Genomic DNA, 144179 nt, shown 5'->3' on the forward strand with positions numbered 1-144179 from the left:
TTCCTTCAGTTCTCAAGAAAGTGAGTTCCACAGTTTAGCAATCTTCACTATCAAACTTCTACCTCCCCAAGAGGCTTGTTTAAACCTGGGAACGGCCATGAATTTAGCCTACGAAGATCGAAGAGTCCTTGAAGGAATATACCAGACAATCTTGTGTCTCAGTAACTCTGGAACAGAATCATGAATCACTTTGAAGGCCACACAGAGAGCCTTAAGTTCTTTCTGCTTCTTCAACTGCAGCCAATGAAGCTTAACTAGAGCCCGAGATGCAGATTTAAACTTGGGAATCGTCAGTAACAGGCGAGCTGAAGCATTCTGCAATATGTGTAGTTTGCGAATTACTATGTTGTGCATTCAAGAAAAGAGCTTTGCAATAGTTCAGTCTGGATATGGCCAGGGCAATAACCACATGTTTTTGAAGATCCCCGAGATTTTTCTGATAATCCTCTAGGTGAAAAATACAGCAGAAATCAAGGCATTAACCTGGTCTCCAAAAGTCAGCTTGCCATCAAAAATTATGCTTGAATTCCTGACTCAAAGAAGAGTCCTGCTGCACCTCACAGGGCAGCTGAAACATGTCTGAGACAGAATCGCCCATGGCTACAAATTTCTCCCTCTCAGACAAGAAGGATTTTGAGAGGGTGGTACCTCTGATACTCAGGCTGAAGAGATGGTCATTAAGAATCTCATAATTGACCGTATCAAAGCCCGCGGACAGATCCAACAGGATCAAGGCGGCTTTTTCTCCCTTATCCAAAATGGCCCTTAGTTCTTCTGAGGCCATGACTAACACCGATTCATTGCTATGACCGCCTCTAAAACCAAATTGTGCGGAGTCTAGGAGATTATTTGTATCTATAAAAAATGTTAATTCAAGGTTGATTGTCTTCCCCACAGTTTTTGCTGCAATGGGCAGACAAGAAATAGGTCTTTAGCTTCTAGGGTCTTGTGAATTAAGGCTGGGTTTCTTTAAAAGCGGGAGAATGGAACCTTTTTTTCCACCCTAAAGGAAACTACCCAGTATTGATTTTTTTTGTATATTTCTTTATTGCTGTTTTGGTTTACATACATATACAGAGTAATAATACAAAGGTCATAGAATGTAGACAACATAACATTGCAAGTGACATGGAGTACAGCCTGCATCACGATGGATGCTGAACATGAGTCCAAGGCCACTATTACGAAGTGGCGAATTGTGTACCTCGGGAAAGAAAGATCTTGACTCAGCAAGATAATACCAGGATCTGCCAATTAAAGAAATTGCATTACAATAGTAATATCATCAAATAACATTGCAACTTTGCAGAACAAACAAACATCTGTCTGGATCGAGCAGTTGGGAGAATGTTCCTTATTACTGACAAGGTCTGGAGTGGAAAGAAGGGGGGAGGGGAGAGGGCAAGGACATACATCTTTAATGCGCCCCAAAAAGAGAGGGAAAGGAAGAATGAAAGGAAGGGAAGTGCATGGCCCGTGCGTCAAGAAGGTGTGTGTTTTCAGGGTAGGACAGCGCCCTTGGTTTTGGCACCGTGATCAGTGGCTCAGACCTATGCTGAATGTCAATTGGGCGCCCCCTGGTAGCACCCACCGCTATTGTCCATCTATCTCAGGGGAGGTTACCTTCTAAGATACAGGTTGTATGTATCCGTCCCAGGCCGTGATGGAAGTAGCAGCCCCTTGCAATCTACAGCATCGAATCAACGCCTCAGACTCGGCCACTGCCCACTCATGGGTCGATCTAAGCCAAATAATTACTGTAGGGGGCGTGGGGCCTTACACTGCATCGCGACAAGGCGCTTCTATAATACAGTTGCTAGGTCTGCGAATTTCAGATAGTGCTTATTATGTGTGGTGCGCGACACAATACCCAGCAAGCAAACCAGCAGACTTGGGGGGATCTGGACCTCCACAATATCCGATATCAGTTCCATTACTAGGTCCCATGTGCGCCGCAGTGGAGGACACTCCCAGACCACGTGGATGAATAATGCCCCATTTAAGTTACACCTAGGATATTTGGGTTGTATCACAGAGAACATCCTTCTGAGATGATGTGGGGTGAGATAAGTCTGGTGCACATAATTAAATTGTGTGTATTTTAGATGTGCATTGCGGGAGATTCGTTGAACTTGCTCAAGAGCCATGCTCCATTGCCAGGATGTGAGTGTCACGGACAGGGAGTCTTCCCAGCGCTCCCTACTCTGAGATGGGGGGCCCGCTGCCCCTTCACAGTGCTGTGTATAAAGTTGAAATTGCCTTATGGCCCATATCATGGGTTAGTATGGTTTGGAGTCCCAGGTGTATTGGTGGTTCCGCCAGACCCTGAGGCCAGATGCTTGTGATTCCTGCGATGAGCGCCGAGTAAAAATGGCCAGCTCCTATGTCATACTGAGCACATATGTCGGGAAAAGAGAGCAGAGCACCCTCCTGATACAATGCACCCAATTGGGACAGTCCAGCGTCCTGCCATGGCATCAAGTCATATATTTGTAGGAGCTTGTGTAGGGCTGGTAGGCTCCATAACGGAATCTGGGGTGCATAGGAGTGTAGGACTCGTTTGGTGTGCATGCAGCATTTCCAAGTTTGTTTGGCAACCTGCAAGAGTATACTCCCACCTCCCTTGGTTTATCCGGGGAAAAATGCCATCTCAGAAGGTCTTTCACCAAACTACCCTCCTCTGGCACCCCCCCGTCAGCCACTTCATTGGCCATTGGAGTTGCGCTGCTGCAAAGTACAGTTCAAGATCCGGGCCCCCTGGGCCCACTCCAACCTAGTGTACTAAAGAATCAATAAAGACGCCCTTTTCCTTGCCTGACCCTATAGAAGAACGAGTTACTTACCTTCGGTAACGACTTTTCTGGTGGATACATTAGCTACCTGTGGATTCCTCACCTAATGAATACTCCCATGGCGCCAGCATTCGACGGAAATCTTCTTCCTAGTATCTGCACGTCGACGAGGACGTCACTCTAGCCCATGCGACGCCTTCTGACGTCATACAGGCAATAAGAGGTCCTCGATGACGTGCCGACGTCAGTACCAACATTTTTTACGTGCATGAGAACCACCACCCAATGCAATGAAAGAGCAAGGTAACATCCCATAACCTTGTAAAATACACAATATTGCAACGAATAGCTGTAAATTTAATATAACGAACAAATATATGCAAATCATGTATGTACACAAAGATATATACATATATATATATATACAGATAAATATACACAAGTATCCATATATACAACATCTATTGCAACCTTGAAGACCAAGAGGAGCGCACTCAAGGATTACTTGGTAAGACCAGAAAGGCAACGGGGAGGCGGGTGGGACTGTGAGGAATCCACAGGTAGCTAATGTATCCACCAGAAAAGTCGTTACCGAAGGTAAGTAACTCGTTCTTCTGATGGATACAACTACCTGTGGATTCCTCACCTAATGAATAGAGTCCCAAAGCAGTACCACGCCCGGTGGCGGGTGCCTAAATGGTCAAACCAAGAAATCCTGCAGCACTGACCGTGCAAAATGGCCGTCCCTTCTGACCTCAGAGTCCAAACAGTAATGTTTCGCAAAAGTGTGAAGGGACGACCAAGTTGCGGCCTTGCAGATGTCAACCACAGGAACACCTCTGGCCAAGGCCGAAGTGGCCGACTTAGCTCTGGTGGAATGAGCTCTAATGCCCTCAGGAGGGTCCTTCTTTGCCAAAGAGTAACAGATTTTAATGCAAAGAACCACCCACCTGGAGAGTGTTCTCTTGTGGACTGCCTTTCCTCTCCTCTTGCCCACGTACCCGATGAACAGCTGATCCTCCAGCCTGAAATCCTTTGTTCTATCAATAAAGAAGCTCAACGCCCTCTTTGGGTCCAGACGGTGCAGTCTTTCTTCCTCTTTAGAAGGATGAGGCGGAGGATAGAACGTGGACAAAGTAATTGTCTGAGCCAAATGGAAGGGTGAAACAACCTTCAGGAGGAAAGCAGCCTTGGTCCTCAACACCACCTTATCCCCATAAAAAGTTGTATAAGGGGGCTTTACCGATAAGGCCTGCAACTCACTCACTCTCCTTGCAGATGTTATAGCTACCAGGAAAACTGTTTTTATAACCAAATACCTTAAGGGGCAAGAATGCATAGGCTCAAAAGGGGACCCCATAAGGAAAGTGAGGACCAAGGGCAAATCCCATTGCGGCATAACGAATGGTTTTGGAGGATATTTATTTAGAAGACCTTTCAAGAATCTGATAACAATAGGGGATTTAAATAACGATGGTTGGTCTGGAAGACAAATGAAGGCTGACAAGGCCGACAAATAACTCTTAATGGTAGCCACTGCACAACCTTTCTGCGCTAGAGACAGAGCAAAAGACAAAACGTCCGATAGATGAGCATGTAAGGGATCAATCTGCCTCTCTCCACACCACGCAACAAATTTAGACCACCTATTAGCGTAGATAGATTTAGTGGAGTGTCGCCTGGCCGCTAATATAACATCCACTACATCAGGCGGGAGAGAGAAGGAACTCAGGTTGCCCCGTTCAATCTCCAGGCATGTAGGTGCAGACTCTGGAGGTTGGGGTGTAAAACCTGCCCCTGCGACTGCGAGAGGAGGTCTGCCCTGAAAGGGAGACGGAGCGGAGGGCACATTGAGAGTTGGAGAAGGTCGGAGTACCACACCCTCCTTGGCCAATCCGGAGCTATTAAGATGACTAGCGCCCGGTCTTGGCGAATCTTCCTCAATACTCGAGGAATCAAGGGTATGGGAGGAAACGCGTAAAGCAACTGGTCGCACCAGGTTATTTGAAACGCGTCCCCCAATGCTCCCTGCATCGGATACTGGAGGCTGCAGAATAACGGACAATGCGCGTTCTCCAGAGTGGCAAACAGATCTACCCGAGGAAACCCCCACCTTTGGAAGATCAAACGGGCTTGATCTGGATGGAGACGCCACTCGTGGTCTGCCGAGAATTGGCGACTGAGACCGTCCGCACGTACATTCAAGACCCCGGCCAGATGATTTGCTACCAAGCAAATCTGATGGTCCTTTGCCCAGGACCATAGTCGAAGAGCTTCTCTGCAGAGAAGGTACGACCCTACTCCTCCCTGTTTGTTTATGTACCACATCGTGGTAGTATTGTCCGTCAGGACCTGTACCGACTGACCACGAAGGGAAGGGAGGAAGGCCTTGAGAGCCAGACGTACAGCCCGTAACTCCAACAGATTGATATGAAACATCTGCTCCTCTGGAGACCAAAGTCCTTTGATCTCCAGATCCCCCAGGTGAGCTCCCCACCCTAGAGTGGAAGCATCCGTTATGACCGTGGCCACTGGTGGCGACTGCACGAACGGCTTTCCTTGTGAAAGATTGTTGCTCGCAATCCACCACTTCAAGTCCACAGCAGCATCTCTGGAGATCTTGACAGCACCTTCTAGATCTCCTTTGTGTTGAGACCACTGCCTTCGGAGGCACCACTGAAGAGCCCTCGTGTGCCAGCGAGCATGCGTGACCAACAGAATGCAGGAGGCAAACAGACCGAGCAGACGAAGGACCTTGAGGACTGGAACTACCGCTCCATTTCGAAACATTGGAACCAATTCCTGAATATCTTGAATCCGCTGAGGCAGAGGAAAGGCTCGACTCAATGTTGTATCCAGTACTGCCCCTATGAACAGGAGGCGCTGAGAGGGCTCCAGGTGAGATTTGGGCTCGTTCACCAAAAAACCCAGGTCGAACAACAACTGAGTCGTTGACTGCAGATGATGCGACACAAGCTCCGGCGACTTGGCTTTGATCAACCAGTCGTCCAAGTAAGGGAATACTGCTATCCCCTTCCTTCTGAGCTCTGCCGCAACCACCGACATCACCTTCGTGAAGACTTGAGGTGCTGAAGTAAGACCAAACGGAAGGACCGCAAACTGATAGTGCTGCGATCCCACCATAAACCGGAGATACTTCCTGTGTGACTTGAGTATCGGGATATGAAAGTAAGCATCCTGCAAGTCGACAGACACCATCCAATCTTCCTTGTTCAACGCCAAAAGCACCTGAGCTAGGGTCAGCATCTTGAACTTTTCCTGTTTGAGGAACCAATTCAAGATCCTCAGGTCCAGGATTGGTCTCAACCGACCATCCTTCTTGGGAATCAGGAAATACCTTGAGTAACAACCTCGGCCCCTTTCCTGCTCTGGGACCAACTCTACTGCGCCCTTTGAAAGGAGGACTTGTACCTCCTGTTCTAGCAACAGGAGGTGTTCTTCTGAACAATAAGATGGGCGGGGCGGGATAAGGGGCGGGAACTCACGAAAAGGAAGGGTGTAGCCTTTTCCCACAATACTGAGAACCCAAGTGTCCGTTGTAATAGTCTTCCACTTGTGGAGAAAATGCTGTAATCTTCCCCCTACAGGAGAGGAGTGAGTGGGAAATGGTGGAAGCCTAAGGCTGCTTTCCCTGCTGCACCCCTCCAGAGGACGAGGAAGAGGCAGAGTGCTGCTGAGAGGCTCCTCTGGTGCGGGCCCTCCCTCTCCCTCTGAAAGATCTATAGGGATGGGAAGAGGCAGGTTGCTGGAATCTCCCCCGAAAGGAAGAGGAGGAAGAGCCACGCCCAAATCCCCGAAACCTCCTGAAAATCCTGGAAGAGGCAGAGGAAGAAGGAGCTTGGAGTCCTAGCGATTTGGCTGTGGCCCTGCTCTCCTTAAAACGTTCCAAGGCCGAATCTGCCTTGGCGCCAAACAGCTTGTCCCCATCAAAAGGGAGATCCAATAGGGTTGACTGCACATCTGCAGAAAACCCCAAATTACGGAGCCAGGCCTGTCTCCTTGCCACCACAGTCGTGCCCATTGCTCTGGCCACCGAGTCGGTCGTGTCCAGCCCAGACTGAATAATCTGGGTTGCGGCAGCCTGGGCATCTAAAACAACATCCAAAAGACCCTGGGGAAGCTCCGTAAATGATGAGGAAATGTCATCCATAAGAGCATGAATATATCTCCCCAGGATACAAGTTGCGTTGGTGGCCTTCAACGCCAGACTGCAGGACGAAAAGATTTTCTTGGACTGCGCATCCAGTTTCTTCGAGTCCCTGTCCCCAGGCACCGTCGGGAAAGAACCAGGCGCTGATTTGGATGAACAGGAGGCCTGCACCACCAAGCTCTCCGGTGTAGGGTGCCTAGAAAGAAAGCCAGGGTCAGTTGGTGCAGCTCAATACCTCCTGGCTACGGCTCTATGAACCGCTGGGGAAGATACTGGTCTCTTCCACACCTCTAGCACCGGATCCAGCAAAGCGTCATTAAACGGCAATAGAGGCTCTGCCGCAGCTGAGGCCGGATGAAGCACCTCTGTCAGAAGGTTCTGTTTTGTCTCTGCCACCGGCAAAGGCAGGTCCAGAAAACTAGCTGCCTTCCGTACCACTGCGTGAAAGGAAGCAGCCTCCTCCGTGTATTCCCCTGGAGACGAAAGATCCCACTCAGGGGAAGTGTCCAGCCCACTGGCTGTATCTAGACCATGCAGTCCATCACCCAAGTCCTCTAGTTCTCCTTCTTCCAGGACTCGTTGGTACTCCTGCTCCTCTAATAAACGGAGAGCACGTCTCCTCGAATGAAGCCTCTGCTCGATACGCGGAGTCGACAATGCCTCCGCCGAAGCAGAAGATCGGCGCCGATCTTCAGAAGCCACTGATGCCGCGTCCGGCGCCACAGGTAGCTTCGGCGCCGATGAAAGAGCACTCGGAGCGGATGGACCCACCGGAGTCACAGGACGAAATCCCGACGGAATGGAAATCTCCGGGACCAATTGCGACATTATTACTGCAGCGAAGGACTACGCAGCAAAAAATACACTGTAACCACGAAAGTAACAGTTGCTCCCTCGAAGATAACCGTTTCGAATGCACGGAAAAAAGGGAACTGACGTCGGCACGTCGTCGAGGACCTCTTATTGCCTGTATGACGTCAGACGGCGTCGCGTGGGCTAGAGTGACGTCCTCGTCGACGTGCAGAGACTAGGAAGAAGATTTCCGTCGAATGCTGGCGCCATGGGAGTATTCATTAGGTGAGGAATCCACAGGTAGTTGTATCCATCAGAAGGGTTGACATTAAGCCACGTAAGGCAGCAAAAATGGATGTCGGCGGGAGCACCTGTATGGTTGCGAAGAAATACAATAATCTTGGGAGAACCAACATCGTCAATCAACGCCCTCCCCATGGGTGACAGCAGCAAACGCGCCCAAAATTGCAGGGATCGGCATATAGATGCCAACGCTTTCCCGTGGTTACCATCTAGAATATCCTTGGCCGTGTGATTTACATTCACCCCTAGATGTCAGTAGGTGTTGAAGGCCCATGGTAGGCGGTCAACCACCAGTAAGTGGCACTAGGCTTGCTCAACCCTCTGCAGCAGGAAAATGCAGGACTTGCCCCAATTAATTTTGAGGCCTGTTAAATCGCCAAAGTGCACAAGTATATAACATAGGTATGCTAATGTCGAGGCATGGTCTCGTATATAAATAAGAACATCATCGGCATATAAGGAGACGATATGCCAAGGAGTTCCCTCCCGGACTCTCCAGTCTGGCCATTTCTTGCATAGTATGGCAGTGAGAAGCTCCATGGCTAAGGTAAACAGCACTGGTGACAAAGAACAACCCTGCTGAGTGCCTTGTCCTATAATAAAGGAGCATGATATAAATTGTCCTGTCCAAACCGAGCCTTGGGATTAGTGTACAACAGTTTAACTCATCGCAGGAAGTTGGGGCCCATGTCAAAAGCTTGTGGCACTTGAAGCAGGTAGCTCCAATTAATCATATCAAATGCCTTTTCAAAATCTAAGGACACCGCAACTGGGACATCAGATTCCACTTCTAAGGCATCAACTATATGGCACAGGTGTCTGATGTTGAGATGTGTGGCTCTACCCGGTATGAAGCCGTTCTCGTCCGAATTAATTAAGGCTCTCAGCAGGGGGAGTAGCCTATTAGCAAGGACTTTACTCAATATTTTATAATCTATTTTTAACATGGAGAGTGGCCTGTAAGAACTCACCTCCATGCTTGGTTTAGGTAATACAATAATTAGAGTTTCTCTGAGGGAGCTGAGGAGAGCGCCGCGCTAATGTGCCTCCCCATAAACTTCTAAGTGGCAAGGGCGTCGCTATATGTTGTGTAAAATTCAACTGGGAAGCCATCAGTGCCCAATGTCTTACCTCATGTTGTTCCGTTTCCCATATTTTCACCGAAATAAGTAGTTATCTGTGTGGCTATTGTGCTGAGAAACACAGTATAATGCAAGGCCTCAGTATGCAAGCGCCAGGAAGGAATAACTGGTCTCAACCCTCCCCACTGAAAGGTGACCTTAAGCAGGTTATGATCTGAAAGAGTTCTGAACAAGTATTCAGATGTATGTATCAATGGCCAGCCCTACGAATTACAGAAAGGGAAATCTAAGCGTGTGTGGACCTGGGGCCCCTTGTGCATAGTAGGAGTATCCACGCTCCCCCAGGTGACCCATCCGCCAGACATCATGGAGGTCCATAGCCCTAGACCACTGTCTAAAGTCTTTTGTGGTGTGAATGCCCGCTGTACCTGACAGGGGTGGAAATGATCTCTCCCAGTCCATATCCTGTATACAATTAAAATCCCCTCCCCAAATCCCTGGTGCTTGTGGCATTAAGAGTGTGGTAGGTGTTAGAGAGTCCAGGAAAGTAGCTTGCACAGTGTTTGGTGTATATACATATATTAAGTAAAATGGGCGTCCATCTATGTTACCTTCAGTCGCCAAATAGCGGCCCTCAGCATCAACCAAAACTTTTTCCTTCACAAAAGGAGCAACCCAGATAAGGACCCCTCGTGCATAAGTATCCTCTGCCATATACTTGCCCACCCCATCTCCTGCTCACTTTAACTAGTTCACTCTTAGTGAGGTGAGTTTTCTGAAAACAGGCCATATGTATGTGTCGTCGTCGCCTGAGGTGTGCGTAAATCCTAAACCTTCTAGCTGGCATAGCCATGCCCCTAACATTCCATTTAAGCACATTACAGTAGCCATAAGTAATAGGTAAATGTGTCCATAGCCAGGCGGTCCCTGACCCCACATGTATCATACCTTCCCCCCAACCTCCGCCGTCACCATCAAGATCTCCAGAAAGCGTGAAACAAACCAAAAACCAAAAAAGTGAAGAACTTCCATTCCCCAGGCCCGAGTGTGGAACAACCCCATGCTACCCTTTAACAAACTAGGTTTCAAGTGCACGGCAGATACTTACATTCCAATCATGCCCGTACATGAAATTTCAACAAGGGGAGGCGTGTCCAATTAAGAGTGTCTTGTGGGTGCAGTGTGAGCACTTTCAGGTAAGGTACTTCCTTGGCACCTGTTTAAGTGCTGACAAAAAGAGTATTGTCCTTATAGATCATCTGCAGAGCGGGGCGTGACCCGTGGCCTCAGGTGGGAAAGTACAGTGGAAGGGGATGAACCACTGGCGTCCGAGCCAGAATCCAGTGTCTGCTCGGTGTGTGTACCAAAGAGTAGGGATTGGCAGTGCAACGTGATGTTTCCTTGACTGCTTGCGCTCCTTCCATTTGATCCTTACTTGGCTTTGACCTGAGTGTTTTCTTTTTCTGAGTCCGACTCATAGGTGTAAGCCAGCGCATGTTCTCCGTGGTCTCTCCCGGTGGTCCTGTAGATTCTTAGTGTGTAACCATGTCCAGATGTCTTCTGGAGAGTGAAAAATGTGGTTCTGATCTCCATCAGTCATGTAGAGCTTTGCTGGGAACAGCAGGGCATATTTCAAATTTACTTCACGTAGCTGCGACTTGACATTGGTGTAGGAGCTTCGTTAACATTGCACTGTCATGGTAAAATCCGGATAGGCGGTGATAATGCTGTCTTCATGTTCCGGAACCTCTGCAATGGCAGGTCTCGGTCCCATTAGTTAAGCAGCCGGGCTATTAACAGTCGTGGTGGGGCACCAGGCAGCGGGGACCGCCCCGGTATACGGTGTGCCGGTTCAATGGAGAAGAACTTCGGGATCTTGCCCTCCAACACTGTGTCAGTGAGCCAACTCTCTAGGAATAATTCTGCACTGGTACCTTCCACGCGTTCTGTTAAGCCATGGAATGGGCTATTATTTTGGCGAGAGCGTACTTCCACATTCTCTGCTCTACACTGAAGCGTAGCCACCTCAGCCTCCACTCGCTTCAGCTGATTCTGCATTTCCTGGACCAACAGGCCCACAGCATCAAGGATGGACTCCGTGTCGCCAACCCAATGGGCTAGTTTATGATGGTCTGCTTATAGCAGTTTGACCACCAATTAAATTGTATCAATCCGGGTTTCCAAGGAGGACTTCATGTCCGATATGGCCTGCAATACCTTTGAAAATTGCATGGAATGTGTTGACAGTGTGGCTTCAAGCTGTTGCATGCTGTCTGAACCTTTGTATGGGAGATTGGAGGGAGTTCGTGTCTCAGATGCCCCATCAGCAGTGTCTTGATGGACCTGGTCTTTCCCATCATGTTTAACAGCGTTCTGGTGGCAGGAGAAATAGTAGGGTATGTAGCCCATCAGTTATCCCCTCTGGGGGGGTGGAGAAGAGAGGGGGAAAGAGGTGCTGCAAGACCCCAAGTCTTTAAAGGCCGGCAGCAAGGTCGGCTCCAACGTGGGCAGAGAGGTTCTCCGATACACCCTTAGGGCAGCCACCCAGGTCTTCACTGAGTCTCTTTTGCCCCCATCAGAAGACCTCCAGCGGCTCCGGCCTCCCTGTCACTGACGCACCGCTGCCCACCTCCATCAGTGCTTGCGCGAGCGCAACAAGTAAGTGTGTCTCCAGGCTCCCGGGGGGAGGGAGGGACTGTCAGCTGCCGCCACTGGCGCCCCAACACTGCATCGTCCCCCTTGTCGTAGGCCTCGCACGGCTGCCACCCACAGTCAGGCCGCTGTCTTCTCAGGCCTGCACTAGGGCTACAGGTAGATGGGCCCTGGGATGGTCATCGGTGGTTGCTGTAAGAGCCTAGATGGCCCGCAGTTTCCCCCTCCTCAGGCCTCACACTGCCGCAGCTGACCTTCAAGCCCAGCCGTGCCACGCGTCCGCATCGCACCCTGCAGTCGCTCTCGTCTGCCCGGGTCCAGACATACACAGCCTGCCAGTGGTAGGGGATCACTATTGGCCCTCGCAGAGGCCCCACCACAGCACTGGCTCCCCCGTCAGCCTCGGTTCCCCCTGCGTCGAACTGGGCCTGCGTGACTGCAGCAGGTAGATGTGTCCCCCGGAATCAGGTGCCGTTGATGGGTGCCGCTGGGGCCCAGTTAACTCTGTGCCATGTCTGGCCCTTACTAGTTATAAAAGTACTTGTACCCACAAAGTATCTTAATGTCAAAGATGACTGCTCTATTGTCTGACCAAGGTAGTTGCAGTGAGGCAGTAAACTGTAGCTAAGGATTATCTGAAAAAAATACCATATAGCGTATGGCCAACCATATGTGAGGGTGTATTCACCTGCTGGAGAAGACCTGAACTGGTCATTGTATCCACTAGGAGTTCTGTGTCTTTATCAGTAGTATTTTCTAGATAAAAATTAAGATCTCATAAAACTGTGAAATTGGAGGAGATTGGGCTTATCGCGAGCAGTGGGCTAAAGGCCTGTAAAGAAGAGAACCTCGGGCTCCTTGGAAAAGTAATTAATCATCAGGCTCACACCAGACATCACCTGTCTGTACAGACGGATGGCCTTTCCTTCTCTGAGCTGTTCTTAGCATGAGTTGGTTTGAAGTATTACACCCCTGTGCCCTCTGAGCCATTAGTGTAAGCCATACTCCCACAACATGCTTCCTGACAACCTCCTCATGTAAGATACATACAGTTGATCCAAAATGGAATAATTCCCTTTAACAGCCAAAGACTCCACCCTCACCATGCTACACATACATAATGCAGACATAAAAGTGACATTCATGTCCCACATGGATGGAACGTAGCAAAGCACCTGGTTGCGGATAGTTTTAAAAACACAAGGCCAGAAGCAACTCTCCCTGTGCAGGCAACAAGTAACAAGCATTTGGTCTAGCATTTGCTTGAGTCAAAGCTACTGGAGTTGTAAATGCATATCTGAACTTTTCTTGCCACATAAATTGGTCAACCCAGCCGCACAATTTGCTCCTCTTTGCCACATAATTCCAGTGGCACTGCATATAACTAAAGCACTTCTATTTACCTTCTTCCTCTATCTGCAGCAAAAAATGAAAATGTTGCCATTATTTATTATATTTTTATATTATTATTTTGGGGTCCCCCTCAACCTAGTTTAGGGACCCAGAGATGACATAGACAGAAAGAGCATGTCGTGCAGTGAGTTTTTGTAAAAGGAATGCCCCACAGAGCATTATGGGGCACGTTTCAGAGTACAGCAAATATTGTAGTATCTTGACTGTAACACTCAGAACAGCCCCTAGCAGACACCATAATATAAATAGCATTTGTAAGAAACATGGACATGTAACCAAATAGTCAGCCGTAGAAAGCATAACGACATGAAAACAGAATGGCAGAAAGTAATGCACTGTAACAATATATGTAGCTCCTAGAGGGCGTAGTGCCTTACAAATCTTCAGGACTAGTAGTTCTAATGCAATACTATTACAAACAAGGCCCTTAAAACACAAACTCGCTACTACAAAAGTTCCAGCTATGAGAAACCTTAGAAAGACATTGAATGGTGGGAGAGGTTACTATTTTGGGGTCCCCCAACCTAGTGTGGGGACCCAGTGTTGGTCTAGACAAAAGGAGCATGTTATGCTGAATGGTTTGGTGGCAGTCCTATTGTCGTAGGACCACCACAGGCTAAGTTATGGCCAAAAATGTTTTTTAAAAGAAATGCTCTGCAAAGCATTATGGGACGAGTTTCCCGAGTGCAGTGAATATTGTTGTATCAGCTCTCCCACTTTGCCAGGAGAGCCCATTTCAGGATTTCTGCGTTTTTTTCTGTTTTAAATGATCCAATTTGTATATTTTTTAACCAGTAAACTTATACGTAACTGGTACTCATGTAAAGTGCTCCTCAGATAGAGGTTGCGCTATATGAAACTTCACATCCTCATGTAAAGCGTTCCTCCAATCGAGTTTGCGCTTTATGAACCTTTGTTTTAAAAAAAAAAAAATAGTCTTTGTGCGCAGACACCACATAGAAACAGTGGCATACCCAAAACAAGGAATAGAAAGAAACAACAAACGGCCACACAGCACGGAGCAAGGAGGAAAAAGAAAAAAATAGTGCGCCACACTAAGGTATATGGCTGTTCGTAAAATAATCCATGTAATAGGGTCAGTGTCCAAGGTGGTAACGAAGCAGCCTTAAGGCGAGACAATGGTAAAGCACTGAACTACGAAATCAAGATCATTTTGAAAGGCAGGGGAAGGAGCAAATGAAAGTGATGGGCGTGACATTGGCGTGGTGCAATCCCACAGATATAGATTACAACATGTCGAGAGACAGCGCTTGCGCACTGCCTAGGCTCGACCTAAAAACTGAACAAAACAGTAGCAACCTGTCAATGTTTATTTGTATCTTTTTGATAGGGAAGAAGAACATAGTGAATATTGCTACAAGCACTACATGCAGAAAGCACAAATGAGTGAAGTGTTTGACTCCCTCACAAACCACCCAGGCAGCATGTAAAAGCTTCAGAGTAGCCGAGTTACAAATGTGTTCATTTTTTGAACCTCAAATTCACAATTGGGACACTATTTGTGGTGCCCATGTTCTGTCCCAGTCCAAGCCTGGCTGTGAGAGCAGACATATTTCCATGCCATCCCATCGTTTGGACTTCATGCACCGTAGGCTTCTTCTCTCAGATCCCATCTAGTCCTGCTAATTTGCCATAACTGGTCTCCGGGCGACACCCACCCTCTAGTTCTCCACCACACATTGAAGACATGATATTCCTGCTCTTCATTTAGAGAAAAGCAGTTCAGCAGAGAACTCGGTGAACTATTAAACAAGATCTTTCCAAGAACATTACACTTTTCTACCCAGAACAGACAGACTAATAAGCACCCTATTCTGTGTAAATATTATACACAAACTTACCAACAGGAACATTACATGACCGACTAGTCGCGCAGCTGCCATTAAGACAACCTTCAGAGTGGTTAGATGTGCTCACACAGGAGAACAAAATGAACAGATGCATTCACATCAAATTTGTGGCATTTTACATTTTGAATACTTGGAGCCAGTGGGCACCTTACTTGGAACAGACTGGTGAAAAACTGCAGATTACCAATAATGGATGAGGCACCAAGAGCTACAACTGGGGTTTGTCAGTTCACAACTCTTGTCCCTCAGCAGCTCTGACAAGAAGAAAAAAAAAAGAAAAAAAAGATTCCAGTGTTGATTCTATTGACAGTTACCAAGGGACTTGGCACACCCACACCAGACTAAGTAGACAAGTAACACAAAGCAGGAGAAAAATCAGCTAGGGGTGGGGCAAACAAACTAGGAAAGGTTGAATGGGAAATGAAGGCTAGAAAAACACAGTGAAAAAAGAAGCGAGCCGAATTAAAAGATGGACGCTGATAGAAAGGAATCATGTGAGGAAAGCTAAGAAGTAAGGAGAAACAGGAAAGGGCATGCAGATGTATTAAATAAAATAAGAAAAGTTGGCCAGAGCAGTGAAAAAGAAGACTGACAGCCTTTGAAAGAAAATAATTAAAGCAGCATACTATTGAGTAGCAGAAGGCGGGCAAGGCATAGAAGGCAAATAAGTATTGGAACAGACAACAGGTCTCACCTAAGCAAGAGCTATTGCCTTTGCAAATGTGTTTTAGACATGTTGTACACCAGTGTGGCTGCTATTCGTCATGGCTGAAGGTCAGTGGAGTGGCATAGAGTGGAATAGGGTGTTGTGGAGTAGTGTGGAGTGTGCATGTTGTGGCACTGCCTTTACAGAAAACACATTTCCATTGAAACAACCATTACATTTAAATGCAAATTTTTACTGATAAAACTATAAATGATTACTATGGAAATGGCATCACCCACTGTACTGATTTGTTTTGATCTTATTAAAATATTTGCTTCCAGAGCTTCAGAATTCTATACTGAAATATTTGCACAGTTCCTTTACAGACATTTAAATGTTGTTGTGAGCTACGAAAAAAGCCTTCCCTCCCACTCCCCAGATTGTCAAATAAAGCCTCTCACTTTGAAGTCAGAGAAAAAAAGTAAACACCAAGCTCCCTCGGATGGCAGAGCCTGAAGTCTTAACTCTGTCTTTGAATGTGAAGCAAAGGTGACTAGATAATAACTAAATTTTAAGGTCTATTTACAGAAAGTGAGCACTTGTGGAAGAATACAGTAAACAGATTCTGCTCTACGGGAGAAACAAAGATGTGGTGGACATCCTAAAACAAATAAAGACAGCACATAGAAAGCAAGCAAATGTAAGTTACAAAGTCAATTGGCAGAATGGATTCTCAGCTTTCAGAATATCCCCAAGAAGTCTTAAGCAAGCCAGACAGCTGTGCTGTCTGGTAGGCTTTAAACTAAAAAGGAATATCTACAATGGCAAATGATCTAGGGAAAATGAAAAATAGGAAAACTGAGTAAAGGGTGAGGCAATAAACAATATACTACATCGAGGGGAAGTAAATGCAAAAGAGAAAGTAAGGAGTGGGAGGCTAAATAGAACAACAGAATTAAGGCAATGGAAGGCAGTGAAATGGGCCACAGTGAGCCGAAATGTAGGTGTGAAATTAATGGGGTGGGTGGGGGAGCCATGAAAGGGGAGCAAAGAAAGCAACAATAATTAAAGAAAGCTGGATGGCACGAGATGTGAAAACGGTGGTACAGAAAAGAATTTAGGAAAGGGCGGTATTGAGGTAAGAAGATGAAATAAAGCTTTGAAAGAGCTAATGCTGGCAGGAAGTATTGAAAAGAAAAGGAGGACCAAGTAAGAAACTTGTAAAGTTACTAGTACACGAGCACCATCTCTGCCACATCCTGTGCTGCTATCACCTGTTGTAAAATGGTATTCCACAAAGGCAGCAAATAGAGGCGGGCTGCCTAGAGGAGACAGGTAATACCTTTAGAGAGCAGCAACTGACCATGGGCCAGATGTAGCATTTTCCGAATTTGCGATTCGGAAATTGCGAGGCGGTGCGACTTGCAATTTCAGAATCGCAAATTCGGATGCAGAACGGTGTCTCAGACACCGTCTGCGATTCGCTATGGGGTCGCAAAGACCCACCTCATTAATATTAATGAGGTGGGTCGCATTTTGCGACCCCATAGCGAGTCCCTGCACTCACAGGGATGGTGGCCTGCTAAAGACAGCAGACCTTCATGTCTGTGACTGCTTTTTAAATAAAGCAGTATTTTTTTTCATTTTGCAGCCCGTTTTCCTTAAAGGAAAACGAGTTGCAAAATAAAAAAAATACCGAAACCACTCTGAAAAAACATTCTGGGCAACATTCACAAAGGGGAAGGGGTCCGATGGGGACCCCCTCCCTTTTGCGAATGGGTTACCACCAGTGTGACACTGGTGGTAACTAGAAATTGCTTTGCGACCGCATTCGCGGTCACAATGCAATTTAGCATAGCGATGCGAGTTGCAAATAGGAAGGGGACACCCCTTCCTGTTTGCGAGTCACATTCACAATTTGCGAGTCGGTACCGACTCGCAAACTGTGAATGTGCATCGCGATGGGCATTTTGCATGGCGCAAACTGCACTTTTCGCAGTTTGCACCATGCAAAATGCTTGCTACATCTGGCCCCATATTCCCTGAAGGGAGCAAGCAAGCAACACCTAGCTCAACAATGAAAGAGATCGCAGTGTATAGAGCCAGCAGTACTTGAGTGGCACAGTCAACTTTAAAAAAAATGATTAATACCTGGCCATAGCCACAGAACCAGTAAACCTTGATAGAAACCGCAAAACCTGGAGACAGTAGACCATAGAGCCGGCACACCTTTGTGAGCGAAAGCCAGTGACAAACGAAGCAATACCAAGGGAAATAACAGGATGCAGAGCTAGAAGCATCTAAAGAAGGAGCTACAGAGCAAGTGGAGCATCTTCAGTGAGATGGACACAAAAAGTGGAGAGCGCCAGGAGATAGAAGAACGAGTCGAAAAGATCTGCGGAGACAGCTGCACAGTTGGAGCTTTTGAGTACCTGGTGCAAGAGCTGAATAGCAAGGCCATGGTATTTGTGTGCCGTGGAGACTACTATTATTATTTTCTCATATTACCACTAGATGGTTCTTCACCGTCTCTCCTTACCCCTGCCGGTGCTAGTATCTAGGTTTTAGATACCTGCGTGTTCTCTTCACTTCTTTTCCCTCCCTTAATCTCTTAATGAGAGATGAGGAGTGGAGGAATAGTGGCGCAAACTGCGCCTTCCCTTGGGGGCTTTCAGGTCACTAGTCCTGGATCAACACCTGCTGCTAAAGATCAACAGCTCAGGCGAGAAATGCTAACAAGGACCCGGAGCTGGTAAACGGAGGCTTGGAATGCAAGTACATTTTGGTCTAAATGTGTGTCGGGAACTGGGTAAGCAGATGGAGAGAGACAGGAGACAGTGAGGAACGAGATGTGAGAGGGAGAGCTACAGAGGAGAGGAAGCGAATGTAGACTACAAGCATTTGCAATGCAACAGGTCTTGCATTTGCAACAGTTAGAGCTATTGGGGTTGTAAATGCATAACTGGGCTTTTCTTGCCACATAAATTGGTCAACCCTGCCACAAAATTTCGTCCTCTCTGCCACGTAATTCCAGTGGCCCTGCATATAACTAAAGCACTTCCATTTGTCTCCTTCCTCTATCTGCAACAGAAATGCAAATATTGCCATTTAGCATCCTAATTTAAATCTGAAATGCTAATTAGAATAGAATACCATTTTCACCCCCCCAAAATGTAAAAAACACAACAGAAAAAACACCATTATATTTTAGGCCTTGAAATTTCAGAATTTATTAAACACTTGTTTATTGATATGGCCACAGTAGTGTGGAATGCTCAGCTAGTGTCTCCGAGATCGGAATTTTCTTTAACGATTGTTCAAAAAAGTTGAAAGCACAGCATTTACTGGTTTCCTATGATGATTTTTCTGGGCGATTTGTTTTTTTAATTTTGTATTGTGTTGTTTTTATGTGTTAATAGTACTTACCAATAGGTTTTTGTTCCTTTCTGTTGTGCTTTACGGTACAGGGCTCCGTGCCTTTGAGCCCATTGACACTAATAAAAGTATTTATATAAAAAAAAAACACATGCGCCGGCACTGCGGCAGGACTTGTACAGCAATCTAAACTTAAAGTGTTTTTTTCAGGGACATTCTAATTTAATTCATACAGTTGATGCTGCTAAGACTTTGTTGTATTCAATTTAGAAGCAGTCGGGGCAGAGAGAGGGGGTAGGGGAAGGGGGGGTGAAATATGATTAGGAGAGGGGGAAGGGGGATAGACTTTGCACTGGGAGGGGAAATGCTGCTTCAAAAAGATGGACTTCATAGAGTGTAAATCAAATGCATCTTTATGGTACTTATTTTCCAGTTCTTTTCGAGTCTTACGTGTAGGGCACCATGCCAAGGCACCTGAATAAAGAAGGATGGGATTCGGGGGTAGGGGGTGGCCTCGGATTGCTCAGACGGTATGGCCCCAGGCTTCGGCCACCAAAAGGTTGGGGTGCGGGTTGAGGGTGGGTGTTGGAAGGGTTGGTAAGGGGTGCAGAATCCTGGTTTTCCACACTAAATAGTAGCTATGCGTATCTCAGAATGGTTAAGGTTATAGAGGGGGTGATGTTAATTAGACTAGGCCAAGGCTCAAATTCCCTGGTGGGTTTAGATCATTTATTCCCTCGGCGATCTTCTATGAGAACTCAATGGCAAGGTTGAATTTTTCATTAAGAATAGTTTCGTGGAATGTCAACGGGTTAAATAATTGGAGGAAAAGGTCTGTAATTGAAGAAAGGGTAGCTGCCCTAAATAACTCTGTTATTCTTTTGCAGGAAACTCATATCCCAGTTTAAAAAGTTGCGGGCTTCCACATGTTTAAAAAGATGGCCAATCTCAAGGTGGTTGCTGCAGCCCCAGCAGCCCATAGAGGCGTTGCGGTATTTCTAGCTAGAGGCCTCAATGCCCGGCCACTTGACTTTCTTTGCAACCCAGAAGGACGATGGTGCTGGGTGCACTGTTTAATTGCCAAAGAAAGATTTGTCTTTGTTAGCTTTTATGCACCCTTGCTAGATGATCCAGCTCCTTATGTAGGAGTTCCAGTCCCTTTTGCAATTATCAGGTAAAATTATTATTGGAGGGGATTTTAACTTTCTTCAGGATCCAATTTTGGATACCACTGTTAGGGGCAAGAAACAACATAAGCCTAGAGTTGCCAAAATCTTTAAAGACTATGTCAAAGTGTTGATGCTTTGTGATCCTTGGAGAATGAATGCCCCCAACGAGAGAGAGTATACATGCATCTCAACCTGGTTCAAAAGCGCCTCTTGTATTGATTTTTTCCTGATATCTAAAACATTGCACTTCAAGACTCAGTCGGTGTGGCACTCTGGCTTATCTGACCATGCCTCCCTAGTGCTAGAAGTGTCTATTTATTCGGAAGGCCCCAAGTTTCAGACTAGAAGGTGGGTCTTTAACCAGCAACTTCTTCAAGATGAGGGATGGGTACAGATTTCTAATGATGAAATAAGTGAATTTTTCAAACGCAATCAGGGATCTTCAACTCCGGCTATAATCTGGGATTCGTTTAAGGCCTTTTTCAGGGGCTTGGTAATCGCCAAGGAGGCAGCAGACAAATCTTCTCAGAGACAACAAACCAGGGCTCTGGAAGAGGCAGTGCAAAGGTGTTTAACTGCTTACCTACATGCCCCTTCGGAAAACAATAGACAGTCTTTTGAATTAGCTAAAAAGGCACTGGCCAACAATTTTCTCAAGAAGGATGATATAGGTTTTCAGACTTATAAACAAAAGGTATATGAAGAGAGTAATTTCACAGACAAATTTTTAGCATGGCAGGCTCAGGATAGAATTGCTGGTAATATTATACATGCCCTAAGATGCCCTATCACTGGGGTTAGACATACTGGCCCCAGAGTTGTGGATGAGGTTATGCTAGAGCATTATAGGCAAATTAACAGCCATGCTCTGGATATTGACCCTAGGTCTATTAAGGAATACTTGGGGAAACTGGATATTCCTAGTCTTGCAGAAGAAGACAGCAATGCTCTAATACAGCCATTTACGAAGTTAGAACTCCTTGAGGTTGTCAAGAACCTCCCTACGGGGAAGGTTTGTGGACCTGATGGCTTTCCAGCTGGATTTTAGAAAGCTTTCATTAAAGCATTCATTGACGATTTTTTGTCTTTAATTAATGGCCTACTTAGGGACGAACAGATTCCCAATTCTTGGCACTCAGGGAATGTGGTTAGTTTTCCCAAAAAGAATAAGGACAGGGAAGATCCTAATGCATATCGCCCAATCTCTTTGCTAAATACAGATTATAAAATTATTACAAAACTTTTGGCTAATAGGGTCGTCAATAAACTGGTGCATTCTGATCAAAATGGGTTCATAGCTGGTCAGCAACTTGCAACTAATATGCAGTTTTTGGCTGAGGCTCTTGACTATTTCGCCTCTAATAAAATTTCTGCCATCGTTCTTTTATTAGATGCGGAAAAAGCATTTGATTTGGTTGTATGGGATACACTCTTTGCAGTATTGTCAAGCTATAAGGTGCCTTCTCGGGTCTCTGCCCTTATTCTGTTGTCCCATAGCTGCGAATTTTTTGCATTTCCAAAATTGCGATTTCTGAACCAGAAATTGCAATTTTGGAAATGCAAATCCCAAGGGTGCTCTGCTGCTCCCCAAAAATGTTTTGGGGGACATGTAAAGTACACACATTCCATAAGGGCATGTGTGCTTTACATGTTCAATTTAAAAATGCATTTTAAATGCATTTTTAAATTTTGCACCAGGTTACCACCTGGTTGCAGTCCATGGTATTTTGCATGTGCAAAATGCCATTCTGCGAAAAATCGCAATTTGCGATTTTTTGCAGCATTGCCTTGTGACCTGGAATTTGCGAATCGCAAATTGCGACTCGCAAATTCCAGGTCGCAACGCAAGAAATCGCAATTTTAGCGATTTCTTATTTGTGGTCTGCGAATGCCTTTCATGCATTGCAGACCACTGTTTTGCACTCGCAAACGGACAAATTTACCGATTCGCACCGTTTGCGAGTGCAAAACTTTTTCATACATCTGGCCCGTAGTGTTGTAAATGACCCTTTGTTAAACTGTAGGCACAGGGTTATTACAATTTTTTATCAAAGCCAATAGATAGGAATGATTTCTTCTGGAGAGCCTGTTTTTCCTTGTTTTTGGTTCCTCTGTACTCGTTTATATTCGCATGTTCGACGTAGATGCTGACGAAACACAGAAACACTGAGAGGATGCTGAGAGGAGGAGCCACGAATGCTCCGAGCGCCGCACAGAGCACCGCTGAGCCACAATATCTAACCGTTTGAAGACTACCAATAGCGCAGCTACAACTGCCCAGCTGACCCGTTGGGTACTTCAGCCAGCTGATCCTGTAGCCGGTAGATCCGCCGACCAATCCACTTCCCCCCCCAACCAAGAAGCAAGCAGTAACTTGTGGACCATCTCAAGGGGGCAGCATTTCACCGCATAAACCACAGAGAGCAGGTCAGCAGTCTCCAGGACGGCGTGACACAGGACCATTACGATCATAGGATCTAAGCATTTGATGCCAGAGATCCACTGGATCCCAGGGCTACAGGCTGTCCCACAAGGTCTCTAGGCTGCTCCAGCCTACCGGCTCTACAGCACCACAGGCTCCACAGAAACAGGTACAGCTACAGTCGCAGGTACCAGCACGGCAAGCATGATTGCCGCCACGAAGCCTAGGGAAGCGTGGCAGCCGTAGGCGGCTGCTGCCGAGTGTGCGCCCTGGAACCCTGCAGAAGCAGCTTACGAGGCAATCAGTGAGATACGCTCGCCAATGGCCTCTATCTTCCTTGTATTCCTGTAGCCCGGGGACAACAGCACCCGGGCTCCCTCAACTCGGGGGAACTCTAGCTTTCTGTCACATTCTCATACTCATTCCATGGAGCAGCCACAGGCATGGTTACCCACAGGAGGAGACCGAAGAAGAGTGTGGGGAGAGTGTGAGGACCCACAGCTCCCTCCGCTTAATGGCACATGACAGGGTACAAAATTTAATAAGGAGAAAGAAGGCGGCCCCAATAAACGGGGGGAGCATGCCAAAGGGGGGAAAATGAAGCAAGCTACAAGGCCCCAACCCATGACACAGGTGACACCAAAAGGAGCAACGGCCTCAAAGGAGTGTTCCCCAGGAAGCCAGGAGTAGTCACAAGAGAGAACCCAGAAGGTGAAGGAAGGATCTAGAGGTATCCCTGAGTACTTTACGCCACTGGGGAAAATAACCAGTTACATGACACTCTCTGGAGAAGCAGTCCCGAGATCATACCCTGGCTGGAAATCTTTCAGCGACAGTGCAATCACTTTGGGCAACTACTGGGCAGAGTTCTCTCCAAGCAATGCAGCACAAGTCAATGCCGGATCTTTCAGTACCAAGCACCCTTCCTCGCTTGGAAATCCTACACAACAAACCGAGCATGCTTTCCAGCCACAAAAGCAGGCAATCCTGCTATCCCCCACTATAGTGGTAAAGGTCAGAAGCATAGTCCCTGATGGCTTCCCAACCAAAGGGCATTGCACAGAAGAAAACCAAAAAGGTAGCTGGGAAAATGTGGCTTTAAAATTATCAACCCCAAGGAAGAACCAGCCCAACCACCCCTGGGAAGCCTCTCTTTCACAGGAGGATTTAGAGGAGGTCTTCAACAAAGATGAAGAGCTGTGCTCAGGGGAAAGGGGTGACCAACATACACCCATAAAAAGGAATGTTAACCAGCCCACCATAAACATGCTATAAGCATCCAAAACATTGCAAACTCATGGGCATATGGACTTGGACGCCCTTCTCCTGACAGGATGGGACACTTTAAACAAATCTCTCACAGCCCTAACAAACGCTACTATTTTCATTACAGATAAACTGTGCATTCAAATACAAATCTTGCAAAGCTTGGCAACCACTACTATGGCTATTGACAATAAGTTGGACAGAAATAAATTTGCTAATTAAAAAAGCCCAAGCACATGTGGAGGCCGACAAGGAGTCTACTACCCAAGCCCATCATTTTCACTACAGCCCAATCTTAGACAAACTACAAGAATTGCCATCAATCATGTCGACAATAGTAGTAAACTTAAAACAGGAAGCCGAACAGTGGAGAAATGGCAGGCTACGGCCACAGGGATAACAAACCCTGGCAACAAAAAACAGCCCCCAAAAGGGAGTGCTAGAAGTTGCAACACAGGCAGAAGTAAGCCTAGAACAGATGTTAGAAGTAATAGCGGAAAGCCCCAGAAATGTGCACAACCTAGAAGAAGGTCCTTCTCTTCCAGTCCACTCCAGGAAAAACTAGAAACATCTAAGGAAAATGCACAACAAATCATTTACAGGTCAGGAAAACAAAGCCCATCCTTTACACAGAAACTGGAGCGATAACCCATTCAGAGGGAATTCGAAAAAAGAGTCAAGTAGCAAGGGGAATTCACATAATGCTCACCTCCCGCTCAATTGACAGACACAAAAGTTCAGGTCACTGAGTGGTAACAATCCTCAAGGGGAGCAGAAAGAGGAAGGAACTGTCTCAGCAGGAAGTATGAACCAGGGGGTCCTTGGTAATATAGCGGCAACTGACAGGCCCAAAGACCTACAACCAAACTGCCCCAGGTCAAGCGCCCACCCGCAGTTGGCACCTCCTGGTACAATCATACAGATCTCAAGTTCAGGATCCGGGAATGATCCAGGGGGGAAGCCAGGATTCACCACCTCTCACAGGGCACAACCCATATTAAACAGTGTGACGGAGCCTGACAAGAACCGTTTCTAACTCGATACAGACGCGACCTCCACCCAGGCCACCCGTCTTGGGATCACCCTTGAGGAAACAAGGAAACATTCGAATCATCACTCCGCAATTGGATTGTCATGCTGGGTGCCAAGACCACAGAGTCCATCACAAAGACCGCTGCTCGCCTGATTAGTACAAATCCCACATATCAAGCACCCACTGTGGTAGAGCCAAGGAAAAGTATAGATGCCGAAATCACATCAGCTCTGCACTTCACAAAGGGACACACTACAGCACTCTATCATCTGGCGCATTCAAAGGATAGGGACACTCATTCCCTAATTTTTCATTCAACATATAAATCTCAGGGTCCCTGGGACATCCTAAACAGAGGCAACATCATGAGAATCTGCAACGCGATCCCAGGGCTGGAACAATTAAACAGTAAATATCTCAAGTAGATTTTCTGGCACTAAGTAAGGGCAACTCAAACGAGTGCACGGAAGTCTGTTTTAGCAGCATGGAAAAATTGCAGCTGCTATTATTAAAGTCCGATGTATTCGAACTCTGGGGTATTTAGCTTAAAGAAGTGAACAAAGCAAAGTATCCGACATTCCTCATCCATCAAGGAGCCATGGGAAAATGCAACGGAACACAGACAGCAAACCCCTGGGCTGTCAATCAGGGATCAATCTTACAGCACGCCAAAAGGGGGCATCCTCCACCTTCATCACTGGGCCAAGAGAATTCATAATCTCCATCGCACAGGAACATCCAGTGACAAGACCTGGCCAAGCAGTGGACCTGCAAAAAGAGGAAACCAGTTGGACCAAAGTCTCCCATGGATCCTGATGCACCACTGCACCCCAAGGTGGAAGAGGGATCCCAGCAATACCAAAAAATCTCAAACTCTATAACACTGCCCACTGTGCACTGGGCAATACAAAAGAAATATCTTGGAGCATGGGAGGGGGGCTACCAAAATCGCTCATGACTCAAACATGGAATCCTTTTTGAGAAATGTTGATATCATCTGTCTACAAGAAACTTGGCGAGTGGCTGAAAATCGGTTAGCAGGGTTCCAAGAATTCTTTAGCCCAGCTACTAAACCAAAGGGCACCCCCCGGGAGGTCTTTCCACCTACATAACCACAAGTAAATATTTAAAGGCGCATTGACCAGCTTCCAGCCCAAATGTTAGGCGTCATAATTGAAAACTGGCCATTGGAACGGGCATCAACATCAGTCATAATATTAAACATTTATATCAACAACAATGCGACTCACAAGCAGCACCTATTAGACATCATGGAAAATGAATTCCTATCTCTAAAAGCCTCATACAGGAACGCCCCCTGGCTCATCACAGGCGACTTCAACCTAAACATGGCCAACCATGGAAAAAGAAGCACCAGAGAAGGAGCCTTGGATCAGTGCCTGGGCGTTCCGCACCAAGTATCATGTTCCAGGGAAATTAACAAATGCGATCACCCTCTGGTGAGAGCCTTAGAGGCATTTGGACTGAGGGCCTTGAACGGTTGATTCCCCACAGACTGCTCAATTAACCCAACGCACAAATCAAAGAAATCGGCAAGCACCCTAGATTACCCATTCGTGTTTATAGCATTCTTCAAGTTCATTCATGTCTTTAGCATAGAAGTTAGATGCAAAAGTGATCTTTATCCGCAAGTTATGGAAATCACAAACAACAACCATTATATGGCACAGGTGCAGAATGTAGGGTCAAAGGATCCTTAAAGCCATCTACACCGCATAAGATGAGGCATGGAAAACAAGCTCATTGCCCAATTTAGGGGCCCAGCTGGACACAATCATCAAATTGGGAGCAACTTTAACATCACTAATAAACCAGCTATCTCCCATACAACGGCACAGTGTTGGTCCTCCACGGAACGAAAATCATTGGTTCACAAATCCCTAAAGCAACAAAGGAAACAGCTCAACAAAGCAGCAACAGCTCTAAAGAAACAACACATGGACACCAGCCAACTTGGGGCCTTCCATGAACTAAGAAAGAAAGACAAGAAGGCAGTCTGGGAAGCACAGCAGGCACACTGTGATCAGGAATGGATCAAAGTTTTTGAGGCGTGCAAACAAAAGAAGAGCCATCCCCTGAAGTCCATTGTCAATCAACTGGAGTGTGGGGCTGCAGGGACCCTAAGCAACACCATGCCAAATGTAAAGTGGATCGAGTATATCTCCAAACTATACAGCTGTCAGGAAGCGGCAGAACGCAACTCTATCTCAAATTATGAGTCAAATCCCCTATCCTTTGAATTACAAAAGAACGAAGGACACCTTAGACACTGCAGAAGTAATGGATCCCCCCGCCCAAACGGTCTCCCTATGGGGGTCTTAAAACACTATCCAGAATTTGGTCTAACCAATTTAGCAACATGTTCACCACCTGTGTCACAGAAAACAAAATCCCTGATTGCTGGAAAGAGGTCATTCATTCTCCATACAATCTACAAGAAAGGTCCCTATGGGAACCCAGACAGCTATCTTTTGATCGTTCTGCGTACTAGCCCTGATGTTATTCAATTTATATCTGGCAGATCTGTGTGCACATTTGAACTCCTCCAGTTCCCATCCCTCCAAATTGGACCACCAACTCCTAACAGCACTATTATATACAGACAACATCGTCCTGCTGAATCTTTCAGGCACAGGGCTTCAAAAACTGCTAAATACCCTAGATCAGTACTGCAAGTCCAAAATGCTGCTGTTAAACCTGGAGAAAACCAAGGTAGTTTTCTTCAGCAAGCGTGTAATTAAGAAAAAGCAGTGGCTCTGTGGAAACCAGCCAGTGAACAGAAGAGGTAGCTACAAATATCTTGGGGTCTGGTTGCAGGAGCTGTGGTCTCACCGCTTGCATCTAAACACCTTGAAGGCCAGATTGGCATTGCAACATGCAGCTCTTCAAAATCTATCTATGAATCTCCAAAGTCCACCCTGGAGCACAATCCTCACAGTGATCAAGGAAAAGTTCCTGCCCTCCCTGGTATATGGTCTGGAAATTTACCCTGGCAAGTTTAATGATTTCTTGAATATGGCCCAGAGTAAAGTTTTCCGCTTTCTCTTCCACTCGAGCTACAAGACCAAGCCTTGGTACAGAACGGAGCTATCCTCAAATATGCCTCTCTACTAAGACAAGTGCCCCCAAACACACTAAAAGCACTGCTCTGGGGGGAAACAGGTCTGAACACTCCAGATGGCTCAAATTCATGGTCTGACAAAATCATCTTGGTAATCAAGCAACTGTAGGCAGAAGAGCTGAGCCTAAAGACCTTACCGCATAAATCATTTAAGCAACTAATAAACAAGCAAATCAAGCAGCTATCATGGAGTTCGGAAAAAGGTGAGCTCAGATTACGATCTCACTCATGGATGACAATCAATACGAACAATGCACCAACAGCACAGCCATACCTGGGAGAAATACTAAAGAAATCTCTAAAAACAAAGGTGCTGCATGCCAGGTTTGTTCTACTCCGTTCACTGAATACGGTTCCAAAATGGCTTAAACCCTCACACAATGGGAAATGCAGGCTATGTGCATACCATCAGGAAGACTTCTTACACCTTCTATGCACTGTTATCCTGGCAGAAACTGTACCTCAAAAACATGTTTATCTCCAATGGCATTAAATCGTGCCATAAGCTATCCTATTTTCTCTTAAAGGGCTGATACCACAGCACACGGCATGCGTGGCAAAATTCATATTAAAAGTTGAACATCTTTTAAAGCATGCGCTAATTACTGTGGAAGCTAATGGAGCTCATCAGCTCATGACTAAGAAACTTTGTTAAGGCTACTTTCATGCTTAGCCTAGATGCAGAACTTTAAGGACAGCATGGAGTTTAAGGGGACAGTTCATGTTATTACCCCCATGATGAACCACACAACCTTATTTGAGCGGGTCTCCAATAACTTATCTTGGAATCAGTGTTTTAACAATATGTGAGTTAGAAACCCAGAAGGTCGTTTCTGGCTTTCTATTTTAACTTGGTAATGCATTTATGTACACTGCTGACTGCAATGATTTTTATTAATTATGCAATAAAGATATATTATTATTATTATTCACATTTGTAGTATTTAGCTGGGAGTAAAATAAAGCTTTTGTGTGATGTTATTGTCTCTGGTGAGCTCTGAGTCTGCAGCCCACACAACATCCCTGAGTAAGCAGTTAAGGGGAGCTCTTGGTGCTCGGTTTGGGTTCAATACAAAGGTTGCCCTTGGACACCAGATGTAAAATGTTTCATTTGACTAGGGTTCAGGATGTCCCTAACTGTCCTGAGACCTCGAGAATTCTAAATATATCTCCTGTCCTTTCTCGTTTTTCCATCGTTACTCTCGACCATATCGCTGAATGTATGTACATGCGTGATCATTCATTTTCTAGGTTTTGCAAACCTTACTGATTCTGAGAAATAGTTATTCGTTCTACTGTGATGCATTTTGGCAGCCATTTTGTTGAGACATATTGTTCTATACAAAAATCAAATTAAATAAATAAAACTGGATCCACCAATGCTACTGTACTCGGCAATGACACGATTGACCCGCTAACAACTGACCCTATTCAGCGCAACGCTCTGTTTGCATCTTACTAAATTGGGGGGAACAATACGGCAAGTCACCCCAGTGAGATTCTGGCGCAACTTGACTCCAGTTGGCACTTGCTGCACGTTTGTTTTTATGTAACTAGCCCATCCCCGTGTGAACAGCCAGTCGTCTTCCTTTTACTGGAAGTAGAGGGAACGTGTGACACCGATCGGTGTCAAAGTGCACAGCGATGGCCCGAGAAGGCACACCTCCAACAAGGAAAGTAGCTCATTACAATTTGCACCTCTTTTTTTTAACAAGGTCCATTTACAAACCGTCCCTGGCTCGGGCCCTAGCGACTTTAGAAGGGAAAACAGCAGCTTTTTCAGACACGAGCTCAACAACAGAAAAGCGCAGAAAATATTGACCAATAATCGCACCATTGCTGTCTTTACAATGTAGGTCTATAATTATTTTGTCCGCTGGTTTTTATTAGGCGCGCATTACGAATTCAATGCTGACTTTGTACAGTTAGAAAAATACCAATTTATGCTATGTTTTTATGCAAAAGCATTTTTCATTATTTTTTATGTACGAAGTACGAGCGCTCAAATATTCCGGGGATTATTTAGATACGCATAATTTAAAAAAGATGTTTAATTATAAAATATGCGTAACGGAAAAATAAGATCTGATCTTAACATTTCTGAACCAAAACAACGAATTTAATACCAAACACTAAACATTTAGATTGTTAATACTAACGGACTTTTCGTTATTTTTACGAAATGCTGACGTTTAAAATGTTTCAAAGAGATCATTTAAAAAAAATAGTTTTTCGAGAGTAGATCATAGACGTTCTGGATCGTTCCTATTCACAATTCAGGCAAGGTTGAAGGAAAATTAGTTTATTTTGTTTAAAGACGCCAACAATTAGAAATGTCGTCCGAAAATAATAACTACATCACTTAGCGCAGGTATGGGTCCTTGTTCGAAGCCGGCGAGGTGGGTTGGCCAAGGAATAGTCACTTCTTTTGAATGCAAATGTCTCTGGGGCAGGCAAAGGCCTGACGTCAGACGGTGCCTGGGTGAACCATTAGCACCCGCAGCAGCGCTTGCTAAGACTCCCAGAGGATACTGCAAGGTCCAGGCAGCCCAGGAAGGACACATTGTTTTTCTCTGCAACAGGCGGAAGCTGCGGATAAAGTGACCAGAGGGCACCGGCCATCACCCAGGATGTCCTAGGAGCAGCAGGACCTCCGAGGAAGTCCATAACACATACACCATGTACGTGAGCTACTTTGGGGACAAAGAGAGCGACATGTACCCAGGCTCTGTCAACTCCATCAACAACAGTCTGCCCACCCAGAACTTTGCGCCCACCCAAGCCTACCCCGACTATGGGGGATACCACCACCCTGTGCCGCACATGGAGGAGCACAGCCACTCTTCGGGGGGTTGGGGCCCAAACTACGGACCACCAAGAGAGGACTGGAGCTCCTACGGGCCAGGAATGCCTAGCCTGGTGTCTGCTCCGATGCCCGGGCACATTCCCCACGGCTCGCACGAGTACAGCCCTATGTACTCCGCGAGCACCGACCTCCTGCCCTTGGTGGACACGGGGAATACGCTGCCCATCTCATCCAGCACCCCCCGGCCGCACCCCTTCGTGTGGATGAGAAAAGCTACGCAGGCCGCTGCATCAGGTGAGCCGGGCCGCTTTTACCGCGGAGCTCTGAAGGCGCGGGTGAACCCTGGGCACTTCCCGGGGGGTGGGGGCTTAAGGTGGATCTTATCTGTCTTGCATTGGCCACATCAGATCAAAGATGCCTTGCATGGGGTCCTTATAGGACGACTAAACCAATGCAAGCTGAAAAATATTAATATGTATTCTAAAAGGAGAAGACAGATTCCATATTATCCTGCTACATAACTGAATCAGGTTATAATCAAAGCAGGGGTTTGACATGCAACTTGAAATTATGGTGTTCTAAATGCAACTTGAGTTTCAACAAAGTGCGAAATAAACATTGTTTCCCTTAAAAAGGAACATTATGTCATTTAGTTAACGGGTGAATGTGAGAAGCTTATGCTGGTTTTGGTAAATTGCATTAATATTTTAAAACAGGGCTACTGGCTTTCTCAGGGGCTTCTGGACAGATGTTTGTAAACCATCACACCAGAAGGGGAAGTTGTTTTTTTAATCAGTTGTGTGTGTGTGTCTGGGTGTGTGCGCATTTAGTAGACTTACTCCACTATTAGTTTCATTTTCATTATATCATTGCTGACGAGTCACAAAGCAATTTCAAATCTAGTAATTAAATGGACGGATTTAAGTTTACGCCAGACTTCACGAACTTGCGCGGGACTGGGCAAATCACTTTACCTCCTGCCCCCAAATGTCTTGTCTGCCAATAGTGGAGTGCTTAGCATCAGCACTAAACAACGACATAAAATGTCTGTACACATTTAAAACCGGTGGTATTCCCAGTTTTTTGTATTTATCTGAGCGACACATTTAAGGCAGCAATTTCCACGATGCAAACGTACTACTTCTCATCCCTTTAAAAAAATTGAAAACATGTTAAATTCCCACAGAATCTTTCTGGGGCAGTTATAATAGTAAATAAGCTTTATGGTCTATGTTGGTGAAAGTTGCACTTTCCCCAAATGTTGTAGAAGTGCAGTTCGAATAGTATTTTGCGCCCGAGAGCGCACTCCTGCAGTTCTGTGTGGTTAGGACTGGAACACATCTCCTGAACAGAGAGTGCCTTGAGTCGTTAATGCTGGCCATTGAGATGTGCAGTGAGCTTTCAGGTGTGACCTGGAGACTGTCGCTCGGATTGCAATACCAAAGCCTATAGGATACAGCTTGAGCGAGGCCGCGCTGGTAGGAAGAGTTTATAGGAGCCCTTAGGCCTACAGACGGATTTCATTTGGCCAACATGTGATGCAACTAGGCACAACAAAGCCCTGTATAAATATGGTCAATAAGAAGGAGTTAGGTACAATCTACTAAATCAGGAATACAATAATTTGATTTTTGTGTGGTGTAAACTGCCATGGTGTGGTTGCTTTGCAGTAAGTCGTGCTTAGTACCCACCCCAGCAGCACGAGTTCTAACAGAACAGAAGCTACGTCGAAATAGAGGCTTTCACAGCAAATGCAGTGCGTGTGCAGTCTTCTTAGATGCTGGGTCGTGTGCAGTGCTTTTGGGCACTCTTACTGCATTTCCGATTAAATCCGCAGGCCCCTCAATATAATGGGAAGATTCAACAAACGTCGCGCATTTGTGAACTATAACTTCAAAGTTACTGAAACAACAATAGCGAACTAAGCAGACTCTATGTATGAACAAGCATATATGACGTCACAAGTTTAATGGTCCTTGAAACGAGAGAGACATCGGAGCGCCTATTAACGTGGTGTATTTCTGGACTGAACCAAACACACACTCCCTTCTGTTAAAACGCGCCTGCAACACAATTTAAAAGAGAAGAGATAACTTGTAGATAGAGGCACGTTTACGCACAGTCCTTACAGGAGGAAAACGCGTGCCTCTCCTAGTCACCAAAAGCTCTGTTGGTAACGGCACTTGTTTTTACAAATGTACCAGTCCGTGACTTAACTTTAAATCATCGGCAGGTGAAGTAAAGTACAATTAGTTTGGGTTCTAAGTATTTGATATCAGTGACTAAAGTAAATGTGGTCCAAAAGTACGTGCAATTAAAGTTTTCACTTTAAGAACGAATACTCCGTACACCATAAACAATGGTGAAAAACTGCCTGACACTAATCGGAGTTGAGCCCGTGGTGGCAAACATAAGGACACACAATGCCAGTGGCCCACCACACTGCACCGGGCACACATTATACATAGCAAGCTACAAACCATGGCCATTAGCCCACTATACCTGCACTGTGCTCTATAAGAATGAACCCACAATAAAAGTGGGCACCCCTGGCAAGCCTCAGGAGCCGACTGGCACTAGGTTTCCCTGTTAAGCTGAAGGAGTAAAAGCCCAATGGAAGGATGTGTAGTGCAGATGTACATTCACTCTAGGTCTCTGGTGCCGAAGTAACTCCAAAACGCTTGTTACGGTTAAATCTACCATTATTTAACTCGTGGACACTTTCGAAAGGCTCAACCAGCTGTTGCATGACATGCTCACAATTCTGTGCTAGTTTAACGTCTTCCTCACAGATACAACATACCAGTAGAGGTAATATGGTTTCATAACATTTCTATCCCCCCATCTATCCATGCAGGTGTTTGTATACACGTGTTTGGTTAGTGGAGATTGTTTTTTTCTATGTTCTGCGTAATATACTTAATTGGTTGTGAACAACAAACTGTGTCCGATGCCGTCAGGAGCCTTTATTTTATGGGAATGTAAGTAGCAGAGACATTGAGTACCTCAAATCTTAAAACCAAAATACAAGGATTGAACTTTTTTCATTGTATTCACTATTGCTAGGCTTACAACGGAAAGAGCCGTGCTGTTTAAAGAACTACGGGCCAGATGTATCAAGGCTTTTTGCATTCGCAACCGGAGCGAATGCCCGTTTGCGAATGCAAAAATGCCTTTCAGTATTTGTGAAAGGCATTCGCAACGCAAATTTAAGGAATCACTAAAATAGTGATTTCTTAAATTTGCGAGCCTGTTTAGAGAATCGCAAATTGCTATTCTCTAAATAAGAAATCGCAAATAAGGAATCCTTATTTGCGATTTCTAAACCACATGTAACAAGCAATTCCTTAATGCGAATTGGGCATTTAGGAATCGCAATTACCACCAAGTAAAACCTGGTGGTAACCATGTGCAAATTTTAAAAAGGCATTAAAATAAATTTTTAAAATTGTCATGTAACGCATACATGCCCCTTTGGCATGTGTGCGCCTTACATGTCCCCAAAAACGTTTTGGGGTGCAGCAGAGGGGGCCTTAGGCCCCCAGCACACTGGGGCTTTGCATTTCCAAAATTGCAAATTCTAGTTAGCAATTCGCTATTTGGGAAATGCAAAAAAATCGCAAATATGGGCCTACAGGCCCATAGGTGCGAATGGGGGCTGTATCGCTATTTGCGATTCGGTAATAGCATTTGTGATTTTTAAGAAATCGCTATTACCGAATCGCAAATATGATACATAGCATTTTGCGAATCAGAAATAGCGATTTCTTAAAATTCGCTATTACCGATTCGCAAAAGGCCTTTTTGATACATCTGGCCCAAAATCAGCAATGGTTCTTTTTGGAGTTCACTTTCACAGCGTGGCACCCACACCTGAGAATGACTTTCCTTCCAGGGTCACTCTTTTAACTCTTGATAATACCTTCCTTCTAGGATCACTCTTTTAACTCTTCATAGGGACTTTGGGCCAGATGTAGCAAGGCTTTTGTGCCTTGCAAACAACGAAAATCGCTGTTTGTGAGGCACAAAGCCGGAATTTCCTACATCTGTCCCTTTCCTTCTTAGGTCACTTTTAAACTCTTGATACATTTAATAGGTTTGCATTTTCTGATTGAAGCTTTGTTGTTGGTCTGTAAATGAGAATTTATCAGTAAGGGGACTGTCACAAGAATAAACTAGTGCGTTTTAAACTTAATTCTCTGATATTGTGCACGCTAGTGTGCTTTTGCCAGGCCTGCCAAGACCGATTTCATTTTTTTGATGCCGTCAATCTAATTGCCACATTTTGTACTACCCGCAATCTCTTTATAGATTTAACTGGTAGAAGTGCATTGCAAAGGTCGAACTTAGCTCAAACGAGGGTATTCACAGTTACAATTATTTGCTCGTTCAAAAAGATTGAAATAATAATCCTTGTCAGCAATCTTAACTGGAAGGGACAAGTGGCGTTTACCTGTTTAATTTGATCCTAAATGGTTACTCGACTGTCTATCTTAACACTTAATTGCTTTACAGTACGAAATGGGGTAGGTCACTGCCCTAGCGATATTGGCCAAAAGGGCAGTCCCTTATGGTTGTTTGACCTTATGTTAACAGAATTTCCGTTTTTTTTTATATTTCTCCTTCAGGTAGTTTTGAGACATCCATGTCTGGACCACAGACGTGTAATCATGGAAGTCAGCTGCACTTCCGCCCAGAATGGCATCTACTGTGACCAATATTTGTATGTCCTCAGGCTACATAAGCATTCTCAGTCCTAACAACTGGATTAAAACCCTAATGGTACCATGTAAAAGTTAGGTAACAAAGGAGACAGCACTGACCTCTGAGGGACACCACAAGTCAGAGGCTTCGCTTTGCCTCTGAGGGACACCACAAGTCAGGGGCTTCGGCTTTGACCACAGTGGCCCAAGAACGGCCAGTAGAGATCTCTCAGACACAAAACACTTTAACTATTCCAGAGCAATGTCTTTAATATCAAAAACATGCAGTCTTTATAATAAGTTGGGATGCTCAATGGTATCAAAGGCTGCCAAAAATCCCAACAGTATGAGTGTGGCAGATTTATCACAAACTGCAAGACGCTGGAGATAGTCAGGCACTGCTATAACTCAGTACTACATCCAGCTCTAAAACCAGCCCGCAGGGGATGAAGCAAATCTTTCAAATCCACAACTACGGAGAGGTGGATGAACGGTGGACATTCTGTCAGTTTTGCTACATATGGGAGCTGGGACGGATCCTGAGTGGCATTATTTTTTAAAATTATATCTGGGCTCCCTTTAGTTCAGTTGGGCCAGATCTCGTTCGAAGTGAATTAATTACAGTCTTCACTGTTGGGTGAGAATTTAATACAAGTTCCTTAAGAATCTGAGCTGGAAGCATGCCTACTTTTAATCGTGAGGGGCTAACGTTTTTACCAGTGTTCTACGTGCTTCATTTGCCCGTGGTTCAAACTGGCTAAGATTATAGGTGCTGTCAAAGTGATCCATATAATTAACTGCCGAAGATAAAGTGCCAGTTGACTTTAACGGAGAGTAAGTTTTGCTCAAAGAAATCTGTGACTGCATTACATCCTGACTCAGAAATTTCTCCTGTCAAGGTACTTGATGTTTCTTTTAATTCCTGAAATAATCTTTTACCCAATCTGGCAGATTTCAGAATGAAGCCCATATGACAAGCAGTATTCACCTTTAAAAAAAACTTTATATACATTATTTTATGCTGTTAAATTAGCTTTATCTTTTTCTGAGTAATTCTGGTGCCCTAATTCTGGGTGTTCTAATTCATTCATTTACTTCCCATCAAATTTAACTCTTTTATGAGGCATTTATTATATTTATTTTTGTCATGGGGGAGGAGAATGAACTTCGAAGGCACAAATTCGTTGATTTCATCACTCAGAATTACATTACATTGATTGCCGAACACCTAGCACCAGGAACAAGTTCACCACATGCATGACTGGATCAAATCCAATTGCCTCAAGTTGAACTAGGACAAGTCCAAAGTGGTGGTCTTCGAGGAAAGACGCCTCACTGTGGGACTCAATCTGGTGGCCCCCAGAGCTTGGACCTCCTTCCACGTCTTGATAGCAAGTGATAATCCTCGGTATCATCATAGACAACAAATTGAACATGACAGTTCAAGTCAATGCAGTGGCCTCATCCTGCTTCAGCACCATAAGGATGCAGAAGAAAATCCTCACATGTTGTGAAAAGGGGCCTCTTTTGACATTGTTAGCCCCTACTTTTTGCCTGGTATTTGAAGTGATTTAAAAGTTGTCAGTGCCCAGGGCCCCTGCTAACCAGGTTCCCTGTGCCAAATCTCTTTCCCAAAAATGTTGTCTTGCACTGGCACAACTGGAAACGCCTTTAAGTGGCACTATAAGTTCCTAGTAAATGGTGCTAAGGTACCCAAGACATGAGTTACTAAGGGTAGGTCCCTGAGGGCAGCAGCACAGATTGTGCCACCCTGAGGCACCATGCACCCAAGTGCACCCAGCACTGCCATTGCAGGCTGAGTATCCTTGTTCAATCCTAAAATGCAAAACTGATGTGACACAAAGCCTGTGTGCCCTGTCCACTACACATGGCATGCAATATAGGAAAGTCAGCCCTCTGGCAGGCCTTCCAGCTCTAAGGTAGGGTGCACTATCAGGGGTGTGGAATTTATTAAAATATCCACTTGTCCAGGGGACAGGTTGCTTCTCAAATCTACTTGTCCTGTAAAAAGATCTACTTGTCCCTTTGGTGCCATGTAGTGTGGCGCCAAATTATGGCAGCAATCTCATTATGTAAGAGCTCTGATAATAGCCCCTCTGATTATGCCAGGGCTACTACCATAGTAGGGCTTGAATACTTGCAGTTTCAATCCCTACTGTAGCAATTTCCTTATTTTGCCACCTTTCTGCAGATCTGCATACTGGGGCTGGAGGAAGCAGTAAGCAATAGGTCCAGGGCTGGAATGCATTTGAGTCTGCAAACCTACTAACCTGCATGTTTTAAGGATTTTCACCAGCTTCTCTCTAATATTTTCCCATAATAAGAAAGGTTGGACATTTACTCCTGACAATGGCAGAATTAGAACTTCTTCCAGGGTTGGGAAGAAAGTGGCTGGAGGGAAAATGAACTTGCAAATGCTCAATAGATTTTCACATGAGCAAATCTACACATGCGTATTTACCCATGCTAAAATACAGTTCACAAATATTTTATAGGGGTACGACATATACCATGGGTGCACTTTTGCGACTTTCTTTAAGAATTTGGGGCCACATGTAGGTAGGTTCAGATTTGCGACCCGCAAATTGCAAGTCAGAGTGACTTGCAATTTGCGAGTCGCAAATCCGAATGTAGGATGGTGTCCCTGACACCATCTGTGATTCGCAAGGGCTTAGCAAATGCCCACCTCATGAATAATCATGAGGTGGGTCGCAATTTGCGACCCCCTTGCGAATGGCGGCCCTCACAGAGATGGTGGCCTGCTGGAGACAGCAGAACACCATGTCTGTGACTGCTTTTCAATAAAGCAGTTATTTTTTATTTTTTTCGTAATGCAGCCCGTTTTCCTTAAAGGAAAATGAGATGCATTACAAAAACGAAAAATGAAACGTTTTCGTTTAATTTTTTCAGAGCAGGCAGTGGTCCGCAGGATCACTGCCTGCTCTGAAAAAATGTTTACAGTGACATTCACAATGGGGAAGGGGTCCCATGGGGACCCCTTCCCTTTTGCGAAAGTGTTAGCACCCATTTGAAATGGGTGCAAACTGCGATTGGTTTGCGTTCGCAAAGCAATCCTACATTGCACTGCGAGTCGCAATTAGGAAGGGAACACCCCTTCCTAATTGCGAGTCGCAAACCTGTTTTGCGATTCGGTAACCAGGTTACCGAATCGCAAAACTGGGTTTGTGCATCGCAATGTGCTTTTTGCACGTCGCAAACAGCGACATGCAAAAAGCTACCTACATGTGGGTCTTGGTCCCTAATTAGGTCTGGTGTTAACAAACAGACATTTTGTTTTTATTAAACTTCTATTTCTCTCTCTTTCGGCTGGCTTTACTGTGAGTGATCGCATTCTGCTCTTCCACAAGGAGCATATTGGCACACAAAGTAGTTTTGTTCAGTGTCAGGAACTACAGTGGCAATCAGTGACGTAACGAAACTGGAGGGTGCCCCTTTGCAAAGAACATGGAGGATCCCCCTCTCCAGACGCACTCAGGGCAGGTGCTGTGCTGAAGGGGCCCCCTGGAGGGCGGCTGCAGGGCCTTTGTTATGCCACTGGTGGCAACGTGTGCTTTTAGAGTTCAAAAACATTTTGGTTTTTTTTTGCCAGTGTTTGTTACAATGTTGAGGGCCTGGTAGCTCCCACAGCAATAAAGTGTTACAAAAGCCATGTCAAAACAAGACACGCATTGATAAAACTAAAAGACTTATAAAATTATGACAGATCAGTTGGCTTTGTCAGTGTTTGTTTATTTTCATGCTTCCCATAATCGTGTTGAAAATGGTTACACTGATTTTCCATTAGAAATATTTTTGGGAAATACTAGCATGCATCAAAACATTTTACTATATGACACTTCATTTGCATCTAATCAGAGAGCATTCTGGGAGCATTATACTTAGCCTCATAGGCTAAACTTTTCAAACATGTGTATACACATTTTATATTTTTTGTACTGGAACCAACGTCAGTAGTGAAGTGTGACCTTAAAACATTTATTTACAGCACTCACCCTAATAATGAAGGCTTTCAAATAATGAACCATAAATACAACTTCCAACAGCATTATCTTTTGGAAACACATTACCTCAACTGCAGAGAGTTCCACTCTCTGTAAACAAGCAGCCAAAGGGTTTGTGCTGCAGAGGGTTGGGCCTACTTGTCCCAAGGACAAAGTAAACATAAAAACTTGTTGCCCTTGACCCCAAACAAGATGTCCTGGGTGTTGTCAACATAAATGCATGGACAATATGCCCCTAGTGTGTCCCTGTCAAACCAGGGGCATAGTAAGAACAGAGCAGCCAATTAACATGCATGTGCTGGACACTGGTCAGTACGAGTTTCACAGCTACATGATGGCCACTCTGCAGCCTGGGTTTTTTGGTATCAAACAACTCTGATTGATAAATCCAAACTGGTACTAGTATTGTATTTATTGCAAAATGTACAGTGCCCCCTGCAACTACTAACTACCCTGGTATGGTTGCTGGTCAGTAACAACCTGCCTACCACCACCAGACAAGATTCTGGAACCCTGGGGTGAGAGCCTTCTGCTGAGGGTTTGCACGGCCATCGGACAGACTCAATCAAACCCCAGAGGACCTCCACCCTTCTAAAAATCACCCATAATCTCCCTTCAGAGTGAAGGCATCACTCCCTGCAACAAAGAAGCAAAAGATCAGTGAAGCCCAGTTCACTGACTGGCCGCTGACCAAGGAACCAGACACAGTAGCCAGACCAAATTCCACCCGACGAACCCAGAAGACAAATCCTGCAAGTGTGCCAAGTTTGGTAGCACTACGACCTCCAGTGGCTGAACCCTGCAATAGCCTGTGGTACTGGTCACCCAACTTCGGACACCCAAAAGAAAAGTCCACTCTGGACTCCAAAAGGACCAGGAGCATGCCCCAGTCCAGAACCACCCACAGAGTGGCCCTGCTGACCTGCAATCCACCCTCAAAGTGACCTGCCTCCTCCTTCCAAGGGCACTTTGCGCACAGCTCCTGGCTCACCTATCTGCTCTGCACCCGGCCTCCCGGGGCCCTGCACCGGAGAACCAGCTGTGCTCTGAGGGTCCTCCATCCCTTGCAACTTCTACACTCCAAGAGAACCCACTGGACTCACCTAGAAGTCCCCTTGTGCATTGCTTTTCTAAGTGCTCCCCCGCAGTGGTCCTGCACCAGCTCCAAGGACTTCTCTGCAGCTCTTCCCGACAAAACCTGGAACCGCCCGAACTCCTCCAGCTGGCCCACAGGATTTCTTGATGACCTCGACCTAAAAGCAAAAGGAGACATTGGTGAACACATTGGCTGATTTTATATGTATTTTTAAAGTTTTCCTCCATTGATTCTTATGGTGCGTAATTAGGCACGGAAACAAGACATTTTCTAAACTTTGAAAAATCATAACTTAAAAACTACTTACCAGATTGTGATGATCTTGGTCTTAAAACACTTATAAAAGTCTGAAGTATTTTTGTAAACTGGTCTTGAGTTATTCTTTAGAGTATTTCCATATTTATTGATATTGTGAGTACAACAAATGCTTTGCATTTCTCCAAGATTGACCTAACTGCTCAACCAAGCTACCAAATAAATTAGAGCATTAGGTGGTCTAGTTTTTACCTCTGTAAACTAATGTGTGGTTGCCCGTACTCTGTGCACAGTGTGCCTGGTTTTGCACACTACATAGAGTGCCAGCCTCCTACACATGGATACCAGTCAACGCCAGAAAGAGGATCATCCAAGACTTCATCATCAGCAGACTGGACTATGGGGGCACCCTCTACGCAGAGATAACCAACCAGCTCTCAAGAAGACTGAAGACCATCCAAAATGAAGTAGCCAGACTAGTCCTCTGCCTCCCACACCAAGCCTACAACACTTCAAGGAACTCCACTGGTTCCTGATACACAAGCACACACACTTCTTCAAACTGTTCACCCACACCTACAAAGTACTCCAGAAAACAGGTCCAGTCTACCTTAACAGCCACATTCACTTCCACCAACCTTCCAGACACCTCTGCTCTGCACGTCTCTCAATACACATACCTGGCTTTTAAAGCCTAGAATGACCTCCCACAACACATCAGAGCAGCTGCCTCTCTTTTTGACTTTTGCAAGAAGCTGAAGTCCTGGCTTTTTGAGTAAGCCATCCAGGGTTGGCCTCACACACCTGCTACAGAGATCTGAGATAACATCATGTGTAATTAGCACACCATAAAAACACTGATAACATATAACAATGCAGGTTGGACTTTGCCCCTGCTGCTGTCACAGCAAACCATCTCCAATGTATGACCTGAATTGTAAGATGGGTGGATATCTTCTATGAATAAATAAATAAAGCTAAGGTTTCCCTAAATTGACATTGGGTTGGATTTTAAATTTCATCACATGGATAATAAAATCTCCTAAAACTATAGTACGAGTATTTGATGTTGTAATCTCTGTTAAATAGCCAGGTAGGTGATCCAAAGCAATTGAATGATTACATTTTGATAGTCTTAAGCCCAGTGACGAACTTCATGTTTTGGTATAATCTGTTCGTCTAATTTGCAGACATTCCAGGCTCTTATGGGATACCAGCTGATACTTTTCACACTTTATCTTTCTGTCATGATACGCCCGCCCTCACTGCATTTATCCTATATGAAAGTCATAAACATCTTATAGTCAGGTGGTACTATTTCTTGAATGATTGGAACTCAAGTATCTTTGAGCCAGGTTTCAGTAATACATACAATCTGGCTCAACAATCAGACCTTAATAGTTGAATAATTACTAACTGCAAAGCTCCTTTAAATAAATGTACTTCGACATATTTTATAGACCGAATAAAAAAGGCGACGCCTCTATCTCTTACCAAAATTCTATGCTTTATCACGTGGGACGTCACGTTGTATGATTTCATAGGATGTCATTCTTGCATAAAATTTCGCAAAAAGAAGTCTCTAGGGTTAGGCAGAATGTACACGTTTACAAAGTTCCTCTGTCATATGCTCCTCACTGGTTTGTCTATGTGCGCTAGGGCATATTAACTGGCTGCTGGACTCATGGTCCGAATGCAATGGTCTTGTTTCCTCCGCTCTACTGGCTCTTAAACTGCGCGATTGTACACTCGGCCGCCTCAAGTCCCAACTATTATCTGTATAAGAGTAGACCGCCAATCATGGTCTCCTGCCTCAAGCTGACAGTGATACAGCAGTACAAGCAGGAGTTTTACTCCCACCTGCCTCACTAGAACTGCTGGATTGCACTTTCTGCGCAGGAGAGTTTAGCCACCAACAAAGTTAAAATAAAATAATAACATCTCCAAATGGCTATTAAAACCTTATTTTACACTGAGACATGCGTGGGTGCCTGTTCCACTGCCCAGGAGGAGCAGACTCTTCTCTATTGTGCCGTAACTCGCTTCTATCCCGTGGTGTGCGCATGTGCTCGAAAGCTAACTTGTTCTCATTGGTTCGGATTGTGCACACTTGCTGGTACTTCCTTTCATCACAAAATGAACTGTGAAAGAGGAGGATATTCTGCCTTCTAGAGTGTGGGATTTGGAACCGACATTGGAATGCTTATAAACTGCCCAAGTGCTGGATACAATTATAATGTTAAATTGAGGGTAAAAGCAAGTACTGATCAGCAGCTGAGGGACTGCATAACATGTTAACATTCGAAATTGCACATACATCAGATCATTACAAATAGTTCGTCTGTTATCATAAGCAAACGCATCTCACGTTATAATAAGTGAACATCCAATTGACTCTTGTTACCCTCCGCCTGTGACATGCGTGTATATTGCAGTAGAAGGTCTACATCTTCATTCAATGATGCATTTCGAGTATATTTACTGACATACACCTGCACTGCAAGTTATTCCATGGGCCGCATTAACGCCGAATCACTAATTCATCATATACAGTCCAGGTGGCGTCTAAAACTGTCAAACGAAATAGACCACCAATAACTAGTCAAATAAAACATCAATAAATAGCAACACACGTGGAATAATAACATCCGTGCTCATCTTTATCTTGCTCAGGGATGTACAAACTCCCATATTCGGGTCATGTAGTTGATAGTTCTTTCTCAGTTTCCTTTACAGTCCCTCTCAGTCCCGTATGGGTTTTCTAGAGGGGTGCCCTAGCTCTCTATGACTACGGGATCTGCTTTACACTGCTTATATATTCTATCGCCACTGGTTTCCTTACTGAAACACTTCCTCCAAAAACCAGTCAGATTACCTCCGGTGCATTATTAGATCAACTTAATGCAATTTAGAATTTGTCTTTGAGTTCTAGTGTTGTCCCCTCCCAGTGGAAGAAAGCTTCGGTTTTACTGCTCTCTTTTTCTGGTGAAAATCTTGCAAAACACGTGAACTCAATCTTCTCTTTTCGTCTTGACAGTAACAGTTTGCCGGACTCGGATCAGTCAGGTTTTCAACATTTTCGTGGAACTGAAATGGCTCGTTTCTACTCTAGATGACTTTATAATGGCAACCGACAAGGGAAAACTCTACTGTCCTGGTATCATTAGCTCTATCCCCCGCATTTGACACTGTGTCTCACAAGCTCTTTGATTTCCAGACTAAGGCCGAAATAGGCACAGCCTTAAAATTGTGCAACCGAGCCCAAGCAAGGAGTGCTTCATTTGTAAAGAAAACCGTGCCGCTGCCCAAAGCTCTCATTTGAAACACTGGGCTGCTGCAATTAAACGTGCGAGAGCGAAATATTGAGGCGTCGTAATCCTGAAGCCATCTCGGGCCTCTTTAATCCATTTAGAGCCACTCCCTTCAGCTCACTCGTGCAGGTTTCTCTCTCTGTGACTCTTTCGTTTTTCTCTTCCTCCGTCTTACTCATATGTGTCTGTTGCTCGCTTTAAATGCTTATGGCAGAAAAATAAATGCCGGCCTTCACAAATAAGTGCTGGTGCCCCGCACCGGAAACCACCTGCTCAAATTAAGCACTGCAGGCATGTCATATTCCTCCTTTTCACTTGGAGCTCTGGACCATCAAACAGACCCCCACGGCTCATTACTGAGCCCCACACTTTCTAATATTTATCTCAGGCCATTAAGTTAGCTGATCCATGATTAAGGTGTAGTCTTCATGAATTCTGCAGAGGACACCCAGCTGATTATCACGTTGGATCAATTTGCGCCTGCTCCATGAGATTTTCCATCTTCGCGTGTGCAAATTCACTGATTTACCCCAAATGCCCTAAAGTTGAATGGAGGTGAGAGGGTGGTCCTTTGATGTTGAAGGAACAAGATACCTCTTTCTCTTCCGTGATGATTTCTGGACTTCACTGACAGAATACCCTTGTACTACATCGTGTGTCACCTGGAACTTAGGGCTACAATTTAATAGCGAGCTCTCCTTGTCAGCTCAAGTTAACAGGCTGGCGCTCACCTGTTTTTCTCTACTGAAAAGTTTGTTGAAGATCTTCTCTTCACCATCATCCTCTGGTGGTCCAGACTACAGTTCTAAGTCAGTCGGTAAATTTCGTATTTTTCGGGACTGCCTCCTGGTTATGTAATAGCCTGCCTCTTTCTCTTTGCGCGGCCTATGACCTTAGTCATTTTAGGAAGATACTGGCTGTACACCCTTGAGTAATGCAATTTAACTTTGTGAGTAGACTGGTTTTACAGCTCCAGGATACATTTCAAGATAATCGCTGCGCTCTACTAATGGTAAAAGAAATAAATACGATTCCTCATACAAAGTATTCAGGCAGACATGCGTCGCTGTCGCGGTATGTCCAACAAACCTTCTCATCTGTTTGATTATTCATGAAGGACAGCAAAAGGCAGAAAACTTTTTTTCACATCTATTCATATGTTTAACAACCTCAGTTTACTGACATTAAAATACTCCAGGTATGTGCTATTTCAGAAGCCTTGGGACTCTCCTACTGTACAGCTCAGTGTCCTCGACCTAACAATGAAGGTAAATGAAATTATTATTGGACATTATTAGATTGTAGGGGTGACGGTTGTGTGTGTGTGTGTGTGAGAGTGATTTGGGCATGTGTCGTGTGCTGATAGTGGAGTGACTATGAAGTACTAAACAGAATACACCCCGGAAATGGCAGGGTTAAAAACGTAAATTTTATATCATATGAATGTGGTTAGTAACATGCCCACTTTCTTCCAATTTCCGGTAGAAGGGTAATTAGCTAGTGAATAAGCCATTAAAAGAACAATGACAACATTGATTGCTGCCTCAAATAGGATCGGTAATCAAAACCAGGGGCAGCCCAGTAACCACCTGAGCATATAGATCATGGGTACTCGCAAACATTTCCCCCGGTGCCATAAAACACTGTCTGTGGCATGCCCTGTGGCATACCCGAGGGCACAGTAGGCCGAGAGTGGGGGGTGATGGAAGGTGGGCCCAAAGAGGGCGCAAAGTAAGGTAAAACGCTCATGCATTTAAACACTTTTTTGAAGTGTGTTGACAGTTTATCATGTTCTTACATGTCTAGTGAAAGATATCTTTAAAACTAAATGTGTTCCTAAAGATAAGTTGTCTAGGCCACTTAGTTAATGTGTAAATAAAGTATGCCCATTTCACAGCTTTCTGCATTTTTCTGCTTTGTCACGTAAACAGCAGCCCAGTGCTGCTGTTCAGGAGGGGGCCGCAATTAAAGGTCAGGAGGGCCACATGTGGCCCCCAGGCCATAGACAGTAACAACAAAAAGAAGCTTCCAGGTTGACTTTAGGATTGAGGATAAACAGCGAAGGTTGCCTAATATCAAGAATAACATCAGTAACACAAAGAAAACACTTATAACAAAACCTGTACTGAATTCATACAATATCACAGTTTTTCGTAAATACGGTCTCTGCGCTCAAGTGAGCACATTGTGAAGGGCCTTAAGTCCGTGTGCGATATGTATAATACAAGGCAACAATGGAAACATATATAAGAAACTGAGTAAATACATTTGCATAAAAATGGGTCTTCAACAGTCATATACACCTTCATCTCATAAGTATTGTTCTCATAGACTAAAGTTCAGGGGTCCACTAACGGCAAGAGCTGCAGTGAAAGGTCCAAAGGACCGCTTATGATTTCTGCAATACACTCCTCTGAGTAAGTAGGAGCCTCCCTATCACTCATAGCCTGTGCAGAGTGACAGGGTACAAAAGACAGGCCCTCGCAGTCCAAGTACTGCATTAATCCACGGTAATCACAATCAGGGGCGAGCCAGTAACCATCTGGAACCAGTGGCGCATAAGCAATAACAAAAACAAAGGTTTCAAATTGACCTTCACCAGTTATGTTCAATCTCAAAATTATGCTCAATCCCAAAGTCAATTTGGAAACTTTGAATCCAGACATTTTAGGCTGTGAAAACAATACTTATGAGTTGTAGTGGTGTCTGACTGTTATTGAATGACTTATCTTTTATCCACATAGAATCAGAGCAAAATTATTACCTCCAAAAACTGTGTCTTTCAAGGAATTAATTCAATCCAATCAGGGAACCTCCCATTTCTGCCTTTGTGGTTATCACATCAAAGACTGCTCTCATGTTCGGGAAAAAGGCAGAGGTAAGGGTACTCGAAGGAGGGCAAACGTGAAGCGTAGAGGTCCACAATTCCTTATCCATAGAAGCACAGCCTCCATCTTAGATGTGCTTAGGCACTGGCAATTGGCTTCACCCAGCAGTGGGTGCAGAAAAGGCATTTCCCAAACACCGCCACGTTGTCTTGCTGCTGGGAATGAAGCTGAGCGTACAAAGGTATCCAATAACTGTATGTTTTGAGGATCTCAGAAGGGGCCAGGTATACACAAAAGAGAGCTGGCAATAAACCCAAATAATTGGGCACTCGAAATGCAGCAGACTAGAAGAAATATGGCTCAACATATTAATTTTCTCCACTGCCCGACTGTAATTTCATAAAAAGTGATGGCGTTGCCCCTTTGAGTATCCTAATGTAATAGACGCAGTTGACCGAGCAGACTGTGCTCCCTAACTCGAAACTGAGCTGTGGACTATACCCTCGTCCTCTATGGCATATCTTTAGCACATCCTTACCCTTGCTCTGTTAGATTGTTTATAATGGCGAGGAGCTGTGTCTGTGCAGCAAGACCTGTCTCTACAACTTTAACGTTCCGGAGGCTGTGCATCCTCTGCTGTTTGGCGTTCTCACACATGGGGCAACTATTAAGCGTTGCACCATACACAGGTGTAAGAATAAAATGCTTCCTGAATTAGCAGAAATTGGGCATCCTCTGCAAGACTCTGAGATTCATCAAGAAGACATAGGCCCTCATTACAACCCTGGCGGTCGGTGATAAAGCAGCTGTAATTCCGCCAAAAGGCCGTCAGTAAAAAAAAATGGAATCACGACCATGGCGGAAACCGCCAACACAGACAGCCACTTTAACACTGTGCCCGCCATGGCGGTAGCAACAGCACCGCGGCAGTCACCGCCAACAGACAGGTGGAAGACAATGTACCACCCACACTATTACAAGGCACCAATCTGCCATCTTTTCCGGGGCGGTACCAATGCCATCAAAAGCATGGCAGAAACAGTCTGTGGAATGGAAATCACTCTCCTCTCAACACTCAACAAGGAACCAGGACGCCATGGAGCCTGAGTTACAGGTGTTACCAATGTTGGTTTACCTCCTCTTCTACTAGGAACATCAAAGACAGCGGCGACGACCACAGTGAGTACTGTACCTAGCACACAAAAAGGAAAAAAAGAGTGACACACACAAGAAACACGCAACACCCCCACCCCTCACCCACAACAACAGACACAGAAACACATCCAAATACATCACAGATACACCCCGTCACCCCCTGGAAGAACGCAAGGACCAAATGAAATGATTGTAACAAGTGTAATCATCGAAAATCCAGATAGGCCAACATAACTTTAAAAGATCAGTATATACAAATATTTACAGCAAATACACAAGTCCGTTTACTGTTCCATTACATGTCCATGGACCAGTGGTCCCAAAAAGCATGGGTGAAGTCAACACATGACACCTGCCTCAAAACGGGGAGAACACTGCAGGGGCATCAGGTCGAAAAAAAAACAGGCACCTCATGGGGATGGGGAGGGGTGCACCTCAGTCGGATGACGGGACAATGCCACTTCTCCACGAGGGGGCTCCATGCCCACTGCCTGCTCCTGGGGAGTGCAAAGCCACAGTCTCTCAAGTGGGTGCATTGCCCACTGCTTGGTCCTGGGGAGTACAAAGCCACAGTCTCTCAAGTGGGTGGTTTGCCCACTGCTTGGTCCTGGGGAGTACAAAGCCACAGTCTCTCATGTGAGTGGTTTGCCCACTGCCTGGTCCTGGGGAGTACAAAGCCACAGTCTCACAAGTGGGTGGGTTGCCCACTGCTTGGTCCTGGGGAGTACAAAGCCACAGTCTCTCAAGTGGGTGGGTTGCCTACTGGTTCTGGAGGGGGCTTTGTGCCCAGAGTGCTTCATCCTGCCAAGGATAGGGTGAGTGGATGCTGTTCTCCACTGGTTTTGGAGGGGGCTTTGTGCCCAGAGTGCTTCATCCTGCCAAGGACTGGGGTAGTGGATGCATATCTCCACTGGTTCTGGAGGGGGCTCCATGCCCAGAGTGCTTCATCCTGCCAAGGATAGGGTGAGTGGATACTGTACTCCACTGGTTCTGGAGGGGGCTTTGTGCCCAGAGTACTTCATCCTGCCAAGGACTGGGGTAGTGGATGCAAATCTCCACTGGTTCTGGAGGGGGCTTTGTGCCCAGAGTGCTTCATCCTGCCGAGGATAGGGTGGACGGATGCTGTTCTCCACTGGTTCTGGAGGGGGCATGGTGCCCAGAGTGCTGCGCCTGGGGTGTGGCAGTTCCCATTCCCTCACCTGGGTGTCTAAGCCACGAGATTCTCAGGGAACAGGTAGCATGATACTCCATGGAGGCAGAGAGACACTCTACCCTGCGGCGACTTAGCCTGACAACTGCTGGTACTGCCAGTGCTGGTTGTGGTGCCTCATGTAGTGTGTGCAGCGTCCAGGACGTCTCCTGCAGCTTCGGACGGCTGCCCACTGGGGATGCTGCTGATGTCTGTTGTGGTGGCACTGGCTGGGCACGTCGCGGGGCAGGAGCGGTGGCTGCGGCGGTGTCTGCGGCAGAGATGCTGCTGGTGGTGCAGGTGTCAGCACCTGTGGAGGGAGACATCAAGACGTCTCCTGCAGCCTCAGACGGCTGTCCACTGGTGATGCTTCTGATGTCCGCTGTGGTGGCACTGGCTGGGCATGTCGCGGGGCAGGTGGCGGTAGCTGCGGCGGTGTCTGCGGCGGAGGGGGTGCAGGTGTCAGCACCTGTGGAGGGAGACACCAGGATGTCTCCTGCAGTCTCGGACGGCTGCCCACAGGGGATGATGCTGGGAACTGTAGCAGAGGCAGCAGACATGCAGGTGGCAGTGTACGTGGCGGTGGTTGCGGCGGTGGCCACCGCCGTACAGGTTGTGGTTCTGTCTTGCAGAAGGGGTGACACCAGTCCCTCACCCGGAGGCTCCGTGCCCTGAGCTGACTTCCCTTTGGCCTTGTGTTCCTTCCCCACCTTGGAAGTCGCTGCTGGGACCATGGCACTGTCCACTTTGGTTCTGGAAGAGGCCTTGCTGGGTGGTTGGTGCAGCTTTTCCCTTCGGCATGTTGGCCCCTTCTTCACCTTGGCAGGTGGCGGAATAGGGTGATCCTTGGGCTCACTAGGTGGCACACTGGCAGCCCTGATAGGTGCCGCCTTCAATGTTCCCGGACTTTCAGGGACCACAGTGCTCGAGGATTTTGTGGCTCAGGTGCTGTGCTGGGATCTGGAAATCCTGGCCCTAGGAGAAGGACGGGGGGAGGAGGTGTAGGGAAGAGGTCAATGTTAGCTAGGAAAAGTTTTTTTAGACACACTGGGACAGAAAGATGGAGGGTGTTTGGGAGTGGCAGAAGAGGTAGTGGTTGTAGGAGGTGTACGCCTGCTGAGTTTGGGTGAAGGTGCATAGGCTGGAGGCTGTTGTGAGGTTGATGGCTGTTGAGTGGGTGTGTGCCTGCGTTTGTGTACTTTGGGAGGAGGGCTCACAGACACACTGGGAGAGGACACAAGGGATGTGTGCATGGTAGTTCAGGTGGTGATTGCACGTGAGCGGTGTGTGGTGATGGGCGTGCTGGTGGTGTAGGTAGTGGCTGAGGATGTAGTGCATGCAGGTGCGAGTGGAGACGAGACTGGGAGGGAGGTGGAGGACGTGGAGGAGGGGGCACAGTGGGGGCAATGGATGTTGGTGTGTCTGCATGGGTATGGTGCTTGTGTGAGTGCCTGTGGGATGTGTGGTGCTTATGTTTGCCTGAGCCACTTTTGTGTTTTGATCAGTGTGCATGCTGGTCTGATGGTGTGCTTGGGATAGGCTGAGGTAGAGGGGATTGGGTCTGGGTAGTGGAAGTTGTAGGGGGGAGGCTGGACACAGGGACATTGGCTGCCATCAGTGCTGAGGCCAGAGCCTGAAATGCTCTCTGTTGGGCCGCCACACCAGAATGAATGCCCTCCCGGTATGCATTTGTTTGTTGCAAATGCCTCTCGACACCCTGGATGGCATTCAGAATGGTTGACTTACCCAACAGTGAGGGATCTCAGGAGGTCAATAGCCTCCTCACTGAGGGCAGCAGGGCTGACTGGGCTAGGGTCTGGGGCGAAGGAGATGCCCACCCTCCTGGGTGAGCTGGCACGGGAAACATGCTCAGGGGCTGCTGGGAGGGCGGTGCTGGTAGGGGCGGTGGTGGCTGTACCTGTTGTCGCGGTGGGTACAGAGGTGCCCGCCACTGCAAGGGAGCTCCCATCAGAGGAGGAGTCGCTGGTGTCTCCTCCTGTCCCCGGCGTGGAGCTCCCCTCGCACTCCGTCCCACTGGGCCCTCCAGACTCTGTACATCACCCTCCTGGGCCTTGTGGGTTGCAGCTCCCTCCTACTCCGGTGCCAATGTTCCTCCGCCAGATGATGCTAATGCACACAAGGACAGGGTGACAAAACAAAAAGGGGGGGAAAGACAGAGGAGACACATGGTCAATGTCAGCAACAACACCACCGTTGGCGGACACAACACACAGGGAGCAGCCCTATGCACTAGGCCATGCACTAACAGTTCTTAGGAAAATCACCGGTCCATGAGGGACTGTGACTAAGCCCATTTGCTGCACACCTGGAACCCACAGGACTCTGACTAGGTGTAGATGGCCACTACCACTTTTGGGGTTGGAGAGCCACAGAGCCTGCCTAGCAAGGGACCTACCCTAGCAAGTTCGTCCTGGCCTAGGGCAACCCACAGCCCACATCCCCCACCCAGACACCTCATAAAGCGCGCAGAGTCAGCTGACTGACACTATACTCACCCCCTTGAGGCTGCTGTGATGCCCTCGAGCGCCCATCCAACTCCAGATATGCCACCGCCAAGATCCGGTACATCAGGGGGGTCACGGTGCGACAGGCACCCCTTCCACGTTGGGAGGCCATCCCCAGCTGGGCCTCCGCTGTCTTCTTGTTCCAGCGGCGCAGGTCCTCCCATCTTTTGCGGCAGTGGGTGCTCCGTCTATGGTAGACCCCCAAGGTCCACACTTCCTTGGCGATGGCACGCCAAATACCCTTCTTCTGGTGGGCGCTGACCTAGAGGAAAAGTAAAGTAAGAATGGATTTTACTCCCCCGTCCGGTTATTCTTACTCATTGGCCATAACTTCACAACCATGCCCTGGAACACATACTATGACCATCCTCACATGCTGGCCACAGCCCCCCCCCCCACATGTATCTTCTATCCACGCCGCTCCATACATTCATGTCCCATCCATCATGCTCACAGTGTACTCACCTGTTTGTTGGAGGACCGTAGAGTAGCGTGTACTGGGGGAGGGCCCCAGCCACCAGGTTGTCCAACTCCTCCGCGATGAAGGCAGGGGCCCTTTCCCCAGACACTGTAGCCATTGTCACTTCCAGACTCAAGACACAGCAGCACTTGCAGTGTAGGTCCTCTCCTGTTGAAGGTCAGGTATCAAGTGAGTGAACAGATAGAAAATGTCGGTTACATCCGCAGCGGTGCGTGCCGTCACCAGCAGCGTATATCGTCATTGGTTCCTGGAAACCATAGGGCCCAATGATAACCAATGCTGAATTGCGCCGCGGTCTTTGTCCGCCTACCACGACGCTGCACAACGCCAGCACAGTTACCTCATTTCCCCTTGTCCCTCCTTATAGGTCAGGCAGCCACCATTTCAGTGGGCCCCATGGCAGGACAACTAACTGCGTCACAGCACTTTTGGGCAGGAATACGGACAGACAGCGCCACACACCGATTACATCACAATAGTGCAAAACACCCCTGTGCAAGCTATGTGGTGTATGACTCTCTGCCCACCCTTCTCCTCCATAGGGCATATCCGCTGGGGCAGATGATGAGATGGCCTCATCCTCCGGTATACAGACCCCTGGTGGACCTGTCGACAATGGAAGACAGATAGATCATTATCACCTACAGACTTGATCGTGCCACAATCCATGAACTGTGTGCCCAGTTGGAGCCAGACCTGATGTCAGCTATTCGCCATCCCACGGGAATCCCCCCTCTAGTGCAGGTCCTGTCAGTTCTCCATTTCCTGGCCAGTGGTTCCTTTCAAACAACAGTGGCCATGGCATCAGGGATGTCACAGCCAATGTTCTCTAACGTGTTGTCCAGAGTGTTATCTGCCCTTCTGAAACACATGAGCAGCGACATCATTTTCCCCCAGGTGGAGGGTTTGCCCACAGTGAAAGGTGACTTCTATGCCCTGGGACATATCCCCAACATCATTGGTGCCAAAGATGGTACACCTGTGGCATTTGTCCCACCCCGCAGGAATGAACAAGTGCACAGAAACCGCAAAAGCTACCATTCCATGAATGTGCAGATGGTGTGTTTGGCAGACCAGTACATCTCCCATGTGAATGCTAAGTATCCTGGCTAAGTGCATGACGCTTACATTTTGAGGAATAGCAGCATCCCTTATGTGATGGGTCAACTCCAGAGGCACAGTGTATGGCTAATAGGTGAGCCCAAGGTCCCCACACAGTTTGAATATGTGTCTGGGTATGGGAGAGTCCCTAAGGGTTGGTGTGTGTCTAACAGATACCCCTACATATTTGCAGGTGACTCTGGTTACCCCAACCTGTCATGGCTACTGACCCCAGTGAGGAATCCCAGGACAAGGGCAGAGGAACGCTACAATGAGGCACATGGGCGAACTAGGAGGATAATAGAACAGACTTTCGGCCTCCTGAAGGCCAGGTTCCGGTGCCTCCATCTGACAGGTGGCTCCCTATACTACTCACCGAAGAAGGTGTGCCAGATCATCGTGGCATTCTGTATGTTGTACAACCTGGCTTTGCAATGCCAGGTGCCTTTTCTGCAGTAGAATGGGCCTGATGTTGGTCTTGTGGCAGCTGTGGAGCCTGTGGACAGTGAAGAAGAGGAGGCAGAAGAAGAAGATATAGACAACTGAAACATCATCATGCAATACTTCCAGTGAGACACTGGTAAGAGACTGGCACTGCTCCTCTCATAGCAGACTACTGTAGGACAGTGCATGATTCTGCCTTTTTACCTCTGTGTATGGACCCTGACAATTCACTTTGCCTTTACTTTTCACAGATCTGGGTACCACATTCTGCCTTCTGCTATGTTTACTGCTACCCAACAACTGTCAAACATTGGTATGTGAAAGTGAACATTGACATTGATATTTGTCAGAGAGGTTGTAATAACACACTTGTGAAAGTACAGACTGACTCCAGATCGTTTTGTAATTCAAGGGTGTTTATTTAAGTGTTATTCAGTGGAGGAGTATGTGCAATGGGCTGGGGTGATGGTGGAGGAATGTCCATGGTGGAGTCCAGTCTCTTTCTATCAAAGGTGCATTGTCCAAAGGGGCATAGGAAGTGGAGTAATGGCAGTTCAAGGTGGTCAGGGTGAGATAGTGGGACAGAAGGGTGACAATCAGGAGAGTCTTATTTCCTGGCGGGGGTCTTGGCAATGTTCTCTGTCTTCTGCCTGGATTGCAGGGACAGTTTGCAGGGTGGTTCTCCTTCTGCAGGGGTGTGGGGTGCTGGTGGGCTGCTGGTCCTGTGGCGGGACCTCCTGTCCACTAGCGCCGGCGGACGTGGAGGGCTGTTCATCCTTCAGGCTGTCAGGGGTCTGTTGGTGTGCCACTGTCTCCCTCATGGTGTTGGCCATGTCTGCCAGCACCCTGCAATGGTGACCAGGGTGGTGTTAATAGACTTCAAGTCCTCCCTGATCCCCAGGTACTGTTCCTCCTGCAGCCGCTGGGTCTCCTGAAACTTGGCCAGTACAGTGCCCATGGTCTCCTGAGAATGGTGGTATGCTCCCATGATGTTGGAGAGTGCCTCGTGGAGAGTGGGTTCCCTGGGCCTGTCCTCCCCCTGTCGCACAGCAGTCCGCCCAGCTTCCCTGTTGTCCTGTGCCTCTGTCCCCTGAACCGTGTGCCCACTGCCACTAACCCCAGGTCCCTGATTGTCTTGGGTTAGTGGGGTTGCCTGGGGTCCCTGTAGTGGTGGACACACTGCTGATTGATGTGTCCTGGGGACAGAGGGATGGGCCCGCTGGGTGGGTGCTAGGGTGGTGTTTCCTGAGGGTGGAGGTTCAGTGGTGGTTTGTGACTGTGGCAGGGGAACCGAATGTCCAGAGGTCCCTGATGGGCCGGGCTGATCATCTTGATCCGGGCGTGCAGAGCTGCTGTCGTCACTGTGGGCCTCTTCTGTGGGGGGACTGGATATGGCTGGCACCTCCTGTCCGGTGATGTTGGGTAGGGGTCCTGTTGGGGTGTAAATGCATTGTTATTGTATCTGTGTGTGCCATCTTGTGCAATGAGTGAGTTACCCTCTACTCCTGTGCTTGCATTATTGCCTTGGCCCTTGTGTGATTGGTGATTTTGGGGCCTGGGTGAGTGTCTCTACTGGACATGCTTTGGTGATGGGTGACCATGCATTGGTGTGACATGCAGGGCTCGGTTTTGGGATGTGTGGGTTGTGATAGTAGGGTATCTGTAAGGTGTTGGGGTGATGGGTGTGAGGGTAGGGGTAGGAGTTTGTGATGGCATGCAGGTAGAGAGGCGGGGGATATAATAGTAAAGATTTGACTTAGCAGAGTCCAGTCCTCCTGCTACTCCTGCAAGGCCCTCAGGATGCATGATCGCCAAGACTTGCTCCTCCCATATTGTTAGTTGTGGGGGAGGAGGTGAGGGTCCACCGCCAGTCCTCTGTACGGCTACCTGATGTCTTGATACCACGGAACGCACCTTCCCCCGTAGGTCGTTCCACCTCTTCCTGATGTCATCCCGTGTTCTTGGGTGCTGTCCCACTGCGTTGACCCTGTTGACAATTCTCTGCCATAGCTCCATCTTCCTAGCGATGGATGTCTGCTGTGATCCGAATAGCTGTGGCTCTACCCGGATGATTTCCTCCACCATGACCCTGAGCTCCTCCTCATAAAACCTGGGGTGTCTTTGAGATGCCATAATGTGGTGTGGGTGATGTGTGAGGTGATGTTTGTTGTGCTGTGTGAAGTGTTGTGTTGGTGTGTGTTCTATGAGGTGCGTGGATGTTGTATGAGTGATGGTGTTGTGTGCCTGTGGATGCTGGTGTTGTGTTTGCTATTCTCTCGCTCTCTGCTTTTTCAAAAACATTTGTTGTAAGGGGTTGTGGGTAATGTGGGTGTGTGTTTTATAGTGGTGTGAGTGTGTGGGTATGGTGTGTGTATGTATATCAGGTGTGTGTATTTTGAATTGTCCAATGCAGGGTAGTTTTGTAAGTGTGTGTGTATTTTGAGCGTGGCGGTGTGTACCGCCATTGGTTTACCGCGGTTGAATGACCGCCACATTGATTCGTGGGTCGTGATAGTGTGTGCATATTCCTGTTGGTGTGATGGTGTAGGTTTTGTTATCTCCAGTTTATCACTGACCTTTGGTGTGGCGGACTTGTGTTGGTGTCTGTATTGTGGCGGATTACGAGATGTGGGTCGTAATACCTGTAGCGGATTTCCGCCGCGGCCACAGTATCTTGACGGCCGTCAGCACAGCAGTAAACAGGTTTTACCGCCAGGGTTGTAATGAGGGCCATAGTCTCTTATTTTCTACAACCACTGAAACCGTAGGTGTTGAAGAGATGCTGCAGGAGACCAGCAAATTCCCCCACTGTACAGGCAGTGGGGCAGAGACTAGGTGCACTGACCAATTTGGATCAACCAACATTGCAGGCTACAGTACAGGGAGGACCAGAACTCACTTGCCCACCAGGCCAAAGCAACTGCGAACTAGATGGAATTTGTTCTGTTACCAGAGACAGCCTACCGAGTTATAATTTAAGCAGAGGTGAAACTAAGTTGTAGGGCTATATCTCACATATGAAGAATGCTTTCAGGCTGTGCTCAATGTGCACACCTTGAAGCATTCCAGTGATTGGACAAAGTGGGAGGGGGAATACCAGGGGTAAAACAGGATGTGAGATCCACGCTATCTCCTTGATACAATCTTTGTTAGTGGACAGTTTGTTGTACCAGTAATATGATGTTGTGTCAGGCACTAAGAATTTAGACTGTGGGGGCAACCTATTTTATGTGCATTCTTCAATAATGGTATATTAAAAAACAAAACAAATGGCGAGATTTCATTTTCTTTCCGATCCAGCCATGGCAGCAGCATGGATCATTCACCGGTGACAGGTATCTTGACTGAGGAAAATCTTTACCATTCTGTTTGGAGTTGGAGGAGAAGTGAAGATCCACAGTCTTTTGCTTTGTTTTCCTTTTTAGGTCTAGGTCAAGCAGGCAGGTATTGTGGGCTTTTAACCAGGCCCACTGCACGACCATCACTTTCACTCGTTCGTGGGCTTGCCTTTCAAAAATCCTTCATCATCTTTGGTAAATACTTTACGTTTGTCCCTCCTTGGGGCGGTTTGTGTACCGCCTTGCAGACCGTCCCCGTTACATGGATAATTGCACAATTGCCAATAAGTTTGACTGCGAACAAACTTCTTTTTGTGTCTCTCCTTCACACTCATGCTCATGGAGGCCATAGGCTTTGAATTGGCTTGCTAATGTCAACTGTTTTACTTTTCATTTTCAATTTAGGTGGCAAGAAAAGTCCACTTAGGAATTTACAACGTTAATAGCTCTAAATAGAGCAAATGCGAGACCCATTGCATTGCAAATGCTTGTTTAACTTTCTATGTCTCCTTTACTGATGGTTCCCTTAGCTATAAGCTTCAATGCCCTGTCTCATTAGCTTTTCCACAAAATTGTGGAAAGCTATCTTCCTTTTGTGCTTTGTTTGGGCCATGTCTTTAATGTCACTGGGTTTTTAGGTAGAGCGTGCAAGCGCTTTGACCTGTTATAAGAATAGCGGGCTTTTAACTATGCCCACCGCACGCCCATCACTTTCACTCGTTCGTGGGCTTGCCTTTCAAAAATCCTTTATCATCATTGGTAAATGCTTTACATTTGCCCTTCCTTGGGGCGGTTTTGTTACCTCCTTGCAGACTGCCCCTGTTACATGGATAATTGCACGATTGCCGATACGTTTGACTGCATACAGACTTCTTTTTCTTTTTGTGTCCCCCCTTCATGCTCTTGGCAGCCATGGTTTTGAATCAGCTCACTTATATCAACTGTTTTGCTTTTCATTTTAAATTTATGTGGCAAGAAAAGTCCAGTTAGGAATTTACAACGTCAATAACTCAAACTGGATCAAAGGTGAGATCCTCTGCATTGCAAATGCTTGTTCTTTTTTGTCTACTCCAGATTGGACCAACTACTATCTAAATACACTGCTCACCATTTTAAGATATGTTCAGGGACTACTTTTGATCTTTCATCTGGAGCACTGGAGAGGGGTGCTCCATCTTTCCAAGCTCTGCTGTAAACAGGGCTGTAGATCTTATCTGGTCACCTTTGCTGTGCATTTAAAGGCTGAGATTGTGTTGTTTGTAACTTCCTCCCTCCTCCCAGCACTTAGATGTTTTTTAGCCTCACTCAGTATTCGTATAGATGCTAGCTATTTTAAAATCGCATGCTTATTCCAAAGGTAAACACTCAAATTTTGCTTAAAAAATATATTAATAAGCCACCCTTCATTATTGTTAGCCCACTTAGCCAATAACGCACCAATAATTGCTGTACACAGACATGCTTGGTGTTTTATATTTTCAAACTAAGCTGTGTGCTTGCCTAATTTGTAGGTTGCCTAGAATTCCAGGTACACAAAGTCGGAAAAAACAAATCTTGATAATACTTTGTGACAATAAACACTGGGCGCATGGGAGCACAGGACGAACACAGGCTTCAAAGTCTAGCGCCGCACTGAGAAGTACCGTGCTTACCAGGCTTCGCTTTCGAGGCCTCGACATTGAGCGCCGAACCCACTGTTTTTGCGCTGTTTTGTCCCAGCCCTGTGTCCCAAGTGTGACTAACTGATTCAGTATGCTAGACCTGGCACATTCTGATGCAATTTATTGTAGAATTATGAGTTAATCCCGGGAAACGTCTGGGGCTCTCTGCCCCCTCGGCAGACAGCGCCCTGAGTGCACATCTGTGGAACCGGAGGTACATTGCCAGTTTGGAGCACACTTCACTACCTCGGACTTAATAGTGCAGTAAACTGCAATGGCACACGTCCAAAGGCCCCAAACATCTTTCAGAATAGCTGTGCACATATAGAATTAAATGCAATGTATGCTAAAATTGGATGATTTCACTCACTTCTGTAAGGTGCCAGTGTCTGTAGTTCTTACCCTTATGTTGTGTCCGGTAAAGGTTACATTGTTGGCACCTATATACTGCGCATTCAGCCACTACTATGGCAGTGCATTGTTTCTCATTGACAGATTTAGGACACGCAATTGCAATGCATATTTGTAGCATAGAACAGCACGGTGTCACCCAGCCTAGCATGCAAGAAATTAATACATTTCAACCTGGCTTTATATGATGGTCTCAGCAGACAGGCGAGAACACTGCATTTAAAACTTTTGCTGGTTCACGTGGGTTGTCTATCTATTTGCAACAGACATACATATCTAAAGTTTGCTTTACTTAATTTGTTGTCACGTGCCGATCACCAAGAGCATGAAACACAAACACGATTATATATGAAGTTTAGAGAAATATGTATATAGATGTATATATACACACACACAAATGTTTCTGAAAATGCATGCACATATGATTATGTGTGCTTGAGTAGGCACTATCATTGATTTACATTATATTGTATTGTATTGTAATCGTATTTATATAGCGCTTACTACCCCTGACGAGGCGTCAAAGCGCTTTTCGGTGAGTAGCACGCTACTCTGGAACCCAACAAGAATTATTGATGGATTAGTATCGGGAAATAATGAGTACAGTTTTAGTATTATTATGAGTTAATTTGAGCCGTGGATATGAGAGTTTGTTAGATTGACTGGAGTAATGGAGGGGTGGAGGAGGAAAGAAATCCAGAAGTGTTAATTGGGAGTATATCCTTCATTTACTCAACCCAAAGGATTGGGATGAGTAAAAGGGGATGGAGGAGGGAAAAGTATGTGGAAGGGTTAGGGAGAGCATAGTAGCAGGGTGAGATAAATGCGGGAGAATTTAGTAGGGTTGTGTGGGAGGTCACGGTAGTAGAGTGAGGTTTGGTGAGTTAGATGTGGAAGCGGAGGGAAGAGCTTAGGCAGAGTTATTTAGGAGATGAAAGTAGTAGAACGGATTTGGGATGAGTCAGAGTGAAAATGGAGGATAGTTTGATAGACATGACATATGATGATGGGTAGATAAGTGTGATAAGATGAGAACAGGAATTCATAGATATTTAGTATAACAACCCTCCCAGGAGCCATGCAATGACCCACAAACATGCCAAGCACATAATTAGAATCATGGGTAAAATATACTTAGTCAAACAGGTTTAAAGAGTGTGTGTGTATTTTATTGTTATGACATAGTAGCGATACATATTTTCTAAAGAACTAATCATAACTAGAAATATACACATAATCTGAAAAAAATATTTGTCAACATAGGCATATGCAGTCCATAGTTGTTTGAATATGGTGTTTATGAAGGAAAGAGCCAACTCTTGAGTAGTTTTCTGAAGACAAGAAAGTTATCTGTGGCTCTTATAGTTGGGGGTAATGAATTCCATAGTTTGGCTGCTTGAAGAGAGAAGGATGTACCACCTATAGTCTTTTTCTTGTATGGTGGTGTTCTAAGGCGGGGTGTCAATCTTGAGGGGAGGTTTCTTTGTTGGATGTATTTGGTTATTTTGTTTCTGATAAAAAGTGGTCCTGTTCCATGTATAGCTTTGTGGGTGATACAAAGCAGCTTGAAAGTGCATCTTCTGGCAACGGGTAACCAGTGTAGTGCTCTCAAGGCAGGGGAGATGTGGGCTTGCGGCTTTACATGTAATATTGCGGAATTCTGGATACGTTGTAGTTTTTTCATAATAGATAGAGATGATCCATGGTAGAGGCCATTGGCATTATCCAGTTTGGATAGTACAAGCAAGATAGTAGCTTGCACCTTGTGTGGAAATCGGAGGTGGGGGATGATGCGTCGTAAAGACTTCAAGGTGATGAAGCTTGCTTTTGCTAATTTGTCCACTTGGGCATTCATAGTTAACTTGGAATCCATGATGATTCCTAGGTTTTTAACTTCCTTGGATAATTGAGGAGGTGATCCGAGATCGTCAGGCCAGACGCACAGAGGGTCATAATTTTTCCAGTCACCACATATGGGTATTTCTGTTTTGGAGGTATTTAGTTTGAGATGGCTCCAGGTCATCCACTGATCAACGGCTCTGAGGCAACTGAAGATTTGTGAGTTTTCAATGTTTTGGGGGCATTCTAATTTAAGTAGTATTTGTGTGTCATCTGCATAGTTGTAGCTTGTGAGATGGAAATCATTGATCAGTTCTGGTAAAGATATCATGTAGATGTTGAAAAGCAAAGGTGAGATGATTGATCCTTGGGGGACCCCTGCTTTTGTGAGGTAGGGTTCGGACGAGAAGGGGGGCGAGTGGATGATATTAGATCTTTTTTGAAGAAAGGAAGTAATCCAGTTGAGCAATCCCTTGTATGCCGGCTTCATGGAGTCTTTGAATTAGGGTGTCATGGTCAACTGTATCAAAGGCAGCTGAGAGGTCCAAGAGAAGTAGTGCAGCAACTCCATTTCGGTCAACTGTGTTTTTAAGATCATCCCAGATTGCTATGAGTGCTGATTCAGTGCTTCTTCCTGGGCGGAATCCAGTTTGGAAGTCTGAAAGTATAGAATTGTCTTCAATGAATTGTGACATCTGGGCGAATGCTGCTCATGAATTGTGACATCTGGGCGAATGCTGCTCTTTCTATCAATTTGCCCAGGAAAGGTCCATTTGTGAATGGTCTGTAGTTGTTGGGGTCTTGCAGGTCTAGGTTTGTTTTCTTTATTAATGGTCGTATGTATGCCTTTTTTAGGTCTACAGGAAAGGTTCCTGAAGTTAAAGAGTTGTTGATGAGTCTTCTTACAGGTGTGGCAGCAGAAGTAGATAGAAGAATGCTCTTGAAGATTTATGTTGGGCAAGGGTCAGAAGGGCAACCGGAAGGTCTGCTTGCTTTGACCAAATCCATAAATTCACCCTGGGATATTTGTTTGAAGGACTGTAGAGGCTGGGTTGGTTTATTCTTAGAGGGTATTTTAAGAAAGGGGTTGGTGATGATGTTTTTCTTCTGTTTTAAATAGGAGTCCAATGTGTCTGCCTTGGTTGTGTAGTGAGTTGCCAATTTGTTAGTGAAATCTTGAGTAGTGGGATGACTTCCTTCCATGCATGTAGGTTTTCAAAATTAATTGAGAATTTTATAAAATTCCTTGGTTGTAGATTGAGCGTTTTGAATTCTGTCTGAGTAGTACCTTTTTTAGCTTTTTTGATTGATGATTTGTATATCCTGGTAAGTTTGTGTAGCTGTAGTTTGTCTTGACTGTTGTTTGTTTTGAGCCAGGTCCGCTGCAACTTTCTGATTTGTTGCTTTATCTTTTTAAGTTCTGTGTTTCTCCAAGGTGCTGGTTTTCTTTTGTTGTGTTTAGTTTTTCTGAGTGGTATTAGGATATCAAAAGCTTCCTGTAGCCACTCATAAAGTTTTGGCACAGAATTAATTGTATCTAGATCTGTGTTGGCTGTTAGTTGTGTTTCTAAATCATCCAAATTGAGTTTGCTCCATGGTCGATAGGTGTATGTATGTAAGTAGTTGTGGGTTGTATTGATTTGTGGAGTTGTATGTCGGAAAGTTAGCAAATGGTGGTCTGACCAAGTGATTGGCGTGATGCTATGAATAGTAACTAGTTCAGGCTTAGCAAGAATGACATCTAGGATGTGTCCAGCAATGCGTGTGGGATTGTGTACAATCTGATGTAGGTTCAATGCGACTAGGCCAGTGGTGATAGCTTTTGGATGGGGCATATTGGGTTTGTCAAACCAAATGTTCAGATCCTCAAGAATGCATAAGTTGGAGTATAGTGTAATAAGGTTTGAGACTGCGTCTAGAAAAGTATCTGGGAATGTGGAGTTGTTAGGTGGAGGTCTGTAAAGGAGGAGAAAGTTACAGGAGGAAGTTGGAGTAGGGTGGCATCTGGTAAGGAGGGCTTGACAACCTTGTATGGAGATGTTGTCTGTTTTACTGAGGTTCCATGCCTGTTTGAATATAATAGCTAGCCCACCTCCTCTCTCGCCTATAAGGTTTTGTGTGATGGTTTGATAGCCTGGGGGAAAGGCTTCATGCAACACTGGGGCCATGTCATCTCCCAACCAGGATTCAGTTATGAATAGTAAGTCAGGTTGTGTGTCTGTGAGCAGGTCGTAGATGTGGTGTGTATATATATACTATATAAATGTACATATGTATATGCTTATGCACATTCATATAGAATAGGCAGATCAAATACATCTGTACACATACATTTGTGTAAAATGTATTAACATATTTCGTAAGCATTTGAGCATCCATTTCAAAGCATGCACACGCATGTTGTGTGTGAGAGTGCATATATGTGTGTGCATGCAACATAAATATCACTACACTATGCTGTATCTGACTAAACATGCATATCTATATTAATTCAACCAGTTCCTAAACAAACTACCTATCCCTCCCTATCTTCCTTTCTTTCTACTCTATGCAGCTCTCACCCATACATATTCACCATGCCACATAATTCCACTACACAATACACTCCATACCACACAATTCCACACTGCACAATTCAACAAGTAACAATTAAATTACAAATCCCAGATTTCCACTCCACACCACATACATCCCCTACATTCCAAACCAAAACACATAAATAAAAGACATTGGGGGTCATTCTAGGGTCGGCGGGAGCACCGCCGACAGACCGGCGGTGCCCCGCAGGGCATTCTGACCGCAGCGGTTCGGCCGCGGTCAGATGCGGGAAACCGGCGGTCTCCCGCCGGTTTCCCGCTGCCCTGCAGAATCCTCCATGGCGGCGGAGCGCGCTCCGCCGCCATGGGGATTCTGACACCCCCTACCGCCATCCTGTTCCTGTCGGGTCTCCCGCCAGGAACAGGATGGCGGTAAGGGGTGCCGCGGGGCCCCTGGGGGCCCCTGCAGTGCCCATGCCAATGGCATGGGCACTGCAGGGGCCCCCGTAAGAGGGCCCCACAAAGTATTTCAGTGTCTGCAATGCAGACACTGAAATACGCGACGGGTGCCACTGCACCCGTCGCACCTTCCCACTATGCCGGCTCAATTCTGAGCCGGCGTCCTCGTGGGAAGGTTGATTTGCCCTGGGCTGGCGGGCGGCCTTTTGGCGGCCGCCCGCCAGCCCAGGGCAAATCCCAAAATACCCTCAGCGGTCTTTCGACTGCGGAGCGGTATTTTGGTGGGGGAACTTTGGCGGGCGGCCTCCGCCGCCCGCCGAAGTTAGAATCACCCCCATTGTCATTTACAACGCCATTAGCTCTAACTCTCGAAAATGCGAGACCTATTGCATTGCAAATGCTTGTCTGCTCGTGGGGTCAAGCATTCCCAAAACAAGAGAGCAATTAGTGTATGCTTTTATAGTTGTCTCTTCTGAAAAGGGAAGCTCTTTCTTTCATTCATTTCGCAAAATGTTTTTGATACATGTTCGAGGATTCTGCATACAGGCAGACACAGTCTAATGTTTTCTGATATCAAAATACCCCATGATACAGAAATAACGTTTTCATGAGACATGTTGTGGTTATACTGTAATACACGAACCACAGTACCAATATTATCTGAAAACCTGGTGGGGCGCCCCACTCTAGCTCAGAGGCGTGGTCTTAGAACGGCACCAGACTCTCATTCAGGCTTTAAGTGGGATGGGTCCTGCCAGCGCTGAGCACCAGCAGTTCTAAAAAGAAGGTGCCGAGACAGCTCCCTATCAGGCTCTTCATTTTTTCCCTCACCCTCAGGATGATAAAATCAACTGTACAGCAGTATCACCCTGTGGTGCCTTTCATGTAACTTTAAAAAGACTTGTTACAGTTCTTTAACAATCTCATCAGTTCAGAACTGAAGCATTTTCAATATTATATACAACGAAAGCTTTGTTGTTGCTTACTTATCATCTTATGCAACTAACAACCACTGAAAAAAACAACAGTCCTGGCTTTTTGTAGGTGTAATGATACTTCCTTACATCCTGTATTTTATATCTGGATGCAGTGAAGCAGCAAAATATTAGTTGGGCTTCATACTATGCTAAGCACAGATTTTTAGCTTACATGTTTAAAGCCATGCCCTTAATTACATCAGCCATGCCCCTTGAAGAGACCCCCCCCCACAGTTTTTTTGTCCCACTTAAAGCCCTGCTCTCATTGCATCACCCCTCACATCACAGTTAGCACATGACCTACATTTCACTGAACCCAGAGAATAAAAGTTGGCTCACTCAAGTCCCCGACACATATGCTGCTGTTCACAGCAGTGTATTTCTCACCAATGCAATGTACCAGTTACAAGTGCAATGTCAATGGTGAAGATCATGCAGTGATTAGGCTCACTCTAGCTACACTGGAAGACTGTTCCTTAGCGCAGTTTCTACAATTACCCCTGCCTCGAGGAGAAGTGATAAACGAGACGAGCCGTGGCTCTAGCTCTAATGCAAATACCCTTCTCTTTGTGAAGTCCAGTCTGTCCTAAGATCCATTGTTCCTGCGCAGTGGCCTATCTCTGATATTCAGGCAGCGGCCTTTTCAATGCCCCGTTTTTCCCCTTTTGAATGCACCGAGCCTCTTCTTGTTGCTTTCTCGTCCCTTCTGTGCGAGTATATTACAGGAAAGGGCGAGGGTTTTCACAGAGAATAAAACGATTCACTCCTGCCTGTATTGTCTTTCCCAGAAGCAACACTTGAAATTTTACGAACAAGGAAAATGGACAGTCCCTTCTTCCCCTCGTGGATTGGTTGTATCTACAATGACGGCCAATGCAGCAGGCTGTGCTCACATTTAAAAACAACAGCGGCATTAGAAATAAGTTTATTGCTAATCATGGGCAGTGCTTTAGTTCTTTCAATTTTATTATAACTCCGAGGTGACTTCCAACAGCTGGACAAAATTGCAACAAACTAGGCATGAAAGTAGAACTTTAACCAGCAAGTTTGGCTTTGGTGGTTTGGTGTAAATCGGTTCAGTAGTTGTTGAGATAGTGTTGTTAAAAAAATTGAAGAGCAATATATCTCCATTGTTTGTGATGCACAAATTATTTGCAAGCCTGGTACTGGTTCTAAGGAGGAACCGTGGTAGTGAGAGAGAGACCGTGGTGGTGCCTTAAAGCCTGTCCCGAAGTTCAAGGAGCAAGAAAGCTTGGCTGCGAAGTGTTGTTTGCTTATGTGTGACATTCCCATATGTATAGTGCGTTTATGTGTGACATTTTAAGCCTAATGAGTGACATTTTATTGTTTGTGAAATAAGACAACTGCATCCGTGTTAAGAGATCATTTTTTGAAATGACATCCTTTTCTCATATGTGATGGTCTTTAATGTGTGATTTGACGTAGGTGGGGCTTTACATGAGAATCAGATCCCTCTTTATTTAGTAGGAGTAAGTTAGATGGTTTGCTCAAAATCAGTGGCCGGGATCCAAGTTCTCCTCTACAGTTCTGAAGTGCACAGATCTGATCCCTAGTCCACATCTTGCCCCGCCTCCTCCTTCTTATCCCTGTGCAGTTCTCTGAATGGGCCCCTCTTTTACTGCAGTTTACAATGACCCAGTTTTTGGCATATATTTAGGAGCTCTGTTTTGAGGTTGGACGTCCACATCTGCTTGATACATTGTTTGAGCAGGAGGTGCTTTTGCACATTAATTTGTCGGGTGTGTGGTTTTGGGTTTCAGTCTTCAAATCTCTGTAGTTCGCTTGGTCTGGATATGGATTTCTGTGATAGTGGGTTATTTTCACGCCGTAGTACTGATCCATGATCCTATAACTCCCGTTGTACACCAGTGCCACTTTGTAGCCGTTGGTAAACAGTACTCGGAGCTCAGCTTTTATGTGTCCCAGCAAAGTGAGAAACCTGAACTACACAGTTTTATCACACTTCAGGGCATGGTTCTTGTGCTTGACAATCTCAGGCATTGCAGTAATGTGGGGAAATCACTGAAAATGCGTTAATTTAACGCAAGATGAATGGCACTTGGCAGGGCTCAGAAAGTGTGTTCTTCCCCTACAAAAGTTTGAGAAGTAAAGGCTAAAGTGGTGTACTGCATAGCACATTTTTAAAAATAAACTGGTTACAAGGTTACACCATTAAAAACCAATTCTGAAGCAGCTGATTTTATCCTAGGTACGATATTATACATATTGATACCAGGTCACTCTTAGCCTCTGTTTGCCCCACCTTAAACTTGTACTGTCACCATTTGCCATGTCACTGTTAAACCATGTTGCTGCTTGCCCCAGTGCTGACTTAGTGTGCACGAGTATTACTGTTTAATCATGTCCCAACCTAAGTTTGCTCCATGTCACTGACAGATCCTAACACTGTTTGGTTTCATTGTTTGTACCATGACACTGCTTGCATCCGTTCACTCTTTGTCCATATCCTTGTTTGCCCCTTTGCCCGTTTGGTAAATACTCCTCTAATGCTAACTCGAATCCCTAAATCAGCTTCCTGCTTCTGCTTGGCTGGGACACTTTGTGCAGCATTTTTTTTAATTATTTTTATCAGGCAGTGCAGAGCATACAGTAGATACCTTTGGTAAAGTACAGTAATCATACAATTTGTCCGAAACACAATAGGCTGAACTAAGCCCACATGTAAATTATCACATTTAAGATGGAACTCAATTGGCCACAGGGAACATCAATCCACAGTGCTATTGCTTCCTTTTGCAGTATTCTTCCTCTCCCATCCCACCTTCTACTCCATCCCTCAGTTTCCACAAAACGAATTCCAGAGGCCCAACACCTTCTCACATTTCTGGGGGGAGCCTCTGCTTGGGTAAACAACATGCTCAGCCCTCTGACACCAACCTAAATCTGTTTCCCATTCCTCGAATCATGTGGGGGTGGGCTGTACCCCAGACCTGTGCCACGTTACGCTTGGTTACCCCCACTGCGATCCTCAGCCATGCTTGTGGATACCTAGTCATGAGGCCTTTCCTGTGATGGACAGGAGGAGCAATCTCGGATCAAGGGGGACTGTCGTAACCATAGCCTGAGTCATTCTTTGCACTACATCTCCCCAGTAAATCTATATATCGTAGGGCAGTCCCAAAGTATGTGGTAGAATGTGACTGCACTCCTGCAGGCAAAGCGCAGAGGCCCTCTCCCTACCTTGTGGAGTAACACCCTGGAGAACAGGACCTGTCCACGATTCTGAGTTGTAATAATCAGAACCGGGCCTGGCCTGGGTCGCTATTTGGCACATGCTTTGGAGGGCCTCTGTCCAGTCATCATCTTAAAGAGTTCCTAAGTCGCCCTCCCATACCTCCCTCAGTTGCACCATGAGGTGAGGGGAGTTGTTAACCAGTTTCTTATAGATAGTGAAGATGGTGTGGTCTGTTATGAGCTCCTAGTAGCGTTGCCTCCGGCAGTTGTTCCCCTTCAACTATATGACTCTTGAGTGCATGATCCAACTATAGGTATTTATATCTTTCGGGCTCTGCCATATAGGATTCTTGGTGTAGGATCTCAAATGTAATTAGTGCATTCTGCCTCCAAATATCCCCAAGATGTTCAATACTGATCAGGGCCCACTTCGAGAATCCCTTTAGGGTACCCACCTCCTGCAAAAGATCGCTGACCCACAATGGGGTTTGTGTAGTAAGCTTATTCTTCCATCCTAAGTAGTGAGTGGCATCCCTTCACACTCTCACAACTGCCTGTGTGTCGGTAGGGCCTGTTCCTGGGCCCATCTGTATAAGACCCCTTCATATCCCTTATTACTGATTGTTTCTCTATGCATCCGATAGGCCGGTGCATCACGGTCTGCAAAGACCCCTTCATTCACTACCACCAGCTGCGTTGCCCAATAGCATTTAAGTATGTCTGAGATTGCCAGTCCTCCGACATAGACTCCTCTCTGGAGCTTGAGCAACGCAATCCACAAGCTGTTCCCATTCCATAGGAGTGTCCAAACCTCCTGGCTTATTTTCCCAAAAAACCCAGTAGGAACCTTGAACGGTGTATTCTGAAAGACATACAAGAGGCGGGGAAGTGTCATCTTTTTGTATAAGGAGCCCTGTCCATTAACGTAAGTGGCAAATGTCCCCAGTGGTCTATATTCCTACGCAGTCTATCCAGTTGCGGAGATAAGCTCCTATGCAGAAATTCCATCAAGTCACAAGTGACATATACTCCAAGATATTGGAATCCCTTGTGCACTAGCGGCATCTTGCAACAGGAGGTAAGTCTCAGAATATCGCCAGTCAGTGGGAAGAGGAGGGACTTATCCCAATTAATGTGGTAACCCAAATGGTCCCCAAAGATCTTAAATATTTGCAGTAGTCTATCGATAGAAAGGGTCAGTTTAGTAACATAGGGCAACACATCATCCATATAGAGAGAAAGATACAGTCCTCCCATTCCCCAGCCCTCCATATTCCCAGAATGATCGGATCTTGACTGACCCATGTCAAAAGTGGCTCAAGAGTCAGTGCAAATAACATAGGGGATAAGAGACACCCTTGCCTCGTGCCCTTCTGTAGGGGAAAGATTCGGGAGCCCCACCATTGATTTTCACCCTTAAAAGTGGTTTCTGATATGAGTTTGACCCAGCCGCAGAATTCGGGATCAAAGCCCATCCTACTCAGGGTTGCAACAAAATAGTTCCAATCAACACTATCAAATGCTATTTTGGCATCCAGGGCCATGAGTGCTGCCTGTTCAGTTTACGGTGGCCAAGTCATGTGCAATACTCCATACAGTCACCGCAAATTGAGGTGTGTGCACCTATGTGGCATAAAACCAGATTGATTTGGATGGATCACTGAGGAGATAACGTTTTGTAACCTGGCTGCTAGGAGTTTAGCCAATACCCTTGGCCTCCACATTCAGCAGGGATATAGGGCGAAACGACCCACAGTCCATTGCCAGTTTGCCTCGTTTATGTATGACAATGATAATCGTTGTGCGCTGGTCCTCAGGTAAACCACCTTTCGTAAGTGCATCTTGGAAAATGGCCCGCATGGGTTCTTCAACCTTACCCATTATGCCCTTGTACAATTGGATTGGGAGCACACTGGGCCCCATCATTTTCCCAGACTGGAGGGCTCAAATTGACACTTCTGTTTCCTCCATCCATCATCAGGTCTTTGTCCTGAGTCGCTCTGTCCCCCACCGTAAGCGATGCAAGGTCAATGTCTTTCAGAAAGTCAACACAAGCCCCCTCTGACATCATCGTCGCAGACGTATGTAGATTTTCTGTTATTTTCTGTTCTCTTCTGCTGCACTAGTTATTTGCGGTACTCATCATCGTTCAAGACCTCCAGCACCCCGCTCCAGTCCGAGTCCAACCTGTCAAGCCATGCCAGCAGTTTGTTAGGTTTGTCGCCCAAGTCATATAGTCTGTGCTGCGTTGTCAGTGAGAAGGCACGAGCCCTGTCTCCTGCCAGATCACCCAACTCCGCCTCTCTTATCTGAAGGCGATGGCATAGGTTAGCACTGCCATCTGTAAGGATTTGGGTCTCTAAGGTCCTTATATCGGATTCTAAGGCTTCAAATTTAAGTTTCTTCTCCTTTTTCTTACCCCCGATAAGAGCCTGGGCCTGTCCACGAATCACTGCCTTAAAGGCCTCCCACAGAACACATCCCAGTTCTACTGTCCCCTTGCACTCTTTGAAGTAGTAATCTGCCCCCTCTCTAAGTGTCTTTTTACCAACATTGTCCTTCAGATACCAAGTGTTAAGTCTAGCTGTCAGTGTGGAATTTCGAGCCAGGCCTCTCAGAACCACTGTCACCGGCAAATGGTTCAGGATGTCCCATGCCTGGTGCCCTGCATCACTGAAGTGACCTGCATGTTTTCGCTATGTGTATATGTGGTCAATGAGGAAGAAATTCCCATGACTTTCTGCAGTCTTGACCATGACATGGAAGTCCCTGTGTGCTGTAGCAGCACATGTAAATTTAGAGGTGGGTGAGCCACTGAAGCTCAAGTCTGAAGCCTGGCTCTGACTCAGCTCAAGGTCCTGTTAGAAACACGAGCCCATAACAAGCTGAGCTTTCATATGGCTTCTGGCTGCTTCCCTCCCGTTATCCAAGATGTGGCATTACAGTCAGAGCTGCCAACTTTGGGATCGGGTTCAAGTCTCAGTATCGGCACAACATTCTGTGATTCTGGGCAAATCACCTAATCTCCCAATGCCTCTAAACAATGCATGTGACCTTGTGTAATGTAACTGGTGCTCATGTAAAGTGCTCCAAAACCTTATGGTTTAGTTTGCTCTATGTTTTAAAAAAAATGCATTAAGAGCTATTATCAAAGCCTTAACATAAGAAAAACAAAGAGATACCCATTTACTAGCTGATTTGTACAAAGTCGAACCAGAAAGCCTGGATAAATCGCAGCTTTTCCACTTAAATTGTTTGATATTCTGCAAATGTTTAATCTCACTAAAACTCCTTTCTTCTTCATTATCACGTACAAATGCACTTTTAAATATGTGAGTGCAGAATACCAGTTGTACAAAACTATCACTTTTAATAAATACATCTTAGTACAGTGATAAAAGGTGCCCTTTTAATGTAAACGCTTCCACATATTAAAGAAATATACTTTTTTGAACTTTGAAGAGACTATCATATTTCAAGTGATGTTTGTTGTATGATTTACATAGCAAATATGTTCAGGGCTCAGCTTGTGAACTGGCTCTAAGATCTGAATCAGACCCTTGGCTTGGTTCTGCTCTCCCTGCTAATTTGTTAGCTTGCCCACCCCTAGAGAAATTCAGTTATATAATGTGTCTTTTATGTCCTTCCGGTGGGGAGAGGCAGATACCTGAGTGCTTCAAAGTGATTTTTTGAAATTTCAGGAAACTTTTCATTTATCTGTGACTCTCTGTACCTATCTGTACCTCTCATCATCAAATCAGGGAGAGAATAAAAAATTAATGATTTTTTTGTGTAAATTCATGCATGTGGGGTGTAAGTGGTCAAAAGACAGCTGTTGGTTCCAGCTTAAAAGGTCTTTTTAGGGTAGAGCCTGCGTCGCATGCGCTTGCACATGCGTTTCGCTAGCGAGACGTTTTAGGAATTAAAAAGGGCTCGGAGCCCCGTCCACGTCACCTCAGTGTCTTTCATTGGTTCATGGTCTTGCCTGTTAGAATCTGCTTGATTTCGAGCACATCGACCAAGTACAGAAAACATACGAGGCTCGCTGTTTTCAGACCGGTTCGTGGACTACTTTTTCTCTATTTTCGCAGCGCGATTTTGCTTGGCAGAAGTCGAGCGATTTGCATAATATCGACCCTGTTACACAGTTATTTGCACTTTTTCCGGTTATGTACATAATTGCACTTTTGCCTATAGGTTTCATTACGAGTGAAAAGTCTGGTTAGGAGTTTACAACGCTAATAGCTCTAACACTAGCAAACTCGAGACCCGTTGCATTGCAAATGCTTGTTTTTTCTTGTGAAAGATTTAAGTCAGGTATTTGCAGATGTACACATGCATCAAACAGTTTCCACATCTACAGTGATTAAATAATTTCACAGAAAAATAAATATCACACTAGCAATGTGATTTCATGATTTGACTGAATCAAACACAATTGTGCTGGGAAATCTTCTACATTTGCTCAAATTTCTGGTGTACTGTTGCTTTTGAAATTGTTTTAAAATAAACCTCTGGTTTATAATCACTAGATTAACAGGCAGGATGAAAAGAGAAAAACTCAAAAGACTAAAAAAAGGCATAGGGCTAGTGCTAGAATGTAGGGGGAACCTGCTGTATCTCAGTAAAGGCACCTATCTCTAAGCCTGATCTGGAATCAAGTCGACCTAGGGAAATATGCTGAATTTGTCCTGGTGTCATTTTATGACAACGGGGCATCATTCAGCAGTGCCTGTAGGTTGTCTGCATTCCATTTGAAACAGTAAGGGTCCAAAACAAAGACATGATTTAAAAGGCCACCAGGCCTCCTTTTGTTCAAGTATCATCGTAGCTGGCAGCCGCCTGGAGCTTAACACCTAAACGACAATGCAATGGAAGGAAACAAAGGCGCGCAACTAGTTATCACAATGCAAGTACTTAAGAGAACCTGGAGGTAGGCTTTTAACGTTGTTCAACTCCCAACAGAAGAGATGTGCTTGTAATGTAAGAATGCAAGATTTATCTGTCAAATGCACAACTCAGGCCCCACCGACCCGAACAGTCACATCTCCTTCCACCAACCACCCGGACACCTCCGCTCTGCAGGACTCCTACTCGCCACCATTCAAAGCATACACAGAACTAGATCAGGAGGTCGAGCGTTCTCTTACATAGCTCCTAAAGTGTTGAATGGCCTCCCTTTCCACATTATAGCTTCCTCCTTTCTTCTTGAAATCCGCAAGAAGTTGAAGACCTGACTTTTCGATTAGCCAACCCACCATAAGTAGGGTTAGCCACACAGCTGCTCAGGCATAGGATACCCTCGCGGGTGATAGTGCACTGGACAAATGCACATAACATGACATATGAGTAATTACACAAATGTTAATTTAAAGTACAGTTACAATTTTTTTTATGTAATCGTTTTATAGCTCTACTCGTTCCAGTGTAAGGCGTCCAAGCACTTTACATCACACACGCAGATGCACAATACATCACACAAGTCTGTAAATCAATGTACAGGAGCTGTTACATAAGACAATGTGTGTTATAACGTGTAGGAATCACAGATCATCCATACTTGTAGACATTACATATTATGAGGGAATGGTCGGGCGAAACACAAAGTCAGGATATAAAATGTAACACAGTGATTGTGGTTGTCTATACTAACAAGACCTTATTACTTCCCAAAGGAACCCTTCTTTGTAACCCTTTAATAACAACATATTGAGAAAAAAACAATAAGGCTCTAGACCCATGACTTACAGTTTAGTTTGCCTGCAGCTCTTTGATGATAGTAAATAGATCACTGTGTACATTAGAGGGTATGCTAATTATGAACTGTAAGTAATAAAACAATCTCAGTGTCAAAGGCAGTAGCCCACTTACATATCCTAAAAAATAGAACTCTGCGAACTGCATGTTACATAGTGTGCATGCAGCAGGCACATTGATCCTCAACGCTAGATTCAAAAACGTGACTGAACAAAACTCTCCCAGGATTGCGTTAACCTCCAGAGATATCTTACCGCTATTATATTGCCCTCAAAATTGCTGGGCTGACAATAATCTCTGCAGCCTCTGTCTTAACCCTGTAAGATATTTTAAAATGCAGCCTCTTTGTGGCCAATTAAGTAAACTGAAACAGATTTGGTGTCAACTATGTCCTTTTTGCCAAATTCTTTGCAGCAGATTAGTTTTTAAATAAATGTACAAGTACTGCCAGACTCTGGTTTCCCTTGTGACTTCCAATTTCTTTGCAGCAGATTTCTTTTTAAATAACTGCATAAGTAGACTTTCAGATTCCGCTTTCCCTCATAACTCCACCCTCTTACTCTGCCACTCCTAAACCCCCTATGTATGGGTCCCCGGATTAACTTTTTTAACAATTCCAGCACTGCACAGGTCATTATAGTATCAAGTAATTTGGCATTGGGACGGGAGTCTTGATAAGAATATGAACTTGATCAAGGAGAAGAGGCACTAGTTAATGCAGGGGCACTCTAAAGCAAAAGGACATGGCCACTTGCTTTGTAGACTATGGAGACCACTTCAGCCTTCTCTCTTCACATTATCAACACTCCAGATTGAAGTTTCCAATTAAGTGGCCTATTAAAGCATGCCTACCAGTATAACTCTGACGTATTTTCATTTTTATTTTACAAGTCACTGTACATGTGTAATAGTGATTCAACGCACTACAAAGAGTAATTGGACCGTAGCAGACAAATAATGTTGCAGTTTATCCAAAGCTTTGTGTACAGCATGCGTAGATGAACCCTGTGTGAGAACATTCTGCATGAAAATGAAAGACTTTTGTCACATCTGCCTTTTAGGAGAAAATATAGTAATCCTGGAGTTGTGTTTCCAAACTTCACGTTTATGTTAGACATGGACTCTGATAGTTCACAAGCAGAACAAACGTGAGCTGCTCTTCATTATTTCTGAGTGCGGACCCGTAACTTTTGCTTTCCACCTGGCAATCCAATCCAGATGCAAATCTTTAAAATAAAGAGCAAGAAATTATTTAAATAGTGTATGAGAACTGCCTCTGGGGTGGTTGAGCGGTTCACTGGAGAACATGAGGCTGTTGTTTAATTCACCTGGCTTTTAAATGGAGTCAGTTCAGAAACTTCAAAGTGTGCACCTTTGGTTGGTGATGCCCAATACTTGCCAAGTCTGGCAGGCGCACAATCTTACAGCAGCCCTTGTCACTCATTTGAGTAGTGTAAGTAAGAGGGCTATGCTTCCTCCATTACGTGACAGCAAAACTGCAGCACTAATTCGGTCTAAAGTAAATATGGGCTAATTAACAATAAGGCAGATATAATATACTGACTGTTGTAGGTCCCAAGACAGTGCCCCGACGTCCCTTTTGAAGAACCGCCATTGCATTGACATCTAACTGGCTGCAGCAAGATAAACTTTGCCATTAAGGGCTCTGGACACAGCCCCCCTTTCCAGAACTTTATTAAAAAAGGGAGGGCCTATTAGAAAGCAGGTAAGCACAACTGACCCCCAGGCCACAATGGAGAGAACCTTCAAAGGTAGGGTGATCAGACATTGCAGATTTGCCCATGCAGTCCCAGTTTTCTTAAACGGTCCTGTGTCCTAAATACTTTTAGTTTAAATGAATACATGACCTAGTTTCTGATAAAGGGCGGATGAGAGCACACATTAGTTACTAGTTAGTTCGGGCTCGCATTGTCACTGACCCTCTACTCACACCAGGGACAGTAACTGAATTATTTAAAGAGTAGTTTACTGTGCTGTCTCATTCATGTATCACAGCAAGTTTAAAGAGGGGAGCATCTGTGTCAAACTAACCCATCAGTCAAGGCCAAGCATGCCCTTTTTCCAGGGCCAATGGAATTATGTGATTAGGCAGCCCTGGTTTTTTTCCACATAATTATGGAGTTGCTACATTTACCCCAAAATCCATCATCTGCTGCATAGTCTGCTGATTTTAACAAAAAATGTGTCTCTAGCTCAAACGGATCAAAAGTTACTAAAAATGTAGCAGTGTACTCATGCACAATGGAAGTTCCTTTGCAAAGGTTAGATGGCCATCTTTCAGTTGCTTATTTCTGTATTTGGTTGTAAAACTGATACTAATAATGTGAAATATTTGCCCGGGCTGTATTATCACGCATAAAAATCGGACAATAGTGAGGTAATGCCAAGAAAAAATGTGCCTTTTCTTGCCTCATAATTTAGTCAATCCTGCTGCATAGTGTGGTGCTCTCCAGCTGCATAATTCCAGTAGTCCTGCCCGTGTCTAGTCAGAGTGTAGGAGAGGGAGCGTTTTTGTCTAGATTTCAGAGGGTTGCACAAAACGTAGAAAAAGAGATCTGAATTTATTTTGTATTCCCGTTGAAAACATAGATTGAAGTTAATTCACTACTTCCCATTCGTTTTCGCCTTCTTGTATTGTAGTCTTGTTGTACCATTCTAACTACAGAATCAATGGTTCCAGAATGCACAGCACAATTGACATGATATTTATTAGACAACTTGAAATCTTTGCTCTTTCTTGGGCAGCCCATTCTTAGTGAAATAGAAGTCCACAGCATCTGAAATGCTGGTCTTTGGATATGTTGTATTTCATATAGGTTTGTCGGATGTGACTGTGCAGACCTTCCTCTGCTAGTGAGTGCTATATTGTAGGCCTTCAGTGCCCATAGTGGGTGGGTGTCAACAGTTAGTCCCACTTCTATGTCTATGGCCGTCCCGCTTTTGGTTCTGAAAACATAGTCACTACTAAAAAAGCTGCCTGCCCCACCCCCTCAATTTGAAGAAAAATAATTGTAAAAGTCACCGGAGTCGCAAATCTGATTTGTGACTCTAGAATTTGTCAAGGGGCCACAATACCGAGGTCCAGGGCTGCCATTTTGTGTGTGTGGGGATTCAAAGGTCAGACATCAGGCTCGCAATTCCGAAGTAGGCCCTCCCATCAAGGATGCTGCGCAGGCCAAACGCTGAGAGTAGCAGGGTTTGGTCGCCTGCTACAGGATAGGTGTAAAGCCCGGCCAAATTAAAGGTTATGCAGCCAACCCCACTGCGCACGCCTTAAGGCCATGAGCAGCTGCAGGGAGTTGGAAAAACATTTAATAAATGAGTTATTATTTTCGCTGTAAAAACGTAAAACCACTGAAATTCATAATTTGTACATTCCAACGCGCACAAAACGCACCATCGCACCGCTATGCTCAAAACGCCAATTTGAGGAGGACAAACAAATAAATAAATAAATAAACAGCACCACATGCAACGTGGTAGGCGACGTGAGATATGAAGCCTTTTGGTGTGCATTGGATACCTTAACTGGCATTTTTTTTTTCAGATTTAGCATGTTGTAATCTTAGTACAGCGTAACTAGCTTGAGAAATCACCGCTTTACTGCCTGGGAGATTGCATGTTTTAGCACTTTAACCTGGAAAGTCAACCTTATTTGAGACTGCATCTCAATGTAGCAGTGTAAAAACCCTTAATTGATGCCTCGGATTAAACAACTTTGCTCTGAACAACCGAACTAGCTCACGTATAAGCAGCACAGCAGTAAGGCGAGAGTAACTGTTATTGTTGTAGTGTAACTTTTCAACATCACTGAATACAGTAATGTTTGTGTCCGCTTCTCCACACGGACAATGCTTCTGGGTAAATTCACTGGAAGGCTGCCTGCCCAGAGGAAGTTGTAAAAGTCACATACTTCACTATTCGTCGCTTCACCCTGCCCCCTTCGTCACCCCGCCCTCCGAAGATGAAAGGAAGCGGACATTTGTTTAGAGCTTGTAAATTCCGAACCAATTGGCCTGCGTCCCTGAATGTGAAAGGGGCTCGATAAGATCTGCTTGTAGGCCTTTGTCTGGAGTGTGCTGCGTTTTAACACCTCAATGCAGTGCTGGGAGCCTCTTCTCCTACAAGCTATCCCGGTGGCTCAGATCAATCCAAGCAGACCCAGATCAGAGGGATTTTCAAACAAAACAAAAAACTCCCCAATCCACTTATAATGGTTCTCAAAGGGTCAATGGCCAGGTCTGGTGACATGCCACCGTAATTACAGCAGATACAGTGCAAGGGCAGCAGATGCTATCTTTAGTTGCCAGATGACCGCAAGTCTCGTGTATATATATATATATATATATATATATATATATATATATATATATATATATATATATATATATATATATATATATATTTATTTACACGGTATATAAGCTCACGTGAATGCAAGCAGCAGATTTCTCTGAATATTGTAATTAACAGCAGTTTCTTGCCTGAGAGACGGCCGTACAATATACACGTTTAATAAATATAAAAACAGTGGGACCTATTTATAAAGGCATTTTGGAGCACATACAACTAATAGCACTCATGTAATACTCTTTTACATATATGACATGGCTGGCTGCGAATTGGCCTCAAACATCTGAGATGGGCATCGCCAGAGAACATTCATATACAATAGCCTAGATAGAAAGGAGCTTGTCGAATAGGAGCTGTGACTCATAGGAGTTGTATGTTCTGGGACTGCTGTATGAATACATAAAAAAGTACTACAGTGCTAGTTACCGAATTTATACAGGCTTTTGTCCCCAGTGTAACTGAAATAGTAGAACCTCTATCCTGGAGAGTAAAGTACAAGTTCGCACTAGTTGCAGCGTAGCCCAGTTTGGGCCATTCTTGCAATACGTTTGGGACTAAGCCATATTGCATTAATGTTTTTCACTGAGACAATATGAAGTGCACTGATTTTGCATCAGTTTTGTTAGCTGAGTAGCACGGAAAGGTGCAGAGATTTCGCCTACCGGTCATCCGCAAGGTGGAACTGCATCATCTGTTCCTGTTTCCGATATATCAAGACCTTAGCCCTTAGTATAAACCTCTACCAAGCATAATCGAAATCAGGTTTGGTCCATATCAGTCTACTGGTTAACACAAGAGGTATAAAAGCCCTGCAAACCTGAGGATCTCCTTTTCGGAGCGGCGGGGAACTTTCTGTAAGATGGTCCGGCGTTTATGAAATGACGCAGGTGGCCGCAATCTTCCAAAGGAAGACTAAAGTGACATTTAAAAAACGCGTTAAAATAACACGCGTAGCTTCAGAGGCTAAGTGTGAAAGAAGATGGACGTTTTCCGCATTGTTCTGTTGAGCACTTACAGTTTTGGTAAAAGAGATAAAAATGCTTTACATAAATAGGCTGGTAATTTGTGAGCGCTAATGCTTCCACCAAATGTGAATATGCTTTGCAGAAAAGGGGCGGGGGGGGGGGGGGAATGTGCCCGCCACATTTTTAAAATCCATATGAAATTGTTTTTTTTCTGAAACAGGCAAAACAAGGACGAAAGAAAAATACCGTGTCGTCTACACAGATCACCAGCGGCTAGAGCTCGAGAAGGAGTTCCTTTCGAACAGATACATCACGATTAGGAGGAAGTCGGAGCTGGCCGCCAGCCTGGGGCTCTCGGACCGACAGGTCGGTATACATGGGAATACTGGCGGCAGTGCCTCGGCCCTTCCCAGGCTTCAGGCGTGGGAAGCAGGTGGGAAGGCAGGCCGTAACCTGGTGCTACTGCAACCCAAGTGGAAGTCACACACAGGTGACAGGATGGGCTAATTTGCTCAATCTGTGTATCAATGAGTGTCGGAGGGCGAAGATTTGTCCAAGTTAAATAAAAAGCCATGGGAAAGCAGGTTTTGAGGGCCGAGTATATGCTCACTGCTGACACGGGCACAGGGCCTCGTTTCAGGGTCCATCGGCAGCCAGGCGGCAGTCGTGCATCAAAAGAAGCAGGTCGAGTAAACATTAATCTTCAATTCAGAAAAAGCCCCAAAGCAAACACAAAGCCACAAGATCTAAGCTGTTTACTGGAGTAGTGTGTGAAACATAACATGTACGTATGGATGGGTGTCTTGCGCATATTCCCAACCTCATTGAACATACTGAATACAAACTGCAGTTCTTGAAACTTTAATTTCTATCAATATAGTCGAGGTAAGCGTTTTTTCTCCTTCGATCTATGACCTGCCACGCAGAATATATATATATATATATATATATATATATATATATATATATATATATTTAAACAAAAGCGTCCTCTCAGCGAAAGCGCACTCCCACCAGGTTAATTTAGGAAAATCGAAATTCAGCAACTCACAGCGAATTCCTTTCAGTCTTTTCAAAATTCAGGCCTATATCGAAAAAACATCTCTGGACACGTGTTTCGGGGTTGATCCCCTCATCAGCAGAGAAACTAAAAAATATATCACCCTCGTAGGTGCAGCCATTGCTGGATGTGTTCCAGACCCTCATTCCTTTTAAAGACCACATACCTGGCTCGTTCAGCAAATTCAATTGCAAGCACCTGATTAATATATTCAAGTGCCAGCCCAAGTGCATGCTGGTTACGGTAGTCCTGCGCATTTGTAATTGCACCCAAGGTGGGTTGCTGGAGCCAGACAAAATCATGAAAAGAATACAATTCCTTAGTAGGCGAATTCGACGTGAATTTTCAAATTAGCTGCATATATTTCAACCTGCTGCTCGAAGTGTGACAATCCATTTTAGTCACACCGACCTGCTCAGAACACAGTGGTGCTGCTTTCCTGGCTTTTTCGATATAGGCCTGAATTTTGAAAAGACTGAAAGGAATTCGCTGTGAGTTGCTGAATTTCGATTTTCCTAAATTAACCTGGTGGGAGTGCGCTTTCGCTGAGAGGACGCTTTTGTTTAAAAAATATATATATATGTATGTATATATATATATATATACATACATATATACTACTAACTTAAATAAACGGAGAAACCTGTAGATAAAAAGAACCAGTTCCAAAATCGAAGTGAAATCAATAGAAACATTCCCCAACACATTTCAATGAATAGGTTATTACAGTAAAAAAATCTAGGGGAGAAATGGAGCACTGACACAATGATTTCTAAAGTGGCATTTACACTAGTGTTTTGGATGTCTCAGGGCCTTCCAGGGGAAATGCCATCAAGAATTAAATGGAAAAGTCCCACCCACATTATGATGGCATGCTTCATTATCAGCTTGTCCGCAAAGGTGGCTCCTTCGCAATGGCGGAGGAGCGTTGCCCCACTAGCTAAGAGCCAGCAGCAGAAAAATAAAGCGATATTTGAATATCTTCTGCTGGCTCAGCCACAGCGGGTTCAGGGAGGGGTAGGGCTGGGCCATGGGAGATGGGATGAGGAATTGTGTGCACTGGCCAAAGTCTTCATAATGAAGACTTCAGCCAGGGTATGTACATAGGCTGCATTATTTGTCTCTTTCTTAAGTGTCTTTACAAGCCTTCTTGAAAGAAGGCAAAAATCTCCACTTAGGAAGATACATTTTAAAGAAGTGCTCTGGGGTCCTCTTCTGGTGACTCTCCCAACTGCTGAGGGTCACCCCGGATTCCCCTTCTTGGGTCAAGTCAAATGGGGCTTGCTGGTCCTCTTCAGCCTTGCAACTCGTCTTTCTTTTCGTTTGCATTTGCCAAGGCTTGTTGGTTCCTGCACCACTGACCCACTGCAACCCGACAGCCGCCCTGGGACATCACCTGTATCATACCTACCATAGGGGTGACTTACAGTGACCTGGTGCTGTGACCTGTGGTGAAAGGGTGCATGCACCTTTTCACGCAGGCTGTAATGGCAGGCCTGCAGACACATTTTGTATGGGCTCCCATGGGTGGCATAATACATGCTGCAGTCCATGGACAACCCCTGGTGCCCCAATGCCCTGGGTACCTAAGTACCGTATAATAGGTAATAATATAAGGGCACCCGTATGCCAATTGTGGGGTGTGCAAAGTCCTAAGCAACCAAACGTAGAGGGAGAGAGCGCAATCACTGGGGTCCTGGTTAGCAGGATCCCAGTGAAAACAGTCCAAGCATACTGACAGTAGGCAAAAAGTGGGGGTAAAGAGTGACTTTCCTACATACATGTGTATCCATACCTGGACGACAGGTTAGTGAGAGCCCACTACTACTAAAAATGCAAACAGGATATTTCAAAGGTGATGAAAATTCTACAAGCTATAGGTTTCATGTTAAACTTATAGAAGTCATCCCCAGACATGAGCAAGAGAAGGTTTTCTTGGGCGCAAGATTCAATTCCATCCAGGCAAAGGTGTTTCCCAGTGAGAAGAGGACTCAGTCTCTGTTAGAAGAAGCTCTCCGTTACCGGAAAGGAGCAAGTTCTAACAGCGAGGACTGTGGGGAATTGTTAGGAAAGATGGCATCATGCATTCCTTTAATCTCTAATGTGAGACTACACAAAACCAATCCAGGAATGGTTTCAGAATCAATGGTTTCAAGCAACGGGGAGTTGGGAAGATTTAGTGGCTGTCTTGCAGAAGGTCCAGGAAGAAATGGTGTGGTTCAACAGCGAGGACATTACTCGGGGAAGCCTATTTCTGCAACCAACTCCATCAGTAACTGTAACCACAGATGCCTCACACATGGAATGTGGAGCTCATTTGGGCTCAATAAGGATAAGAGGGATGTGGAACAATCAGGATGCACTACAATACATAAATTGGCTGGATAAAAGACTGTTTAGCTAGCCATGAAAGCATTCCAGAATCACATTCACAGAAAGACTGTATTAATTCAGACAGACAACACAACAACATTGTTCTACTTCAACAAACAGGGAGAGACCCAATCACCCCCCCCCCCTTCAAGGTTGGCTCAACAGCTCTGGAATTGGGGGATTCAGAGTGACATGGAGACTCAGCAATTCATTTACAGGGGAAGAAGAATTGCGAGGCAGACAAATCAAGCAGAGTGGCTTCATGCTCACATGAATGGGACCTGAATCAAAAGGTGGTAGAAAACATTTTCCAACATAGGGTACACCAACAATAGACCTGTTTGTGACACCTTGGTACACAAAATGCCCAGACTTTGCCTCCAGACAACCACACCCTCAATCTCAGGGAAATTCCCTTTTAATAGAGTGGTTCGAGACATTTGCATACACTTTTCCACCAGTTCCTCGATTACACAGAGTGATCAACAAATGCAAGAGGAGCCATATGACGCTGGTTTTAATAGCGACACAACAGGCAAGACAAACATGGTACACAGAGTAGATAGAGTTAGCTCAAGGAAATTTTCAACGCCTCCCAAAAAGGCAGGACTAGCTGACTATGGGAAGGGGAAGGTTCCACACCTAAGCCAGAATATTTCAAATTAGCAGTGTGGCTCCTGAACACTTAGAATTTGGACACTTGAGGTTGCCAAAAGAGACATTAGCTGTATTAAAAGAAGCCAGAAAACCAGTAACAAGGAAATGTTATATGGCAATATGGAAAAGATTCACACTTTGGTGTATGGGAAAGAAATTAATCAAAAGGATAACAAAGGAAAAGACAGTTTTAAAACATCTAACACATCTACTACACGAAGGTCTCTCTTATGCTTCTTTAGGAGCTCATCTGGAGGCTATAGCAGCTTATTCAAGAGGTCAAATGGGAAGAAGTTTTTTGACATCACCAGTGGTGAAAAGATTCCTAGGAGCAAAGAGGATAGCTTCTCCAAGGAGCATTCCAGCGCCTACGTGGAACCTAAATTTATTTCTTACACAACTCATGAGGAAACCGCTTGAGCCGTTACACAAAGCAACTTTGCATGTGTTAGTATTAATGACTCCTTTCTTAGTGGCGATTACTTCCTTAAGCAGAGTTAGTGAGTTACAGGGACTCATTATTCAAGAAACCTATTTTCGAATTCACAAAGTTAGGATTGTCATGAGAACTGATCCGCATTTCTTACCAAAGGGGGTTTCAGACTTTCATATCAATCAATCTATCCAGATACCAAGTTTCTTTCAAAATACAAAGACTCATAAGGAAAGTAGTTTGCACACTTTGGACACAAGACATTGCATCATGTATTACACTGAAAGAACTAAACATTTTAGAAAATCTCAGCAATAGTTTGTGGCAATCTCAAAGAACCTTCGGGGAAAGCAGTGTCAAAGAACACCATTGCAAATGGATTGCAAAATTGATTCAATTATACCACTTCAATGCAGGAGAAGCATTACTAGAGCACCGGGAGCCCACTCAACACAGAAGAAAGGCGCTAAGGTTGGCTTTATGTCAAACCCTCTATTTAAAGAAATTTTTACGGCAGCATCTTGTGCTTCAGTGCATACTTTTACAAAACATTATTGTATTGATATACAAATGAGCAAAGAAGCTCAGGTGGTTCAAAGGGTGTTAAGATATTTATTTGCAAATCAACATCCATCTTCAACCCAGCCGTCACAAGAGAAGAAACTGCTTTAAAATCAATGCAAAGCATGTGAATTCAGAAAAGATTGACACTGCAAAACAAAAAGATTCTTATCTGAGGTGTAGCGACCCACCCACCTCCACCAAGAAGATGGAAAAACAGGGAAAAAAAGAATCTGAAGATGGCAAATTGGAGTGGAGACATCCAGAGGGAGTGGGTCAAAGTCACAAGAGGACACCAAATTGAGGTTCCGTCGATGCCCACCAACTAGCAAAAGTAGAGAAAAAAGATGGAGTTAAAAACAATTAGGAGAATAGTAGAAAATCCGAACCTAACCACTAGATGGCGGAATAATGCAAAGCATGTGAATCCAAAAAATCTTCAAGCTGCAAAAACTACACCTACAGGTAAGAAGCTTTTTGTTTTGACTAAGGGCCTGATTTAGAGTTTGGCAGATAAGTTACTCTGTCACAAACTTGACAGATATCCCATCCGCTGTATTATGATCTCCATAGGCTATAATAGGATTTTAATACGGCAGACGGGATATTCGTCATGTTTGTGACAGAGTAATCCCATTCACCGAACTCTAAATCAGGCACTAAGTTACCTTTTGATGGCCGTTCTATTTTTGGTCAGCAACTAGAGGACATGATTAAAAGAAATGCTGAGAACAGGAAACAGTTTGCCCCACTGAAAACCTTTTCTAAAGGAAGGGGTTCTGTTCATAAGAGAGCTTTTCCACCAGCTGTTAGAGGAAGTTTGTAGCCCTTTTGAGTGAGAGGCCATGGCCAAGGCCAGCTCATGACAAGTCTCAGTCCCAAACTCCAGCAGCACCACTGTCCCTCTAGCCTCCTCCAAGTCATGACAATCACAAGAACAACCAGTGTGCAGTTGGCTGTCTTTTTTAAAGGATGTCTGGATTCGGACAGTGTCAGACCAGTGGGCAGTCACTTTGGTGTCCAAGGGGTATCACCTGGAGTTTACACACCAGCCAAAAGACCATTATCAGTTAACTTCACTTGTGAGAGACATGAAGAAACAGCAAGCTCTATTGAAAGTTCAGGCCCTGCTATTAAGGAATGCCATTTGCCCCGTTCCACCACAGGAGCAGGACAAGAGGTACTATTCAATTCTATTTCTGGTCCATCAGGTGAATTTTGTCCAATGCTAGATCTTAAATGTCTTAACAAGTTAATCGAGCATCGCACATTCAAGATGATCACACTCCAAAGTATACTTCCATTGCTCACACATGAAGATTACCTAGGTATGCAGATATGCAGGATGTATATCTCCATCTTTACAGCCCACCAGAGGTTTTTGTGGTTTGCTGTGGGCCACCAGCATTTCCCATATCACATGTTTCATTTGGGTTGACTTCAGCCAGAAGGGTTTTTACAAAGTTCTTGGCATCTTTGGTGGGTATTCTGCATTCTTGGAGTATCCACATGTATCCCTAGCTTAATGACTGGTTAATCATTTATCCTTTTTCTAAGGCGTAAAGTGATGTTCAGGAAATGTGTTCTCTTCTTCGAAACGTCTGTTCATCCGAGGGAGGGAGGGAGGGAGTTAGCTGCAGTCAGGGCAGCTCTGCTTTCCTTTCTTCCTCAGATCAGGGGTCAGTCCGCGGGAATTGGTTGCCTTGCTTTCAGTTTCCCCTTTCATTCAATGTTTTCCGCACAAGGTGGTCCTTCGTCCTAGTCCTTCCTTTTTGCCAAAAGTCTGTTTTTCACTGCTGCCAGGGCATTGTTCCACCTGTATTTGTTCCTGAACCCCCCTCAGCTGAGGAGGAAGTTCATCATATTCTGGACATACATACAGCCCTTAAGGTTTATTTGTCCAGGAAGAGCTGCATTTTGCAAGGTGGATGCCCTTATCTGTTACCTATGGGTTACCAAATAAAGGTTCTCATCCTTCTCAATCAACTCTGTAGATGGATCAAGTCTACCATTGTCCTGTGTTACGGATTAGCGCAAGTTCTTCTTCCGTCATTGAGGGTAGATCCATTAATGGGTTGCCAGCTTCCTGGGCTTCTTCTGGAGGGCTTCTTTCAGAGAAATCTTCTGTGCTGCTACATGGCAATCTCCTCATACTTTCCTTCCTCGTTATCGAGTTCAGTTGGGTGATGGTTTTTCTACTTCATTTGGTGAGTGTGTCTTCTCAGCTGTTTCAGACATGTAATTTGTGCTAGTATTTTCATATATTGATCTTTATTAAAGTACTGATACTTTGCATTCACTCGATGTTGGTGTGCTTTCCTATAATCAGTCCTATATTGATTGGGTATTCTCTTGCAGGTAAGGACTGTATCAGGGAAGATATGAGAAGGAGATAATGCCCTGGTCACGTAGCAACACTTCATTATTCTGAGTCCAAATCTTCCCCAATACAGTCCTAATGACCCCCCACCCACGAGGATGGGATTGATTATAATTAGGGCTCCCTGTTTTCCGTTTTTACTGATTTTTACAAATAACTACAGACAGAAAGCATTATGTTTCTTTTCTGTATTTATCTTTAAAAGCAGAAAAATACAGATAATTTGGCTTCTTTTGAGTGACTCTCCATGCTAAGATTAATGACTGACTTTCAGACAAATAGCTGTACATATAGTCAGCATGGGGAGTTACAAAACTCAAGCAGATTTGCTTAAATTACTCTATATCGCAACATGTACTTGTGCTATTATTCTAATTGTTTAATGTTGTGTTATTATTTTAGGGGGTGTAATGTGCTAAAACCTGACAGGCATCAAAGTATGAGTGCACGTTTATCCGTTAAATTAATGTGGAAATATGAGTTATCACCCCATCTGTTCACAAGACACAAAATAAATATGGAGAAATAGAAATAAAACTGACAAAAAAGAAATATGGATAAATACAGAAGGAAATGTTCAAAAAATAAATAACATAAAATCAGGAGCCCTAATTATAATGTGGGTTGATTTTCTCTTAGAGAGATTGTACATAAACAGGAAGTGGTGTTAGTGTTCCTCTCATTTCTACTGACTGCTGGGTATGGCAGCCATATCGGGAGGATTTTAGATCAACTGGGGAACAACTTCTGCAGGATGAAAATGGAATCATGTTGGTAAGGACTGTATCAGGGAAGACTTGGACTCGAATGAAGATTACCAGTAAGGAACCGTGGCATTCCTGTGTCCTGTGCTTGGATGAGAGAGGATGTTCAAATTTGTTGGTCCAGGAAAGAGAAAGATGTGCTTTCAAGGCCTGGGCCATATGGTCTAACACCTATGTGAAGCCTTGACACTCATCAAAAAAAGGACTGATTCATTTGCCCTTAGTTTTCACATGAACCTGAAACTCATCGGGAACTCTAGTTATACTATGGAGCAAAAACAGAAAGACCTGATAGAAAAAGAAAGCGTAATAGCAGATCAAGCACATGAGACTGACAATAAAAAAAAACTACTAATTTCAAGCAATAGGCCAACTGTAAGCCCACTGTATTTGCTTAGTAAGCCCAGACTAGGCTTTTCACCACCAGACAATTTGATCTGTCCGGCAGGCGAGACCTAAAAAGAACGCAGGCTGTGACCTGAGATGGGACGACGTCAAATACTGTAGGTTGCCCCAGGTTAAGTGTGATTAGTTAATCTAATCCTACAGCTACAGATACTATTAGTTTCTGCAATCAACAGTGTATGCATAATACCTCAGTGCTGGACCCAATATTGTTTTGGGCTGTAGACTCTTTGCACTTTTCTCCTGCTAACCAGTGATAAAGTCACTAAGCTCCCCCTTTTCAACATGGTGAAATCTGCATATCCCTCATTGACATGTTTAACTTACCATACGTCCCTAGTATATGGCACAAAGGGTACCCAAGGCAAGTAAGTTAAATGCCCCTAGCGGTCAACAACACCCACTGTGCAATCCACTACAGTAACAGTGCAAACATGACTGAAGACCTACAATTTGTAGCCCAGCTGTGGCAGTTTTCATCTACAAATTTGATATATCAAAATAAATGCTTTTGATAGATCAAAACCTTCCTTTTAAATATTTATAAGTCACCCCTCTGTAAGCCTTATTGCACATAAGGCGGTGTGCTTGGTAGTAGAACATATAGGAATTTAATGTTAAAGGTCCTTACAGTGAAAAAAGCCCAAAAGAATAAGTTACTTACCTTCGGTAACGCTTTTTCTGGTGGATACATTAACTACCTGTGGATTCCTCACCTAAAGAATTCTCCCCTCGCGCCAGCTTCAACGGAAATTTCTTCTAGCTCTGCACGTCGACGATGACGTCACAATCGCCCGACTCCACGTGACGCCGTATGACGTCATCTAGGCAATAAGAAGCCCTCGTCGACATGCAGACGTCAGTTATCACCATTTTTTACGTGCCTTAGAGGCGAACAGGAGAAAATTTGACCTTGAAGAGAACATAATCACATCCAAAGAATTGAAAACGCAAAATTTATTATACTAAAAATAGCAAGAAATCAAATATGCCAGTCAAAATTAATCATGAGTACTTGAATTATCAAGACTAGAGCAAGAAATACATATATACATGCTTTAACTATATACCAAAAGTAGGCATACATATATATATATATATATATATATATATATATATATATATATATGTATATATATATACAGTATATATGTATATATATATATATATATACACACATATATACAAGACAATAGGCGCTCACCCAAGGATTTCGTGGAACAACCATTCAGGCAATGGGGAGGCGGATGGGACCGTGAGGAATCCACAGGTAGTTAATGTATCCACCAGAAAAAGCGTTACAGAAGGTAAGTAACTTATTCTTCTGATGGATACACCTACCTGTGGATTCCTCACCTAAAGAATAGAGTCCCAAAGCAGTACTACCTCTGGAGGTGGGTGCCCGAATGGTCAAACCAAGTAATCCTGCAGCACAGAGCGAGCAAAATGGCCATCCCTCCTAACCTCAGAATCCAAACAATATTGTTTGACAAAAGTATGGAGGGATGCCCAAGTTGCCGCCCTGCAGATGTCAACCACAGGAACACCCCTAGCCAAAGCCGAAGAAGCAGCCTTAGCTCTGGTAGAATGGGCACGAAGCCCCACAGGTGGTTCTTTCTTAGCTAAGGAATAACAAAGCTTAATACAGAGAATGACCCACCTGGATAGCGTTCTCTTGTGGACTGCTCTACCTTTCCTCTTCCCCACGTATCCAACGAAGAGCTGATCATCTTGCCTGAACTCACTAGTCCTGTCGACAAAGAAGCTCAATGCTCTTTGTGGATCCAGTCGGTGGAGCCTCTCTTCCTCTTTGGATGGATGAGGCGGAGGGTAAAAGGAAGAAAGAGTAATAGACTGCCCCAAGTGAAAGGGTGTAACAACCTTCGGGAGGAAAGCCGCCTTGGTCCTTAACACCACTTTGTCTCTAAAGAAGGAAAGGTATGGAGACTCTACACTAAGAGCCTGAAGCTCACTGACTCTTCTGGCCAATGTTATGGCTACCAGGAATACAGTCTTAAGAACCAGCAAACGCAAAGCACAAGAATGCATTGGTTCAAATGGCGATCCCATTAGAAATGCTAAAACTAAATTAAGGTCCCATTGAGGCATAACAAATGGTGAGGGCGGAAACTTATTAGTGAGCCCCTTAACAAACCTCAAAACAATTGGGGACTTAAACAAGGAAGGTTGATCAGGGAGGCACAGAAAAGCCGACAGTGCAGATAAATAGCCCTTAACTGTGGCAACTGCACAACCCTTCTGTGCCAAGGAAAGAGCAAATGATAATATATCAGACAAGTGAGCCTTTAAGGGATCAATTCGGTTCTCTCCACACCAACGTACAAATTTAGCCCATCGATTTGGTGGAGCATCGCCTGGCCGATAAAATAACATCCACCACTTCCGGTGGGAGAGAAAAAACACTCAGATTGCCCCGTTCAAATCTCCAGGCATGAAGGTGCAGACTCTGGAGGTGGGGGTGTAGAATCTGCCCCTGCGACTGCGAGAGGAGGTCCACCCTGTAAGGGAGACGGAGCGGAGGGCACAGAGAGAGTTGGAGAAGGTCTGTGTACCACACCCTTCTTGGCCAGTCCGGAGCTATCAAGATGACCTGGGCTCGGTCTTGGCGGATCTTCCTCAGAACTCGAGGAATCAGGGGTATGAGAGGAAACTCGTAAAGCAACTGACCCTTCCAGGACATCTGAAACGCGTCCCCCAAAGCTCCTTTCACTGGATACTGGAGGCTGCAAAATAACGGGCACTGCGCGTTCTCCTGAGTAGCAAACAGATCTCTGGAATCTGCCACGAAAGGAGGAGCCACGTCCAAAATCACCTAAACCTCCTATACGATCTAAAGGAAGAGGAAGTAGCTGTCTGAAGTCCTAACGACCTCGCTGTGGCTCTGCTCTCTTTGAACCGTTCAAGAGCAGAATCTGCCTTTGTCCCAAAGAGTTTTTCTCCATCAAAAGGCAGATCCAGGAGAGTCACCTGCACATCCGTAGAAAAGCCTGATGAGCGCAGCCAAGCCTGACGTCTCGATACTATGGATGTGCCCATAGCCCTTGCCACAGAGTCAGAGGTGTCCAACCCAGACTGGATCACCTGGGTGGCCGCCGCCTGAGCGTCCGCTAGCAAATGCAACACCTCTTGCGGCAAGTTTGGATGACCTTTTGCTTCCTCTATAAGGGCATGAATATAACGTCCCAAAATGCAGGTTGCATTGGTCGACTTCAAGGCCATACTGCATGACGAAAAGGCCTTCTTTGCAGCGTGGTCCATTTTCTTTGACTCCCTGTCCGCAGGAGTTCCGGGGAACGAACCAGGAGACGACGGGGAAGAACAGGAATCCTGAACAACCAAACTCTCCGGAGTTGGATGTTTGGAGAGGAAGTCCGGGTCACCTGCAGCCGCACGATAGCGCCTTGCTACCGCCCTGTTGACAGCTGTAGAAGTCACAGGTTTCTTCCAAATGTCCTTGATGGGGTCAAGGAGAGCCTCATTGAAGGGCAAGAGAGGCTCCGCCACCACAGAGGCCGGATGCAGCACTTCCGTCAAAAGGTTCCTTTTCACCTCAGCAGCCGGAAGAGGAAGATGTAAAATGTCTGCAGCCTTCCTTTTTACTGCATAAAAAGATAAAGCCTCTTCAGTATACTCCCCAGGGGAAGCCAAATCCCGTTCAGGGGAAGTATCAATACTGCTCGCAGTGTCCAGTCCCTGAAAATCACCCGAAGGCTCCAAGATTTCGCCTTCTTCCAGATGTTGCCTGCTATATTCCTCTTCCTCCAGGAGGCGCAAAGCTAGACGTCTGGACCGGAGTCTGGACTCGAGATCCGGCGTCGATAAGGTGTCGGCCGACGCCGAAGATCTTCGCCGGATGCATCCGACTCCAGACCCTCTGGCGCCACAGGCACCTTGATAGTAGACTGGATCCGTGGAGAATCCCCCGGCGCCGGAGTTGCCGACGTTGTAGGCTTCACTGGTCTCCTTGGTGACGCCAAGGGCATCGGCGCCGTAGCGGCTCCAGATGGCAAAAATGGCATGAAGGGCATCGGCTTGTAAGGAGCCAGAGCATCCAAATTAAAAGCCAAAGGGCCCGACGGACCCGCATGCCCTCCACCAGGCGCCATGGTGGAAAAGATATTGAACATGGCATTTAAAAATGCCGCAGGATCCGTACCCGGCACCGGGAAAGCTGGGTATGCTTGCGGTGTCGGCATAGAAGCCGAAAGATGGGCCAGGCAACTCCTGCTCCGGAGAAGCCGCCGGCTCCTGAAGAGGCTCGACTTCAAACACCGACAAAGGTGAAGTCGGAGTCGTAGGAGGTGGAGTAGTGACGGTCGGGCTAATCTCCCACGTCGGACGGCGCCGAGCTGATGGAGATGCAGATCTGGACCTGGACCGACCACTACTCGATCGGCGCCGGGAGTCGTGACGGCGCCGAGAGTCTCCATGACGACGATGAGTCCTCGAAGATTTCGAAGAGGACTCTCTCCGATGCCGCCTTTCCTTCCTCTTCTTGGAACGGGCCAGGAACAATTTAGCCTCTCTTTCCTTAAGCGCCTTAGGGTTCATGCGTTGGCAGGAACCGCATGACTCGACCTCATGGTCGGAACTAAGGTAACAGATACAATTTTCATGGGGGTCAGTGACCGACATTCGACCCCCACACTGGTTACAAGGCTTAAAACCAGATTTTCTTGGCTGCGACATTGTAACTACAGATGCGCAACTGTAGCTCCCTGCTAGCCTCGAAGAAAAAACGTTATTCGAAGGCACTGAAAAAAGGGAACTGACGTCTGCACGTCGACGAGGGCTTCTTATTGCCTAGATGACGTCATACGGCGTTGCATGGAGTCGGGCGATTGTGACATCATCCTCAACGTGCAGAGCTAGAAGAAATTTCCGTTGAAGCTGGCGCGAGGGGAGAATTCTTTAGGTGAGGAATGCACAGGTAGGTGTATCCATCAGAAGCTGTTTTTACTAAAGCAAGTATGACTGTTCCATAGGAAAACACTGGGTTATAGTATTCAATTTAATAATGCTAATTTAGTTGAGGAAACAGCTAGAAAAATAACGAAACAACTATTTTGTAATAATTATTAAAATCCAAGTCAGATTTTTTATAAATATTAAGGAAAATTTAATTTTAGAAAGTTACTGTTTCCTGACTTAAGACTCTAGAGGCCCATTTGTATTTATTCTTCCACTTCTGGCAGCCAGTCATTAGCATTTGAAAAGGTATGAAAACTTCTCCCAGAGCAGAAAACAGAGGCCTTGATGTGGAGAGGTGGTGTAGGCGCATGAAATGGATTGACTTCAAAGAGGTCTCCTTTGTCATAGGCAAATGTTTGCTGACATCTGGGCAGGACACTTTCTTCATCCCCCTGGCAAGCAGGCTGAAATCACAGTGGGTCTCTTTTTCACACTGCAGTGTCAAATCCTGCTGGAGCGGCATGTCCTGCTTAATATATCTGCTGCGGTTTTACATATAGCATTTGGGGTGCACTTCAAAGGGTAAGAACTGGATGCCAAAACAATTATTTTGTATTTACTGTCTGATTGCTGGAAAACCCTGCTTTGTTCTGCCAGACCTCTGTTTCTGAGTTTATTGGGGGTACAATGACTGCCCCAAACTGGACATCCAGTTCTAGATATGTCAGAGACCCAGGTTTAGTGTAGCAGAATAATTCTGCCATCTTAAAAATGACCAAGTGAGTAGGATTGGCCCGGAGAACATTTATTCCATTGATTAAGGCATGCCCAGGAGTCATGCCCACCCACTAGCTCATGCCAGGCATAATTGTGGCATCTTGAGACACCCACCTAGGAACATTCCTGGTGAAGATCAGAAGACGTTAGAACCTGCTGTCTGCTTGCTGAGAAGAGCAATGAAAGCCTACGCCTGTTCTATCTTGTACCAGGACAAAGAAAAGGACTCCAAGGTTCGTAAGGCTGCCCTCCTGATAAAGCTACAATGTCACATCAAGCTACTAGAGGCCTTTTCTGCCCAGCATGCCATTGACAACTAAACCTGGACTGCACGCTGCTGTGGGGCTCTGCTCAACATCTGTGCATCTCTTGAATGCTTCTCTGAGGTCCAGAAGGTGGGGGAGGAGGGCTTTAGACGTGTACTCTTGTATTGGATTGAGACTTAAATGATTCAAAGGGTAAATTCTCTAACCAGGACAAACCTGGTTGGTGTATCTGACCTGCACTTCATCACAGTCGGTGTCAAATTGCGAGTAAGTCTCAGATTGCGCCTAAATCCCAGTGTACCACAATTGACTATCACAGGCGCTTCATGCTTCTTAAAACATTAAAAAATCATATCTGATTCCCTTTGTAGGACTTGTGTTATTTCAGTGTCAATTTGTTTTTTTACATTTCACTCAACTTTTCTAATTTGTTTTGGGATTTTTAATATTTTGACTTTCAACTTTATTACTTTTTGGGTACTGTATAAATACTTTACATATTGCCCTAAATTAAGCCTGACTGCTCTGTGCCACAGCTACCAGAGGGTTGAGCTCAGGTTAGTTTAGTTACTTTAAGTGTTCACCCTGACAAGAGTTGTGATTATTCTTTAAGACAGGCAGTCACCCACCACAAATAATAACAGGGGTGGCTCCTTCGCAATGGCAAAGGAGCATCTCCCAAACGGCTAAGCCAGGAGCTGAAAGATAAGATAATATCTAATTATCGTTTTATCTTTCAGCTCCTGGTTCATCCAGCATCCTGTTCAGGGAGGAGCAGGGCAGGCCCACGGGAGGGGGGAGAGGGGCAGGGAGGAGGAGAGAGTGTGCACCTAAGTACAAGTGTGTTTGGCCCGCTGTCTGAGGCCGGCCAAACACACATGCACACTCAGGTTTCTCCGGCCCGGCTGTTTGAACAAATGGGCTGGAGAAACTGCACAGACCCTAGGGTTGTGTCTGAGCGGCAGTCCAAGCCTCTCAGACCAATCTTGATGCTGCTTTCATGCTATCTTCAGCCTGAAAGCAGTGCCGAGATTGCTGGGGAGCCTGTGTTGGTGTCCCAGTGAATGCTGGGACATCAGAAGAGGAGCAACAAGCGAGGCGGCAGAAGACGGTGGTGACGGGAAAAGTTTTTTTTTATTTTGTTTTATTCCCTCCTATCCCTGTCCCTTCCCCCACCCGCCGTTCACCTTGAGATTTGTGGCAGTCGCCACTAAATATTAATCCAATTTCTTACACTCAGGTAGACTAATTCAAAGACTAAACAAGACTAGAAGTGTCCGGATTTCACCAGTGTTATTTTTGGGCTGGTTGTGATAAAGTATACTCTGTACTACAAATGAGGCATATAAATGCCACACACAGGCAGACTGAAACAAAAATGTCACATAGATGCACATTGTAAACATGGCAGCTATGGGAAATATCTAAAATTCCTCATGGCATGCTTGTACTTAAAGCGTCTTCTCAAACAGTGGAGCCCGATTCTGTTCATGTGCTGTGGCCTCACAGTGTATCATTTAGATGGACCATGATTCCAGAGTGGTGACAGCCGTTTGTCGGTTGTGGTCCACTTGCATTACAGGCACTTTTTAGGCTACTATTTCAAACATTGCAGGTGTAAATCAAAGAGGACCAGTTACAATTGACACTGAAATGAACAAGAAACACACATGCAGATTCTACGTGGGTCTCACACCTATGTGAAATTTTGGAGCGTATCAAATTGGGAAGTAGCAACAGGTCCACTTGCCCTTGGTTCTGACTGGAACCCAGAAGAACGTACTGCAAACATCTGTTGTACTCGGGAGACAAAAAGAGAAATAACTGACAGAAAAATAAAGAGTAACAGCAGAGCAATTTGACTACAGTGTTTCTCAACATGAGAGTTCTTTATTAAGTAAACGTAATTAATCTACTTTCTTTGTTTCAACCGGTGCAGGATTACAGTTATTATATCTAGGGCAGGGGTTCCCAACCTGTGGTCCGGGGACCCCTGGGGGTCCGCAAAGCCTTCTCAGGGGGTCCGTGAGAGCCTAGAAAATTAAAAAATATTAACAAATATTGACAAATTAGGTCCCCAGCTTCCAGTAATGACTCAGACGGGGGTCCCCGGATTCCCTTGATGATTCAGTGGGGGTCGCTGGGTTCCATTAATGTTAAAGTGGGGGTCCACAGAAATCAAAAGGTTGGGAACCACTGATCTAGGGGACTTATTATTATTTAATTTTTTTCAAGTTAGAGCGCTCTCCCTGTCACCTCATGTCTGTTATTCTTCACATATTCAATGTGTTCCAATTTTATTGTTACAGAGTTAAAGCGTGGGGTGGTTTTTCAAAGACAAATTACCACTGTCCAAGGGGTGCTGAGAGTCTCCCAGCACAATGGAGCATTGCCTTTTTTTATCTTGCGGAACGGTATGCTATGCATGGCAGGACTAGGAAAGTAAAAACAACACAGGTAGCCCTAGTCTAAATGCGAAGTTTAAGATCGCGGTTGTGCTGGGTTTCCAATGACAGTCACATGTCCACGCAACATTACTGTGTGGACATTTAACTTAATAAGGAAGCACAAGTGGGTCAAATAGTATTAAAGCATCTATTTGCAAGCACAAGCTTATTTCACCCAACCCATCCTCCAAAAATAAGAAGGATACCAATACAAAATCACTGAGCATGAATGCCTCTGACCCACTCAAAATCAACCCTTTATTAAGGACTTGTTGCAGGTATAGTCAATATAGCCTACCTGACAGTTTCCCTGATTACAAATTCACACTGTCCTGTAGAACTCTTAACGTCCTCCCATGGCATTCTCCTACAAACCGTTCTGTTATCAGTGCATCTGTCGTACCACGTCAAATATTTAAGGTGGTCATATTTAGATTCTCAAGTGAAATTATAACTCTTAAATTCACAGTTTGATCAGTGCCTCCCCTTGTGAGTCATTAACAGATTAGACCCTAGACATAAAAAATCATCCCTATTTTTATCTCAATATTTGCAATCTTTAGCAGGCATATCAACACGGAGATGTAGTTTATGAATAGGCCTCATGTGTAAGTGCCCACCCTAAAGATCAAACAGCAGGGGTAGATCTCTCTCCCCTTTCACCTGCTTACCCACTTACCGTCTCTCCTCCAGCCATACCTCGATCCTGCACCAATGGCACCTATCATGTGTCAAATTCTCCCAAAGGGGAGGGACTCAGACACATCCATGAAGGCCAGGTAGATCTCTTTTTACTCCTGCTATGGGAACCAACAGCATGGGAAACCCTCACCACAACCAAACAGTTCTACCATTTTGCCTGCCTCCATGGCTCACCAACTAAGTAAACTGCAAAACTCATGATGTGGTGAGTTGCCATACTGAGAATGGATTTGAGGGGAACCACTGTGGATTTAAAGAGGCCTGAAAGTAAGGGTGTGAAAGGACCTGTTCTGAAGTCAGACTGGGGTAAAGTAGGTTTGATGCTGTTTTAGTAGAAACGGTTGGCATGGAGCAATTTTCACAAGCAGTGCCGTTTAAAATAGCATGGTGAGATTTCGGCAGATAGTAAAACTAAGCAAACAGGACCAGTTAGGGTGAGAGGCCATGGTGTAACAGTTGGAGAAGCCAGTTCTGGACCAGCTGTGGGGTTCCTAGGTAGGAGAGGTGGGTAGCATTTAGTTCATGTAAGGTTTAGATACAAGTAGACAGAACATATTAGCTTTTTGACAAAGGTTTCAGGGAGTTAGATGACCGACCCGTTAGATTCTCTAATACAGTTGGGTACCATGGGTATATAGGTGTATGTGGATCCCTTTTTATTACGCATCGGGCCAAGCAGTTCCATGCAAGTGGTTCCATGGGGAGATTAATTTAAACTGTAAAAGAATATGGACTTGAGGATCACACATTTAAAAATAATTTACTTGACCCTCAATCCACATCTCTATGGTTACGATGGTGCAAAAGTTCTTGCTGCTTATAGACAGATCATGGGACACCAGAAAACATGCATCACCTTGCTCTGCTGTATGTAAAATGCCATCTGTTATGTGGAGAAATGCAAAGTCTGTAAGGCATTTGGATCAGAATCCAGACTGGAAAGTTACCAGAAGATCAGTATTCGGCATGTGAGATAGGAGTTATTTGAGAATATGTTCTTAGTGGTTATGCAGAGATGGGTAACTTGGGATAGAACCCATGAATTCTTGAAGTGTTTCGGGACACTTGCTGCTGGAACTGTATAGTGTGTAGGATGAGGGGTTTGCAGAAACAGTTTTGATTAACGGCCTGAGTGTCAGTTTTTTTGAATGATGACCATTTTGCCAATGTTGTGTCTCTGGAGGGGCAGTTGAACATAGGTTTCTTTACGTCTTTGTGTATTTATATAGTCTTAACACAACAGCATTTGGCAAGTTTGTGTGCTTGGCATGACTGTGCATTGAAATCTCGTTTGAGATAAAACTTACTAAAACATAAATCCATAGAGCTGCACCTTACACATAACCTATCTACAGCCAACAGTAAAACAAGCTAATAGAAACACCAAACATTCATGTCATAATCCAGTGGCCGGCAACTAAGCAGTAGATATCTTTTAGTTTAAGAATACATGACTTCTTGAAACTGCTCCACAAGATGCAGAAATAGTCAACAATGGTATTGGCTGAGTAATAGGAGGCCATGGAGGAAGACTACTGAAGTGCCCTATAACATCAGTATAAAGGTCTAGAAGATTGCAAATAAGAAAACATATAGTATTCTTTATTATGGAATTGATCATTCCTGTATAATTTCAAATGATGGATGGATGGGGTCTTTTATTGCTAGGTATAATAGATGGCTGGTGGGCCTTTTCCTGTCTTACAATCCTGTGTTACAAGGACTGTTTTTGTGGACATGAATGTAGCTGTTGGGAGAGAGGATGTTGTAGAGAATACGATTTTAGTGATGAAAAGTCAAAATCCAATTAAACTGGCTATCATGTCAAGAAAAAGATAAAGTGGAAAGCAGATTGAAGTGTTGGCTTAACATCTATAAGTCTCACAAGGAAAACCACCTCTCACTTTATGCTACCAGGCCTTAGTACACATTACCCCCAAATTTTACACGACTCTCTCCCTTCTGTAATTTCTGAAGGAGCAAATAACTTACTTATTTGGATAAGCCCTAACTCATCCCATCTGGAGCTACCTGACCCACACATCTGTCAACATCCTACATTATTTAATGCATGCCCTGTTCTCTAAATTCTTCTCTCCGATGTCTGTACTGTTCTCCCCACTCTTTGTATTCATTCCTCAGCCTGTATACAATCCGTGATGATAGATGCAGGGTTTTAAGGCCCCCACTGACATGTCCCCATTTTAAATAGCCAAAATAAAGTAACATTTTAAAACACTTTTATTTATGACAAACTGAATTGTATACTATGTTGCAGTATTTCTATGTACGTTTTCTACATATCCTATATTAGCATCTGAATCTGGCATTTGCAGCCTGAATTAAAGGTTTACAGTTTTCCTAGACTGTCTTTCCTAGAACGTCACAGTATTTCATATACACAGACATATATTTATATAAACAAAGGCGGTAATACTGCCTGTATAGTTCTGGTTAGGTCAGAGTTTCCACTGAAAAGGCATTTTTTCTTTGATTATAGCTTTGGCGCTGTTAGACAAATCTGCATAAAACTTAAAAAAACAAGCATTTGCAGTACAATGGGTCTCGCGTTTGCTCGAGTTAGATCTATTAGTGTTGTAAATCCCTAACTGCATTTTCCTTGCCACACAAACTGAAAATAAAAAGTAAAACAGTTGACATAAGTGAGCCGATTCAAAGCACCTCAGCCACCATGAGCGTGAGCGCGAAGGAGAGACATAAAAGGAAAAAGAAGTTCGCTTGCAGTCAAAGTTATCATCAAAAGTGCAATTATCCATGTAACAGGGTCGATGGCCAAGGTAGTAACAAAAGTATTTACCAGTGATAGCACAGGAGTTTTGAAAAGGCAAGCCCACGAACGAGTTGAAGTGATGGGCGAGCGATGGGCATGGTTAAAAGACCAGATACATATCAACATGTTGGAAAAGCAGCACTTGCGCGCTCCTATGCTCAACCTAAAAAGTACATTCACATTGTCGGTTATGGCCAACTTTTAATGGTTTTGTCAAGCAGGGGCTTTTTGCACGACAGTAAAAAAAAGGTCTGAAAGAGAATTACACCAAATTTGGCACGAAGGTAGAATGTTACTGAAGGAAGTGTCTTTGCTTAGTTTGGTGCAAATCCTTTCTACAGTTATTGACAAATTAGCAGCCTAGGCCTGAAAAGTTTAAATTTACAGATAGTTAAACCAATAATTTGTGGAGTTTCATAAAATTGGATTCAAACCTTCCTGGTCCCAAAATTGAAAAATACTCTAATATGTATTGGACAAGGAACCTTTCTCTCCAGTTGTCCATTTCGGTTCCATGAGCCCTAAGTCAGATTTACAGTACCAATAGGCTCTGATTGGCTGGCTGCAACACTGGGAAAAATGTTGCAAACACTGTTATAGGTTAAAGGACGCTCCAAATCTGAGCCCAGCCTTGTGTTTCCAGTGGGGTTCCAAAACCTAGCAAAAGATTCATGGTCAGATACTGCAAAATCCAGCAAACCTCTTGGATCTTGCTGGCAATTTGTGGATTCCTCAAATCAAGAAACAAGTTAGGGGAAAATCAAATGAAGGTCCAACACAGGCCCACAAGTTGATGGACATCTGCAAGTCCAAGAGTGCCATGAGTGATGTCATATTTGAGGGCATGAACAGTGCATGACCGGAGCGTAATTTGTGGTCGGCTTACATGGCTTTAAACTAGCAAATGTCAGTGGTTATTAGATTTTGTAACCTTGATACTACTTTAACTGTGGCTTTTGGGGAATTTATGACTTTTTTAAAATGTATGTTAAGGTCTAATAAAGTTAATCACAAGTTCTCTTACTTTAACCTTTGTTTTTCAGTTATTTATATATATCTATATATATTACCTTTCTGTGACAGTCTACATTAGCATTAATTAGTGCAATGACTTGTTGAGTGGTTTTACATGTTTACATATTAATTAAATTTAGAAGCAAAATCTTTATTTTGGCACACCCTTATTACTGATCACGGTTCTCCTCCACACTGTGTCGTCAGACTAATTTTGCCTAGTGCACTTAGCACCAAAGATAATGGCTTTGGATATAAGGAGTTAACTATATTAATCAATGCAGTCTAACTCAAAATAGGGTACATTAAAAAAATTACGCCCTTCACATGCAACTGATTTAAGACTGAAATAGCGATGTTATGTTGAAAATGTTTTATTTATTTGTCTCCCCTACTTTACAATGCAGGTGAAAATATGGTTTCAGAATCGCAGAGCAAAGGAGAGGAAATTGATGAAGAAGAAGATTGGACAGTTTGAGGGTAGTGGAGGATCTGTTCAAAGCGACTCTGGTTCTGTCAGCCCAACAGAAATGTCGAAAGTATTATTAGCATCACCACATGTAATGAACAGTTTACCACCCACGGACAACCTGCAACAGGTCACGGTCTCTCAATGAGCTAGGAAATAAAAGAAAGGAAAAGTTACTAAAAGGGATACCAACAAACTGTCAACTTCTTTTATTTTTCCAAAAACGGCAAACGATAGAGTGAAGTATCACTTATTAAAAATAGCACTGTTTTTTCTTTCTTTTCCTGCGGAATTGGCGTTTGGATCCATTACAATTACTCAGTACTCCCTTTCGTCTGTGGTCCAGCTATGCACCACACTGTCATAAGAGAGCACTGTATTTGGCTTTCAAAGAAATCTTTTGGACACCATATGTAAACAGGACACTTCTGGGATATTTTGCATTTCAATCAATGGTTTGGAGAAATTCTGCACTAGTCCTAAAAGAACCTGGCAATTTCAGGAAAACACTACTTATGCCATTGCTCAGCACAAAGACTTTAAAAAGGGGTAGATTGTTTTCTGAAGCTATGTGCCTGAGCAAGGAAGAAACCTAAGCACATTTTTGGTTTCGAAAGGTGAAATCAGTTATGGAACTTGTCTTATTTTTTTCTAGCATACCTTTGTAGATCTTTATAATTATTCTGATTTAGTGTAACAGAGACAAAACCGATATAAAAAATACTATAAAATAAGATGTAAATGGGTTTTGCCCCGACACATGAATGTGATAAATTGAAAGTATGGATCTACCTCGTAATGTGGAAATATAATGTTTTGTGAGAATTTAGATAAATACCAGTTTGAGAGATTACTTTTCCTGTATCAGACTACAAATCAGTCAGACCATCACTCAATACCTTATTCAAACATACCGAGTTACCAGAATGACTAAGTAACCAGTATGTGCCAGAAAAACAGAGGCCAAGCTATGCCACATTGCTGGGAGGAGTTAAACCCTTCTAAATATTTAACAATTCCCGTTATGAAAATACATTTCCTCTCACATGTAGGTCATAAAAAGGGTTCCCAGCGTATGTGAACAATGTTAAGTGACAAATTATTATTAATAGTGGGTTTTATTTGCGAATATTACACTGCTCTTTGCCACATGCCTCACGGTAAAGGTACTCAATTCATAATAAAGAAACACATCCAAGAATAAGAAACTTAAAGGGCGGATGGGAATAGACCAGGAGATTGGCGCTTCCCGTGACAGATCAGAACACAAATGATTAACTACTAATTCAGGAAGGCCTGAAAAAGCGGGAATCGTCGCAAAACCGGTGTCGGCTATATACAACGAATTAATGAAGATGAATTGAATAAGAATAAAGGAATACACTTTTAAAATGAACTAAATAATTAAAATGGAAAGATAATTGGCTTCCTTTTGTAAAGAAATGCACGCGATGGCATTGTGGAAGACACAAAAAGGAGATTCCGTTTTTTTCTTTGCAGAAAGTTTTGCTTTGCAAGAATTGTTCTTATGAAAAACGTTTGAAATATAGTAGTTCAAACTACAGCCTACTAAAATTTTAATGTAAAATCACTCAAGTGTGCTGGCATTATGTTTTGTGGGTAACTGTAGACAGTATGTTGGTGTGGCAGTGTACCCTCCCTTGTTACAGTTTCAATGAATTTGCACTACAAATATGTTACTGCAGTGCCTGACTTTATCTAAACATGCCATAATTAGACATCGATGTCCAGTCACCCCATGACAGTGACATCTAACGTACTCACTCTTAACTTTTACACAGTTTCTTGTATGAGACTGAGGTCTTCACTCAGCGGACGTAAAAAACTGACATCTCTGCCATGGGCCAGAACATTTTAAATCACATACCTACTAACTCTTGGCCATTTAGTGACGTTTAAGTGAACTAGAAAATAGGTCAGCAGGGTGAGTTTTCACTGCAGATTTCTATCCATAAACTTGAGGTGATGTTAAATTCATCCTTTCGAGGTCAATTAAATAAAAATACTGAGTTGTAAAATATTAAAACCTGGGCCCTGATTTATACTTTTTGCCCCAAACCTGCGTTATGCCGGTTTGCGCCATTCCTAGACGCCGCCCGGGCGTCATATTTAAGGAATGATGGTAGCCGGTGCAAAGGGTGGACGAGCCTCAAACAATGTAATGCTAGTCGGGTGGGGGTGGCGGTATGAGAGATGGCGGTTTAGCACCAAAAAATGACTACGCTGGTTAGAGTGAAAAAAAATGACTAACCAGATTATCGTCATTTTATGGCGCTAAACCTACCATGCCACATGACTCCTGCCTTAGAAAAGGCAGGAGTGATGCCCACCACCCCAATGGCCAGCACAGGGGACAAGGGTCCCCTGGGCATGGCCACTGCACCCTGTGCCATGTATGAGGGCCCATTAAAAAATAAAATTCAATACTTACCTGTACTTACCTGGGATGGGGGTCCCCCATCCTCCGCAGTCTCTCTGGTGTGGTTGGGGGTGTTCCTGGGAGGGCACCTGTGGGCTTATTCCATGGGTTTCCACCATGGAAATAGGCCCACAGGTCCCCTAATGCCTGCCAGGTGTTGAAAAATGGGGCAAAGCAAGCTTTGCATCATTTTTTTATCCCTCCTCCCTCCTGTGTACCAGTTTTTGCACAGGAATATAAATATGGCGTTAAGGCCATAGAGTCATTTTATGCATGGGAATGCCTACCCTGCATCTCTTTAAGGCAAGGTAGGTTTCCACTTCCCAAAAATGATCTTAACTCCATAAATTTGGCGCTAGGCGGGTCTAGTGTCAAAGTATAAATATGGAGTTAGTTTTGCACCGAATTAGAGTAAAATAAAATGATGCTAATTCGGTGCAAACAGAGTATAAATATTCCCCCTAGTGTTTAAGCAGTCGGGTAATGATGTGGGTACTATATAAATGATTAAACTTATTACTACAACAAGAAAACTGTATTTTTCCTTTTGCACACTTTCCACATTTAATTCTTTAAGTCTTACAACCGATCTACACTCAAATACAATTGTACTTGAAATATATTATGCAATTTTGATAGCAGCACCATAAGAACCATCAAAAACCCAACAAATCGTTGACTAAAACATCAAGAAAAACAGAAACAATTCAGCAAATAGCAGTGGGATGAACTTGAAACATTACAAAGTTTTGATTGGCGGCCCTGGTTTACACTAAAAGGCACCTCATTGGACCAAGAGCACATGCTCTTAGAATGCAGAGACAATTGTGTCTGTAACAGCCTGTTAATCTCCTAAGCAGTTCTGGCTATCTGTAAGGTAATGGTCGCTGCCACAGAAGCCAAAGGTACTTCTTTTTGTAGTAACACTGCAACTAATCAGCTAAGTGTATCAAAATGCATGCCACTCATATCAACACTAGACAAAAAGACACCTGTGATTACATGTTTAGACGGAGGCCACAAAGTTCTTCCACAACACTGTAATGTTTTTGAAACTATAATCACATAAGGCTGGCAAGGTTCCAACCCACAGCAACTGATGTTGGTTAACATTTAATAATAACCATTATTGAACAGTTCATGGTGCCTGTGGATGGATGAAATGGGAGCAACAGTCAGGACACAATTCAATCCAGGCTTCACAATATCACACACAGCAAAATCAAATTCCTGCAGCTGGAAACACTGATCAACACAGGTTCATCTTCATTGAAACACATGTAAGAAAGGACATTTCCACAAATTAAACAGATGTCAATTGTGCATTCATTCCTACCAGGCTATTTATGTGTACGTCTGACAATCATGAAAATGAAAGTTGCAACAGGCAGGGAAATAACTCCTTGCATCAGCCAAATAACGGGTGGTTTTCACTAACTGAAAATTATGTTTCTTCCATTTCTTCAATACTTAATAACGTTTATGTGGATTCTTTCTTAGCCATTGTTTTCTTTGTCAGTGTCAAATTGTAAGGCTCAAAAATGGCGGTTTTCTTCAAAAGTAGCCAATGCAAATAACCTAATCAAAGAGTTTGCACAGCCCAGTTTAATTGTATTATAGCCCTTAACTGAGCCTGACCATGTTGCAAAATACATAAATCTTCTTTAAGAAGATCTAATGCAGAGAACATGATGTTATTTAAAGAGTGCACTCTTTTAGAAACCAGATGCATGCCACCGTCGATAACTTTGAAAACTATTTGCATGTTTTCTTTGTCAATTTGGCATATTTTTCCTGCAGCTTCTTTTTCTGAGTATTTATTCAATTAATTATAAATGGCATGTATCCCTGTCACTGTAAATTGTTTATTTGTAGCGGGGAGTGGTCTCAGAGAAAATCAGAAAAATCCATGTTTTCTTTAATGAGATACAAATGATCCTTCAACATCCAGAAGAATATAATGTGCTTTGCAACATTGGCACAGCTTGCCCACACAATATGTGGTAACGACTACAGGTATGCAGTTTTTTATATTGCAGATGAGGGCAATTAGCTTTTGGACCACGAGTGTTGGGAGGAAAAGAACACTTGCATGTTTTGTAATCGTAGTGCCATAAACCTAAACCTTCCGGAGGAAACTGTAAGGGATATGGGCTCTATTCTGAATCATTTCATAAATATCAGAGACAAACAAGTTACTTACCTTCGGTAACTCTTTTTCTGGTGGATACAGTAGCTACCTGTGGATTCTTCATCTTATGAATTCTCCCAATGCACCAGCATTCAACGGAAATTTTCATCCTAGCTCTTCACGTCGACGCGGGCGTCACAACTGCACGGTTCCGGATGCGACTCCGTCTGATGTCATCGTGGCAATAAGAAGTCCTCGCCGGCATGCTGACGTCAGTTTTACCATTTTTTACAAGCCTCACAGGAACAATATATACCAATACAAATACAAATATAAACCACAATATTTGTTTATATAAAAACACCAAAAACCTATATACATTTATAATAAAAGAAGTCTTGGTATGACCAGACAGGCAACGGGAAGGCGGGTGGGACTGTGAGAAATCACAGGTAGCTACTGTATCTACCAGAAAAAGCGTTACTGAAGGTAAGTAACATGTTCTTTCGATGCATACAACTATCTGTGGATTCCTCACCTTATGAATAGAATCCCAAAGCAGTCCCGCACTTGGAGGTGGGTGCCTGACCGGTAAAACCAAGAAATCCTCCAAAACAGAACGTGCAAAATGGTCGTCCCTCCTAACCTCCGAGTCTAAGCAATAATGCTTTGCAAAAGTGTGGAGGGAAGCCCAAGTTGCGGCCTTACAAAAGTCAGCAACTCGGACACCTCTAGCCAAGGCCCAAGTGGCAGACTTATCCCTGATGGAATGGGCCCAAATACCCTTCAGGAGGAACCTTCTTTGCCAGTGAATAACAAAACTTTATGCAAAGAATGACCCACCTGGAAAGGGTTCTCTTGTGGACGGCCTTGCCCCTCATCCTGCCCACAAATCCAACGAAGAGTTGGTCATCAACTCGAAAGTCTCTTGTCCTCTCAAGGTAGAAACTCAGAACCCTTTTTGGATCCAAGCGATGAAGTCTTTCCGCCCCCTTTGATGGATAAGGAGGAGGGTAAAAGGATGAGAGTGTTATAGACTGACCCATAGTCCCAGAGTGACCACTTTAGGAAAAAAAGCCGCCCTGGTTCTCAGCACCAACTTGTCAGCATAAAAGGTTGTAAAAGGAGGTTTCAATCTAACAGCATGAAGCTCACTCACACGCCTAGGTGACATAATAGCCTCTAAGAAAACTGTCTTTAAAAGTAAAAGCCTCAACGGGCAAGAATGCATAGGCTCAAACAGTGAACCCATCAAGAAAGTCAGAACCAAATTCAAATCCCACTGAGGCATGACAAACAGAGTGGGAGGAAACTTGTTAGTCAAACCTTTCAGGAATCTAATAACTATAGGGGACTTAAATAAGGAAGGCTGATCAGGAAGCCACAGAAAGGCCAACAGAGCTGATAAATAACCCTTCACAGTCGCAACTGCACATCCCTTCTGTGCCAAGGAAAGGGCAAAAAGCAAAACATCAGACAAATGGGCCTTTAAGGGCTGTCTCCACACCAAGAAACACATTTTGCCCATCTGTTAGCATAGACAGTCTTAGTGGAGTGTTGCCTAGCCGATAAGATAACATCCACCACTTCTGGAGGGAGAGAAAAGGAACTCAGGTTGCCCTGTTCAATCTCCAGGCATGTTGGTGCAGGCTCTGGAGGTGGGGGTGTAGAACCTGCCCCTGCGACTGCGTGAGGAGATCTGCCCTGTGTACCACACCCTTCTTGGTTAATCCAGGGCTTTTAAAATGACTTGAGCCCAATCCTAGCGAATCTTCCTCAGAACCCGAGGAATCAAGGGTATGGGGGGAAACGCGTAAAGCAACTGGTCACACCAAGACATCTGAAACGTGTCCCCCAGCGCTCCCTGCACCGGATACTGGAAGCTGCAGAACGACGGTCAGTGTGCATTCTCCTGAGTGGCAAACAGGTCTATCTGTGGAAATCCCCACATCCGGAAGATGTGAAGAACCAGGTCTGGATGGAGATGCCACTCGTGATCGGCTGAGAAATGTCGACCAAGACTGTCCGCACGTACGTTGAGAACTCTGGCCATATGGTTTGCAACTACTCAAATCCGATGGTCCTGCGCCCAGGATCAGAGCTGCAGAGCCTCTCTGCAGAGAAGATCTGACCCTACTCACCCCTGCTTGTTGATGTACCACATCGCAGTAGTGTTGTCTGTCAAGACTTGTACTGACTGACCGCAAATGTACGTGAAGAAGGCCTTGAGAGCCAGACGTATTGCCTGCAGATCTAACAGATTGATGTGAAACATCTGTTCTACTGGAGACCAAAGGCCTCTCCAGGTCCTCCCAATGATCTCCCCACCCTAGAGTGGAAGCACCCATTATGACGTGGCTACCGGAGGTAGGAGGCAAAACGGCCTTCCTTGAGAAAGGTTGCCGTTCACAGCCCACCATCGTAGATCCACTGCAGCGTCTCTGTAGACCGTTATCGACTCCTCGAGATCCCCTTTGTGTTGAAACCACTGCTTGCGGAGGCACCACTGGAGAGCCCTCATGTGTGCATGAGTGATCAACAGAATGCAAGAAGCGAACAGACCGAGCAGACATGGGATCTTGAGGACTGGAACAGCCGCTCCCTTTTAAAACATTGGAATCATCGCCTGAATGTCCTGAATCCGCTGAGGCAGAGGGTAGGCCAAATTCAATGTTGTATCCAGTACTGCCCCCATGAACGGAGGCGCTGTGAGGGCTCCAGTTGAGACTTGGGCACGTTTTCCATAAAGCCCAGGTTGAACAACAACTGTGTTGTCATTTGGAAGTGATGCAGCACAAGCTCTGGGGACTTGGCTTTTATCAGCCAATCGTCCAGGTAAGAGAATACAGATACTCCCTTCCTTCTGAGGTCCACTGCAACCACCGCCATCACCTTCGTGAAGACTCGAGGTGTGGAAGTAAGTTCAAAAGGAAGGACAACAAACTGGTAGTGTTGCGACCCTACCACAAACAGGAGATACTTCCTGTGCGACTTCAGAATGGGGATATGGAAATAAGCATCCTGCAAGTTGACAGACACCATCCAGTCTTCCCTGTTCCTTGTTCAACGTCAGAAGCACCGGTGCTAGAGTCAGCATTTTGAAGTTGCTTATTGCTGTATTATGCTCTATGACTTTGTTAATGCTGTATTCTGTTGAAGAAATCCCAAAAGGAGTTTTTGTTTAGTTTTAAATTACTTCTACAGCATAAGTAAATAAACAGGGCTTGATACATTTGAATCCACTTTAATAAAAAAAAAAAAAAATCTCTTAAATATCTTAATTTAGTTTTAGTTTGTTGTACCATTGTGAAAATTAGTTGTCAAATATTGGTACAAAATTACAGTAAATTTGTAAACACATTGATTCAGGTACATTTTTAAAAACAAAATTCAAAATGCAATTTACAATTTTAATCTTTTTGTCTTTGATCCGTTTCAGATATTTCAAAATTAGTTATTTTTTATGCCTAATTTTGAGTTTTGAAGATAGGATACTCCAACATATAGATGACAGAATTTCCATCCATCAAATTTCAAGAGCATTATAGAATATTGCCCTTCGAATAGGTTTGACAAAATATCTGTTTTGTTTGTGACAGAACATTCAATCAGCAAAAGTCCCTTTAAGAAATCCATGTTTTTGTCTTTATTGATTTTTCCTATGAACATAACAAAGCACATAAAAGTAATGTGTTGTGGTATGTGTTACCCTGTTATTAATGCGTTCACATTCCTGTCTGTTTTTCTTTCAAAAATGTATGCCTATAGAATTCATTTTTCAATAAATAGACTGGCTTACATGCACATTTGTGAATGGGTAAAATATAATGCAAAATTGTCATTCTTAATATAAACAAAGACAGCTTTAATGTTATTAATCAAAATTTTACCCTCGTAATCTTATGTTTTACTCATTTTGGATCACGTTTAATATTGATTGTTTATAATACTAACTCACAAATGTGAAGTTTGGAACATCCTCTATACCATAAGTGAATTTTCTGCTATGTCACTTGTGATAGGGGGAACATAACTACCTTCACAATTGTGAATCACACCTGACACAAATAGAACTTTTTGCCTGTTTCGTACAACCTCCTCTTATGTAATCTAACAAAATTATGTTCAATTTATTTTAGGCAGACATGTGTCTGCTCAAAAGAGTCCTTTGTAAGTGATCAAAAATATAATTGTATAATCTTTAACAAATTATTTTAAAAACACATCAAGAAGCACCTTGTGCACAACTTAAACTTTCAAGAACCCTTCTAGTGTACTGGTCACGTTGAAGCTAAATTGTGTTGCTGTGACAAAAATGAAAATTAGTTACTTACCTGTAACTGCAGTTCTCCAGTATTGGTATCTTTCATAGATTCACATGCTTGAATCATCCCCGTCGTCGAGGTGGGAGCCTCACGGTAAACTTAAATATATAAAAAGCAGTAAGTCAGTAAAAATAAAACCAGTAGGCCCAAGTAGGCCTCATAAGGTATTTTACAGTCTATCCACTTTGTTTTGTGAAAAGACCCAAACTTGAGTATCAACCAATCAGGATTCAGCCCCTCCCAAACACTCCCAACAGAGGCTGAATTCCCTCAGATTTTCTATTAGGAGTGTGAAGTTTAATATCTGTATAATAGGGGAGCCTCTGAGGGGAGGAGGGTGGGTCGCATGTGAATCTATGAAAGATACCAATACTGGAGAACTGCAGTTACAGGTAAGTAACTAATTTTCTTCTCCAGTATTGGATCTTTCATAGATTCACATGCTTGAATCCGAGTAACGAGCAGTAATGTTTTCTTATTTACTGAATTACATTGACTGTAATTCCATCGTAATTCTATACGTGATGTGATTCACATTAGTTCAGTTTTAAATATGCACTTACATATAATTATATTTATATTCACAAACATACGAATATAAAAGCAATAAAATGTGTGTGGCAAGAAATCCTGACACAGTTTATGCTATTATTATGGAGAATACGACACGTTAAACAGTAGAAGAAAATGAACCATTAATGACCATACCTCGAGTGTGGTGGTGGGATGTGTAAGAGGCTCACCTTAACGAAATAGATGCCTCAGCACTGCTTGTCCCACTGCTGTATCGACCTGGTTTGTCTCCTCTAGACAGTAATGTCTTGTAAATGTGTGTTGGCTGGACCATGTTGCTGCTCTACAGATGCTATGTAGTGGTACACCTGCAAAGAGTGCCGCTGAAGTGGCTACCGATCTTGTAGAGTGGGCTCTCACCTTGGTGTGGAGCGGCTTTCCTGCTTTTGAATGGCAGAATTGAATCGCCAGGCCAATCCATCTTGCCAAAGTCTGTTTGGACACCGCGTGTCCCTTCTTTGTTCCGCCGAATGCTACAAATAATTGATCCGACTGGCGGATGGCCTGAGTTTTCTGTAGATAAAACTTTAAACATCTTTTAATATCGAGAGAATGTAATGTTTTTTCCGCCACTGTTTGCGGATTTGGAAAAAAGGTTTTTAAGATGACTGGTTCATTTAAATGAAATGTTGAGGGAACTTTCGGAATGAATTTAGGATTTGTCCGCAGGATGACACCTGAGTTTGTAAACTGGAGGAACGGCTGTTTGATGGTGAAAGCCTGAATGTCACTGACTCTTTTTGCCGAAGTAAGAGCTAACAGTAACGCTGTTTTCCATGCGAGGAATTTTAGGTCAGCTTTGTGGATCGGCTCAAAAGGAGCTTTCATGAGTTGCATCAACACAACATTCAATGACCATAGAGGCGGGGGTTTCCTAATTGGCGGGAAGACCCGAAAAAGGCCCTTCATAAATTGTTTGACAATTCTTGTGGAACACAAAGAGAGTCTATCTGGTGATCTGCGGTATCTGGAGATTGCTGCCAGATGTACCCGTATGGAAGAATATGCAAGTCCTGATTTTGCCAGGAGCAGGAGATATGGAAGTATCTGTTCCGGAGTAGAAGATAAAGGATGTATATTTTCCGCTGCACACCAAACACAAAACCGTTTCCATTTAAGTCTATAGGTTTTGTTGGTAGTGTCAGCTCTAGCTTTTGCTAAGATGTCTCTACACTCTGGGGAGATTTTGAGATTTAAGTATTCATTGTGTTCAGGAGCCAAGCCGACAAATGAAGAGACGACGGATGTGGGTGTGTGACTTGTCCCTGGTGCATCGTTAAAAGAGTCGGACTCTGTCTGAGTGGTAGATGTGGTCGTTCGGAGAGCATGAGGAGCTCCGTATACCATATTTGTCTGGGCCATCTGGGAGCTATGAGTAGAAGTCGACACCCCTCCGTCTTCATTTTCCTGATGACTCTCGGAATGAGCGGGATCGGAGGAAAAGCGTAGGCATAAACTCCTGACCATCTCATCGAAAACGCATTCCCCCACGAATCTTTTTGGGGAAGCCAACTTGCGTAGAACTGGCATTTCTTGTTCTCGAGAGTGGCAAATAGGTCTAAGTTTGGTTTGCCCCATAATAGAAACAGGCCATTGAGAGTTTTCTGGTCTAGCTCCCACTCGTGATAAGGAATTACTGTCCTGCTCAAGGTGTCTGCTAGAACATTGATCTGTCCTGGCACATGCTCCGCTTTTAGTGAAATATTGTGTTTGATGGCCCATGTCCAAATTTGTTGGGCTAGCTGCGAGAGTTGTAGGGACCTTGTGCCTCCTTGCTTGTTTAGATAAAACATGCTGGTCATGTTGTCCGTCCGGATTAAGACGCTTGAACATTGTATCTTTGGCAAGAAAGCTTTTAGAGCTAAGTGTATTGCTTTGAGTTCTAGATAATTGATGTGGAGCTGGCTCTCTTGCTGATTCCAGATTCCGCTGATTTGCAGGTCCTGGCAATGTGCACCCCATCCTTCGAGAGAGGCATCCGTTGTTACTATGTAACTTGGTGTTTGAAGAAGAAAAGACAGCCCTTTTGAGAAATTGGTTGGAGTCGCCCACCACCTCATAGTGTTCTTCATTAGAGGCGTTATGCGAATCTTGTCTTCGAAGGAACCGAGGACCTGTGTCCATTGTATGTCCAATTGCTCTTGCAGGGGTCGCATATGGAGCCTGCAATCTGGGACTAGCGGAATGCACAATGATATCATTCCGAGCAATGATTTGTAGATGCGGACTGAAACGAACTTTTTTCTGGATAGGTTGTCTGCCAACGAGGTTAACTTTTGTTTCCTCTCGTGTGATGGGTACGCTTTGCTGCGTACTGTGTCCAAAATTGCTCCCAAGAAACTCAATTCTTGTTTGGGGTATATATGAGATTTCTGGTAGTTGACTACAAACCCCAGGCTGTGTAACAAATGAAGGCAATAGGAAATATGATTTGTTACTTGGAATTTTGAGGGTGCCTTTATAAGCCAGTCATCCAGGTAAGGGAAGACCTGGATACCTGCCTGGCGAAGATGTGCTGCTACTGGAGCTAGCATTTTTGTGAAGATTCTGGGGGCTGATTTGAGACCGAATGGTAGAACCCGGAATTGGAGGTGCATACTTCCTACCCTGAACCTTAAAAATTTGCGATGGTTGCGATATATGGGGATATGAAAATAAGCATCCTGGAGGTCTAGGGATGCCATCCAATCGCCCGTGTTTAAGAGACGCAGGACATCCTGCAACGTTACCATCCTGAACGATTGTTTCTTTAGAAACTTGTTTAGTGCTCTCAAGTCCAGGATGGGGCGCCAGTCTCCTGAGGGTTTCTTGAGAAGGAAAAACCGGGAATAGAATCCCTTGTTCCTTTGAGATAAAGGGACTGGTTCTATTGCTCCTTTTGTTAGCATTATCCTTACTTCCCTGAGAAGTTGGCTCAACCTCAGAGGCGGTGTACCCGATGGAGGGACACTCGGTGGTGTTTGGATAAATTCCAGAGTATGACCTCTGGTCACCACATCTAGTACCCATCTGTCCGATGTTATAGCCTTCCACTTGGGGAAATAAGAATTGATGCGACCTTCGACCTTCAATATTGATTGGGGAGGTGTTGAGATTATCCGCTGGTCATTGCTTTCTGCCTGTATCTCTTGCTCGGGCAGCTCCTCTTCCTCTAGCCGGATGTTTGTAAGCTGCGGCTGGTGGTAATCGATAATGCTGCTGTTGTTGATGGTGCTGATGTCCTGGTCCTGTGGAGGAAGATGTATATTGTGACCTGTATTGTTGGTATCCACCTCGAAAGGAGTAATTACCTCTACCCCTTGCTCCACGAAAAGGTAGTTTTTTATATTGCAGGGTACCTAGGGATTTTGCCGTATCGGTATCCGTCTTGATAGCCTGCAGCATATCATCGACATGTTTGCCAAACAAACTCTCTCCATCGAAGGGCATGTCGAGAACACGAGTCTGGACTTCTGGTCTGAATGAAGTAGCTTTAAGCCACCCTTGTCTGCGCAGGACTGCTGCTCCAGCTAATTGTCGAAAGCCAGTGAGGGAAATATCTATTGCACTGTCTATTATCTCTGCGGAAACCCTTTCTCCCTCCTGCAAGACCTTTTTTGCCTCCACCTTGAGATCTTCTGGCAGTGAATCTACAAAAACGGACATGTCTGCCCACATCTGCCGATCGTACCTTCCCAGGATGGCGAGGGAATTTGCCGCCTTGACCGTTACTGCAGCAACCGAGGAGAATTTCTTACCGATATTGTCTAGTCTCCTTCCCTCTTTGCCTGGGGGAGACGCAATAGGTGTAGAGGGGTTTTTGGATCGTCGTTGAGCCGCCTGTGATATAACCGAGTCAGGTTTCGGTTGTGAGACTAAACAGGCCGGAGAATCATCTGGGGCCTTGTATTTTTTCTCTAGCCTTGGCATTTGTGAAGGCACTGTTGCCGGGTTTTTCATTGCCTTCAAACCCTCCTGCCATAAGAAATCCACAATAGGTATGGCTCTTACAGATCTCTTTGATGGCTCTTTAAAGTCATACAAAAAACACTCAGTTTCATGGGAAACAATTTCCAGGCCAAAACGTTTCGCCGCTCTCTCTATGATATTATGGAAACCTCCTATGTCTTCTGGAGGAGAATCCACTGGAGCTGCTGGAGGTGGAGATGGTGTGGGAACGAGATAGTCGTCCCATTCACTAGCCGCTGAATCTGCTAGCTCGCCCTCTTCCCTTTCGTCGTCCGACGAGAGGTAAGCTTCCGGAGCTTGGCTAGTTACAGGTCTACTAGCCTGTGGCGTTTCGGAAACATTAGTAGTTTGAGCTTGCTGGTAACTCTGAGGTCTAGGTGGCGTGGACTGAGTTGACGGTGGGAACCTTTTATAGTAGTCCTTCAACATATGTTGTAAATCTGTCACTAATGTGCTAGGCATAGCTAGAGGCGATGGTTGGTTTGCCTGTGGATAAGATGTTGAAGCATAACTATGCTGGTAATGTTGATCCTCTTCTTCATCAAACTCTTGACATTTGACATTTAGTTGGGACGGGCTACTAGCTGCCCCAAACATTCCTTGAACGTCATCATCCTCATTGTCTAAAAGATGTTGCGGTGGGTATGGCAGTACCTTACTTGGTGATGTATGCATCGGCAAAATGTCAGATGGCTTGTCCCCTATATTAATAAGGGAAAGGGGTAAGAATCTGGTGGAGTCCTCATGATGGTATGAGGAATGAGCTGGTGAAATGTCCAAAGGTTTGTAAACTGTTAATGCTGTGGTGATCGTCGGATCCATCGTCGACGGTTCCATCGTCGACGGTTCCCTCGTCGACGGTTCCCTCGTCGACGGTTCCCTCGTCGACGGCTCCCTCGTCGACGGCTCCCTCGTCGACGGTACTGTCGTCAACTGTACTGTCGTCGACGGGTCTCTCGTCGACGGGTCTCTCGTCGACGCTTCCGTCCATGACTGCGTCTTTTCCTTAGTCGACGGTCCCTTCGTCGACGGGTATTTTAACGACGACGGTCGCTTCGCCGACGTAGTTTGCGTAGATGGGAGTGCCCTGGATGATTTGTGAACCCAGGAGGCCTCCGCTGTCGACGATGTGGTTGCCGACGAAGCTCTTTTGAAGATTTTTGCAGTAATAATCGTCGTCGATGACAAAGGCGACGACGTCATAATCATCGGTGAGGATGGTGTTGTGAACGTCGACGATACCGTGGTCGCTGTTACCGTCGACCCTGTCGTCGACGGGGCGGTCGTCGACGGTTGTTTTTTCACCAAAAAGAGTTTTTCTGTCTCTTTTTGTGGTGACAGAGACAGGGATGGTTTCTTTGAGGTGCTTTTCCAGTGTAACGGCGTAGTAGGTTCTGAATGAACCTTTTTTGGTCCATGTTTAACTGCCTCTTCAGTTAAGACTTGTTTAGTCTTTTTGTGCATTTTTCTTGGTGGTTCATCCGCACCTCTATCTCTCTCACCTGTTCTTTTCTGAGGGCGAGAAGTTTGTGGTGACTCTTCGCTGTCTGATGAAGGATGCTCTAAGGCTTTCTGTTTTTGCAGCCATAAGAGAAGTCTACCCTCTCGGTCTTTGAGGGTTTTTTGACTAAAGGTGCGACAGATTTTGCAGTCTCTCACCTTATGGTCTGGATGAAGGCAGTAAATACACTTCTTGTGGGGGTCATCAATATGTAGTCTCTTCTTCCCACAGTTGTCACAGTCTCTGAACAGACCCTTCTTTGCCTTTTCAGACATAGTAAAGTTGTAACTAGTTTCCTGAGAGAAAAAACAATCTTCAGTCAGAAAATAGGAAAAAAACTGAGCAGAGCTCAGGGAGACTCCCTTCACACGACGTGCGGTAGAAAATCTGAGGGAATTCAGCCTCTGTTGGGAGTGTTTGGGAGGGGCTGAATCCTGATTGGTTGATACTCAAGTTTGGGTCTTTTCACAAAACAAAGTGGATAGACTGTAAAATACCTTATGAGGCCTACTTGGGCCTACTGGTTTTATTTTTACTGACTTACTGCTTTTTATATATTTAAGTTTACCGTGAGGCTCCCACCTCGACGACGGGGATGATTCAAGCATGTGAATCTATGAAAGATCCAATACTGGAGAATAGTTATTTAGAATGAAAAACACACAAACGTATCCCCTTCTGCTGCTGCTGTCTGTCTTTCAACTGCCCATCAAGCTGGTAATAGGCCACCACAATTATGTGGGCCATTGGGGGGGAGGGTCAGGGTGCTGCACACACACTTTGAATGTTGGGAGGACTGGCTGAACTGGACTTCTGCTGACTTTTTGGTGGTAGGTCCTCCCATCTCTTTCAGCAGTGGATGCTGTGCTGCTTGTAGACCCCCCCCCCCCCCAGAGACTGCACCTTCTTGGTGATGGCCTTTTAAATCTCCTTCTTCTGATGGGAGTTGACCTGTATGGATACAAAAGAGGAAAAAAGAAAATATTGGTGTGATTTATAGTTTTTTTTGTTTTGATGTAACACAAATTTGTGAAATCAATCACAAACTTTCTTAAAATCAGAGCTTTTTGTATTTTTTTGTCATTTAAAAAAAATAAATCAATTTTGTAGTAACCTGTTGAGTGCCCTTATCCCTTGTTATGTACTTATTTTACTAATCTAGGTCACTAGGCTGGTTCTTTGTCGGATTCTCTAAACTTCAAATATTTCATTTTTGGCATGTAAGTATATATATACACACATACATATATACACCGAATATATTTTCATTTTTTAAGCAACATAAATTAACTTTGAAAGTTTAAAAGTTTAAAATTAAATGTATATATACATATATATCAAAATACACACCAAAAAGCAGACTATCAAACATACTAATGTTGTGGTATTGTATTTTTTAGAAATACACACTTTTTTTTTTCATTGTAATGAAAAATAAACAGAAACTTCACTTCACTAAGAAATTAAACGGGGCATTCTAGCCTGCGTTTAAATTTTTAAAAGTTACTAATAATTACATTGCCATTGAAATCATGTACCTATTCCTCTGGTGAGCCATACAGCTTGCTGTATAGGATCAGGACCTCACCTGCTAGCATCTCCAGCTCATCTGGCAAGACATTTGTGGCCCTGTCTCCTGAATGCCAGGCACTGTAGCTCCCAGAGGTAGGAAACAGCAGAAAACAGTTGAGAAGGTGTACGTGGTGGTCAGGAGGCAAGTGAGCTTTTTTTTTCAATGCCATGTACATCTATATGGCGTGCAAGACCAACTACGGAAACGGACTCATCTTTTGGCTTTTATACACTGCTTTCACACACTTTATGGCTCCCGTCGTGGAGTTTCACACCCACTACAACATCAACATCCACCGACTTCCGTCTACTTGCAAATGTCCTGACGGCAAGGTCAGGCTTTCACTATTTTAAACTGTTAAATATTATATTTGTGAATGTTAAGTGTGTCACTACCACCTGAAATGGTGGCTAGTTAGTATGAATATGCAACAAAATGTTAATGTTATTTATTTGTTTTGCCAAAAATTTACTATGTAGTGCGTTACTGTAGTTAAATGCAATAGTTGCGCTGTTTTGTTTATACTTCAGTTTAAGGAATTTTAGATATACATTTTTTTTTAAATAATAAAAAATTTAAAGGTATCATTTACACTTTTTTTTTTTTTTTTTTAAAAGACATGTCAAAAATGAAATTTTCTAAAAATATTCACAAGTTAATGTTGCATATTATGTAAAAAAAACTTTAAAAAAATGTTTGCAAAATGTATAAAAACTTTTAAACTTTTAAATGCAGACATATAACCCAAGGAGAGTGAGAAGACAACAGCCTCAAGTTATGACACCATTTCCAGACCTTGCCACCATTGAAAAATGAGATTTAACAAAAGCAAAAAAAAAAACAGATTACATAGGCAGATTATTATTGATTTATATAATCAGCCAGAGCCAGATTGTGTGCCTCACAATAGAAACCCCACATCAGTAACACCAATAGTAAAAATAATGGCAGTACTCCATTTTGTGGCCACAGGATCATTCCACTACAGTGTTGCAGTATCTGGTTGAATGTCACAACCAACTTTCAGGGATGAGCTACAAGAAATTCTTTCTTCATTGATGAGGCACATTATGAGCTTCATTCAGTTTCCAACAAATGCGGATTATGCCAATGTGAAGGGAGATTTTATTTTTGCTTTGGGTCACCTACAGCATGTGGTTGGAGCAACTGATGGCACACATATTGCCTTAGTGCCACCACACAACAGAGAACAAGTCTACTGCAATCGAAAAAATGTCCATTCAATCAATGTGCAAGTTGTATGCTTACAAGGTTTGTACACCACTAGCATGTGTTTTACAGCCTCAATGCATGATTCCTTTGTAGTACAGAACAGCATCATATCCCGGCAAATGTCACAACTTGGACCTGAGAGGGCTTGTTGGTAAATTCAATCTGTCAATACATTTTTTGGTTAATTTCAAGCTTAATGATCAAAAATATTATTTAATTATTTGGCTCAAAGTTTTTATTTCTTAATATAGGAGACTCAGTTTATCATAACCGACCATTGTTGTTAGCACCGCTGAGGAATCCAACAACGCCAGGGGAAGTCTGCTTCAATAAGGCCCATGGAAGAACACAGAGGCCAGTGGAGTGGGCTTTTGGGCTCCTAACAGCCAAATTTTAATGTCTGGATAAGACTGCTGGAGCCCTACACTACTCACCCGATCAGTTGTGCAAATTCACTATGGCATTCTGCATGTTACATAACATAGCCCTGCGACGGAACATCCCGTAAATTGCAGAGGAAGGAAACCATTGAAATGCAATTAAAGAAGATAGTGGTGAAGAGGAAGGAAAGATAACTTTAAATCAAGATGTTATTGACAACTTCTTCACATGAGTGTAAGTATATATTTATATATTAATAGTATATATTTATTTATATATTAATACATTACATTTTAAAGCAACATTTAATCTAATGAGTATAAAAGTCTGTGCTAGACAATTTTTTTTTTTATAAAGGGCAAGTTAAGGAAAATCCAGGATAAAGATGTTTGCCAAACTAAGTTCTGGCACACTGACTACTGTGTTTAATTACACTGTTTCTTTGATTCTGTTTAGAAAATATGTCTTAAACATTTGTCATTTGTAATGTGTCTATTCTGTAATGAAATAGAAATAAAAGGCCTCATTATGAGTTTGGCGGTCGTGGACCACCATAGCGGCACTGGTGGTCTGACCGCCATCGGGTGGGCAGTCAGACTGCTGTATTATGAGTCATGCCGGCCTATTGAGCAAAGACCTCCGCTATCCTGGCCAGCACAACCAGGTAGCACAGACTGCTGTGGTCACGAGGTAGCACAAACAAGACGGCGGCGACAGTGTTTATGCAAGACATATTATGAGATTTCACACAGCCAATGTGACTGTGGCGGACCAACAATCATGTCTCAGCAGGCGGAAACAGGGAGTATAAAGGGAGACTCTCACCTGCAGGCAGCTTTACATATCCTGTGCCGATATGGAGCCCATCCCACACATCCTGCTACTGCTGATGATCCTTGAAGGTGCTAAAAAAATCCACGCCACTGTGGATGCAACCGCCGACAAGTACACCCACCTATCTGTGTCATCTAGTTCAACAATAGATCACTGCGCCTTTGTCCATAAGATATGGGGGTCACGCGACAGGCACCATTTTCCATTGTGTCCCGGATAGTCTAAGACACACATTGATAATGATGCATAATGCACAAAAGGACAAGATTAATGATTTACCTCTGTGCCCATTCCTAATGTAGTCAATGGGCTGAGGATTTCAGGGCAGGTATGCCACTAGAGCATCATATTGGCCATATGGCATGATCTTCTGGGGTACAGGGAGTGGGCACAGTGCCACAGTTGCATAGCCAGTGACACTCCCATAGCTTAGACTAGGTCCCATACTGGGAAATACATTTAACATGCCCTGTTCTCTGCAGGCTGAGCAGACAGTACCAACATGCCACTCCATTCCCATCACTTGCATGACAGTACATCATGCGGCCAACAATAATTTGGCTCGTGGTGTGTGTGGCACCCCGAAGGGCAGAGTGAGTCATTTTATGCCCTCCACACAACAGTTTAGCAACACCATATGTTGTTTGAAAAGATCTGTGGCACTATACACATAGTTCACACGATTCTCAAATGACTCAGACAACATGAGGAAAGCGATGTCATTGGATGACAGAAATGTCTCCTTACCTAGTTGTGTGCATCCAGCACAAGGATGATTTAGGACCCCCAAAAACCTCACACAACACAATGCGACAGAACTTAACATATGGCACTGGCCACCAATACCTGCACATTGTCCATTCCATTGATGCCACACAGGCTGCAACAACAGGCACACAGGAAGTCTAACTGGCACATCCTAGCCTGTGAGGAGGGAAAGGATGGTGAAGTGCAGAGAAAACAGAGTGCACATGAGGTCCTTACCTGCTCCTCTGGTGAGCCATAGAACTGTCCATACAGGGGTAGGACCTCAGTTACAAGCCTCTCCAGCTCCTCTGGAGAGAAGACAAGGGCCCTATCACTTCCTGGGTGTGGCATAATTGCTCCCAGAGGTGGCACACAGCAGCTCATGTTGCGGAGGTGTTGCTGGCAGCAATGTCAGGAGTCAAGTGAGTGAATCTGCAGAACATGGTCACATCTGCCACATACGCGGTCGTCATCACCGGCAGACACAGCCGTTGGCCCGCGACCACCACTGGCAACCATGTTAGCCAATGGCTGTGTTCACCGCACCGCACCAATGGCTACCGCCTACCACCATGACAACTTCTACAAGCGATCGCGGGTGGTTCCTAATGTCCAGTAGAATAGGTCAGGCATCCGCCATTTTGGTGGCCTGAGATGCTGTACTGGGATTTTAAAAAATGCGTCACACCTAAAAAAACGTTTTTTATAACCTCACAAACATCCTCATCATGTCTTGTCTTGTAGGTCCTACTACTCAACCACCATTTTAGTATGCTGCAGGGCACAGATGGCATTTAACAGTGGGGCACAGTTCACCACCACCGATGGTCATTTTGGCAGTCAGAATATACATTTCGAGGGGCAAATGTTTTCCACATTTTGATTTTGGCCCAAATCCATGTTGTGGATATGTGTTGAAAACCATGGGGATCACGTGATGTAGGAGGCTGGCCTGGCTTGTAGTGGGTACCAAGGGGTACTTACACTTTGTACCAGGTCCAGTTATCCCTTATTAGTGTAGAAGAGGTGTTTCTAGCAGCTTAGGCTGATAGAAGGTAGCTATAGCAGAGCAGCTTAGGCTGAACTAGGAGACATGCAAAGCTCCTACTATACCACTGGTGTCATATGCACAATATCATAAGAAAACACAATACACAGATATACTAAAAATAAAGGTACTTTATTTTTATGACAATATGCCAAAAGTATCTCAGTGAGTACCCTCAGTATGAGGATGCCAAATATACACAAGATAAATGTACACAATACCAAAAATATGCAGTAATAGCAAAAGGAAGTAATGCAAGCAATGTAAAGTTACAGTAGATTGGAATAGGAGCACATAGGTATAGGGGCAACACAAACCATATACTCCAAAAGTGGAATGCGAACCACGAATGGACCCCAAACCTATGTGAGCTTGTAGAGGGTCGCTGGGACTGTAAGAAAACAGTGAGGGTTAGAAAAATAGCCCACCCCAAGACCCTGAAAAGTAGGTGTAAAGTGCACCTATATTACCCAGAGAGCACAGAAGTGGTGATAGGGGAATTCTGCAAGGAAGACCAACACCAGCAATGCAACCAAAGTGGATTTCCGGACCTGAGTACCTGTGAAACAAGGAGACCAAGTCCAAGAGTCGCGACAATGTCGAGAGAGGGCAGATGCCCAGGAAATGCCAGCTGAGGGTGCAAAGAAGCTGCCACCGGATAGTAGAAGCTGTGGATTCTGCAAGAACGAAGAGGACTAGGAACTTCCCCTTTGGAGGATGGATGTCCCACGTCGTGAAGAAGCTTGCAGAGGTGTTCCCACGCAGAAAGACCGCAAACAAGCCTTGCTAGCTGCAAGGGTCGCGGTTAGGGTTTTTGGATGCTGCTGTGGCCCAGGAGGGTCCAGGATGTCGCCACTTGGATGAGGAGACAGAGGGGGCGCCCAGCAAGTCAGGGAGCCTTTACAGAAGCAGGCAGCACCCGCAGAAGTACCAGAACAGGCACTTGGAAGAGGAGTGAACCGGAGTCCCCCCGAAGACACAAAAGGGAGTCCCACGATGCCGGAGGACAACTCAGGAGGTTGTGCACTGCAGGTTAGAGTGTAGGGGACCCAGGCTTGGCTGTGCACGAAGGAAATCCTGGAAGAGTGCACAGGAGCCGGAGCAGCTGCAAATCACGCGGTACCCAGCAATGCAGCCTAGTGTGGGGAGGCAAGGACTTACCTCCACCAAACTTGGACTGAAGAGTCACCAGACTGTGGGAGTTACTTGGACAGAGTTGCTGAGTTCCAGGGACCATGCTCTTCGTGCTGAGAGGGGACCCAGAGGACTGGTGATGCAGTCTTTTGTTGCCTGCGGTTGCAGGGGGAAGATTCCGTCGTCCCACGGGAGATTTCTTCAGAGCTCCTGGTGCAAGAAGGAGGCAGGCTACCCCCAGAGCATGCACCACCAGGAAACAGTCGAGAAGGCGTCAGGAGAAGCGATACAAGGTTGCAGTAGTCGTCTTTGCTACTTTGTTGCGTTTTGCAGGCGTCCTGAGCAGTCAGCGGTCGATCCTTTGGCAGAAGGTGAAGAGAGAGATGCAGAGGAACTCTGGTGAGCTCTTGCATTCGGTATCTGAAGAATTCCCCAAAGCAGAGACCCTAAATAGCCAGAAAAGGAGGTTTGGCTACCTAGGAAGGAGGATAGGCTAGTAACGCAGGTAAGAGCCTATCAGAAAGAGTCCCTGACGTCACCTGCTGGCCCTGGCCACTCAGAGCAGTCCAGTGTGCCAGCACACCTCTGAATACAAGATGGCAGAGGTCTGGGGCACGCTGGAGGAGCTCTGGGCACCTCCCCTGGGAGGTGCAGGTCAGGGGAGTGGTCACTCCCCTTTCCTTTGTCCAGTTTCACACCAGAGCAGGGCTGGGGATCCCTGAACCGGTGTAGACTGGCTTATGCAGAGATGGGCACCATCTGTGCCCATCAAAGCATTTCCCCAGGTGGGGAGGCTACTCCTCCCCAGCCCTGACACCTTTTTCCAAAGGAAGAGGGTGTAACACCCTCTCTCTGAGGAAGTCCTTTGTTCTGCCTTCCTGGGCCAGGCCTGGCTGGACCCCAGGAGGGCAGAAACCTGTCTGAGGGGTTGGCAGCAGCAGCAGCTGCAGTGAAACCCCGGGAAAGGTAGTTTGGCAGTACTCGGGTCTGTGCTAGAGACTCAGGGGATCATGGAATTGTCTCCCCAATGCCAGAATGGCATTGGGGTGACAATTCCATGATCTTAGACATGTTACATGGCCATGTTCGGAGTTACCATTTCAAGTGGATGGTAACTGCGAGTTGATTTGCGACTGCTTTCGCGGTCACAAATCAACTCTACATCGCGATGCGGTCGCAAATAGGAAGGGCACACCCCTTCCTATTTGCTAGTCGGAAACCCATTTTGCAAGTCGGTACCGACTCGCAAAATGTGTTTCTGCATCGCGTGAGGCCTTTTGCGCCTCACAAACGGCGTTTTTCACCGTTTGCGAGACGCAAAAGGCTACTTACATCTGGCCCTTAGTTCTGTCCAAATAGAATTGAACACATCTTTTAACGTATAAGGAGTGTAATGCCCTCTCTGCCGGAGTAGATGGATGAGGAAAAAAGGATTTGAAGACTAAAGGTTCATTGATGTGAAAGTCTGAAGGAACCTTTGGAATAAAATGCGGATTAGTCTGCATTAGCAGTCTGTTGTGTTTAGGCTGTAGGAAAGGCTCTTGAATGGAGAGGGCTTGCACCTCGCTTACTCATCTGGCTGATGTGAGAGCTACCAATAAAGCAACCTTCCACGAAAGGAACTTGAGAGAAGCACGATGGATTGGCTCAAACTGATGTTTCATCAGTTGTGCTAAGACGATATTCAGGTTCCACGAAGGAGGTGGTGATCTGAAAGGAGGGAAAACTCTGAAAAGCCCTTTCAAGTACCTCTTGATCAGACGAGAGGAGTAGAGTGAGGGTGAAGCATCCGAACGTCTGTATGCTGCTATTGCTACTAGGTGAACTTTAATGGAAGAATGTGGCAGGCCAGCTTGAGCTAACTGCAATAACTACGGTAATATTTCCTCTGGTGTTGAAGCTAATGGGTCAACCTGCCGCTGATGACACCAGACACAGAATCGTTTCCATTTACAAGAATAAGCCTTATTGGTGCTATCAGCTCTGGCTTTTGACAAGATATCCCTACACTCCTGTGGAATATTCAAATGTGCGAACTCCCTGTGCCCAGGAGCCATGCTGACAAACGCATCGACTTTGGATCCGGGTGCCATACCTGCCCTTTGTTCATTGTTAACAATTGGGGTAACGGCTTCAGCGGAATGTGAGGCTTGACTGACAGAAGAAGAAGTTCTGCAAACCAGTGTTGACGCGCCCGATACGGAGCTATTAATATCAGAGTGCACGGCTCTGCTTTCATCTTCGTGAAGACTCGTGGGATCAATGGAATTGGAGGAAAGGCGTAAGCAAAGATGTCTGACCAGACTATCGAAAACGCATTCCCCCAAGATCCCTTTTGGTGATGCCAACTCGCGAAGAACTGGCATTTGGCGTTGTGCTTGTTTTCAAACAGGTCTACTGTTGGTGTTCCCCACTGGGAAAAGATGTGGTCCACTATTGAATGGTCCAGCTCCCACTCGTGGCCGTTTGACTTCTGCCTGCCGAGTGCATCTGCTGTCTTGTTGTTTATTCCCGGCAAGTGCACAGCTGAGAGTGTGATGCCTTGCTGCGAGGCCCAATTCCAAATTGTTTGGGCTTCTCTGGAGATAGTGAGAGATCTTGTGCCTCCTTGTTTGTTGAGGTAATGCATCGTTGTGGTGTTGTCTGTTCTTATTACCACTTGCGATCCTGAGATCTTGGGAAGTAAAGTCTGTAGGGCAAGGTAGACTGCTCTGAGCTCCAGCCAATTGATATGCATTGTTGCCAGTTACGGTGGCCACTTGCCACTTACTTGAAGATCCTGTAGCATGGCTCCCCAGCCTTCCAGGGATGCATCCGTAGTGATGGTCCACGGAGCCGGCTGCTGTAGGAACGAAAGGCCGATTGATAGATGATGCCTTAGAGACCACCATCTCAGAGCCCTGAGTATTGTTGGAGTTATGTGTATCTGATCCTCAAAACTCCCTGAAACCTGGAGCCACTGACGATTCAGTTGCTCCTGTAAGGGGCGCATCTTTAGATGGCATAGAGGAACTAGAGGTATGCATGATGACATCATGCCCAACAGAGACTTGAACAGACGGACAGTAACCTTGCTTCTTTTTTGTATAGAACTTGTTAGTGTCAGTAACCTTTGTTGCCTCTCTAATGTGGGACATGCCTTGGTGGACTGCGTGTCTAGTTTTGCCCCTAGAAAGGTAATACTGCGTGCTGGTAGAGGTTTGGATTTCTCCCAGTTGATGGTGAGTCCGAGGTTGGTTAGTAAGGAAACGCACTTTTTTGTTGATCTGGGCGCTCCTGCGTAGGTCTTTGCCTTTATCAGCCAATCGTCTAAGTATGAAAAAATTTGGTGTTTTCTCCTTGTGATAAAGGCTGCGATTGGTGCTAGACATTTGGTAAATATTCTGGGAGCTGATTTCAGGCCGAAAGGAAGGACACGAAATTGAAAATGGCTGCCAGCTACGGTGAATCACAGGTATTTTCTGTGGGCAGGGTGGATGGGAATGTGGAAGTATGCGTCTTTCAGGTCTAGTGTATCCATGAAATCTCCCCGGTTGAGGCGCAGGAGGACGTCTTGTAGGCTGATCATACGGAATGATTGCTTTTTTAAGTAGGTATTTAGCTCCCGTAAATCGAGGATCGGCCTCCAATCCTTCCACTTTTTTCGAATGAGGTAGAACCTGGAATTAAATCCTGTTCCCCGCTGAGCTCAAGGCACCTTCTCTATAGCTCTTTTGAGAATCATTTTGTCGATCTCCTTTTTGAGTTGTTGAGGGTATCTTGAAGGAGTCCTGCGGGGGGGATTGGAGGGAGGTAGTTGGGTGAATTCTAAAGTATGGCCCCGTTTCACTAATTGGAGGACCCCCCTGTCTGATGTGATGGCTTGCCATTGTTTGAGGAATAGGGATATCCTTCCGCCCAGACTGAAAGGAGGGGAATTGGATGTAGCCGGAGCCTCGGATGCATCAGGCTCTCCGAGCCGAATCTTTGGCCGGGCGTGTTGAGCGTCCACGACCTCCAGATCTACCATAGGCTGGTTGCGGCGGCTGCCTCTGTGGGTAGTACTGACGTTATTGTTGGAAGAGGAAGGATAAGTGGAATATCTGTACTGTTGATATCCTCCTCTGTATGAGGGTTGGCCACGCCCTCTAGGTCGAAAGGAAGGCTTTCGATATTGCAGGGTCCCTAGTGACCTTGCTGTGTCTGTGTCCGACTTAATAGATTGTAAGGCGTCATCAATTTGTTTCCCAAATAACGCCTGCCCATCAAAAGGTAAGTCCAAGATCTTATTCTGCACCTCTGTACGGAAAGAGGTAGCTTTAAGACAACCTTGCCTTCTAAGAACCGCTGCACCAGCGAGCTGACGAAAAGCAGTGGTTGCTATGTCCATTGCACAGTCGATAAGTTCTGCAGACATGCGTTGACCCTCCTGCGCAGTTTTGTTTGCCTTTGATCTTGTATCTTCCGGCAACTGGCTAATATAAGGTGCAATGTCCGCCCATAGCTGTCTATCAAACCTAGCCAATATAGCCAATGAGTTGGCAGCTCTTACCACTAGGCTAGCCATAGAGGAAAATCTTTTACCAATATTATCTAACTGTCTACCCTCTTTGTCTGGGGGTGCGGAAATCGGGGCAGAAGGATTCTTAGATCTTCTTTGTGCTGCCTGAGCTACCACCGAATCCGGAGGAGGGTGTCCAGTTAGACATGCTGGTGCATCGTCCGGTGCTTTGTACTTCTTATCTAAACGAGGCAGTACTGCTGTAACTGTAGCCGGATTATGCATGACCTTTAGACCCTCTTCCCACAAGTAGTTAACCATTGGGATAGAGCGCACGGATTTCTGGAAAGGCTCCTTTAAGTCGTAAAGGAAACAGTCTGTTTGCTTGGTTGGCATTGGCAAAGCAAAACGTTTGGCAGCTCTTTCTAGGAGATTGTGAAACCCTCCTATATCTTCTGGTGGGGACTCCACCTTAGATTGAGAAGGAGAAGGAGGAGCAGGCATGATGTATTCATCCCACTCGGAGTGAGTGTCCAGGAGCTCCCCTTCTTCCTGATCTCCCTCTGAGATGTCCGTATGCTGAGGAAGTGTCATATCTGGAGTAGTCCCATTCGTGAGAGGTAAAGAAGTAGGTCTCTGATGTGGAGTGGTAACCCCAGAGACGGGCGATGGAAGAGGTTGTTCCCCTTGAGGGGGAAAGCGCCTGCTGTAGTCATCCAACATCGCTCTGAGGTCAGTCAATAAGGAGGATGGAATATATGCTACCTGTTGGTATTGCTGTTGTTCTGCATAAAATTGAGGGCCATAGGATTCATCATACTCCTCCTCTTCCTGATACTTCACGTTTAATTGGGATGGACTATGTGCTGCTCCGAATGGCCCCTCGTCATCTGAGTCTTCATCACCCTATAAAAGGTGCACTGGAACAAGGGATGACACCTTACTAGGTGATGTATGTGTTGGCGTCAGTTTTTCCACAATCTTTTGATGTTTTTCTTCGTCGACAGTGTCGTTGACGGCGCATATATAGAGTTCGTCATGGGCGGTGTCGTAGACGCTGAGCGCACAGAGATTTTTATGGAAGAAAGTCTCGCCGACGAGTCTATCGTCGACGAGGTCGTCGACAACGGTAGGGCTGACGATGACGATGTGTAGACGGTCGTCGACGCTGATGTCGTAGCTGCAGCTCTCGTCGACGGTGGGGTACCTGTCCTTGTCGACGTTGTCGTCAGCGGAGCCGTCGACGGTGGAAGTGCAGAACTGGATGTCGTCATCGGAAAAGCACTCACCAACGGTACCGTTGACGATGAATCCGTCGTCGACGGTGCTTTTTTCGCAGTAACAGAGGATGGCTTCTTAAAAGGCACAGATGGTGGTACAAAGGAAGATTTTTTGTGCCTCTCTGAACTGCTAGAATGACCTCTCACCTCTTTCCTGGAAGCTTTCTGAGGAGAGGAAGATGGGCTGCGGCCCTTATAAGACCCTGAAGCAGTTTTTTTGTGGGCTTTCCTTGAGAGTTGGGAGGGAGATCTCAAGTCTTATCTCGCCCTCTTTGATGATCTTTTGGATGTTGAAGAGTCATCACTCTCAGAGTCAGAAACTGGATTTTCTCTGTGTTTTAGTTTCTGCAGCCATATCAATAATCTGCCTACCCTACCCTTTAGAGTCTTAGAAGAAAAGGTACGACAAACCTTACAGTCTTTGGCTGAATGGTCTGGGTAGAGGCAGTAAATGCAATCCTGGTGAGGGTCTTCAGAATGAAGCCTTTTCTTTCCACAAGTCTTGCAGTCTCTGAAAAGACCCCTCTTCTCCTTGTCAGACATAGTTGAAAAATAGTTGACAAATCAAGTTAGATAAGTTTCTCTGAGAGAAAATGTTGTTGAAAAGGTGTGAAGAAAGAGCAGAGCTCTCAGGAGACTCCCTAGCACGACGTGCGGTTGAAAATCTGAGGTGCTGGAGCTTCTCTCAGGAGGATTCTAGAGGGTGCTGTCACCTGATTGGTGGATACTCAAGTTTGGTCCTTTTCACAAAATGACTCTGATAGACTGTTAAATTGAAGAGGCCTAGGGCCTTTCTTTGTTAATATATCTTAACACTGCTTGTGTAAATTATACCGGGGGCTCTCATCTCGACGACGGGGAATGATTCAAGCATGTGAATCTATGAAAGTTCCAATACTGGAGTAATATGTACTTTCACTCAGTATGAGTCACACAATCTTTGTAGGAAAGTACCATCTTGCCTGGCATGTTACCCCCATTTTTCACTGTATATATGTTGTTTTAGTTGTATGTGTCACTGGGACCCTGCTAATCAGGGCCCCAGTGCTCATAAGTGTGCCTGAATGTGTTACCTGTGTTATGACTAACTGTCTCACTGAGGCTCTGCTAACCAGAACCTCAGTGGTTATGCTCTCTCATTACTTTCAAATTGTCACTAACAGGCTAGTGACCAATTTTACCAATTTACATTGGCTTACTGGAACACCCTTATAATTCCCTAGTATATGGTACTGAGGTACCCAGGGTATTGGGGTTCCAGGAGATCCCTATGGGCTGCAGCATTTCTTTTGCCACCCATAGGGAGCTCTGACAATTCTTACACAGGCCTGCCACTGCAGCCTGAGTGAAATAACGTCCACGTTATTTCACAGCCATTTTACACTGCACTTAAGTAACTTATAAGTCACCTATATGTCTAACCTTTACCTGGTAAAGGTTGGGTGCTAAGTTACTTAGTGTGAGGGCACCCTGGCACTAGCCAAGGTGCCCCCACATTGTTCAGGGCCAATTCCCCAGACTTTGTGAGTGCGGGGACACCATTACACGTGTGCACTACATATAGGTCACTACCTATATGTAGCTTCACAATGGTAACTCCGAATATGGCCATGTAATATGTCTATGATCATGGAATTGCCCCCTCTATGCCATCCTGGCATAGTTGGCACAATCCCATGATCCCAGTGGTCTGTAGCACAGACCCTGGTACTGCCAAACTGCCTTTCCCGGGGTTTCACTGCAGCTGCTGCTGCTGCCAACCCCTCAGACAGGCATCTGCCCTCCTGGGGTCCAGCCAGGCCTGGCCCAGGATGGCAGAACAAAGGACTTCCTCTGAGAGAGGGTGTTACACCCTCTCCCTTTGGAAAATAGTGTGAAGGCAGGGGAGGAGTAGCCTCCCCCAGCCTCTGGAAATGCTTTCATGGGCACATTTGGTGCCCATTTCTGCATAAGCCAGTCTACACCGGTTCAGGGACACCTTAGCCCTGCTCTGGCGCGAAACTGGACAAAGGGAAGGGGAGTGACCACTCCCCTGACCTGTACCTCCCCTGGGAGGTGCCCAGAGCTCCTCCAGTGTGCTCCAGACCTCTGCCATCTTGAAACAGAGGTGCTGCTGGCACACTCGACTGCTCTGAGTGACCAGTGCCACCAGGTGACGTCAGAGACTCCTTCTGATAGGCTCCTTCAGGTGTTGCTAGCCTATCCTCTCTCCTAGGTAGCCAAACCCTTTTTTCTGGCTATTTAGGGTCTCTGTCTCTTGGGATTCCTTAGATAACGAATGCAAGAGCTCATCCGAGTTCCTCTGCATCTCTCTCTTCACCTTCTGCCAAGGAATCGACTGCTGACCGCGCTGGAAGCCTGCAAAACTGCAACATAGTAGCAAAGACGACTACTGCAACTCTGTAACGCTGATCCTGCCGCCTTCTCGACTGTTTTCCTGGTGGTGCATGCTGTGGGGTAGTCTGCCTCCTCTCTGCACTAGAAGCTCCGAAGAAATCTCCTGTGGGTCGACGGAATCGTCCCCCTGCAACCGCAGGCACCAAAGAACTGCATCACCGGTACCTTGGGTCTCCTCTCAGCACAACGAGCGAGGTCCCTTGAATCCAGCAACTCTGTCCAAGTGACTCCCACAGTCCAGTGACTCTTCAGTCCAAGTTTGGTGGAGGTAAGTCCTTGCCTCCCCACGCCAGACTGCATTGTTGGAAACCGCGACTTTTGCAGATACTCCGGCCTCCGTGCACTTCCGGCGGAAATCCTTTGTGCACAGTCCAGCCTGGGTCCACGGCACTCTAACCTGCATTGCACGACCTCCTAAGTTGTTCTCCGGCGACGTGGGACTCCTTTGTGCGACTTCGGGTGAGCACCGTTTCACGCATCCTCGTAGTGCCTGTTTCTGGCACTTCCCCGGGTGCTGCCTGCTGCTGAGAGGGCTCCTTGTCTTGCTTGATGTCCCCTCTGTCCCCTGACGCAATTTGCGACATCCTGGTCCCTCCTGGGCCACAGCAGCATCCAAAAACCCTTACTGCACGATTTGCAGCTAGCAAGGCTTGTTGGCGGTCTTTCGGCAGGAAAACACTTTTGCACGACTCTCCACGGCGTGAGGGATCCGTCCTCCAAAGGGGAAGTCTCTAGCCCTTGTCGTTCTTGCAGAAACCTACGCTTCTACTGTCCAGTAGCAGCATCTTTGCACCTACAGCTGGCATTTCCTGGGCATCTGCCCATCTCCGACTTGCTTGTGACTTTTGGACTTGGTCCCCTTGTTCCACAGGTACCCTCGACTGGAAATCCATTTTTGTTGCATTGTTGGTTTGTGTCTTTCCTGCAGAATTCCCCTATCACGACTTCTATGTCCTTTGGGGAACTTTAGTGCACTTTGCACTCACTTTTCAGGGTCTTGGGGTGGGCTATTTTTCTAACCCTTACTATTTTCTAATAGTCCCAGCGACCCTCTACTAGGTCACATAGGTTTGGGGTCCATTCGTGGTTCGCATTCCACTTTTGGAGTATATGGTTTGTGTTGCCCCTATCCCTATGTGTCTCCATTGCATCCTATCGTAACTATACATTGTTTGCACTGTTTTCTAATACTATTACTGCATATTTTGGTATTGTGTACATATATCTTGTGTATATTTGCTATCCTCATACTGAGGGTACTCACTGAGATACTTTTGGCATATTGTCATAAAAATAAAGTACCTTTATTTTTAGTATATCTGTATATTGTGTTTTCTTATGATATTGTGCATATGACACTAAGTGGTACTGTAGGAGCTTCACTCGTCTCCTAGTTCAGCCTAAGCTGCTCTGCTAAGCTACCATTATCTATCAGCCTATGCTGCTAGACACCCTATACACTAATAAGGGATAACTGGGCCTGGTGCAAGGTGCAAGTACCCCTAGGTACTCACTACAAGCCAGTCCAGCCTCCTACATTGGTTGTGCAGCGGTGGGATAAGTGCTTTGAGACTACTTACCACTCTTGTCATTGTACTTTTCATAAGAGAAAAATATACAAAACAAGTTCAGTGTGTGTACACATAACTAAAAAGTTTTGCATTTCCTCTTTTCACTCTTTTCTAAAGTGCTGAAAAGTACCTCTAAACTTTCTAAAAGTTCTTAAAAGTTTAAAAAGTTTTTTTTCTCTGTCTTTCTAAAAGCTCTAAAAACTTTTTTATCACTTTTTCTGTCACTTAAACTCTTTCTAAAATGTCTGGCACAGGCCAAAATGTTGATCTGTCCAAACTTGCATATGACCACCTTAGCTGGAAAGGAGCAAGGAGTCTCTGTGTAGAAAGAGGTTTGAGTGTAGGGAAGAATCCTTCCTTGGAATTGTTACTTAACATGCTTAGAGAACAAGATAAGGCTAAAAGTGCCCCATCTGTTGAAAAAGTAGCTAATGGTTCCCAATCTGATCCAGGGACTCCCCCAGGAAAAGATTCAGGAAAGAAACTTCTTAGCCTGCCCATTACTAGACAGTCTAGCATAATTGGTACTGAGGTGGAGTCACATCATACAGATGGTGTGCTCTCACATTACACTGTCAGCCAAGCTGCTAGGGTGCCCTCTGTAAGGGACAGGTCTCCTTCTGTTCATTCTCATCATACTTCTGTGTCTAGGAATGTCCCTCCCACCCACCCTGATGACAGATTGTTAGAAAGGGAGATCAATAGATTAAGAGTGGAACAAACCAGACTGAAGCTCAAGAAGCAACAGCTGGATTTGGATAGACAGTCCTTAGAAGTAGAGAAGGAGAGACAGAAACTGGGTTTAGAAACCCATGGTGGCAGCAGCAGTATTCCCAATAGTCATCCTGCAAAAGAGCATGATTCTAGGAATCTGCACAAGATAGTTCCCCCTTATAAGGAGGGGGATGACATTAACAAGTGGTTTGCTGCACTTGAGAGGGCCTGTGTTGTACAGGATGTCCCTCAAAGGCAGTGGGCTGCTATCCTATGGCTATCATTTAGTGGAAAGGGTAGGGATAGGCTCCTTACTGTGAAAGAAAGTGATGCCAATAATTTCCAAGTTCTTAAGAATGCACTCCTGGATGGTTATGGCTTAACCACTGAACAATACAGGATAAAGTTCAGAGAGACCAAAAAGGAGTATTCACAAGACTGGGTTGATTTCATTGACCATTCAGTGAAGGCCTTGGAGGGGTGGTTACATGGCAGTAAAGTTACTGATTATGACAGCCTGTATAACTTTATCCTGAGAGAGCATATTCTTAATAATTGTGTGTCTGATTTGTTGCACCAGTACTTGGTGGACTCTGATCTGACCTCTCCCCAAGAATTGGGAAAGAAGGCAGACAAATGGGTCAGAACAAGGGTGAACAGAAAAGTTCATACAGGGGGTGACAAAGATGGCAACAAGAAGAAGGATGGTAAGTCTTCTGACAAGGGTGGGGACAAATCTAAAAATGAGTCTTCATCAGGCCCACAAAAACACTCTGGTGGGGGTGGTGGGCCCAAATCCTCTTCTAATCAAAACAAAGAAAAGAAACCATGGTGCTATTTATGTAAAATAAAAGGCCATTGGACAACAGATCCCAGTTGTCCAAAGAAAAGCACCAAGCCTCCTACCACTACAACCCCTACTGCTACACCTAGTGTCCCTACTAATAGCAGTGGTGGTGGGAGCAAACCTACTAATAGCCAATCCAAGGGAGTAGCTGGGCTCACTTTTGGTAACTTAGTTGGGGTTGGTCTGATTAGGGAGACCACAGAGGCTGTGTTAGTCTCTGAGGGGGCTATTGATTTAGCCTCCTTGGTTGCTTGTCCCCTTAACATGGATAAGTACAAGCAACTACCCCTAATAAATGGTGTTGAGGTTCAGGCCTACAGGGACACTGGAGCCAGTGTGACTATGGTCATAGAGAAACTGGTCCACCCTGAACAACACCTACTTGGTCACCAGTACCAAGTAACCGATGCTCACAACAACACACTTAGCCACCCCATGGCTGTTGTAAATCTCAACTGGGGGGGGGAGGGGGTTGCTGGTCCAAAGAAGGTTGTGGTAGCTTCAGATTTACCTGTAGACTGTCTATTAGGGTATGATTTGGAGACATCAGCTTGGTCAGATGTGGAGTTGGAGGCCCATGCAGCAATGCTGGGCATCCCAGGGCATATTTTTGCTTTAACAAGGGCTCAGGCCAAAAAGCAAAAAGGACAGGGAAGCTTGGATCCTAGAACAATGGACCAAGTGCTCCCTAAAGCTAGGGCTAGTAGAAGTAAAACACTTCCTACTATCCCTCCCTCTACAGTGGATTCTACTTCTGAGGAAGAAGAATTTCCACCCTGTGCAGAACCTACACCAGAGGAGCTGGAAGCAGACACTGCTGAGCTTTTGGGTGAAGGGGGGCCTGCCAGGGAGGAGCTGAGTGTCGCACAGCATACCTGTCCCACACTATAGGGTCTAAGACAGCAAGCTGTCAAACAGGCTAATGGGGATGTCAGTGACTCTCACAGAGTTTACTGGGAGGACAACCTCTTGTACACTGAAGCATGGGATCCTAAACCTGGAACTGCCAGGAGGTTAGTGATTCCTCAGGAGTACAGAAAGTTCCTCCTAACTCTAGCCAACAACATTCCCCTAGCTGGACATCTGGGACAAATGAAAACTTGGGACAGGCTTGTTCCCTTGTTTCATTGGCCTAGAATGTCTGAGGACACAAAAGAGTTTTGTAAGTCCTGTGAAACCTGTCAAGCCAGTGGCAAGACAGGTGGCACCCCAAAGGCACCCCTTATTCCACTGCCTCTGGTTGGGGTTCCCTTTGAAAGGGTAGGGGTTGACATAGTTGGCCCCCTTGACCCTCCTACTGCTTCAGGCAATAGGTTTATCTTGGTGGTAGTAGACCATGCCACAAGATATCCTGAAGCAATTCCTTTAAGGACCACTACAGCACCTGCCGTGGCAAAGGCCCTCCTGGGAATATCTTCTAGGGTGGGCTTCCCAAAGGAAGTAGTATCAGACAGGGGAAGCAATTTCATGTCTGCATACTTAAAGGCCATGTGGAAGGAGTGTGGTGTGACTTACAAGTTCACTACACCCTATCATCCACAAACAAATGGACTGGTGGAGAGATTTAACAAAACTCTCAAAGGCATGATTATGGGACTCCCTGAAAAACTCCGCAGGAGATGGGATATCCTCTTACCATGCCTCCTTTTGGCCTACAGGGAGGTACCCCAGAAAGGAGTGGGCTTCAGCCCCTTTGAACTCCTCTTTGGACACCCTGTTAGGGGTCCACTAACACTTGTCAAGGAGGGTTGGGAACAACCTTTAAAAGCTCCAAAACAAGATATTGTGGATTATGTACTTGGCCTCAGATCAAGGATGGCTGAGTATATGAAAAAGGCCAGTAAAAACCTTCAGGCCAGCCAAGAGCTCCAGAAGCAATGGCATGATCAGAAGGCTGTTTTGGTTCAGTACCAACCAGGGCAGAAAGTGTGGGTCTTGGAGCCTGTGGCCCCAAGAGCACTCCAAGATAAATGGAGTGGACCCCACATAATTGTTGAAAAGAAGGGTGAAGTCACCTACTTAGTTGACTTAGGCACTGCCAGGAGTCCCCTTAGGGTGCTCCATGTCAATCGCCTGAAACCCTACTATGACAGGGCTGATCTCACCCTGCTCATGGCAACTGATGAGGGACAGGAAGAAGACAGTGATCCTCTACCTGATCTCTTCTCTTCCACAGAACAAGATGCTCTTGTGGAAGGTGTAGTTTTGGCTGATTGTCTTACTGCTGAGCAGAAAGACCATTGCATAAATCTCCTGGGTCAGTTTTCTGAACTCTTCTCTACTGTGTCAGGTACCACTTCTTGGAGTGAGCACACTATAGATACTGGAGACAGCTTGCCTGTCAAAAGTAAGATCTGTAGGCAGCCTGACCATGTCAGAGACTGCATAAAGCAAGAGGTGCAGAAAATGTTAGAACTGGGAGTGGTTGAGCACTCTGAAAGTCCATGGGCCTCTCCTGTGGTACTTGTACCAAAACCTCATTTCAAAGATGGAAAGAAGGAAATGCGGTTTTGTGTAGATTATAGAGGTCTCAACCAGGTAACCAAAACTGATGCTCACCCTATACCCAGGGCAGATGAGCTCATAGGTACACTGGCATCTGCCAAGTATCTAAGCACTTTTGATTTGACTGCAGGGTATTGGCAGATCAAATTATCAGAAGATGCTAAACCTAAAACTGCATTTCCAACCATTGGAGGCCATTACCCATTCACAGTAATGCCTTTTGCTTTGAAAAATGCACCTGCCTCTTTTCAAAGGTTGGTGAACACAGTCCTGCAAGGGCTAGAAGCTTTTAGTGCAGCATATTTGGACGATATAGCTGTCTTTAGCTCCAGTTGGGATGATCACCTGGTCCACCTATGGAAAGTTTTAGAGGCCCTGCAAAAGGCAGGCCTCACTATCAAGGCTTCAAAGTGCCAGATAGGGCAGGGGAAGGTGGTTTATCTGGGACACCTTGTTGGTGGGGAACAGATTGCACCACTTCAGGGGAAAATCCAAACTATTATAGATTAGGTTCCCCCTACTACTCAGACTCAGGTGAGAGCCTTCCTAGGCCTCACTGGGTATTACAGGAGGTTCATTAAGAACTATGGCTCCATTGCAGCCCCTCTTAATGACCTCACATCCAAAAAGATGCCTAAAAAGGTATTGTGGACAGCTAGCTGTCAGAAAGCTTTTGAGGAGCTGAAGCAGGCCATGTGCTCTGCACCTGTCCTGAAAAGCCCTTGTTACTCTAAAAAATTCTATGTCCAAACTGATGCATCTGAATTAGGAGTAGGGGCAGTCCTATCACAACTTAATTCTGAGGGCCAGGATCAACCTGTTGCTTTTATTAGTAGGAGGTTGACCCCTAGAGAAAAGCGTTGGTCTGCCATTGAGAGGGAGGCCTTTGCTGTGGTCTGGGCACTGAAGAAGTTGAGGCCATACTTGTTTGGCACTCACTTCATTGTTCAGACAGACCACAAACCTCTACTTTGGCTAAAACAAATGAAAGGTGAAATTCCTAAATTATTGAGGTGGTCCATATCCCTACAGGGAATGGACTATACAGTGGAACATAGACCTGGGAGTAGCCACTCCAATGCAGATGGACTCTCCAGATATTTCCACTTAGACAATGAAGACTCATCAGGTCATGGCTAGTCTTATTGTCCTTCGTTTGGGGGGGAGTTGTGTAGGAAAGTACCATCTTGCCTGGCATGTTACCCCCATTTTTCACTGTATATATGTTGTTTTAGTTGTATGTGTCACTGGGACCCTGCTAGTCAGGGCCCCAGTGCTCATAAGTGTGCCTGAATGTGTTACCTGTGTTATGACTAACTGTCTCACTGAGGCTCTGCTAACCAGAACCTCAGTGGTTATGCTCTCTCATTACTTTCAAATTGTCACTAACAGGCTAGTGACCAATTTTACCAATTTACATTGGCTTACTGGAACACCCTTATAATTCCCTAGTATATGGTACTGAGGTACCCAGGGTATTGGGGTTCCAGGAGATCCCTATGGGCTGCAGCATTTCTTTTGCCACCCATAGGGAGCTCTGGCAATTCTTACACAGGCCTGCCACTGCAGCCTGAGTGAAATAACGTCCACGTTATTTCACAGCCATTTTACACTGCACTTAAGTAACTTATAAGTCACCTATATGTCTAACCTTTACCTGGTAAAGGTTGGGGGCTAAGTTACTTAGTGTGAGGGCACCCTGGCACTAGCCAAGGTGCCCCCACATTGTTCAGGGCCAATTCCCCGGACTTTGTGAGTGCGGGGACACCATTACACGCGTGCACTACATATAGGTCACTACCTATATGTAGCTTCACAATGGTAACTCCGAATATGGCCATGTAATATGTCTATGATCATGGAATTGCCCCCTCTATGCCATCCTGGCATAGTTGGCACAATCCCATGATCCCAGTGGTCTGTAGCACAGACCCTGGTACTGCCAAACTGCCTTTCCCGGGGTTTCACTGCAGCTGCTGCCAACCCCTCAGACAGGCATCTGCCCTCCTGGGGTCCAGCCAGGCCTGGCCCAGGATGGCAGAACAAAGGACTTCCTCTGAGAGAGGGTGTTACACCCTCTCCCTTTGGAAAATGGTGAGAAGGCAGGGGAGGAGTAGCCTCCCCCAGCCTCTGGAAATGCTTTCATGGGCACATTTGGTGCCCATTTCTGCATAAGCCAGTCTACACCGGTTCAGGGACACCTTAGCCCTGCTCTGGCGCGAAACTGGACAAAGGGAAGGGGAGTGACCACTCCCCTGACCTGTACCTCCCCTGGGAGGTGCCCAGAGCTCCTCCAGTGTGCTCCAGACCTCTGCCATCTTGGAAACAGAGGTGCTGCTGGCACACTGGACTGCTCTGAGTGGCCAGTGCCACCAGGTGACGTCAGAGACTCCTTCTGATAGGCTCCTTCAGGTGTTGCTAGCCTATCCTCTCTCCTAGGTAGCAAACCCTCTTTTCTGGCTATTTAGGGTCTCTGTCTCTTGGGATTCCTTAGATAACGAATGCAAGAGCTCATCCGAGTTCCTCTGCATCTCTCTCTTCACCTTCTGCCAAGGAATCGACTGCTGACCGCGCTGGAAGCCTGCAAAACTGCAACATAGTAGCAAAGACGACTACTGCAACTCTGTAACGCTGATCCTGCCGCCTTCTCGACTGTTTTCCTGGTGGTGTATGCTGTGGGGGTAGTCTGCCTCCTCTCTGCACTAGAAGCTCCGAAGAAATCTCCCGTGGGTCGACGGAATCGTCCCCCTGCAACCGCAGGCACCAAAGAACTGCATCACCGGTACCTTGGGTCTCCTCTCAGCACGACGAGCGAGGTCCCTTGAATCCAGCAACTCTGTCCAAGTGACTCCCACAGTCCAGTGACTCTTCAGTCCAAGTTTGGTGGAGGTAAGTCCTTGCCTCCCCACGCCAGACTGCATTGTTGGAAACCGCGACTTTTGCAGCTACTCCGGCCTCCGTGCACTTCCGGCGGAAATCCTTTGTGCACAGTCCAGCCTGGGTCCACGGCACTCTAACCTGCATTGCACGACCTCCTAAGTTGTTCTCCAGCGACGTGGGACTCCTTTGTGCGACTTCGGGTGAGCACCGTTTCACGCATCCTCGTAGTGCCTGTTTCTGGCACTTCTCCGGGTGCTGCCTGCTGCTGAGAGGGCTCCTTGTCTTGCTCGACGTCCCCTCTGTCCCCTGACGCAATTTGCCACATCCTGGTCCCTCCTGGGCCACAGCAGCATCCAAAAACCCTTACCGCACGATTTGCAGCTAGCAAGGCTTGTTGGCGGTCTTTCGGCGGGAAAACACTTCTGCACGACTCTCCACGGTGTGAGGGATCCGTCCTCCAAAGGGGAAGTCTCTAGCCCATGTCGTTCTTGCAGAAACCTACGCTTCTACTGTCCAGTAGCAGCATCTTTGCACCCACAGCTGGCATTTCCTGGGCATCTGCCCATCTCCGACTTTTGGACTTGGTCCCCTTGTTCCACAGGTACCCTCGACTGGAAATCCATCGTTGTTGCATTATTGATTTGTGTCTTTCCTGCAGAATTCCCCTATCACGACTTCTATGTCCTTTGTGGAACTTTAGTGCACTTTGCACTCACTTTTCAGGGTCTTGCGGTGGGCTATTTTTCTAACCCTTACTATTTTCTAATAGTCCCAGCGACCCTCTACAAGGTCACATAGGTTTGGGGTCCATTCGTGGTTCGCATTCCACTTTTGGAGTATATGGTTTGTGTTGCCCCTATCCCTATGTGTCTCCATTGCATCCTATTGTAACTATACATTGTTTGCACTGTTTTCTAATACTATTACTGCATATTTTGGTATTGTGTACATATATCTTGTGTATATTTGCTATCCTCATACTGAGGGTACTCACTGAGATACTTTTGGCATATTGTCATAAAAATAAAGTACCTTTATTTTTAGTATATCTGTGTATTGTGTTTTCTTATGATATTGTGCATATGACACTAAGTGGTACTGTAGGAGCTTCACTCGTCTCCTAGTTCAGCCTAAGCTGCTCTGCTAAGCTACCATTATCTATCAGCCTATGCTGCTAGACACCCTATACACTAATAAGGGATAACTGGGCCTGGTGCAAGGTGCAAGTACCCCTAGGTACGCACTACAAGCCAGTCCAGCCTCCTACAATCTTGTTTAAAAAAGTCCAGACATATGGACAGCTGATGTGCTGTACACTGGAATAAAATGTTTGGTGTGACCAGAAACCTGTATCTATGCCAGTGTGTGTGTGTAATGGTCATAATCCTGAAAAGGACTCTGTGTACCTGTAACAAATCCCTCCTTGCACAAATAAGTTCTGTCTTCGTCATATGGTTTACATGGTCTTACATCTCTACATAGCAAAATGTTGAAATTAAGCAAGCAGACGAGTTTGTGATGGGTGAATTAAGTACAATGCTGATGCAGAAAAATAAGATTTGGACATAAAAGAATTAAACATAAAGTGAACGTGTCAGTCATGGTGAATGAAATCATTGGAGTAGATGCCACACCAATGGGAGTCCAAAGTCCAGCGTACTCCTCCCATTGTAACTGGTAGGTGGTTTAGGATCACTCCACAGAGTGAATATATGGCACACAAAGGAATTGCTTTGGGAAGAGGTCACTTGCTGGCAGTGGTGGGTGTCTTGCCATCCACACCTCCTGGATTCTTTGCTGGATGTCCGTGCTTGCATTGGAGAGGAGGCAGATCTGCTGCTACAGAGGCAGGGGTGTCTGGGGCAGGTTCTTCCACTGGAAGAGCACCGATGCAGATATGCTGGGTGTGGATGAGCCAAAGGAAGAGGAAAATGGTTTTGAAAAGCCCTGCTCAGGGTGGTGTGAATGTCCCTCATCACCCCTGTTAAGGAGGCTATGTTGTTATTGTGCGCCTCCCACTGTGCTCGTGTGTCCCTATGCATGTAACACTGTAGCTTCTTGATTTCCTGGAGTTCAGTCAAGACCTCGCCCATCAGGGACTCCTGCTAGACCCCCAAGACGTGGCTGATAGTGTCCTGGCCTGGATCTGCGCCAGTGGCCTCACACTGATGGTCCACAGCAAACCTCCCACGCACCCTACCCTCACAGGTCTGTGCCCTTGCCACACGGTGCCCCCTCCCACTGGATCCTGGACCTCCATTGTCTGAAGTGTTGCGCTGCAAATCAGGATCCTACACTGGGGGAGAGGGAGAGCACAAGATGGTAGCCATTGTGCTTGTTACACAGGTTGGGGAGCAAATAGTTACCTGTGATATTGAGGCAACCGGGCTGGGAGGTGTTGATGTGGGCAAAATGAGACTTACTGTTGGTGACTGACCAGGTTGCCCAGATGGGCCAGAACCGTCCTCCACGTCCAGACATCCAGGAGTGTCGTCTTCACAGAGGTCTTCATCCAGGGAGTAGTGGCAGTCTGTTCTGTGGCCTCTGTGTGCCCAGTGGCAGCTCGACCTGTTGATGTGAAAGGTACAATGTTACTGGTTGTATTGTGACATCTACCTCCAACAATTTAGTGTTACATTAGGCACAGACCTTGTACAAAGTTAATTTGCAGTTAATCCTATTGTGGCAAGTACCTATGGTATTGGTTGTATTGACCTGACATTTATAAAGCATGGCAATTCCATGTAAGTCAAGCAGCTATTGAAATGTGCAGATCATTAGGCCTTGAGGGGACTGCCTGAGAATGCCATCTTGCCACCAGTGCAGGCAAAAAAGTGGCTTGGTAAGATATGTCTTTGGCCATTTTGATGCCTAGTTGATTGGGATGCTGGCAGACCCAGGAGTTTGTTGTATATGTGACTGGAGTCATGTGGTCAGTGCAATGTGAATGTGTCTGCTGCCAATACCATTCTGATTATGCATCTTGAGGATTTGGGGATTTTTTGCACACTGGATATGCTGCCCTTCCTGTCTTCAATGGTTTCATCTTAGGTTAGCAGGTCAAGATGGAGCTAGGCAGCCAGACATCTCAGTGTTGAGCATGATCTGTATCTTGCTCACTCCCAGGTGATTCAACTTCAATTGAGAGTTAGCAAACAAGGGTATTTGGACACGTGACCACTAATCTGGGGTTTTGAGTTACTAAAACAGTGCCTCCTGGGAGTTGCAGTCATGTCACTCTCCATACTACACACACTTGAGAAATGTTATCCTCCCAAGTGAGCACACTTCAACTGGGAGTTCACAAATAGATGGATTTGTGCAAGTGAACACTGGTTTTGTGTTTGCAGTTGGAGCCACAGAGGCTACTGGGCTTTGCATTTCAGTCACTCCCTCTACTTCACACCACCATACAAATGTTATCCTCCCAGGCGAATAACCTTCAATTGAGAGATAAGACACAGGGGTATTTGGACATGTAAACACTGGGCTGGTGTTTGGAGTTAGAGAAACTGAGCCTCCTTGCCTTAGCAGTCATGTCACTCCCTCTACTTCATACATTTGCTAAATGTCACCCCCATAGGTGAGTACACTTCATTTGTGATTTTACAAAGGGTATTTGGAGAAGTGAACACTGGACTGGTGGTTGGAGTGACAGTAACAGAGCCTCCTGGGAGTTGCAGTCATGTAACTCCCTGTACTACACTATACAAATATTATCCTCCCAGGTGAGTAAACTTCAATTGCGACTTAAGACACAAGGTTATTTGGACAAGAGAACACTGGCTGGTGTCTGGGGTAACAGATACAGGACCTCCTGGAGTTGCAGTCATGTAACTCCCTGTACTACACACACTATACAAATATTATCCAAACAGGACTCTTTGGAGAAGAGGACACTCAGCTGACGAGTGAAGTAACAGTGACGGACCCTCCTGTAGTCAAGTCACTCCCTCTACTACACACACTATACAAATGGTATCCTCCCAGCAGAGTTAACTTACAT

At 45.1% G+C, this 144179-nt stretch overlaps 1 protein-coding gene across 1 annotated transcript; it reads left to right on the plus strand.

Annotated features, from left to right (window-relative positions):
• Positions 1-30601: 30601 nt before the first annotated feature.
• On the plus strand, positions 30602-104404 carry CDX4 (caudal type homeobox 4). The gene is made up of 3 exons (XM_069210698.1): positions 30602-31229; positions 79821-79966; positions 101570-104404. The coding sequence occupies exons 1-3, from the start codon at positions 30809-30811 to the stop codon at positions 101777-101779; spliced, it is 777 nt and encodes a 258-aa protein (XP_069066799.1). The 5' UTR covers positions 30602-30808; the 3' UTR covers positions 101780-104404.
• The last annotated feature ends 39775 nt before the right edge of the window (positions 104405-144179 follow it).

This window comes from Pleurodeles waltl, chromosome 2_1, assembly GCF_031143425.1.
Source record: "Pleurodeles waltl isolate 20211129_DDA chromosome 2_1, aPleWal1.hap1.20221129, whole genome shotgun sequence".
NCBI lineage: Eukaryota > Metazoa > Chordata > Amphibia > Caudata > Salamandridae > Pleurodeles > Pleurodeles waltl.

Excerpts from the sequence above, each read along its gene's own strand:
- CDX4 (XM_069210698.1), top strand. The coding sequence starts at position 30,809 with ATGTACGTGAGCTACTTTGGGGACAAAGAGAGCGACATGTACCCAGGC. Across the intron at positions 31,230-79,820 it reads TACGCAGGCCGCTGCATCAG|GCAAAACAAGGACGAAAGAA; the intron begins GTGAGCCGGGCC and ends TTTCTGAAACAG. Across the intron at positions 79,967-101,569 it reads TGGGGCTCTCGGACCGACAG|GTGAAAATATGGTTTCAGAA; the intron begins GTCGGTATACAT and ends TTTACAATGCAG.